General features: G+C 39.9%; 1 protein-coding gene and 1 pseudogene across 1 annotated transcript; both read right to left on the bottom strand.

Moving 5' to 3' along the window:
* Nucleotides 1-21,087: 21,087 nt before the first annotated feature.
* On the bottom strand, nt 21,088-91,658 carry SEC63 (SEC63 protein translocation regulator). Its single transcript, XM_028104140.2, has 21 exons — nt 91,398-91,658; nt 75,276-75,375; nt 70,917-71,031; nt 69,795-69,907; nt 64,587-64,648; nt 63,912-63,970; nt 62,229-62,279; nt 60,934-61,042; nt 58,727-58,821; nt 58,494-58,626; nt 56,863-56,955; nt 55,089-55,243; nt 53,119-53,266; nt 50,426-50,508; nt 47,447-47,506; nt 47,072-47,245; nt 43,293-43,451; nt 39,040-39,141; nt 35,187-35,285; nt 26,038-26,142; nt 21,088-24,791 (listed from the first exon to the last, which is right to left on the bottom strand). Exons 1-21 carry the CDS (start codon nt 91,519-91,521, stop codon nt 24,648-24,650), a joined length of 2,283 nt encoding a protein of 760 aa, XP_027959941.1. The 5' UTR covers nt 91,522-91,658; the 3' UTR covers nt 21,088-24,647.
* A 24,789-nt stretch (nt 91,659-116,447) lies between these two features.
* On the bottom strand, nt 116,448-117,195 carry LOC114210025 (ferritin light chain pseudogene; annotated as a pseudogene).
* Nucleotides 117,196-141,583: the final 24,388 nt, after the last annotated feature.

Below are 141,583 nucleotides of genomic sequence, written 5' to 3'. Positions count from 1 at the left end.
CTGGCAGTTTGGGTAGGTGCAAGCCCAGAGACCCTCATCCCAGGGACAGCGACTGTTAACAGGGGTGGCGTGGTGAGGATATGTGTTGACAGCTGGGAGAGCTGAGGGGGACGACAGCAGGGGCTTTTTCTTTGGTCACCAGGCCATAAATTCCAAGATGGCAGGGCACCAGTCTTACACTCCACTATAACTGCAGCATAAGACACGTGCTTTTTCTATAGTCAACAAATAATTATTGTTGACAAATAAAAGAAACTAGGGGTTAAAGACAGTAACCTAATCTTAATCAATGTTAGTATAAGCTTTTAGACACTACTCCTTTTCCCTGATAAAAGTGATTGACTTTGGATGTCTGTCAAAGGAAAAAAAATCCGAATTTGTTAAAAGGATGATTTCTATTTCCTATCTTCTTCCTCCTTTATACTTTTAAAACGTTATTTTCTTCAGATCCCTTCTTCTCTGAGCCATGTTTGTTTGAAACTTTTTTTTTTTTAAGATTTATTTATTTTAGAGAGAGCGCATGTGAGGGAAACCACTTGAGCAGGGGGGCAGGGAGAGGGTAAGAGCCTGAAGTGGGGCTTGATCCTATGACCCTAATATCATGACCTGATCATGACTTGAGCCAAAATCAAGAGTCGGACACCCAACTGACTAAGCCACCCAGGCACCCCTGGGCCCAATTTCTACAGAAAGACTTTGTGTGTCGGTGTGTGTGTCTGTGTGTGTGTCTGTGTGTGTGTGTGTCGGTGTGTGTGTCTGTGTGTGTGTGTCTGTGTGTGTGCGCGTGTCTGTGTGTGTGCGCGTGTCTGTGTGTGTGTGTGTGTGTGTGTGTGTGCACGCACACATGTAAAGTAGAAAGGACATAGCAGGGGGCACAGCCAAGAGAGACTACTTTTTTTTTTTTAATTTCATTTGGATATTTTCTGTTAGGGTTGCCTGCACTTTTAGTTTCTAGAATAAAGTCATGGATCACCTGAGGCTTTGTCTCCCTTTATTTTATTATTTTTTAAAGATTTTATTTATTTATTTGACAGAGGGAGACAGCAAGAGAGAGAACACAAGCAGGGGGAGTAGGAGAGGGAGAAGCAGTCTCCCTGCCGAGCAGGGAGCAAGATGCAGGGCTGGATCCCAGGACCCTGGGATCATGACCTGAGCCGAAGGCAGACGCTTAACCGACTGAGCCATCCAGACACCCTGTCTCCCTTTATTTGAGGGAAGATCTCCAAGATGGGCCTCTCAGTTACTAAAACTTGCATCTGAATGCAGATGATACACAGTCTGAAATTTTTCACTCTCCTTAATAAAAAAGCAGCTAGTTGGTGAATAAAAAACAACTGGTTGATGAATTCCTCTTAAGGATAACCAACTTTAGTGTGGACCATGTCTTTGATAAGCTCACTTGGGGTAGAAGCTGAACCCAAAAAACTGGGTCTGGGCCAAGAGGAAGGAAGAGGAAGACAGCAAGTAACAGTAAAAACAACTGAAACTGGCTTAAAAATAAAAAGAATACATTGGCAGAGTGTCCAGTGAGCCTTAGGTGAGGCTGATCCAACAACTCAGTAATGCCACCAAAGAAATGGTCTGAATCATCCTATGCCGGGCTTCCCTCATGGTCACAATATGGCTGACAGTTGCCTTCAGGCTGCAATCCTTTCCCACTGACAACCAACATAAGGGAGAGCCTCTCCTGGTACTTTTCCACAGAGGAGCTAGGAAGTTTTTTTTTCCTAGAGTCTCCTGCCAACATCTTTCTCATCTCATGGGGACAAAGTCCCATCCTGGAACCAACCGGTGCCACCAGGATATGCTGATCGGCTTAAGTTCACCTTTGGAAGGAGAAGAGTTCTGCTTTCCCCCAGGCAAATGAGTTATTTAAGAAAGGGCTAGATGCCTGAATAGTTGCAGTACTCTAAGCAAAAAGAAAGAGAAATGGATGCTAAAAGACCTAAATTGGCAAGAAGCTACTGACTAGTAGAAGGTGGGGAGGGGGAGATCTGGAAGAAGAGAAGAGCGCAGGGCGGGGGTAGGGAGGAGATGGTAGGAGGCTGGGCTTTGCGCCTGTGACCCTCACCCTATAGCACTCTCAGACACAGATCTTCAGGAAAGACCACAGGAATCATGAAGTGGTTGATGTGGTTGAATTTCTTGTAGAAACAGTTGAAGAGGCTGAGTTTTGCATCCTGGGTTAATGCAGGTGAAACCAAATAGCTCATGAGAAGCCCGGGGGCCGAGACCAAAGGGATTTAGAAACTATCAAGCCTGGGGGAGGAGGTAGCCATACCAGGAAGACTCTGGACTTTTCCAGGATGTGAAAATCAGGAATTTAAAGGGCAGAAAGACAGCCAGCTAACAAAGGGGCTAGAGCCACGTAAGTGGAATGTGCATTTAGCTATATTGTGTCCTGTAATAAAGGGGAGGGATCTTCTGGAGAGGAAGACTTGACTGGAACCGGTACTCTCCACATGAGTTATTTAAGAGAATACTGTGATTGCCTTAATCTGACTTTGCAGTCTGCCCCTCGGCTGCGAGTGCATGTGTGCGTGTGGTGTGGTGTGGGGTAGGAGTTGAGAGCCAGGCCCTGCCTGAAGGGAATTGTGGGAGGGTCGGTTCTGGACTCTTGGACCATGTCAGGGGTACAGGCAAGCCTTGGGAAAATGACCAGGGGGAACTGAAGGAGCTGGTGAGCAAGCATCACACAGCTTGGGGCTCAAGCGACACTGAGGGGACTCAGGTAGCAGCGGGACAGGGCAGCACCATCCAAAAACGGGCCCTTTACTGACCTTCCAGTGATGGAGACTAGGAATGACCTCTTTGGACTAAGAGCAAAACCCAGAGAGTTTGGGGGACTCTCTGGAGAGAGAGACCTCATTTTCCCAGACTGTAGGAAGGGTACAGCCCATATACGAACACTAAAGGAGATAGAAATAGCAAAAACTAAAATGAAAAGAAAATTTAACAAGAAATGTACAAGTTTTATGTGAAGCTCAGTGGCTCAGAGCAGGGATTCTGGCTCAACCATGTCTTGTGATGGCGGTCAAGTAACTCATATACCAGGGGTGGTAAGAGAAACATGATGTCAGGTCTGGCTTGTCCTTAATTCTTCCAGTGTCCTCTAAGGCTTGGTGCAGGAGTATTTGAAGATGGACAGAGCATCACAAGGCAGTTGGTAGGAATGCTTCATTCCAGAATAATGGTGAGGAGAAATTTCAGAATGAAAGTTATCAATGGACCTAGTGAATTGTCCGTCCTAGAGGAATGTCTCCAAGGGAAAAAATAAAAGTAGGAGGCCAGGTAATGTTTGGACAATAATGAAAGTGTTACAGTGCAGGTGGATAATCTGGGGATAAATTTATGAGAGTTACTTGGAAAACCAAGTGAACAAATAAAAAAGAGAGTGAGACTTATTAACTCAGAGAAAGAGAAAACATAACCCTAGTATACTATATAGCTCAATTCTAAATAATATACACATTTTCAAAATAATATTATCACTAAGTATTGATTTCACCAAAAATTGTGCTCTAACTTTATTGGGAGGATGGAGGGAGGAAAAAGTAAGATGAGGTTTTCAACTAAACACACACCTTCCAAAGTAAGAAATCAATCGACTATATCTAAAACAGAAAATAATCAAGAAATGATAATATGTGCATGTTAATTAGAAATTCGGAGGCAAATATCAGAAGCAACAGCTAAAACCATGGCTGTCATTAGAGAGAAGGGACGGGAAACAGGAAGCAAGTATTTTTGATATAAATCTTATAGAACTATTTCCCTTTTTAATCTTTCTCAATAGATGCATACATACATATATGCATGCATACTTTTGATTGTAAAAAGCATTAAATAAAACGTTTTAAGCACACTCATTAACATAAAAAACAATCATGGATTCTCTACCCCTGAGAATGGAAGAGTTCACAAAAAGTATGAGCATGATATTTTTTCACCTAAGGAGAGTTGCCATTTTTTTTAAAAAATTTAATAAAATGTAATCATAAATTAAAATAAAAGTTGTAAACAAAATTTTAAGAAATGTAAACTTAATTTTAGGGCTTTTTTACTTATAATAAAAATGCCATGTTATTACAGATTCTTTATGAAGATACTTAACCATTGCTCTCTGTCGAATATTGGACTTTTTTCTCGGTGACATCCAATGAACAATGTGGCGCCTAGAACAGTGCCTGCCACAGGGTAAGCACTCAATAAATGTTTGTTAAATGATCATGAATGAATGAGAAATACTAATTTGTTACACACTTGTGAACATCTAATATCCCTTGAACTCTGAACGAGTGGGAGAGAGTTCCTTAATAGCAGAGGCTGTGTCAGATTTATCAGTGGGTCCTGATCTGAGACAAATAACATGAGCCACTATGTGCCGAGCACACACCTTGTCATAAGCAGGGATTTTCTCATCAACATGGCACTTTTTGAGCTATCTAGCATATCAGATGTTCACAGAGTCTTGGCTTCTGAATGTCCTTCTCCTAACTTGTAGGTGAAACGACAGGGAATCTTTACTCATTCATTCGTTCCACAAATATGGAATGAATACTTTCTGAGTGTCAGGAAGTATTCTAGGCTCAGCTTAAGAAACAGACCAAAATGTCTACCCTCGGGGACCTTACTTTCTACTGCAGGGAGACAGACAATAAGCAAGTAAATAAGTAAAGTAGGTACATGTTGAATAGGGATTAGTGCTAAGGAGAAACATTTGAGCAGTTGGAAGAGGGCTAGAGAATGCCAGAGTGATGGTGAGGAGGAAGAGAGTTGTGATTAAAATGAGAGCAGCCGGAAGAGTCTGCTGGAGGTGAAGATGTTTTAAGACCTGAAAGGAGGGAGTGGGGCAGAGCCCAGTGAATTCAACTCCACCACAATTCATAGTGGAAAGAAGGTGAGCGGGGGTATCCGCTCTGGGGGACCCTCATCCACTGCCTGTTGGCAAAGGAGCCTTGGGCAAGTTACCTAATCTCTGTGTGGGCCCCTCAGAGCGGGCGTAACGGAAGTTACCATGAAGAAGGGATATGAAGATTTTTGAGACTGACTTATTTGCTCTCTTCTGGACTTTTGTGATGTTATCAGAGAAACTTCACTCCCCACCTATCTACTCAATCCCCAAACACACCATCTGTCTTCCATTCCCCATTATATAGCATCAAACAATAAAGTGAAGGATCATCTATACTGATCAATATCAGTATGTATAGTTTAAATTGTAGAGTTGTAGTCATCACCTTTTTTGTTTTGTGAGATATAATTGACTTATAAGATAGTGTAAGTTTAAAGTGTACAACATGTTAATCTGATACATTTCTGTATTGCAAAATGATTACCACCAGAGCTTAGCTAACACCCCTATCATTTCACATAGTTATTTCTGCTGCTGCTGCTGCTGCTGCTTTTTTTGTTGCTGTTGTTGAGGTGAGAACATTTAAGACCTAGTCTCTTTGCAACTTTGAAGTTACCTTTCTAAAAAGTCACTATTGTTTCCATTTTTATTCTACAGTGGTCTTAAGCTGTAAATCAGCCACCCAACACTTATCCAGAGCTATTGTATGTCAGAGGGTGCCAGGCCCAGGGGAAACAAATACAGCCTTGTGTATCATGGACCTCACAGTCCCAGCAAAACCATTCCTTTACATCTGAGCTCTGAGGCCAGACTGCTTGGAATCAGATCTTGACTCTGTCACTCACTAGGTGAATAACCTTTGCCAGATTACTTAACTTCTGTGGGCTTCAGTTCCCACATTTATAAAATGGGAGTAAAAATAAGTTACTTGTAAGGATGACATAAACTAATATTTAAAGTGCCAACAAGAGTACCTGGGATGTCATGAGCTCCCAATAGATGCTAGCTTTTAAAATGACATAGATAATTTATAATTTTTTTAAGAGAGGGGCACAAATGGGGTGGGGGAAGGGCAGAGGGAGAGGGAGAAGCAGACTCCCCACTGAGCAGGGAGCCTGACGCAGGGCTCGCCTTGATCCCAGGACCCAGGATCTTGACCTGAGCCCAAGGCAGATGCTTAATGGACTGAGCCACCCAGGTGCCCTGCTTGTAATATTTTTAAAAACATTTATAATATCTAGTTTTCACAGAGGTCCTAGGTGGGAGAGAGCTAACACTCACAGTCTGATCTGAGTAAATTGATATATTCTTCTTCCTCCACACGTCTCTGTTTGCATCCACTAATGTACTAGAGACATGGGATTCTTCTAGGGGGAGGGTGGGTGGGAGGAAGCCTTTCCCTTTATTTCAATTTCATTAATTTAGGCTCTTAATTATTTCCTTCCTTCTGCTTGTTTTGGTTTTAATTGCTTTTCTTTTTCTAGTTTCTTAGAGTAGAAGCTTAATTATTGATTGGAGACATTGCTTCTTTTCTAATATAAACATTTTAGTGCCACGCATTTTCCCCTCAGCATTACTTTAGCTGCAACCCACAAATTAGATATAATAAATTTTCATTTTTATATTGTTCAAAGTATTTTTCAATTTGTCTTGAGGCTTGTTTTTGTTTTGTTTTGTTTTGTTTTGTCCATGGATTCCATAAAAGTGTATTATTTAATTTCTGATTATTTGGGGATTTTCCAGATATCTTACAGTTATTGATTTCTAGTTTAATTCCATTGTGCTCCAAGAATATGCTTTGTGAGAGTTTCTTCCTGCCCTCTACCCCTGAGCCCAGCAGGAGCACCCTGCACGCTCTCTAGGAGGCCCCACCACTCCTGCCCACAGGCTGCACCTCCAGAAGCCAAGAAGAGATTTCCATTTTTAAATGTTTGTCACAGTTTCCTTTATGGGCCAGGATATGATCTATCTTGGTGACTATCCTGTGTGCAATTGAAAAGAATGTGTATTCTGCTATTGTTGAGTACAGTATTCTGTAAATGTCACTTAGGTCAAGTTGGTTAATGATATTATTCAGATCTATGTCTACTGATTTTGCCTTCTTTTTTTATGAATCATTGAGGTCTCCATCTCTAATTAGATTTGACTCTTTCTCCTTTCAGTTCTAGCGGTTTTTGCTTTGTGTTTTTTTTAAGCACTGTTGTTAGGTATGCACACATTTAGGATTGTTAGGTCTTTTTGGAGGATTAAACTCTTTATCGTTATACGAAGTCACTATTTATCCTTGAAAATATTCCTTGTTCTGAAGTCTACTTCTTCAAATATTAATGTAATATAGCTACTCCAGCTTTCTTTAGTGTTTGCAAGGTATTTATTTTTCATCCTGTTAGCCATAATGAATCTATGTTCCTGTATTTTAAGTGAGACAATATCAAATGGTCTAATATATATGCAATTGGAATACCAGAAGGAGAAGAGAGAAGGAGGCAGAAGAAATATTGGAAGAACTAATGGCTGAGAATTTCCCAAAGTTCATGACAGACACCAAACCACAAATCCAAGAAGCTCAGAAACACGAAGCAGAAAACAAACAAACAAAAACATCACATCTATGGGACGCCTCGGTGGCTCAGTTGATTAAGCATCTGCCTTCAGCTCAGGTCATGATCCCAGTGTCCTGGGATTGAGTCCCACATCGGGCTCCTTGCTGGGGGGTGGCGGGGGGAGGAACCTGCTTCTCCCTCTGCCTGCAGCTCCCCCTGCTGGTGCTCTCTCTCTCTCTCTCTCTCTCTCTCCCTCTGACAGATAAATAAATGAAATCTTCAAAAAAAAATCACACCGAAAATAAAATATTAAAAGGAAATCTTGAAGGCAGCCAAAGAAAAAAGGCATATTACATTCCCTGAGGAAGCCAGGAGACTCTCACACAGTTGCCAAAAGCATCATTCTTGTGCCCTTTTAGAAGATCGTCAATCCAAAAATTAAAAACAAAAAAGGAATCTAAAATTGACTTCACCAAACTTATAGTAACCTGTTTTGCAACAATCTTAAAACTTTCAATAGCATGCCCTTTGACCACCAGATATTCCAAAGTACAGAGAAGTGCCTTATTCAAAGTAAACCAGGAAAACAACTCCCTCTACACAGGTACACTTCTGTCACTCACTGCCTTCTTCTTCGACCTCCCTCCTCTGCCTGCAGACCCTGCTAGTGATGTCGGGACTGTTGTCCCCAGCACAGGGGACATGGCAAAGGGGGACTGTTGAAAAGCAGCGTACTCATAGGCACACTCAACTTTGGGGAAGAAGGAGACTGAACATATTGCTAGGTGGGGATGACCCACCCAAACTTCCTGCAATGGCCTGGAGGTGAGGGGGGGGAAGGGGTCTTTATCACACCCCACTTTCACCCGAGATGGGCAGGTATAACCCCGGGCTGCTGGCAATGTCCTCTTGACCAGCTCTGGCACCTGTACCCAGGTTTCCCTGGCCCTGGAGAGAGAAAAAAACCAAAGCAACAGAAAAAAAAAAATCAGAAAAAGAAAAGAAACAACAGTAGCAAACCAAGTAGGGAAAACTATCAGGACACAGTATCAGAATGAAATGAGTACGTGTTTGCTAAAGGAAAACTAGAGATATGAGGGTAGACAGAGGAAGACTGAAAAATAAAATGTCAACTGTGACACAGAATAATTAAATGATGGGAAACAGATGTGAGTGTGTCTAAGGAGGAGAAGAGGAAATGAAGAGCAGAAAGAAAACACCACTTGGCTACAGGAGGGTGAGCAGGTCTTGTGCCACGGGTTTGACTCACATATGCATGATGGATATAGGTCATAGCCAGAGGGTGCCAAGGAAGGAAGACGGAAGAAAGGGTGTTGGTGCCCATGGGCACAGGTGATCAAATTAAACAGGCTTCTACTGGCAATCTCTTTTTCCCTTAAATGCATTGAGAAAAAACTATTAATGTGCTCACAATGTAACAAGAAGCTGATGATTAAAATGATTTGCAGGTACTGATTAGCAACCAAAAGCCTCAAATGTCTTTAGAGGTGTGCAGAAGGGTGCTAAGCCCCCAGCTGCTCCTGTGGCTCCGCAGCTGGATCAAGGCTTCCTCACTTTGCTAAATAAATTTATTTTTAAGGACAGAATCTAATTCATTTTCCAAACAACTACCTCGGAAGCCCCAAATTGCGTGGGCAGTCACAGCAGGGGGACTCCCTCCCTGCAGTCAATTCTCCATCCCATATGTTCACATGCCAAATTTCACACCTCCAACACACTATATATTTTGGAGAGACTAAGAAATCATATCCCCAACATAGTGATTCAAAGGATCTCACTTTCGCAAAAAGGACCATCTGAAATTAGGCTTGGGAGGGGGTCAAAAAATCTTTCCTAACTTGGCAGGACACGATGATCCTGCCTATCAGGTCAGTGTTGTTGGAGCCTGAATATTCTTTCCCATGGGGCCAGAAACACTGGGAGATCACATGTGCTATTAGCTTATTTTCACACTAGACTTAGCAGCTGTTGGAAAGTTTGATGTTTCCCTGGAAATGACAGAAGGATTGAGTCTGTTTTCTCCATGAATCAATAGAGGGACTGGGATTTTCTCGCTTGCATGATTTCCTACTACTAAAGAGAGTATTAAAATCTTATGAGAGGGACACCTGGGTGGCTCAGTCAGTTAAGCGGCTGCCTTCGGCTCAGGTCATGATCCCAGGGTCCTGGGATCGAGCCTCGCATCAGGCTCCTTGCTCAGTGGGAAGCCTGCTTCTCCCTCTCCCTCTGCTTACTGCCCTTCCTGCTTGTGCTCTCTCTCTCTCTCTGTCAAATAAATAAATAAATAAAATCTTTAATAAAATAAAATAAACTCTTATGAGAGTGGCACCTGGGTGGCTCAATCAGTTAAGCATCCGATTCTTGATTTAGGCTCAGGTCATGATCTCAGGTTGCGAGATCGAGTCCCGCATTGGTCTGCACACTGGATGTGGAGCCTGCTTAAGATTCTCTCTCTCCCTCTCCTTCTGCTCCTCCCCCTAGCCCCCACTTGTGTGCACATGCTCTCTCTCTCTTAAAAAAAAAGTCTTAGGAGAATGATAAGTGACCAAAATCTAAGTTTGAAACTCTTCATTGACTGTGCTCCCTTAGAAAGAAATAGGCAAGGTATTATTTTGAATCCTCAGATTTCAATTGTGTGTGACACAACATTAGAGTTTTATTGTCCGAGTAAGGGGATACAGTGTGGGAAGGCTGGGTTTTATGAGACCCAAATTACTATTAACATTTACCACACATGTTATTAAATTTTTACCTCAAATCCTCCAAATGCCTGCCATTGTTTTTCTTTCCTGGACCAATTCCCCGCTCCCCATTGAACTCGGGTGCCACGTGGGTTGGACAAGTCTGTGGAGAATGCTCTGCTCACAGTCCTGTTCCCACCTGCAGTGAGAGAAGGTAAGTGGGCTTCTTGCCCAGATAAGAAGGTAAGTGGGCTTCACCACCAGATATGGTGAAGACAAGGACCCCTCCCTGCGGCTCCTGTAGAGAGGAAAGCACCTCTGCTACTGGGAGCTCAGCTGGCCTCTCAGACCAAGCTTAGGTGTCCAACAGGAACAGCGAGCTCTCCCATGAAGTCATCACTTCCTGGTTCTAGAAGCTTCCTGACCAAAACTCCAGCCTGACAGCCAAACTCTTGTCTATTGAGGTGTTGATGGGATCCCTCAAAGAGTCATCTCTCAGACACCAGTGAAGTGCACCTTCCCTCATCAGGGTTTCCTGGTGTATGGGTTGAATTGTGTCCCTCCCCCCAAAAAGATATGTTGAAATCCTAACCCCCAGTACCTCAGAACATGACCTTATTTGAGATAGGGTCTTTGACAGAGGTCACTAGGTCATTAGGGTGGACTCTAATCCAATATGACTGGTCTCCTTATTAAAAAGAAATATTTGGACAGAGAGACAGACATACATAGAGGAAAACAAAATGTGAAGAGACACATCTACACACCAAGGAAAGATCCTGGATCTCCTTCATAGCCCTCAGAAGGAAATAACCTGCTGACACCTTGATTCTGGGAATCTAGCCTCCAGAACTGTGAGACACTACACTTCTGTTGCTTAAGCCATCCAGTTTTGTGGTACTTTGTCCCAGGAAACTGATGTTCTTGGCTTCCTGTCCCCCCAGACCAAGCAGGTCAGGATCAAGGGAGAGCATATCTACATTTGAGCCAGTTTGATTTTGGATGGCATTCCACAGTGGAATGAGAAAATGAGCTCCACAAGGGCCAAGGAGTGTTATTAGGAATATTGTAAGGGCTTTTGTCCTTTACAAGGCAGAGTCTCTTGACCCAAAATATAAATGTAATGGACACATAGACTATGTGTGTGTGTGTGTGTGTGTGTGTGTGTGTGTGTGTGTGTCCCATTCCCATAGGAGAGTGGGTGCGAAATGGTTACCCAGAAGTAAGGTCCCCAGGAGACTCCCACAGGGCCTTGTTCAGGGTGGTGTACAGATGTTATCATGATTTCCAAAATCTGCCCCACTGAACAGCTCCTATTCAGCGTGGACTCCAGTCAGAAAGCAAACTACAGATTCGCCCATAAAAATAAATTAACATAAAAACATTAAGCTCCTTGAAAGGAAAGTTTCCACAGACATAAAGGGCCACAGCTTTAGCTGAATGAATGCCATGATTAAAAGGATAAATTCCTTCTTTTTCTAAAATCTGTTAAGAAAGCTGATGGCTTGGGGGGAAAAGTGTACTTGGGTTTAACTGAAACAAAACAGAGAAATCGGATTTTTTTAAACTATATAGATATGGATAGATTTAACTAGATAGATAATACGGTAAGTATTGTCCCAAATATGTATGTATGTGTCCGTCCCGTGCGTGCGGGGCATCTGGCCCCCCTGCTCCCGGTCGCCCAGCAAGTGGGAGGCAGCTCAGCCAGGTGCGTGGCGGGTCCTAAGGAGGAGGGGCGTTCCGTTAGGCGAGGGAAGCTGTATCCCCCCTGCTTTAGCGAGAGGTCCTGAAAGCTCCCTGGGCCACCTCTGAGGCGTGAACTATGTAGCTGTCCCCCTCCTCCAGGGTGGCCCGGGGGCAGGGGGGGGGGCCGCACGAGGCAGGGCGCCAGCTCTAGCATCTGAGAGGCCAAACGTGCAAGCGGCAGGGGACCCCCTTTGGCGTCCAGGGGTCCGAGGAGAGCAGCTCAGGGCTGGCAAGAGGCGCAGGGAACGTGGTCGGTGAACCAGCGGAGGCCCGAGGGCTGGCTGGGCGGCGGCGGGGCGTGGGGGGGGGGGGCCCTGGCCCGCGGCCGAGGGGGCCCGGCGGAGCAGAGAACTCCAGCCACCCCGCTGGGGCCCGCCGGCTCCAGTAAGGGGCCCCGGATATCCCCGGCCCTGCCCGCCAGCCCGGCCCTCCTCGGCCGCCTCACGCCCCCTGGCGGCCGCAGCTGGCTCGCCCGCTCGCGCCGCAGTCCGGACCCGGGCGCTGAGCACCAGCACTGGGGAGTTGGGGGTAAGGCTGGGGGGTGGGGTGGGCTCGTGCCTCCCGGGGGCAGGGAAGAAGAAAGGGAGAGTTTCCACCGAAGGCACCTCTCTCAGTGTCTTCACGGATTGGGAACAGCTGCGACTCCCCCAAAGCACCTACCTACCAGGTCACCCACATCAGCTGGCCGAACTAAGCCCGAATTTGCCTGTCCACCCGGGGAAGATCCTCATTCCTCCTGAGGACCTCTTTGCCCGGCTCGTCTACAGGGATTCGGTAGCTTAATGCTTGCCAGCCCCACCAGTTGGATCACCTTAAGTATGTGTGATAGGGGAATCCCATCTTTTCAAATATACCACTTGCCAAGCCTGCCAGCCCACCCTGGAGGCTTGGGACTCGCCTATCATGTGAGCCTTAAAATAAACTATAGACAAACTCCTTAAAATAAATCTAAAGATAGGTCGATAGATAAATACAGATATAGGTTTATTAATAGATACAGATACAAGCTTACTGTATAGAGTGTATAGGTGTAGCTACATTCTCTTGGTTGTATCTCCAGAGGACTCTGACTGACGCAGTACCCCTAGCTCAGGCCCGACTGTCGCTCACCTACTTCACAACCTGGTTCCAGCAAGACCCCTCTTCTGTCTTACCAGTTTTTCCTCTCCAGTAGATGATTTCCTTCTGCATAAAACATACTGTTGTTTCATGTTTTAAGAAGCTTTGTTCTAGGGGCGCCTGGGTGGCTTAGTTGTTAAGTGTCTGCCTTTGGCTCAGGTCATGATCCCAGCGTCCCGGGATCGAGTCCCGTGTAGGGCTCCCTGCTCCACAGGAAGCCTGCTTCCCCCTCTCCCACTCCCCCTGCTTGTGTTCCCTCTCCCGCTGTGTTTCTCTCTGTCAAATAAATAAAGAAAATCTTAAAAAAAAAAAAAAGTCTTGTTTTGGAAATCGTAGAAGGTCTCTTCTAGCTACTATTCCATTTCTTTGATCCTCTTTGCAACAACATTCCTCTGCAGAGTTGTCTGTGCTCTGTCCCTAATTTCTCTCATCCCACCCTCTTTGTTTGCCTTCGCATTGTGAAACTGACACATAGACAAAAAGGTGGAGTGGGGGGTTAAGAACAAAAGCATAAAGCTTAATGATTTATCCAAAACAAAAACCCTTGCTATCACCCTCCAGGTCAAGAAATAGCACATTAGCAAGAGCACAGAAGCCTTCCTCCTGCCCCCTCTCACTTCTGACCCCATTCTGCCCCCAAAGGTAACCATCATCCCGACTTTTATGAAAACCACTTCCCTGATTGACTTGACTGTTTCACCATCTAGACATGCATCCCTAAATATCGTGCTTTAGTTTTACCTGTTTTTCGAACTTTAAATAATGGGATAATTAAAAATGTCTTCTGTTATTGGTTTCTTTCACTCAATATTGCGTTGGTAACATTCACCCATGTTGACATATGTAACTGCATTTCATTTGTTTTCATTACTTTATATTATCCCATTGCATTAGTTATCTATTGCTGTGTAACAAATTACCCCCAACTTAGCAGCCGGAAACCAACATTTACTATACGACCTATGTTCTGAGAGTCAGGAATCATTCGTGGTTTAGCTGGGTGTTCTGGCTTATAGTCTCTCAAGTCATTGCAGTCAAGCTGTTGCCTGAGGCTATAATCTCTGAAGCCTTAACTAGGGCTGGAGGGTCCACTTCCAAATTCACTCACATGGCTGTTGACAAGAGATTAAATCCCGGCCATGTGGGCCTCTCCATAGGCGTGCTCATGACATGGATTCCCCAGAGCAAATAGTCTAAGAGAAAATATGGGAATGAGAGCTCTCACAATGGAAGCTGCAGTGTTTTTTATAACCGAATCTCAGAAGTGACACACCATCACTGTTGCTGTTTGCTATTAATCACAGAGACCAAGCTGGTCCAGTGTGGGAGGGGACCAGCCCAGGATGTGAACACCAGGAGGAAGGGGGTCACTGGGGACCATCTCAGAGGCTGCCCATCACAACCTTTATATAAACATAGAAAAATTTATTTATCCATTCTATTATCAATCCACATTTGGGTTGTTTCTAATTTGGGACTGTTATGAATAGAACTTCTATGAGCATTCTTTTTTTTTTTTAAAGATTTTATTTATTTATTTGAGAGAGAGAATGAGAGATAGAGAGCATGAGAGGGAAGAGGGTCAGAGAGAGAAGCAGACTCCCTGCTGAGCAAGGAGCCCGACATGGGACTCGATCCCGGGACTCCAGGATCATGACCTGAGCCGAAGGCAGTCGCTTAACCAACTGAGCCACCCAGGCGCCCGAGCATTCTTTTTTTATTATGTTATGTTAATCGCCATACATTACATCATTAGTTTTTGATGTAATGTTCCATGATTCATTGTTTGCATATAACACCCAGTGCTCCATGCAGTACATGCCCTCCTTAATACCCATCACCAGGCTAACCCATCCTCCCACCCCCTTCCCTCTAGAACCCTCCGTTTGTTTCTCAGAGTCCATATTCTCTCATGGTTCGTCTCCCCCTCTGATTTCCTCCCCTTCATTTTTCCCTTCCTGCTATCTTTTTTTTTTTTAACATATAATGTGTTATTTGTTTCAGAGGTACAGGTCTGTGATTCAACAGCCTTGCACAATTCACAGCGCTCACCATAGCACATACCCTCCCCAATGTCTATCACCCAGACACCCCACCCCTCCCACCCCCCACCACTCCAGCAACCCTCAGTTTGTTTCCTGAGATTAAGAAATCCTCATATCAGTGAGGTCATATGATACATGTCTTTCTCTGATTGACTTATTTCTATGAGCATTCTTAATACATGTCTACTGGTACATATGTGCATGCATTTCTGTTGGTAAATACCTGAAAGTATAATTACTATGTCCATGCCTATGCATAACTTCAACTTTAGTAACTAATGGTAAACTACTTTACAAAGTGATCTACAAATTTATATTTTTACCGGAGCAGATGAGATTTCAAGGTGCTACGTGTCCACCACTTGGTATTGCCAATTCTTCAACTTCTGCCTTCTGGTGAACAGGTAGTGATATCTCATTGTGGTTTTAGTTTGCATTTCTCTGATGGATAAAGAACTTGAACAGCTTTTCATGTATTTGTTTTGCCCTTCAGATACAGTGTTTTGTGCAGTAGACATGGAGACACGGCACTCAGATCCTCCTTCAAGGAAGGTCATGTTGCCTAGCGGCAGGGAGTGTGGTCGGCAGACAGACTCCAGCCAACAGTTCCTTCAGGGTTGGCCTTGATACAGAGAACCACCTTGTCAAGGTCATGCTCTTCCTGAGGAGCCCATGCTCACTGAGCAAGGTAGGACTATAAAGACACAGCCTTTACATCCTGGCACGAGACATACTAATGAGCAATATTCACTCCTGAGCACCCTCCTAGGCTGGTCCAGGCTTTGCTAGGTCTATGTCAAAGTTCAGCTCCTTTCTCTGCCCCTTTCTGCTTCCTCCCTCTTTTGTTCACAATAAACATCTTGGTTCTTAATAAATATCTGACACCACAAACCCCTTCTCAGTGTCTGCTTCTGAAGGACCCAATCTGTGACACAAAGTGTCTTTTTAAGCCTATTGCCAATTTTCCCATTGAGTTGTCTTTTTTTTTCTTACCAATTTGTAGGAGTCTTTTGTTTAGTATGGATTCAAGTGCTTAGTGAATTGTGTGTGTGACGAATAACTTCTCCCATGCTGGGACTTCCGGTTTTCATTTCTTTGTTGTGTCTTCGAAGAACAAAAGTCCTGCATTTGGATGTAACTCAATTTCTCAGGTTTTTTTTTTTTCCTTTTTAGACATGCTTTTTGTAGCCTACCTTAAGGTCATAAATATCTCCTATATTCTAAAAGCTTTTATTGTTTTGCCTTTCAGATTTAGACTTCCAAGCCACCTGGAATTAATTGTTGCATAAGGAATGAGAAGGGGACCATGTGTCGTTTCCCCCCGCCCCTGAATGGGTGTCCCATTGTCCCAGCACAGTGTTTTGAAAAAGCCTTCCTTTCCTTCGCTGTACCTGCCACATGCCAACCTGTCACGTACACCAGCTGTGTGAGTCTGTCCACCTGCGCCGGTCTGTTTCTGGATTTCCATTCTGTATCACTGACCTCTTTGCTTTTGTCCCAATACCACACTGCCCTAATTCCCATTCTCTTTCAAGCCCACTTGGAACAGGGTTTTGTCTCCAACTGTTCCCCTGCAACTGCTCTTAGGGAGATCAGCAACACCTCTTCCTGGCTAACGCCCATGTTCATCTCACTTGCCTTCTCAGCAGCAGGTGACACCAGAGGTACCCCTTCTCCTGACACAGTGTCTTCCAGGTCACCACACTCTTGGTTTTCCCGTGACTCCTTCTCTGCCTCCCCCGCCCCCCAGTCTGGTAATGTCAGTCTCCCTCGGGGCCCAGACCTCTGCCCTTGTTTCTTTGGGGATCTCATTGAGCATGTTAATGCCATTTAGCCCCAAATTTAGATTCCTAACTAGACTTTGTTGGCAAACTCCAGACTCATACATCCAGCTGCCTCCCTAACTCTTCCGTTTGAAGAATTTCAAACGAACTTGTAGTCTTTCCCCCAGATCTGTTCCACATCTTGCCTTTACCTTCTCAGCTGATGGCAACTCCATCCTTCCACTTGCTCAGGAACGCTCTTAGCAGCATCCTTACTCCTCTCTTTCCCTCTTAACAGCACATCCAATTCACTAGAAAATCCTGCCAGCTTTATCTTCAAATCTGCACAGCCCAAATCCAAGCTCTGCCCCCCACCTCCACAGCTGCCACCCTCTCAGAGCCTCCGTGTGGACAAACGCACAGCACCTGTTGCCTTGTAAGTGGGTCAAAATTCCCGGGAGATTTCTGCCATAACCTTCTCACTGGGTCTTCCTGCTTCGGCCCCTCTCTGGTTTTTGTCTTTTTTTTTTTTTTTAAGATTTTATTTATTTGACAAAGAGAGACACAGCGAGAGAGGGAACGCAAGCAGGGGGAGTGGGAGAGGGAGGAGCAGGTTTCCCGCCGAGCAGGGAGCTCGATGCGGGGCTCGATGCGGGGCTCGATGCGGGGCTCGATGCGGGGCTCGATGCGGGGCTCGATGTGGGGCTCGATGTGGGGCTCTCGATGCGGGGCTCGATCCCAGGGCCCCGGTACCATGACCTGAGCCGAAGGCAGATGCTTAACGACTGAGCCACCCGGGCCCCCTTTGTCTTTGTTTTAAACACAACAGCCTGAGGGATCCTTTTAAGACACGCGCAGATCCCATTACTCCCCTGCTCAAAAACCTGCAATGGTTCCCACTTCCTCAGAGTTGAAGCCGGTGTCCTTACAAGGACCTACAAGGCCCAGCCTGCCGCGACTTCATTCTCTCTCCCCTGATTGACTCTGATGTGGCCACTGGCCTTTCCGGCGCTCTGCCCACAGGCCAGGCCGCTCCTGACAGCCCGGGTCCGGAACACCCTAACCCCCAAGCACTTGCACCACTAACTTCTTCACCCCTTCAAGCTTTGGCCCAGATGCCGGCTTTGAGAGGAGACTCCCTCTGACCCTGAAAGCTGAAACCTGTCCTCCCCCTACCTTCTTTACCTTTCTCTACTCCTTTTTACCACTACACTTACCACGCTCAAATGTACTATTTACAGCGCTTATCAGTTATATTTATTGTTCATTCTTTTCCCCCTTGTAGAGTGTAGGGCGGGGATCTTTTCCCTCTCTTTCCGTTCTGTGTTCCGAGCACCCGGGCCAGGAAGCAACAGCCCCTCCCCGTAGCCCCAGGCCCCTGGGGCCCGCGCAGGCGAGGAGCTCGGCGATGGGGCTCCGGGGGGTAGCTCAGCCCTAGGAAGCGGCGTGGCGCCGGGAGACGCCCCGTGCGCAGCACCCTGTCCGGAAGCGTGCCTGCGTCCCCGCTCCAGTTCTGTCCCCCGCTGCGACAGGTCATTCTCTTCTCTGTCTCTCCCTCCATCCATGCCCGGCCCGCTGTGGGTCAGACTGGGAGCGCCATTTCCTCCAGCTGCAGAGGGCATCGCTACGGTTCCCAGCACCTCCGCGCGCACCGTCCCTAACTTCCCAGGCCGGTGGCGCCCCGCGGACGGACGGAGCTCCAACGCTAGAGCCCAGGGCTTTCGCTTCCAGTCCTGCATTCCCGCTCGCTTCCGTGGAGGGCTTAGGAGGCAGGCCCTCGGTTCGATCAGATTCTAAGTACCCTCGTACCAAATGCAAAACAAAACCTGACAAATCAGACTGAGCGAGACGGAGGAAGGCTTTTTAAAGATTTTTTTTTTCCTAGCTCTAAAGATTTTTCTTTTTAACACACATTCAAAATTCTACTCAAAACTCCGTTTTAGTATTACCGAACCCGAACTCCCATCTGAAATGTGCTGCTCCTGACGTGTCACTCCTGACATTTACTGAGATACCCTGTCATTAAGTCAGCAGACTTGAAAGATGTGGGGGCTTTCAGTGTATAAAGAAATAATGCTGTGAATCACAACACTATAGCTTCATCTCCAATTCTCAAAAGCACTTTGCTGGAAATCACATTAATCCTTATGATTTCCATGATAATAGGCCCCCATCAGTGTTTCCTGAGTAAGGGGTGGGTAGTGCGGCAAGAGCTCCTTGGGATGGTGGGAAAAAGACTAACTGCAGAGTTCTGAACCGGGAGTGGCTTGTGGAGCGAGCTGCAACTCCAAGACACTTGGAAGGGGTGCCTTGCCTCCCTTCAGCTGGGGCGCCCCTCCTGCTGCTCCCCCTTTCTCTCTGTGTATGTTGTCACATCAAGAAGAGGAACTGTAGGCTTTTGGAGAAACTTGGAAATTGATGTGTGGCACAGCCAGTGACTGACATCCTAAGAATGTGGCAGAGAATCAAGAAATTAAACAGCTGGAGAGAAACTAATGTAACACTGTATGTTAATTACACTGGAATTTTTTGAAAAAGCTGGAGAAACTTTGGATGTGATTATAAAGTAAGTAGACTAATTTTACAAAGCTATAGATGCAGACTAATGCATATACATGAGGGAGGCTAGAGTTATCCTGGTAATATCATTCGATGTCTCAAATGCAGTTTAATGATCAAGATTTTTAAAGTCTCTCATTGTATTTTAGTCACATGCCTAATTCTTGATCAAAATGTCTATCAGCAAATTTGATTACCCTCCCCATTCATCTGCATAATCTCTGGGCAACTTTTCACAGTCAAAACCAAAAATAAATCTTCCCTCAAAGGATGATCATAGGTGCCAGCACAACTGTTGAGAATATTTCAGAGGTTCCTCAATTTTAACCAAAGGTCCAAAGACTCCCTGTAAGTAGAGGTACTATGTATTTTGAATTCCAACTTTTGAGAGACAATTTTCCATGGGGATCTCATGTTTCGGCGCACCTTGTGAGCAGAGGCACAGAGCTTTTGTTCCAGACTTTTTGTTTATGTAGGAAACTAGCTTGGAATCGAGAATATCTCCCTCTTGGACAGCTTTGCTTGTATACCCTTTAAAAGACTAGGCTTCCTGAGCTAGAAATTCCTCAGCTGTGACTCAAGTATTTTTCTTGTGCAACATCTGCTCTGCGGAGCCCCCATGGAACTTGGAGGACCAGAGGAGCAGATGGGGAACATGAAGCTCACGCAGCCTGCAGTGCTTCTGACCCGGGATTCTCCTGTCTTTGCTAACATCCATGACACCGTGGCGGGTTAACCTGTTAGCCTGCAGTGTCTCAGACCCTTCATACATAGTTCTTGATACCAACAACCCCAAAATTTAAATTTTATAGAATAAAAGGATCTTTTAGTCCTACCTAATCTCCCACCTCTCTCACGCAAACGATCTAATACAATTCCAGCACAATGAATAAATACGGATTTTCTGGAATTTGTTGCAAAGGGACCTAGTATTTCCAGCTAGAAAACCGAGAAGTAAATATAATGTATTAAAGGATACATGTTAAGAAAGACAAAGGTTAGATAGGGCTAAAAAAGGAGTAAAGGGAAAGAAGGTAATCCTAAAAGGTGGAAACGGAAATAAATTACAAAGCATGTCTTTAATTTTGGTTTAGTCCCACAAGCTCAACCATTCTTTGCTAATGAAAATTATAGCCCTATCGCCCTCTACCGGAACCAGGCTGGAAACTACAGGCAAATAGTTTGAAGTTGCTCTTTATGGAAACTGCTCCCATCTCTGTTATCTATTGCTACCATTTTCCAGATTTTAAAGGGTAAACCTCAGGTGTTCAGAAAGATAAAGGAACACAGCTCCCTTTGCATATGCAGCCTGACAGGTTAATGCTGAACTACCTAGTGCTGAAAAGAGAGTGGACAATCCTTCCCATACTCACCTTTAATTTGTGGCAGCCAGATTACAGGGACCTCTAAGAGCTGTAGCCTTTGCTGGACATCCCAGCAGTTAGCCCCTCTTTGGCCTCTACCTGCCCCACTTCCACTCCACGGACGACATCTGCTTAGAACTCTACCCTCATCTATTAACCCCATCACGAAACCTACTCAGTTCTCATCTTAGAAAAGTGTCACTTTGCTCCTGGGGACTACAGTAGGGCTAGACAGAGTGAATGCCAACTCCCAGTAGAGTAACATCACACTGTGAATTCAAATATTGAGTGCCAAAGGTCCAAATCATTTTAGTTTAAATGCCACCCTATCTATACCTAAAAGCAACGTATCCAAATGTTTCGATCATGCACTGAAATCAGAAAAAAATAATGAACCAATAAATGTATTTATTTACGAATTATATAAGTGTACAATTGTACAATATATTATGTACATTATAAAACACACAAAAATAGAAATTTAAAAGGATGAGAGTAAATACAAATAACCATTTTAACATTTTCCCAACGGACTGATTTATCTGCATACCCCAGGGATATAACACACCCCCACCTGAAACCACAGTCCTAAAGCATGCCAGTGATCGCTGTATTTGGATTCTTAGCTCAGGTTACAGAAAAATGTACAAGATCACAGCTTTTCAAAGTTTTGCAAAATAGCCCTAGTATCTAGTTTAAATGTGTGAAGATGTTCGATGCTAACTTAAGACATATTTGGACTAATCACAACACAGCTAGTGATATGTTACTTTATGGTTCACTGATGGCTGTTTCATTTTAAGGCAAACTAGGGGATTTCATGGAGTTGAGTAAGAATATTTGGGGAGAAAAATGCTTTAAAGAAATACTTAAAAATAAAGGATGAGGAATCGCTTATTAAAAAAATAAAGAGCCAATACCTAGCATCTAAAAAACAAAATTCCTCTGCCTACAGTGGAAAAGACTTAAAAAAAAAAAAAAAGCATTCCAAACAATGGCCATTAGCTAATGCAAATGGATTAGAATGGATTGCCACACATCTTCCTGTCATAATACCAGTGAGTCCTTGGAACATGAATTATTTTATTTCTATAACTCCGGTATCCAATCATAGACCCAGGCACAAAGAAACTCAAGTGAATATATGATGAATGATGAGCAACCACTCAAAAAATATGTAGAGTGCTGAATCACATTTGAAATAATTGTTGCTAAAGAACACTCCTGCATCTGGTTTTGATTTGTTGAAGCAAATAACTAGATACACGTCACGGTCAATGACGCACTCAGCGAGCTTCATTACATTCCTCAACATCCTCCCCACTCCTTCCCCATCAGTCCTCTGGCATCCCCCTACCCTTATTGCTTGCACCCGAGGTCTGAGCTTCCCGCCATGCAGTGGAGCACGGTGGACAGTCTCATCCTCCACCCCTCAGTGCAAGCTGGGAGAACTAGAAGAGTATTGTTCTCTACAGAGAACCTTGTTCAAAGTGCTTAGTTTTAAAAAATATTCATGAAAACTTAAAAATTTTTAGAAAGGACACAAACACCTGACTTTTGAGACTGAGATACACACATGACAAACAACTGCTAGACTTTCAATTGTGGTCTTCTCATGGAAGAGTTACCTTTTAATAGGTACTTCACCAATTTAAAGAGATTAAAATATTACACAATTTAAGTAACTTAATTTCATAACCAGTTTCACTTTGTGTACACACACTGAATGTTTTCATCTATATGTTCATTTATTCTGTTGACAAAATGTCAAGTTTCCTCATGAAAACAAAACTGAAACTACACTAAGAGTTTCCATTAGATTAAATGCAAACCAGGGTTTGTTATCAAATCTTGATCGAGAGAAGGGATATGGAGTTTTGAGATTTGCTGGAGAGACGGGAACTATAAACTGAAGGCTCAGTTCTTTCGCTATTGCAATATGGAAAGTTTTTTTTTACCTAAAGTACTAATTTAGAGGGTAATGCACTTGTGTGTTTGGGAAGTATGTATCACACAAAGGGCAAAGGAAAACAGACTGGTGGGATTTTCTAAGGTCAAGGTGATCCTGTTTTTTTTAAGCACTGCGGTGAGTTACTGGGTTGTGAAATTATCCTCTCTGGAGTCTCAAACACAGAAAGCCAGTTGTTTGAAAGAATAAAACCTCAGACAAAATAGCCACTAGAATAGAAATACTTTTCTTGAATATTATCCTTCAAGAAAACCAGGAGATGTGCACATTACACAGTTTGGTTTGGTCACAGGTTTCCTCAAACCCCCTTTTGCTTGTTGCTACCGGCTGGCCTCACTCCCGTCTATCGCACTTAGGTGACCAGCTGCTGTCTCACCTGACACTGGAGTTCCCCAGGAAAACCTGACTCAAAAATTAAACCCACCCTCTACTTGTAAAATGAAACAAATCCGCAGGGGGGCTACTGCCTGCCAAGGAAGAGTCTCACTAACACCTTTTAAACAAACTGACAAACAGGTGATGGAAATTCCAATGAAGAAACTGTTTTGAGTATGTTGTAGAAATTATATCCTAAATTTAGAACCAGAAAACCATTCGTTTTTGGTAATTTTCAAATTTTATTTCCAACTACTGCAGTAACAAAATACCAATTCTGCATGGAATGTGGCAACCTTTTAAATCAATAAGGTCACAAATTAGTATTCCAACAGTACTTTGGCCTATGGAGATTTTGATAGGCAAGGATTATTACAATCAGTCTTATAATATTACAGACATATGCCTCTCCTCAGTATCTAGTAATAAAAATATTCATTTTACCTGAATGATTCATCATGTATACATTTCTACTCTTTATAAGCACTATCCTTCTGGGTTGCAATGTGTGAGGAGATAATTCCTCCCACACATGGATTTTTCTATACCATACAGAAATAGCGATCACTTCTGCAGTAATGTACATTATTAAATTTTTAGTTGAAAGAGTGAATTATCCTATTATATCCTTTCTCTGGAAGTAAAAAGACACACACCATTACAAACATAAAATGAGTCAAACTTCTATTTTATTGACAGGAGTCCAAAATGAATACAAAAAAAATGCCTCCTTTGCAAGTTATGTGGTTTTTTTTTCCTTAAAAGGCTTCTGAGTCAGGTGGATTAAAAGCTAAGAATGTATTTCAGCTTTTATAGTGAACCTTTTTAAAAAGGTTTAATAACATGAGTTACCAACATCAGAGAACATATGGTCCCACAATCATTTTTAGACCTATAGCTTATAAAAAGAATTAGATCCTGCACTGATCTGCTAAAATAGAGGCTTAAAAATGTTTTAAGCCATTAAAAGCCATTTTTTATAATCTGTCTGATAACTCTGGGCAATTAAGAAAAGGAAAATCCCCAAATGTAGCCCTCTATATTATGTGGAATGTGACAGAATGCCAACTTATGACCAAGACAGGTAAAAATAAAAAGTTTAAAGCTATGAATGGAGCTGTTATAAATAGTCTTGTATCACTGCAAAATGTCAATAAATGAATGACAGAGCTTATTAAAAGATTAAAACTTGAGCAGATGTTCCTAAAAACATGTGTGGTGTTTACCATACTTTCATGTTTGCTGAAAACTAAAGCTAAACAAAGAAAAACTGCTCACTTATAAATTGGTTTTCATGTACCTTTACTTTTACTGGGACCATAAATTGATAATACATAGCCCACACTTCTGGACAGTTATAACAAAGGGTTTATTATCATTTGCCGATGAAATAAATGCACCATCCCATACTTGAAAGGCTTTAACAAGCCTTAAGCACTTTTCAGACTGTACCAAGGCATCACCACTGCCTAGTTATATTATGCACCCATTTCTAGTAAAGAACTAACACCTCCCTCAACATCAGTTCTGCACTGTTTCTGGTTTATTATACACTTCCAAAACAGCAAAAAGCTGCAAATACTGTGGTCCATTCATAGTACTGCTTAGTCATCATCTTCCTCCTCTTCTTCCTCCTCCTCAAAGCTATCTTCAAAGCCCTCGCTGTCTTCCTGGTCTTCATCCCCTTCTATTGCTGTATCCCACTGCGGGTGATTTTCTGGTACAGGTTTAGCCTCATGAACTTCCAACTATAAAGAAGAATTAAATGCAGACATCAGAAATTTGGGGAGGAAAAAGGGAAGAAATATCTGATAAAGAAAAAGTTTTCTGTGACCACAGCAATTATAAAGAAATAGACTTTACAGGTGTTAACTCTAAATTTAACATATTTATTTACAATAGACATTCATCCCAGAAATAAAAAGGTAATCTACTAATATGCGAATGCAGTTAAATTTCAAATACGGTTTGACATTTTAATTCTATAGAAGCTATACTATTCTGTACAATGAAAGATTAATAATTGTGATTCTTGAGCAAGAACACTGAGTTATGTCTTAGTAAGTCTTATGTCTTAATAAGTCTGCTGAGAGAAGAAAAACTCAAGTGTGACTTTCAAAAAAGTATTTTGCAGCCTCCATACTCATGAAGTAAAATTCTATAGACAATGGAAAGAAATATGGTACCCTCGTGGGAAAAAACAGGCCTGCCTTTCCCAGCTCCCTTTACTCTGGGACTCCAGTACACCATGTAACAACACTTCAACACAACGTTTACATAACAGAAGGCCTTGTATAAAAACCTCAAGTGAAACTGGTAAACACTGATAGGAACGTGCTTCAAATGATACTTATACAAAGTGTATAAGATGATAAAAAACAAATTAATCTCAGAAATTAATAAACACTCCAAAAGAATCTGTGGGAAAATACATGTACTTTTCTAAAAAACAAAAACAAAAACACCCCAGAACCCAGTTGGTGAGGCCCTATAAAGTCATAGCATTTTACAGCACATTAAGAGTATCACTTAAGGGTGCCTGGGTGGCTCAGTTGGTTAAGCAACTGCCTTCGGCTCAGGTCGTGATCCTAGAGTCCTGGGATTGAGTCCTGCATCGGGCTCCCTGCTCAGCGGGGAGTCTGCTTCTCCCTCTCTCCCCTCTTGTGTGCTCTCTCTCTCTCTCATTCTCTCTCTCAAATAAATAAAATCTTTAAATTAATTAATTAAATTAAAAAAAAGTATCATTTAAGTAATTTATATTTAACATTCTAAATCATTCTAATAATTTATATCCGAGGTTCTAAAGCATTATGCTCCTTTAACTCAAGTTTATTATTAAAAGGGCAAGCCACTGAGTGTATCATATATAAAGTATGAGAAAACATCTTTTTCCCTCTATTACTCTACATTTCAGAACTAGAAATGCTTTCCTAGTATATTAAGCACTTATTGAAACAGGCAACCATATTTATTAAAAAGAGTCACTATTCTTACCTTCAAGGGTTTGATCTGATCCAAACCCATATAGGAGTCTGATCTCAGAAACACCGTATACTGATAATTTCCAGGCTTTCCTGGTGCAGGAAACTTCAGTTCTACCTAGAAGAAAAAAAAACAGCACTTAAAATCCGTATTTTGAGAAATGGAAGAAACAACATCATCTAGGTCTTTTATTATATTCTTTAATAATAAACTAGTAAATGTGTTTCCCTGAGTTCTATGAGCCATTCTAGCAAATTATTGGACTCAAGGAGGGTATCATGGGAACCCTACTTCATAGCCAGCTGGTCAGAAGTACAGGTGACAACTTGAGACTTGTAAATCTGAAGCACATGGGGGGCGGGGAAGTCTTACGGAACCGAGCCCTTACCCTGTGGGATCTGATGCTGACTCCAGATAAACAGTGCCAGCACTGAGTGAAGTTGCAGGACACCCCACTGATGACAGAGAACTGCTTGGTGTGGGTACAAACCCACAAACCCAGTGTCAACAGTGTTGTGAGTGTGACAGTAGTGTGAGGAAATGAGAAACACAGGAGAAGTGAGTTTTCCTTTACAAATGCCCAATGCTGAAAATACCGTATGATTTCACTCATATGTGGAATCTAAAAAACAAATGAATAAACAAACAAAAAACAGAATCTGACCTATAAATACAGAGAAGAAACTGATGGTCGACAGAGAGAATGTTGGGGGGGGAGGTGAGGGGATGAGCAAAATGGGTGAAGGGGAATGGAAAACACAGGCTTCCAGTTATGGAATTAGCCAGTCACGTAAATGAGCACAGTCAACAACACTGTAAGGGCTGTGTGTGCTGACAGGCAGTAGCTATAGCTTATACTCACTGCGGACAGAGTGTAACACAGACAAGCTGAATCTGAAATTCATGTAACAGTGTATGTCAATTATACTCAAAAAACATGTCAACCATACTCAAGTAAAAAAAAATTTTAAAAACATGCCCAGTGCCTTAAAAGGTCAAGAAGATACTTATTTCCTATTAAATCACAAACTCCATATATACAAAGAGTTACAAACTCTTAAAACTTTCAATTCCAGGGAAAGGAAGATGGCAGGGGAATAGGAGGACCCTAGGCTCACATCATCCCATGAATACCACTAGATAACTACCAAATCATCCTAAATGCCCCAGCAATTGAACTGAAGACTGCCAGAACAAACAGCACAGCTAAGGGCTGTGAGAAGAGAGAGAAGAGGCCATGTTGAAGAAGGTAGGAAGCGTGGACACACAGTTTGGAAGAGAAATGGATCATGGCCACTGTGGTAGGGAGGGAGCTGCAGTTGCAGAGAAGAGCAAGAGACAAACCAGCACATAGGGGAGTGCATGGGGAAAAGGAATTCCCATAGCAATTGGCTTGGAAAGGAAGAGGACCCAAATTTCGTGAGTTTTTGCAACCAGCAGGGCTTAAAGCCTGGAGTTTTAAAGGTCAGCATGCTTGGCTCTGGGAGAGCTCAGATGATACTGGGGCTGCTCTCACAGAAAAGGCAGGGCAAACAGTCCATGGACATAGAGCGTGGAAACAGTGACCTGAAAAGCGCATGGGGCTCACAGTGGGGAGGGTATTCACTCATCTCAGAGGGCATCACAGAGAGACCCCTGGCCGGGGCCATTACCCCCACCCCCCCCACCCCCACCTCTCAGCATAAGACAGGGCCACCTGCAGGAAGCAGCGGAAGTGCCAATTCTCACTACCTAACTTGCTTACACCAAGCCCCCCGAACACCTGCACTCCAGTGGAACCACCCCTCCCAGTTACACTTGCCTCAGTCCCAGCACAGTGGGCCCCAAGTTTGGCAGGGCCTCAGTTCCCACGGTGGTGGCAACAAGGCTTGTTTCACAAGCAGACCAGAACACACCTAGTTAAAACTTGCCACATTCAGGCCACAGACCAAACACCACCCACCAACAGGCAAAGGGGCCCTCTGCAGACAACTGGCCTGAAAGATAAAGCAGGCAGAACACAAAAGCAAAGCCCACGCATTGGAGATACTCTCTGAAGCACCAGGCCTTAGAGAACAAGGGACACTACACTGCAGAGCACCACAGGACCTCCCCTAAATAAAGCCATTACTCTCAAGAACAGGAGACATAGCCGACTTTCCTACACAGAGATATAGGCACAGAGACTTAGACAAAATGAAAAGACAGAGGACTCTCTCCCAAATGAAAGAACAGGACAAGGCCACAGCAGGAGATCTAAGCAAAACAGATATAAGTAACATGCCTGATAGAGAACCTAAAGCAATGATCATAAGGATACTCACTGGGCTTGAGTAAAGAGTGGAAGACATCAGTGAGACCATTAACACAGACCACACTCAATAGTAGAGATAAGGAGCTCAATAAACAAAACGAGACACACTTGATGGAATGAATGGCAGGGTGGAAGAAGCAGAGGAATGAATTAATGACCCAGAAGACGAAAGAAAACAATACAACAGATCACTGAAACCAAGAGTTGGTTCTTTAAAAAAAAAAAAAAATCAATAAAACTGATAAACCTCTACCCAGTTATCAAGAAAAGAACCAAATAAATAAAATCACAAATGAAGGAGGAGAAATAACCATCACCACAACAGAAATACAAATAATTATAAAAGATTATTATGAAAAACTATGTGCCAACAAACTGGACAGCCTACAAGAAATGGATAAATTCCTAGAAACATATAACCTACCAACACTAAAACAGGAAGAAATAGAAAACTTGAACAGAACGATAACCAGCAAAGAAATTGAATCAGTAATCAAAAAACTCCCAAAAAACAAAAGTCCAGGACCAGATGGCTTCATAGGAGAATTCTACCAAACATTTAAAGAAGAATTAATACCTATTCTCAAACTATTTCAAAAAATAGAAAAGGAAGGAAAACTTCCAAATTCATTCTATGAGGACAGCATTACCTTCATACCAAAACCAAATAAAAATAACACACAAAAGAGAGAACTACAGGCCAATATCTCTGATGAAAATAGATGCAAAAATCCTCAATACTAGCAAAATGAATCCAACAATACATTAAAAAAATCATTCACCATGATGAAGTGGGATTTATTCTTGGGTTGCAAGGTTGGTTCAATATTCACAAATCAATGTGATACATCACATCAATAAGAGAAAGGATAAAAACCATATGATTATTCCAATAGACACAGAAAAAGCATCTGACAAAGTACAAGATCCATTCATGATAAAAACCCTCAACAAGGGGCACCTGAGTGGCTCAGTCAGTTAAACATCCGACTCTTGATCTCAGCTCAGGGTCATGAGTTCTTGCCCTGCACTGGGCTCCATGCTGGGTGTGGAGACTACTTAAAAGGAAAAAACAACAACAACAACAACAACAACAAAAACACCTCAATAAAGTAGGTGTAGAGGGAACATACCTCAACATAATAAAGGCCACCCATATATGCAAAACCCCAGTGCTAGCATCGTCCTCAATGGGGTAAAACTGAGAACCTTTCCCCTAAGGTAAAGAACAAGACAAGGATGTCCACTCTCATCACTTTTATTCAACATAGTACTGGAAGTCCTAGCTACAGCAATCAGACAACAGAAACAAATAAAAGGCATCCAAATCGGTAAGAAAGAAAGAAATCTTTCAGTATGTGCAGATGACATAATACTATACATAGAAAACCCAAAAGACTCCACCAAAAAACTGCCAGAACTGATAAAGTTGCAGGCTACAAAATCAATGTACAGAAATCTGTTGCATTTCTATACACCAATAATGAAGCAGCAGAAAGAGAAATTAAGCAATCAATCCCATTTACAAAAAATGGGATTGTACCCAAAACAATAAGATACCTAGGAGTAAATCTAACTAAAGAGGTCTATTCCTATACTCTGAAAACTATAAAACACTGATGAAAGAAACTGAAGACACAAAAGAAATGGAAAGACATTCCAGGCTCGTGGATTGGAAGAACAAATATTGTTAAAATGTCTACACTACCCAAAGCAATCTACACATTCAATGCAATCCCTACCAAAATACCAACAGCACTTTTCCAAAACCAGAACAAATAATCCTAAAATTTGTATGGAACCACAAAAGACCCTGAATAGCCAAAGTAATACTGAAAAGGAAAAGCAAAGCTGGAGGCATCACAATTCCAGAGTTCAAGTTATATTACAAAGTGGAAGTGATCGAAACAGTATGGTACCGGCACAAAATCAGACACGTAGATCAATGGAACAGAATAGAAAATCCGGAAATTAAAACCAAAATTATATGGTCAATTAATCTTCGACGAAGCAGGAAAGAATATCTGGTGGGAAAAGACAGTCTCTTCAAAAAATGCTTTTGGGAAAACTGGACAGCAACATGTCCAAAAGAACCTAGACCACTTTCTTACACCGTATATAAAAACACATTCAAATGGATTAAAGACCTAAATGTGAGACTTGAAACCACAAGAGTCCTAGAAGAGAAGATAGGCAGTATCTTCTTTGACATGGGCCATAGCAATTCTTTTCTAGATATGTCTCCTGAGGCAAGGGAAACAAAAGCAAAAATAAACTATTGGGACGTCATCACAATAAAAAAAGTTTCTGCAAAGTAAACAATCAACAAAATCTATGGAATGGGAGAAGATATTTGCAAATGATATATCTGATAAAGGGTTAGTATCCAGTGGGGCACCTGGGTGGTTCAATTGGTTAAGTGTCCGACTCTTGATTTTCGCTCAGGTCATGATCTCAGGGTCATGGGACTGAGCTCTGTGTCAGGCTCCTCACTCAGCCAGGAGTCTGCTTCACTCCCTCTCCCTCTGCCCCTCCTGCTCTCTCAAATAAATAAATCTTCAAAAAAAAAAAAAGGGTTAGTATCCAAATATATAAAAAACTTATAAAACTCAAGACCCAAAAAACAAGTAATCCAATTAAAAATGGGCAGAAGACATGAACAGACATTTCTTCAAAAAAGATACAGATGGCCAACAGACACCTGAAAAGATGCTCAACATGACTTATCAGGGACACACAAGTCAAAACTACAATTAGATATCACCTCACACTTGTCAGAATGGCTAAAATCAAAAGCATAAGAAACAACTGGTGTTGGCAAGGATGTGAAGAAAACAGAACCCTCTTGCACTGTTGGTGGGAAATGCAAACTGGTGCAGCCACTGTGAAAAACAGAACTGAGGTTCCTCAAAAAGTTAAAAACAGAAGTACCCTATGATCCAGCAATCACATTACTGGATATTTACCCAAAAAGCAGTCATGGTCTCAGGGTCGTGGGATCAAGCCCCATGCTGGGCTCTGTGCTCAGCAGGGAGTCTGCTTGAGATTCTCTCTCCCTCTCCCATGCCCCTTCCCCTGCTCTCTCTCTCTGTAAAATAAGTAAATCTTTTTTTTTTTTAAGATTTTTTACTTATTTATTTGACAGAGAGAGACACAGTGAGAGAGGGAACACAAGCAGAGGGGGTGGGAGAGGGAGAAGCAGGCTTCCCGCAGAGCAGGGAGCCCGATGTGGGGCTCAATCCCAGGATCCTGGGATCATGACCTGAGCCAAAGACAGCCACTTAACAACTGAGCCACCCAGGCGCCCCAAAATAAATAAATCTTAAAAAAAAAATAACTCAAGGAGATACATGCACCCCTATGTTTATAGCAGCATTATTTACAATAGCCAAATTATGGAAGCAGATCAAATATCCATCAATTGATGAATGTATAAAGGTGTGAAATATACATACAATGGACTATTACTCAGCCATAAAAAAGAATGAAATCTTGCCATTTGCAATGACATGGATGGAGCTAGAGAGTATAATGCTAAGTGAAATAAGTTAGTCAGAGAGAGACAAACACCCTAAGATTTCACTCATATGTGAAATTTAAGGAACAAAACAAATGAGAAAAGGGGGTAAAAAAGAGAGAGAGAGAGAGAGAGAGAAAGACAAACCAAGAAACAGACTCTCAACCGTAGAGAACCAATGGTTACCAGAGAGGAGGTGGGCAGGGAATAGTGATAAAGGTGATGGGAACTAAGAAGTGCATGTGGATAAGCATCAGGTGATTAAAATAAAAACTTAAAAGAAAAAGTTTCATTTCCACTTACACAAAGGAAGAATAAGTTATTAAGATAGCATTTGGATGTTCTGGTGATCTGCCTCCAATCTCCAAAATCCAGATTTTGTAGGCAAGATTATACATTAAAACAAACAAACTAGGAAAAACAAACTAGAAAATTCATGGGACTATCATTTTTTAAAATTAATCTCACAGTTTGACCTAAGTATACCATAAGACACAGAAATCATAAAAGAAAAAATTACTAAATCACACTACCAAAAAAAACCCAAATAAATAATGTTTGTATTTTTACTTGGTAAAAACAACTGCAATAGTAAAACAAACTGGGGAGAAATATTTGCAACAAATATCACTAAGGGATATAATATTTAAAACAACAATAATTCCCCAAACCAATTAAAAGACCAATAACCCAACAAAAATGAATGGTCACAATCAGACATAAAAATAAGTACAATTCAAATACACTGAAAGATGTTCAGTTTCACTCTTAAGAGAGATACAAAATTTAAAACTATACTGAGTAAAACCAGCATAGTAAAAAGTGATTAAGGCAAAAATCATCAATGTGTATTAAAATGAGTGGGTAAAAGACTAGTAGAGAACCAAGATATTAACATAGTGTCCAAGTATTACCTGAAAGATTGGAGGAAAAACATACCTTTTATAGTAGAGAAAAGCCTTAATTAAATGTTCAACCATGGTATCACCAATGTGGGGCAAACTGATATAATGTGCCTCATTAGAAGGTTGTATCACTTATGTAGTATTTTTGCCAAAAATATTTAAGATGAATATAATCATGAGTAACCAATGAGACAAATTAAAACTGAGGGATATTCTACAAAATATTTTGCCTGGACTCTTCAAAAATGTTGATGGCGTGAAAAATTTAAAAGCAAAAACGCCAAGAAGAGTTCTAGAATAAAGAAGAATGACAACCAAATGCAATGCATGATCCTTGAATGGATCCTGAATTTAAAAACAAAACTACAACAGACATTAGTGAAACATTTAAGGAAATCTAAATATGGACTGCACATTACATAAATACCATATCAATGTTAAATTTCCTGAATATAGTAATTTTATTGTGCTTATGTAGGAGATGGCCCTTGTTCTTACAAGATACATGTTTAAGTATTTAGGGTTACAATGTCATGATATCTACAGGCACACATGCAGAGAAAGACAAACTATCTTAAATATAAGGCAAAATGTTCATTGATCGGTGTAGATAAAGGATCTATGGGAGTTCATGGTAGTGTGCTTGCAACATTTCTATAGGTTTGAAACTTTTTAAAATAAAAGATGAGGGCGCCTGGGTGGCTCAGTTGGTTAAGCGACTGCCTTCGGCTCAGGTCATGATCCTGGAGTCCCGGGATCAAGTCCCGCGTCGGGCTCCCTGCTCAGCAGGGAGTCTGCTTCTCCCGCTGACCCTCTTCCCTCTCGTGCTCCCTATCTCTCACTCTCTCTCTCTCAAATAAATAAATAAAATCTTAAAAAAAATAAATAAATAAAAAAATAAAAGATGAAAGGGGAAAAAATAACACAAAGATGCCATTTTTCACCTTTCTGATTAACAGTGACATTCAAAATGTCTGATATACTGAGAGATAAAGGGCATTCTTAAATATTCATTCTCCCTATAGAGAAATAAATATCTAGTGATACCTACCAAAATTACAAATATACACAGCGTCTGATTCATTAATTTTAACTCTATGAATTTATCCTATAAATGTACATGTGCAAAATGACATATGAGGTTATTCACTGCAGCAAAATAAATAATTTATAAGTCCATTAAATTGTAGAGTGCTAAATAAATAACCATATAAAAGAGTATAATGCAGCTGTAAAAACAAATGAGGAAGGTTTTTCTGCAGTAACTTGGAAATAATTCCAAGTTATATCATTGAGAGAAAAAGGTGTATGCTATTTTATATGTAGTATTGGAGAAAATACCCATGTGTATTTGCTTGTAATTTACATACAGTATCACATGAAGACTACATAAAAATTTTATAACATTGATGGCCTCCAGGAAGGAAAGTGGGTGACTGAGACAGGGATGTTTCAATGAGTGCACTTTTGTATACCTTCTGAAATATTAACTAGGTGAATTTATTATCTGTTCAAAAATAGGTAAAACTTAAATTAAAAAAAAGGAAACTGTTCTATCCAAGAAATACCCTTAAGTTAGCACTAACTTTAAGTGTCAAATAAACAACAAACTACTTCATACATTTACTATTTGGTTATAAAGGGGGGAAAATACTTTTGGATTAAAAATCAACATCACAGGGGCGCCTGTGTGGCTTAGTCGTTAAGCATCTGCCTTCGGCTCAGGTCATGATCCCAGGGTCCTGGGATCGAGCCCCGCATCGGGCTCCCTGCTCTGCAGGAAGCCTGCTTCTCCCTCTCCCGCTCCCCCTGCTTGTGTTCCCTCTCTCACTGTGTCTGTCAAATAAATAAATAAAGTCTTAAAAAAAAAAAAATCATCACAGAACTATCTTGAAATTCTAAAAAACCTTGCTCTTGTCTACCAAATCCAGGCAGAAAGAACTTTTCTAGAAAAGTAGCATGAAACAATGAAAAACAGATAAAATATACTCATCACAATGATATATTAGTGATGACATTAACAATGAATAATGCCACATAATCAAAATTCCATTCTAAAAATCTAATTATCAGTTCTTAAATTTGTTTTTAAGACCAAAGGTATTTATCTTAGCACTAATCCAATGTGTAAATTTTTGTAAAATATAATTAAATTCTGGACAGGAAAACAAAAGGCATATGTTCTTAGACACTAACAGTGAAAACTCCCAAAAATAAGTTGAAAACAAGTTTTTAAGACTGATAGAGTTGCCTACCTTTAACAACACTGTGTAAATTTCCAATCGGCTACTCCCAAAAGACACCAGAGAACAGTTATAAAATGTGCCTTAACAAATAAAATAAGCCAAATATGATAAACTGATTTCTAAGAAAGACTTTATGAAGCAACATGATGGTGAGATGCCATATATTTGTAAATACTGAAATAATGTTGTTGGATAATTACCTCTTCTGTATCTTTTAGTGTACACACATGATACGGCATAGATATTAACGTCTGTTCCTTCCTATCTGCAATATAAAGCCACCACCATTCTTGTTTTTCCTGCAAAGAGAAAAGAGTTTATGTTATCAGAAAGAACTAGAGAGATAACTGTTTTGCCTTGTCTCCTTTCAGAGGTATTATTCTGGTTTTATCACTGCAGTATTTCCAGCACAGATACAGTGCCTGGTACAAAATAGATATTTAATATTTACTGAATGAATAAATCATTATTAACCATTTGTAGATCTGCTGTCCAAAAGAATTCTGCATGTAATTTTGGGGTTTCAAATGGCCCCTTAAAAAACCCTAATGATGGGCCTCTGTATTAAAAACCCCTGTATTAACCTTAAATGACAAAAGATAGCCTAAAAAATAAAACAATATAAACTACTACAAAATATCATCTAGCAAATAATCTTAGTAATCTTACCTAGTAATAAGCAAAAGCCAGAAAGTAGGAGTGGAAGGGACTTGGGAAACCAAATCAGAAATCATTAAAACATATTACTCATAAGAGAGCATCTTAGATTTAAGAGTCTATTTATACCTTTCACTGCACATGATTTTAATAAGTGCAGCGTTTTTAGTTGTACCTCATAAAAGATTAGGAATAGAAAAAGAGCTCAGTAAAGAAACTGTCACCAGAATGCACAATGACAGCAGGAAGAACTGACAGGAGACAGAAAAGTATTAAAAAAAAAAAAAAAAAAAAGAAGAAGAAGAAGAAGAAGCAGGGGCGCCTGGGTGGCTCAGTTGTTGGGCGTCTGCCTTCGGCTCGGGTCATGATCCCAGGGTCCTGGGATCGAGCCCCGCACCGGGCTCCCTACTCAGTGGGAAGCCTGCTTCTCCCTCGCCCACTCCCCCTGCTTGTGTTCCCTCTCTCGCTGTCTCTTTCTGTCAAATAAATAAATAAATAAATAAATAAATAAATAAATAAATAAAATCTAAGGAAAAAAAAAAAGCAGCAGCAGCCCAAGCAGTCCGGAAGCATCAAGCTTCAATGTACTCAGTGAGCACTGCTGTGCAGGACACACTAGTAACTGTTCAGTTATCTCTTGGTATCCACTGCTTAAGAATTGGTCAGGGAAGACAGCTTTCCAAAATGGCTTAAAGAAAAATGTTTTGGAGCTAAAAAATACAACAAACTCTAGGATGTTCTAAATACTCAACCAAAACAACACTAGACTGTTGTAAATTTTCAATTATCCAAAAGAAAGTTAAAAAAAATAACTTTTTACTGAAAACAGTATCCTAGGGAAAATGTCCTTTTAAGTCAAAATCACTTGCACTTTCTATTTTATCCACAAGACATTAAAATTTGATCTAAGAACGCTACACTGTCAACTAAAAACTCTTGTAAACTACAAAGCACTACAACAACATTAACAAGCAGAATATAAATCACAAGTGCATGATTAATCTAACTTCTGCTTAACCCAAGGGGGACTACCACAACAGGTATATGTGTATATACGTATGTTTGTCTCTGTGCGTGTTGCACACACACAGTGTTAAAAGTGGGCCAGAGTCTGAGTCATAACTACTCAACCCTGCCACTGTAACATGAACAGAATGAGTGTGACTGTGCTGCAGTAAAACTTCATTCATGAAATAGGCAGGGAGGCAGACTTGTCTGCAGGCTGTCGTTTCCCAATGCCTGTTTTAAAGCCACACAGACCCGGACTGTTTCACATGTCTAAATCTCACTTTTCTTCTGTTAAATGATGAGTGCCTAACTCATGCTGTGTTGCTAAGATGAACGAGATAATACAAGCAAAAGATATGTCAGAATGTCTAGCACACTGATTGTAATAAATGATAATCATGGGGGCGCCTGGGTGGCTCAGTCGTTAAGCGCCTGCCTTCGGCTCAGGTCATGATCCCAGGGTCCTGCTCAGCAGGGAGCCCACTTCTCCCTCACCCTCTGCTCCCCCTGCTTGTGTGTGTTGGCGAGCGCACGCGCTCTGTCAAATAAATAATCTTTAAAAAAATGATAATCATGATTATTAATGAAATGAGGTAGGCACCTTAATCATTTAAGAGTTCTGACATTTCACTGTCAGAAATCTCATTACCAGAACATATATGTAATGTAAGTAGCACAGGGAGATGTTCAAGAACATGCGATTCTTCACCTCTCCACTAAGAGAATGCCTTTCCGTCTGCTCTCCCAGGTTACTTAATTAAAATGAGATTCATTCAAAAATATTTATTAAGAAGCTAGTGAATCAATCCATGGCATTGTACTTGTGCCTAGACTCTTTGATGCACATAGTGAAAGTGGAAAACACACTGTAGCACGAGTTATTTGCACTTTCAATAGTTTTTCTGTGGTGTGAGATTCCTCACTGTTCTTAACATACTAAGTATAATGAATGAGTTTCAGTAACATGTAAGTCAATTATAATCATAAAACTTTAAGCAATTTAAGTGGGTAGTGTGGTTGTTAGGGTAGTTCGGTAGGTACACGGGAAGGTAGACAGATGTTAGGAAAATCCTAAGTAAATTTTATCTGATAAATGGTACCTTGAGATGTTTACAGTACAGTTGTAGCTTAAATTAGAAAAAGGCATTTTCAAGGCTAAAATGTTCTAAGGCAGTGAATGGATGTTTTGCTTATTAACTAAGCATGGTCTAAAATGAACTGTTATAAGGGTACAAATTATGCAGCTTATAACATCCCATGGCACTTTTAAAACCAATGAGTGGAATTTACTCGCTTGATTTCGGGAGCCTTGGGGTTGGCAGGCTACCACTGCAATGGGCAAAACGCCTTTAACAGATGGGCTAAAGCTCAGGACATGCCAGAAGATCAGCAAGTGCATTAACATGGAATCCTGGGCTCACTTCTTTCCAAGTCAAAACAATAGTCTGTGCAGAGCCATTCATTTATTATTAGGAAAGCCAAATTACTTGGGAATTTGCCTTCAGCAGCCCCCAGCAACTCTGGATTGACATTCTAAAGCAAAAAGCAGATTTATACATGAAATCACCTGCCAAACATGAGTGCTGAGCAGAAGGTTCTATGGCAAAGCTGTGAGGCAGTCTGTGGAATAGCTTCCCTGAACTAAGAGGCAACCAGTTCTTGACCTTTGGCCATAGACAGAATCATGGCAAAAGCAAATCGCCATGCAAATCCCAAATTCATCTGAAAGACAAAAAACTCAAGGAGATAACAGCTGAGCAGGCCACAACCACAAACTAAACAAGGACAAGAGACCAAACAGCACTGATCCGTCTGTCCTGAGCTTGGGGCTCAGCCACTCTCAACTCTTACTGAACTTAGCTGGTCCCATAGCCATGGGCTTGCCTATTCCCACAGACTAGGGCAATTACAAGGGAAAGAGAGAGCAAGTGTAGTGGCTCCAGGTGGCCAGTATAGGCCCATCAGAGAAAACCCATGGGAAAATTTAAGAACTTTTTTCTTCCTATCTAAAACTTGATAGAAGTGAGGGATTCACAAAACCCATGTAGTCCTATGATGAGGACAAAATATGCATTTGTCTGCAAGACTGCCTGAACTGCTAAAGAGAAATCATCATTCAGCACAACCTTCAGTCATCCAGGCACAGAAAGGACAGAAGCCCAGGAAACCACAGAAATACTTAAAAAGTTAACAATCCTCCCATTAAACGACACATTCACTAAATCTAATTCATACTGAAATGTATCCTTCAAAATGTTGCCTATCAAGAATAGATCATCTTTAGCACATCTGAGCCAGTATACAACATAGAGGGATAAAAGGCAACTGAAAAATACCTGAAGAGAAAGTAAACGGAACAAGGAAAACACTGAGTCATGAATAACTCACCTCAGGAAAGTAAAGACTATAAACAGGATGTGTTATCTTTGATTTGGTTTCCAGGAGAGCTCTCTCCTTTCGCTGTATACTTTGTTGTAATTCTTGCCACTCCTAGTAAAGTAAAAATCAAACACTTGAAATCAAGTATGTTTTCAAATGTTCTCATTGAAGAGTTTCCATCTTCTTCTAGATATTATTCCTGACAATACCACGGAGTTCAGTCCCACAAACCTGATCATTTCCCTGCTCAAAACTGTTATAATGCATCATTTCATAAATCAAATCTAAGCCCTTTAGCACGAACTATACAGTCATAATCTGACCTGACCTGAGCCAATCTCTCCACTCCAGTCTCCTGTCACTGCCTCTCTCTGCACTTTCTATTCTCGTCACTTCAAACTACCTTGACTTCTCTGAATTCACCAAGCTATTTCACTCCTCCGAAACCATGTTTGGATTTTTGTTTTCTCTCTCTTTCTCTAACCTGGAAAATTCCTACTATTATTCCTTCGGGAGCTGCTAAAGCCTAAACCATGAGCTCCTGAATACCAGAAATTTCCCTCAACTGAGTTGATCACTCCCTCCTTTGTGCTTTCACTGTACCTTGCACAAAATGTGCATAATCTCTTTTGTACTTCAATGTTTATTTACAAGTCTGCCTTCCCCTCTAGCCTACTATCATTCAAGGGCAGAAACTGTTTTACATTTGGCTTGCATTCCTCTCATCTAACACAGTGCTTGCAATGTGACAGATAACGAATAACTGTTTGTATAATTATTTGACACTTGAATGAATGTATTTTTGGTATCTAAAGAAACTAGTCTGTCACCTCTACTAATCCTAATACTATACTCAGAAAGGAATATGTCAACTCTTTCTCAAAGCACACCTGGGGGAATAATATTCTTAATAGGCTTTAATTTCTTGGCAATCAATTTAATTCCCAAAGTACAAAAACAGTCAGGGCCAGCAACTGCTAAAAAGTCTTCCTTGTTTTTCCCCACCACTCCCAAGGGCAAACTCCCCACCACATTACAGGCATACCTCATTTAACTGCACTTTGCACATCCGTGCTTCTCAGATATTGCGGTTTTCACAAACTGAAGCTTTGTGGCAACCCTGTGTTCAGCAAGTCTATTGCTGGCATTTCTCCAACAGCATTTATTTGCTCACTTTGAGTCTCTGTGTTACATTTTTGTTAATTCTTGCAATATTTTAAACTTTTTTATTATATTTGTTATGGTAATCTGTGATCACTGATCTTTGATGTACCATAATAATTGTTTTGGGACACCACAAACCATGTTCACATAAGATGGCAAACTTAATCACAATAAACGTGCGTGTTCTGACTGTACCACCAATGGGTTGTTCCCCCCATCTCTCCCCCTCTCCTTGGGCCTCCTGAGACACAATACTGAAATCAGGCCAGTTAATAATCCTACAATGGCCTCTAAATGTTCAAGTGAAAGGAAGAGCCGCACACCTCTCACTTTAATTCAAAAGCTAGAAATGATTAAGCTTAGTGAAGAAGGCAAGTTTAAAGCTGAAACAGGCAGAAAGCTAGGCCTCTTGGGCCAAATAGCCAAGTTGTGAATGCACAGGAAAAATTCTTGAAGGAAATTAAAAGTGCTACTCCAGTGAACACATGAGAGGTAAGAAAGCGAAACAGCCTTATTGCATGTATGGAGAAAGTTTTAGTGGTCTGGACAGAATATCCAACTAGCCACAATATTTCTTTAAGCCAAATCTTAATCCAAAACAAGGACCTGCCTCAATTCTGTCAAGACTAAGAGAAGTGAGGAAGCTGCAGAAGAAAAATTTGAAGCTGGCAGAGGTTGGTTCATGAGGTTTAAGGAAAGAAGCCATCTCCATAACATGAAAATGCAAGGTGGAGCAGCAAGTGCTGGTGTAGAAGCTGCAGCAAGCTACCCACAAGATCCAGCTAGGGGAATTAATAAAGATGGCTATACTAAATAACAGATTTTCAATACTGACAAAACAGCCTTACACTGGAAGAAGATGCCATCTAGGACTTTCATAGCTAGAGAGAAGTCAATGCCTGGCTTCAAAAGACAGCCTGACTCTCCTGTTAGGAGCTACTGCAGCTGGTGACATTCAGTTGAAGCCATTACTCACCGACCATTCTAAAAATCCTAGGGCCCTTAAGAATTATGCTAAATCTACTCTGCACGTGCTCTCTAAATGGAAGAGCAAAGCCTGAATGACAGCACATCTGCTTACAACATGGTTTACTGAATATTTTAAGCCCACTGTTGAGACCAACTACTCAAAAAAATTTCCTTTCAAAATATTACTGCTCATTGAAAATGCACCTGGTCACTCAAGAGCTCTGATGGAGATGCACAGTAAGATTAATATTGTTTTCATTAATCATTAATGCCTGCTAACACAATATCCATTCTGCAGCAAATGGATCAAGGAGTAATTATCACTTTCAAGTGTTACTAGTTTAGAAATAAAATATATTTTTTAAGGTGATAGCTGCCACAAATAGTGAGTGACTCCTCTGGTGGATCTGGGCTAAGTATATTGAAAATCTGATTCATCCTTTTATGTGCCATTAAGAACATTTATGATTCATGGGAAGAGGTCAAAATATCAGTATTCACAGGAGTTTGGAAGAAGCTGATTCCAATCCTTACAGATTACCTGGAGGGGTTCAAGACTCCGGGAGGGAAGCAACTACAGATGTGGTAGGAATAGCAAGAGACCTAGAATTAGAGTTGGTGCCTGCAGATGGGACTGCATTGCTGCAATCTCATGAGAAAACTTGAGCAGATGAGGAGCTGCTTCTGATGGATGAGCAAAGAAAGTGGTTTCCTGAGATGGAATCTACTCCTGGTGAAGATGCTGTCAAAACTGTTGAAATGCCAACAACAAAGGATTTAAAATATTACAAAGACTTAGTTGACAAAGCAGTGGCAGGGTTTGAGAGGTCTGACTCCAATTTTGAAAGAAGTTCTACTATGGGTGAAATGCTATCAAACAGCATCTCATGCTAGAGAGAAATGATTTGTGAAAGGAACAGTCAATGCAGCAAACTTTATTGTCATCTTACTTAAAAAAATGCCCCAGCCACCCCAACCTTCAGCAACCACCACTCTGAAGAGTTAGCAGCCATCAACACTTAGAAAAGAGCATCCACCAGCAAAAAGGTTACAACTCGCTAAAAGCTCAGATGATGGTTAGCATTTTTTAGCAGTAAAGAATGTTTTAATTAAGGCGTGTATATTGTTTGAGACAATGCTATTGCATACTCTATAGACTACACTACAATATAGTGTAAACATAACTTTTATATCCACTAGGAAACCAAAAAATTCATTTGATTCACTTTATTGTGATGTCAGTTTCATTGCGGTGGTCTGGAACTAAGCCTGTACTATCTCCTAGGTATGCCTGCAATTCCTTATACTTTTATCCTTTGCCCTTTACTTTTTTATCCTCTTTTCGGCCTCTACCTGTGCCTCACAGGCTATTCAGGGAATCCCCTTTTCTCTCCTAAACCACAAGGGTAACTTTTAGGTTGATGGCCCAGTCAGAAAAAAACAGAACACCACAAACATAAAGGAATGGCTGATCAGTTTACAGTTCATTTGTAGCAGTCTCTAAGGACCCATTATTTGTCCACCAAACCCTCTTTTCTATAGCCCATCTATAAATCAGGTGCAACTTAATGCCACACCACGAGACTTTTTCCTATTCTCTCTACCCTCACAACCTTAGTAAGTTCCTTCGAGACTCCTCCTTTCCTTAATGTCTTATATACCTCTTAAACAAGGTGGCATTCTATAAATGTTAGTCTTCTCCTTAAACAACCTCTTGACATTAGAGTCCACAGTAATATTTCTTTACTCTAAACACTACCTAGAACTTTTGAAAGACTCCTCTAAGTAACTGCTTAGACCATAACTCACCTTTCCTAATTCATTTGCAGACTCAACTCCAATGTTGAAAATTACTGTAAGATACCAAACTGACTTCTCCTCAAATCCACAACCTATACTAACAGCAATTTAAGATTTAAGAAAATTAAGAGGTCCAATCCTTGTTAGAAACTATTTTTCTTTATAATTCTGACCACCATCCCACAAACATATTCTTACAAAGTACGGTAAGATTATAAAATATACTGGTATTAAGACAAGCACACAAACAAGTAAACAAATGAAAAAACAACAAAAACCAAAACTATCAGAGGTATATAATTCTAATTATTTAAACCTATAAGTCTTACTGCTTCATCATCTTTGTTTTGTTTTTCATCTTGCTCTCTATCAGAGTCTCTGTCACTACCATCATCTTTTTCACTTTGGGATTCTCTATTGGTTTCTTCTTCTTCAGAATCACTGCCTTTGTCAGAAACTTCTTCTTCATCTTCCTTTACTGCAGCTTCCTAAAAGAAAAAAGCAACCACAGAAGTTCTGAATATCTCAGTGAATTCTGAGTCCCTGAAGCTAATTATTGCCATTATAATTAAATTAGCTCATGATTATAATTTCACTGTTCATACAGAATTTTAGACAATTATAAACACACGTATTTATACATATGTGGTAGTCAGACTAAAGACTTTAACATTTGGCTTATTTGTCTATTGTTAGTTATTTTATTTATTTTCCATGTTTGTAAAATAAAAATATTTTATCTTTATTTGCAAAGTATACTACTGCAATGGCAACATGGCTCATCTTTCAAAACATCAATCATACTATATATATATATTTTATTAAAGATTTATTTTAGACAGTGAGCACGCACACATGGCATCAGCGGGGGCGGGGGGAGAGGGAGGGCAGAGGGAGAGAGAATCTCAAGCAGACTCCCTGTTGAACACAGAGCCCAAGGATGCAGGGCTCGATCTCATGACCCTGAGATCATGACCTGAACCGAAACAAGAGTCAGGTACTCAACCAACTGAGCCACCCAGGCACCCCACTTACACAATATATTTTATTTGAGATGGGGAAATGGAAAGCTCATAGAAAAGCACTGCTTTGAAAATTTAACATTATCTTCTATAGTTGATAGAGTATAACGTAGTAAGGAAAGCCAATGTCCCAGACAAAATATTTCTAATCCATTTCAAGAAGAAAAAGAACAGCAAATTAAATATAAAAAAACTCGAAGTAAATAATACAGACCTGAAATCAATTAAAGAGAAGGCAGATATATAAAGGGAAACCTAAACAAAACCAAAAGTTGGTTCTTTGAAAAGATTAATAAAACTGAGATAAGACTCTTATTAGGCAAGACTGATCAAAGGAAAAAGAGAATATAAATTACCAATATTAGAAATAAGAGAAATTACTACAGCTCCAAAAGAAATTACAAATAGAGGATATTATGAATAACTTTGTCAATAAATTTGATACCTCAGAAGAAATGGACAAATTCCTTGAAAAATGTAATTTACTAAAATTGATATAAGGAAAAATGTAGAATATGTTAAAGAAATGGACTCTAAAACTAAAAACCCTTTTTAAAAAATCCAAGCCCAGATGGCTTCTCTAGATAGTTCTTCCAAATAAGAAACAAACCCAATCTTACACAGACTCTTTCAGGAAAAAGAAAGAAATACTTCCTAACTTGTTTAATGAGGCCAGCATAAACCTGATACAAAACCTGGCAAGGGTATTATAAGAAAGGAGAATGGCAAAACAATATTCTTTCATAAAAATAGATGTAGGAATCCTAAACAAATATTAACAAATCCAGATAAATATGAAAAAGGATAATATGTGACGACAAAATGAATTTCTTCCAGGAATGCAAGGACAGTTTAAAATTTTTAAATGCTTCAACATAATTCACTACATTATAGAAAGGAGAAAAATCACATCACCTCAACAAATGGAGAAATGGCATTTAATAAAGTTCAGTACTGTTCATGATAAAAATTCTCAGCAAACCTGATAAAGAATATCTACAAAAACCCTATAGCTAACATCACACTTAATAGTTTGTTCCCTTTCTCCTGGAGATAAACAAGAAGACAGGGGTGACCACCGTCCTCACTCCTAACCAACATTACTACACTGAAAGTTTCAGCCATTACAGTAAGACAGAAAGGAAGAAAAAGCAAAAAGATTAAAAAGAAAAAAGTAAGACTGTCTTTATTCCTAGATGGCATGATTGTGTACACAGAAAATCTTTTTAAAAGTACCTACAAATGATCAGAATTACAGGCATACCTCGGAGATATTGCAGGTTCAGTTCCAGACCACTGCAGTAAAGAGATTATCGGAAAAAAGTCAAGTGATTTTTTTTGTTTCCCACTACATATAAAAGTTATGTTTACACTATACTATAGTATGTTAAGTGTGCAAGCAATATTCTGTCTAAAAAATGTGCATGCCTTAATTAAAAAATACATTATTGCTAAAAAATGCTAACCATCACATGAGCTTTCAGCGAGCTGTAATCTCTGATCACAGAACACCATAGCGAATATAATAATACAAAGTGTAAAATATTGAGGGAATTACCAAAATGTGACAGAAACACAAAGTGAGCAAATGCTGCTGGAAAAATGGTGCTGATAGATTTGCTCAACACAGGGTTGCCACGAACCTTTAATTTGTAAAAAATGCAGTATCTGACAAGTGCAAGAAACTGAAGTGCAATGAAACAAGGTATGCCCATACTGTCAGTTCAAGACTCCTTGATACAAGGTCAATATTTAGAAGACAACTGTATCTCTACGTGCCAGCAATAAACACTGAAGAACGGATTTTTTTTTTAATGTTATATGCAACAGCACCAGAAAGTATCAAATACAAAAGGGTAAATCTAATGAAAGATGCGTCATACCTCTGTCACTGGGAATTACAAAACACTGCTGAGAAAAAATTAAGGAAGATCCAAGTTAATAAAGATAAACCATGATTATGAGTAAAAAGACTCAATACTGTGGGGCACCTAGGTGGCTCAATGAAGCATCTGCCTTCGGCCCAGGTCATGATCCCAGGGTCCTGGGATGGAGCCCCATGTAGGGCTCCCTGCTCAGCTGGGAGCTTGCTTGCTTCTCCCTCTCCCTCTGCCCCTGTGTGTGCTCTCTCTCTCAAATAAATAAATAAAATCCTAAAATCTCTGATAGGCAGAAATGTCAACAGGACTCAAAAGCAGTAACCATGAAATTAATGAAAGACTTCCTTAAAATTAGGTACCACCAAAGGCTTCCATTAAGAGAGTAAAAAAGGACTCATATCCAGAAGATACAAAGGAATCCTACAAATCCATAAGACAACCCAGTAGAGAAAGAGGATATTCAAATGGCTGCTAAGTATATGAAAAGATGCTCCATATCATTAGTTACCAGGTAAATACAAACCACACACAGAGATACCACTACAGATCCACTGTAATGGTTAAAATAAAAAAGAATGGTAAAACCAAGCATTAGTGAGGATGTGGAACAACTGAACTCATATTCTGCTAGTAGAAACATAGAATAGTACAACTTTGGAAAACAGGCTCTTTCAATGAGCTAACCATATACACTTATTTTATGACCCAGAAATTCCACTGCTAGGTACATAACCAAGAAAAATGAAATGTCCACAAAATGACACGTACATGAATAAGCACAGCATTTTTATTCAATAACAGGCAAAAACTAGAAATGACCCAAATGTCCATTAACTGCAGAACAGATAAACTGGAGTGTATTCTTAAGAATGGAGTTATCACATACACACAACACAGATGCGTGTCACGGACATAATGTTGAATGAAAGCGGACAAACATATCTCTACTTACATGAAGTTTAAGAATAAGCAAACCTAATCTGTGGTAATAACAGCCCAAACTGGAAGGTATGGAGGGAGATGGAGGGGGTCACTGACTAAGAAGGGACACAAGTGAGCTCTCTAGGGTGCTAAGGTTTTCTATCTTAATCTGGGTACCATGGGTACATACATACATAAAATTTCAGGAGCTACACATAGGATGGGAACATTTTAGTGTATGTTATAATTCAATAAAGATAGTGATAATAACAGTAATAAACTTACACTCCCAACAACTCCATTTGCCTGCTTTTGTTTCTGTTGCTTTGATTGTGGTAAGGGCACAGGTGTAGGTTTTTTTTTTAAAGGTTTCTTTTTTTTTGATTTAGCAGTTTTCTTGGGTCCTTTGCTCTTCTGCTGCCATCCTCCTTTTGTCCTGTTCTTATTAGTATCACCCTGCTATAAATAACAACACACACACACACTCAGAAGTTATAGCAACAGTCTCATTTGGGAGTCAGAATAATTTTTAGATGAAAATGGCTAAACTAAATGCTTTCACAAACTGAATTACTCTCCCACAACAATATAAATCAATCAGAGAACAGAAGAAAACACTTCCTTCACCAGGAAAGATAAGTAAGAAAAATCAAGTTTTACCCCATCTTCTGCTGGCTGTTCCTCTGCAGCACAGATCGACTGTTCCTTTTCAAATACTTCCTAGAGGCAGAGAGAAGAAAAATATAAAGTCTATCAACCTATGTTTATTTTTCAGATAAAGCAACCTTTCAAAATCGATGACCAATAAGTTTTTTAACTGATGACAATTGGTGGAGGGAGGAAGAACAGCAGACTTTCAGCAATTACTAAATGATGTGTGCAAATTCAGCGATTACTAAATGATACTTCAAAAGTTACCTTCTGAAATATCTCACATCTGTCTTGAATACATTTTGAAAAGTACAAATGCAATGACTTAAGATATATAAACTCATTATAAAGTCAAGAATATTTCATAGTTTAGGGCGCCTGGGTGGCTCAGTTGGTTAAGCGACTGCCTTCGGCTCAGGTCATGATCCTGGAATCCCAGGATCGAGTCCCACATCGGGCTCCCTGCTCAGCAGGGAGTCTGCTTCTCCCTCTGACCCTCTTCCCTCTCGTGCTCTCTCTAATTCTCTCTCTCTCAAATAAATAAATAAAATCTTTAAAAAAAAGTATTTCATAGTTTAAAATAACTATGGAAGGGCACATGGCTGGCTCAGTCAGTAGAGTGTGAGACTCTTGATCTCAGGGTTGTGAGTTCAAGCCCCATATTGGGGGTACAGTTTAAGTAAGAAAAACAAATTTTTTTTAATTTTTTTAAAATTAATTACATATATAAGTAAATAAAATGCCTAAGGGGTGGAGCACCGAGAAAATCCATAAAATTTAAAGACATATCCACCATATAATCCACTTAGGATCAGAATAGAAGGCATAAAGTTAGGATTTAAATTCCAGTAAGGTTTCAGTGAGAATCTATACTAGAAGATAGTAAGTGATGTTGGTTGTGTTTAATAAACTCCCCGGAATTACTAAAGCTAACAAGTAAAAACAATGATAACTCAGGCTTTAAACTGCTAGCCTAATTCAGGGGTCCACAAACTATGGCCCATTGCCTGGTTTTCAAATAAAGTTTTATTGGAACTCAACCATGCCCATTTGTGAATTCAGTACTTGCTACAGAAACCATGTGGCCCATAAAACCTAAAAATTTACTAATTAGACCTTTAGAGAAAAAGTTTGCCAATCCCTAGTCTAATTCTACCATCTCTGCTTCATTTCTTCATTTATTAGCTGGGTTTTAATACTTAATTACTCTGAGGTTCGGTTCATACAAGAACTTGAAGATAAATATTTGATTCTTTCCCTTCCTCCAGGGCAATTTTGCTTTTTTTCCCCTACCAATTATCCCAGAAGTGTCAAGACCTCAAGGCCAATTTTTACTCATTTTTCAGGCTGGGAATTCCGAAGCATGTAGGTAATATAAATTTGGATTCTATGCCCAATCCTAGCCACTGGCTTTGAAGTTTCCTCTTCTCCTGGGGGGCACTTCTCATCCAGAGTCCATGACACAAATGCTTCCTTATCACTTGCTACCATAAAATCAACATCTTTGATTTGATATATCCTACTACAAAGTATGCTTTTCTGACCAGAGGTTTTAGAGATGGGGTTTAAACGCAGAGTATGTTTCCTGCAGATATTCAGAGGCCCCAGAGTAGAACAGGCTAAAATCTTCCACTAGTTGAATATGCAGAGTTAAAAATAGTACAATTAAAAACAAGTTACAACTATAATTCTAACTTGAGAGATAATAGCTGACTTGGGAAGTAACACAAATATGTAATAGAAACTAAGAAAAACAAGATATACAGGAAACATATACAATGTGATTGAATTTAATCAAAGAGAATGAGGAAAGTACCAGGGTGTATATATATATATATATACAGTGTAAAGGCCCAGGCAGTAAATACGAGCATGGAGAAAGATATGAAAGGATACACACAAGACTAAATTCTGGTCGCCTGGGACTGACAAGGGGTTTCCTGAGGGAGGTGGGTGAGAGAAGGAATCCATGATCATGAAAACACCGTTTAACCCCACAGGTATTCATGCATTAGGGTATCTAAAGCGATGAGCTTCAAAATCAATAATCTCAGAGTGGCGGGACTTTAGGTGATTTTAATCCCTTCCTATACTTTTCTGCAATGCCTGAAGTTTTTTCCCAGACAGCATTAATTTTTCACATAATTAGAAAAAAAATATTTTCACTATAATTTAAAAAATTAAGAGTAAAATCAGAATTGACCAAGAAGGAACAGGTAATGAAATTCACAACAATCAATAATTAATCTTTGTATAGTAGAGTTTAAATACTAAACTCACATTACCTTATTATTATAATGTTTTTACAGGGAATTAACAAATCATCACAGGAAGAATTAATCTATTTTCCAAGGGTTTTCTGTATGTAAAAACTAAGGGGAAAACTATGAATATTAATTTAAAATATCAAAACAGCTAAATAGACTGCCTGGGCGGCTCAGCTGGTTAAGCGACTGACTTCAGCTCAGATCATGATCCCAGGGTCCTGGGACTGAACCCCACATCGGGCTCCCTGCTTGGCGGGAAGCCTGCTTCTCCCTCTCCCACTCCCCCTGCTTGTGTTCCCTCTCTCGCTGTCTCTCTCTCTCTAATAAATAAAATCTTAAAAAAAAAACAGCTAAATAGGACTCGCAAAATTAGATTTTACTACTATAATAGTTTTGACTTTGAGAATATGTGACTTAAAATGAGAAAATAAATGTAAGAACTCTGACACATAACTTTTTCCTTTTCTTTCAATGAAGTATAGTTCACACTATATTAATTTCAGGTGTACAACATGGTGATTCAACAACTCTCTCTGTTATGCTATGTAACCATACAACACTGTCACAATATCCTTAATTATATTCCGTGCTATACTTTGAATCCCATGACTTATTCCATCATCAGAAGTCTGGACCTCCTTTTCCCCTTCACCCCTTAATACATAACTCTTTTTTTTAACACATAACTCTTAAAGCATAAAAATAAAAAGAGATTACTTACTGCCATTGTTTGCCTTGTCAATTTAACCAACACTGTAACTAGGGATCCTACTGTGATGTTGTTGCTATCTTCATCATCCAATACTACAAAGATGAGAGTAAAAAATCAGAGTAAATGGTAAAATTCAATTTGGTACTTCAGTATTTCAAATATATTTTAAACTTAATAAAAAATATTTTGACTGTCTACTCTATATAAAACACTCCACCAGATGCCTTCAACAATGCACTCATTTAATCTTTAAAATAGCTCTCTGAAGACTATTTCCACTTAGAAGAAAGTGAGGTTCAAAACTAAAGTAAAATGCCTGAGGTCACATAATGGCTATATTGGCACTGCCAAGTTTCAAACCCTGGTCTTTTAAAACAAAGTATAATGTGAGGCCTACTCTACCACAGCTTTCTTTCATAGTGATATAAAAATCTGTCACTCTATTAAATTGTACAAACCTTGTATTCACGAGATTTTACCTATATGATCAATGCCAGTCTGCCTGTCAGAAATAAAATAATTAGAACTAGTATTCTAAGTCACATTACATTTATTTCTTAAGGCAAGAACTTCGAAGTTTTGTTTATAGTAAAAAGCACCTTCTTTTTTAAAACCACATTTGCTACATATTGCCAAAAGCTAATAAAATAAACTTAACATTAAAATTAATAAACATTAATGTTAAAATTAATAAATGAAATAACTTATCAAACATATCTTATTCAAATTCATTTTTCCTCCAAATTTTATCTGTAAGAGTTTTCTTCACTATGTATTTCTGCCTAAGATTTTTCTAAGTTTGTTATGTTTATTTCACACAGATTTAGATTAGCATACTCTGTTCTGGCCTACATTAACACAACACCAGTGGGAAAAGAACGGCCTCCACCAAACTCTTAACTACTTTCTCCTCCATTACAGGCTTTGAGGTGCAACAGCTGGGCAACGAGAAGGATACAATATCCTGGGGCACCTGGGTGGCTCAGTCGGTTAAGCATCCGACTCTTGATCTCGGCTCAGGTCACAATCTCAGGGTATGGAGATCAAGCCCTGCATCGGGCTCCACGCTGGGTATGGGGCCCCTTAAGATTCTCTCTCCCTTTCCCCCTCCCCACCTCCCCCCCTCCCCACATCACCCCCGCCCCCTGCCTCGCGCTCTAAAAAAGAAAAATTATTATTATTAAAAAAGAAGGATACAATATCCTTTCTTCAATCTGAAGTCTACAGGAGATTCTGTACAGCCTCTAAGCAATATGGGAAAGAGATCCACCATCTCCAGCACTGGATCAGGCAGATGCTCCTTTCCTGCTTCTAAAATTCTTCTACGCTCCCTCCTTTAACTATATTACTCATATTACACATTTGGATAGCACTGTGAAAATATAATAAATTGTCTATACAAGATACTATGGAATGAAATACATCATGAAGTTTCCCAGTGAGATCACAAGGAAATCCAAACTCCCCACCAAAGCAGTCCCAGTGTTCATTACATGTATCCTATACTCCAGCCAAATTGAAACCAGACTGCAGTTTACCTTACCTCTCAAACACCAAGTCTTTGAGAGCCATTTATCTCTTTTCAATTCCATTAGAATGCAAACTCAATAAGGCAGAAGCTTTGTCTTACCACTGCTTACCACTGCTTACCACACCCAATAAAATGGGTGGCACTCAATAGTTGTTGAATGAAGCAATGGCACAATGTCTGTGTCATTCACTTAACACTTGCCTATGTTTCCTTGTTTTTAATCCTATGTTTATGTCCTACTTCCTCAACTAGACTATAAACTCTTTAAAGACAGATACCATTCCTAACACATCCTTGTATTCTTGGTCCCACAAGAATGTTCTCACAACAGGAACTTAGTAAATGTCAAAACTCAGAATACTGTCACAATGAAGGAATGGGCAGATAATCTCTAATTCTGTAACCACTGTATGATACTATTATTCAGTTGTTAAAATGGACACTCACAGGACAATTGTGTAGGTAGAAAAATTTATTTTTTCACCCCAGTGGACATAAAGATAGAGACAGGTTGAGAAAAACAACATGAAATGTGGCATGTTCTAACATGGTAATTTCCAAGGCTTACTAAAGTAAATTGGACTTTTTAAACTCAATTTTAGAACTAAACAGCTATTTCTTTTACACTAACAATATATACTTCAAGTATCTTTCAGTACATCTGAAAATCTTTCAATCTTTGAAAAGTTAAGATATTCCTAAAACTTGAACTACAGAACAGAGAGTCCTCAAGCTTAATCCCATTCTGAGGATAATAAAAGTAAGATTCTATGGGATTCTATCAGTATTCTCAAAATTATTAAGCATGGGGGCACCTGGGTGGCTCAGTCGTTAAGCGTCTGCCTTCGGCTCAGGTCGTGATCCCGGGATCCTGGGATCGAGCCCCGCACTGGACTCCCTGCTCTGCGGGAGGCCTGCTTCTCCCTCTCCCACTCCCCCTGCTTATGTTCCCTCTCTCCCTATCTCTCTGTCAAGTAAATAAATAAAATCTTAAAAAAATATATTATTAAGCATGTATCATATTCCATCACAGCCAATCTGACAAACTACAGTTCTGGAAAGTCTAACTACACATTATGATATCAAATGTTTTGAGAACCTTAAGCCACATAAACAAAAGCCAATTTATCAAAAAGAGAAAAAATGTTCAACAGGGAAACCTCCCACTTACCCTGTGATTTTATATCCATAGTCACATATGGGAAACTCCCAAGGACAGCCATAACCTCTTCATATTTTTCATCTTCAAGGAAGTGCAGTAGATTGTGACGATCTGATTCTTTTAAACTCACCAAATCCTGAATAGTCTTAATTTTGTACTGAATTTTAAGAGAGAGAGAGAGAGAGAAAGAAAATAAATCCCAAAGTCATAGAATTTTTCACAAAAAGAAAATTAGCATGTTTCACTAAAACAAAATCCAGTAACTTTTAGAAAAATGCTAAGATTATACTGGGTCCCAAACTTACAATGGTTCTACTTACAATTTTTCAACTTTACAGTGCTGCAAAAGCAATGCATTCAGCAGAAACCATACTCTGAATTTTTATCTTTTCCAGGACTAATGATATTTGATACAATACTATCATTATGCTGGGGAGCAGCAGCAAACTGTAGCTCCCTAGCTCCCATCAGCCACGCAATCACAAGAGTAAACAATCCATACACTTACAACCATTCTGTACCCATACATTCTGTTTTTCACTTTCAGTACAGTATTCAATAAATTACAAGAGACAGGTATTCAACGCTTTATTACAAAACAGGCTTGTGTTAGATGATTTTGCCCAACTGTAGGTTAATATAAGTGTTCTGCGCATGTTTAAGGTAGGCTAGGCTAAGCTATGATGTTTGGTAGGCTAGGTGTATTAAATGCATTTTTGACTTAGGATATTTTCAACTTACGATCGATGGCTTTATGAGGATGTAACCCCACTGTAAGCTGAGGAAGATCTGCATACACATTTCAAAGCAAAAAATACAACTTTATAGCATTTCATGGCCTTTTATCCAAAGAAATTCAAATTTAGGATTTTTTTTTTAATTACAAAGTTAATACAGGGTAATTTTTTAAATTTAGAAAAAATAAAGTTAGGAGGAAAAAAAAACAGTAATATTCATAGACTCTTGACCCAATCAAGAACAACTACCATTTGATATGCTCAGTTTGCTGACCCATATTTTCAATTTTAATGATAAAAACCTTTAAGAGTATGAATTTATCTCCAAGTACAACTGCATCCTTAAGGTTTTACTACACAATACTCTCATTTTTGTTATTTTCTAAATATAGCTGTTATTGCAGTAATATCCATCTAGGCTAAAGGGATACTTAGGAGAGTGTTCATTTCCAGGCATTTGGTACTAGTTATTAATATTTACTTTCACAGACAGGGCTTAGATCATGAGGAATGTGGAATGTCCACTTTTTGATTACACAGTTTTCAATTCAAAATGTGAACAAATTTATAAGGGCAATACGATTACGTGAAAGGACAGAGAACTCATATGGGAATCTCTAATACACATTAGTTCTACCTTAATATACTATCAAATCCAATGTCTATCTTCTGCCCGCTTTGTCTAATGTATGCAAAATAATGTTTAAAATCTCCTATCAGAATTATAATTTTTCTTATATTTCCTCAAGTTTTTTCATTTATACACATTTTTGCCATATCTTAAGATTCATTAGCAGATCTTTACAATAGATTGCATTATCTAAATTAGAAGCATCTTTATTTGATCTACTTATGTTTTGAAAACTTAATTTTTTTTGTTCCTATTCAACCAATAAACCATGCCCAACCTTAAAAGCCAGGCATGAAATGACTGGAAAGCATTCAGTGCATTTTTACTCTGTACATTTATTTCTGGTAACATAATATAAAGAACAAAGTCTTAATTACTAAAATGCACTGACCTCCAAAGTAGTAAAATCACTTACAGTAGGTAAATTTATAAGACACCTCCCTAAGCAAGAAAATGCTAACAGAACCACTCTAGGAATAGTTGTAGAGTATTTAAGACATTCTAAATCTAAGAAAGTCATAGCAAACACTTCTAGAACACTTTTCATTCGTGCTACCTTTAAGTAACATGACATACTGTTTAAAGCTGATTTTAAAGTGGCAAAGAATTACCTTTTTATGATTAGAAACCCTCCTAAGATTGTCCTCTTCAATGTGAGGGAGCTGCAGAAGGGGAGACTTAAACTGCTGAAGGCCCTGCACAGCCATCTGGGACAGCTTCATGCAGTTTTCTAGGGATGCCAAAGTTGGAGCACGAAACTCCCTTTCTTAGAAAGAACAGGAATAAAAGAAAAAACAAGGCTGGACTTTTTATGTGTTCTGGAGTACACAACTCATCACGAAAACATGACTCATATGAATATCGTTAACACCTCAAATTTTAAGATCATAGTGTTGATTTTCCTTTAAAAGTTGTAAAATCCGGGTGCCTGGGTGGCTCAGTTGGTTAAGCGACTGCCTTCGGCTCAGGTCATGATCCTGGAGTCCCAGGATCGAGTCCCGCATCGAGCTCCCTGCTCGGTGGAGAGCCTGCTTCTCCCTCTCCCTCTGCCTGCCTCTCTGCCTGCTTGTGCTCTCTCTCTCTATCTCTGTCAAATAAATAAATAAAATCTTAAAAAAAATAAAATAAAATAAAAGTTGTAAAATCCCGTAGGGAGGTTCCTCAAAAAGTTAAAACTAGAACTACCCTATGACCCAGCAATTGCACTACTATGTATCTACCCAAAGGATACAAAAACAGAGATTCGAAGGGATACATGAACCCTGATGTTTACAACAGTATTATCAACAATACCCAAACTATAGAGAGAGCCCAAATGTCCATCAACCAATGAATGGGTAAAGAAGATGTGGTGTACATATACAAAATGGAATATTACTCAGCTATCAAAAAGCATGAACTCTTGCCATTTGCAACGATGTGAACAGAGCCAGAGTATATTATGCTAAGTGAAATAAGTCAGAGAAAGATAAATACATGATCTCATTCATATGCAGAATTTTAAGAAATAAAACAGATGAACATATGGGAAGGGGAGAAAAGAAAAAAAAGGAGAGAGAAGCCATAAGAAACTCTTAATGATAGAGAACAAACAGGGTTGATGGAGCAAGGTGGGTGGGGGACAGGCTAAATGGTGATGGTTATTAAAGAGAGCACTTGTTGTGATGAGCACTGGGTGTTGTATGTAAGTGATAAATCACTGAATTCTACTCCAGAAACCAATGTTGCACTGTATGTTAACTACCTAAAATTTAAAGAAGTTATAAGATACCAAAAATATACAAACATGTTCAAATGCAACAGCCTTTATCCAGCAACAAACATTGGTTTAACAGAAAAATTCTTTGCATCACCTCCCAAAACAGTAAATTATCAGTATCAATAACATACTGATACCATGCCAAGAACTGGTATCAGCCATAACAACAAACCATGACCATTATCTCCTTTAAGGGTCTCCCTTTCCATTACTGACCACAAACTCTCTCATTCTTTTTTCTTTCCCTTCATGCAAAAAACACTACATGTCAAATGAGTCATTATTACATCACTTAATTATTTCAAACTCATTGTTAAAATACAGAATAACCTAACTCTAAAAATATTCAAAGGAAGGAAAAGGTATCTTAAATCTTAACAATAAGTGACAACAAACAATAAAACAATAAATAAATTCAAAAACATGAATTGTGATAAAGACTTTACATAATGGAACATACGGGAAAGAAGTAAGAAAAACCATGAATAAAAGTGGGAAAGCTGATTCAACTTATATAATACATAGGCAGAATTACTGTAGGTACTCAAAAATCCTAAAACCGTAAGTATAATCTCCAGGAGCTTGCAAGAAAAAGTACAACATAATTAATTACATTTCCACCTCACCTTCACGGCTCCGGGCCATTATTATTAGCTGGCAGATTACATTAACCATTTCTTGAAGTAGGGCAGGGCATTTTTTCAACATAAATTGCTGATCTGCAAAACAACAGAAAACCTGAAACAAATCATTCCACTTTTATAGTTGAAACATCTCTATCATCTATAGTCCAAGACTAATACTAAATTCAAGTTGTCCCATAAATATTTCAGATGACCTCAGAATTTTAAAGGTTGAACACAACAGTTTCTCCTAAGCATCACTGTCAAAAATCAGTCAGAAAACCCTAGATCAGATTAGATGTTTCAAAGGCAAATTTTTAATATTATGGTGTTGTGCTTCATAAGTTAACTCCCTTTTTTGGAAGAATAGTCTTAAACTTAATTCTAATCTTACTATATTTAAGAACCTTAAGAATCTTCTTCTTGTGCACCTAAGTTTCTATAACTATGAATAAGTCCAAAGACTAAGATTGAGAATAAATCTTAACTCAATGCAGAAAGAGAAGGGGGGGAGGAAGAGGAAGGAGACAGACTCATTTTTACTGCATGTAATGGTTAACTATTAAGATCATCCAATGGGGTTAGTACTCAACCTAAAAAAATATTTGTTCCCTGTTACTTAATTGGTAAAAAATGGAGATGGTTTCATATCTGTACAGAATATTAGAAAAATCAGAATTACTGGTTAATTTGCAACTCCAACAAAATGCCTAAATAGTGATCTTTCATTCCATCATAAGTATCCTATCTTATCACCAATTACTGAGCATCAGCTAGCCTTGTTTTTGGAGGCATTTGATTTTATTATTGGCTTTAAAAAGGGACAGAAGAAGAGGAGCTTCATTCAGAAAGAACATTTATTCCCTAAGTATAATAATTTTCTTTTAAAACTTCAAATGAAGTAACGCAAGTAAAGAAGAAATGACACTCAAATTCATGACATCCCTGGAAACAGCACTGTCCCAATCCACTGCTTTTCTTTTACATAGAGAGGTGGCTTCAAGCAATTTAGGAAGCTTTCAATAAAAATTAAATCCTTTATCAGCAATTACTGCTGGAGGTGATGGTAGTAGTGGTGGTTGACTGAGATATTTGTTGTGAAATCCATTTTTTCTTCCCCCAAAAAGCTTAAAAAGCTTACAAAATCTTTTTTAAAAACTCACTAGAAATTACTATATAATCTGCAACTGAATAAACATTTCTCAGAGTCTTCTCTCACCTTGAAATACTAAATTTTAACATTTGTCCAAGTATCTGACTTTAGACTTTCAAAATATTTGTGAATTATGTAGCATAAAGTTTTCTTTTTAAAAGGTCCTTGAGCAATTATTTGATTGAGCAAAAAAGAACAGGGCCAAAACACTGCACCATGAGGTCTAATTAAATCCACTGCTTTTGTACTATTAAAACCCTGCTGAGGTGTGCCTGGGTGGCTCAGTCAGTTAAGCATCTGACTCTTGGTTTCAGCTCAGGTCATGATCTCAGGTTTGTGAGATCAAGCCCCACCCCAGGCTCCATCCTCAGCTCCAAGTCTGCTTGAGATTCTTTCTCCCATCCTCCCCCTCCCCCAGCTCACGTGTGCTCTCTCTAATATTAAAAAAACACAAAAAACCCTGCAGATATTAGAATCCTACCTTCTTCAAGGGTCTCAGGAATTTTCATTCTAGCAAGATGAGATAGTAAAAGAACTCTGGCTTTCAGGCTATAGGGGCAGGTAAGTGGAGGCTCATTCTTCTTTAGATTAATGCTGCCAATTTCTCTGATTAGCTAGAGTAAATAAAATAATTATTAAAAAATATATACCTAAAAAAGCATTAACTTTAATACCTAAATGCTTATATCAAGGAATCTGGGAGCTAGGCCTAACCTGAGGTATTAGAATATTATCTGTTGGTCTGCTTGTGGCATCTTTATTATACTGAGGATCAAATTCAGAGGCTCCAGCCAAAACCATGATAAGACCTAAGAAAACAAAAGTGATATGAAGGTAAATAAATACATTTGCTCACCTATTAACTTCCTCTCCTGTGATACTTCATTAATCCTACACTGAGGCAATTTTCCACTTGCATGGAAAGCTAAAAATCATCCAAACTCCATTAACAAGTATTCATTTTTCCCATAAAAAAAGAAACGTTTCACTTTTTAAAATATGTACAATATTACCTATCACAAGTAAATAGAAATATACATCAAATCAAGGGCCCCAAAGCACTGGATGCATTAAAATCAGTTTAAATAGCATCTGTTTCTAGACTTAAGCATGTGTTCCACAAAAGCTTTCTACAGAGCAATTATTAAGTATCCCACGTGATCTTAATAACTTTTAAGTGGAAAAAAGAGGGGTTCCATAGTTAAACAAGGCTGAGAAACAATGAGTTAAAAAGAGTTTTAGGTTTGATGACTGGCACTGCAGTCATCAATCTCACCTTCCAGCAAAAAATGCATGCAATGTATTCACAAAAAGCAGGACAGTACAAAGGTTAAGAACATAGACCCTAGAGTTTCACTCCCTAACTAAATGACCCAGGACAATATTCTTCACCTCTCTATGGGCTTCAGTTTCTTCAAATGTGCCTGACACACAGTAAGAACAGTAGTATGTGTAAGCTACTAACTACCATCACTACCCTCAAATGCTTCATGAAACTACTCCTAAAATAGCTATATAATAAATGATGCCAACACTAAAGTAATCAAGGATGTATAACCAAGCCCACCAGCAGCTTAACAATGTTTTTCTCATAGAACTGTGTAAGGCTAAGTGTCACTGTCAGAAATAAAATAGAAATCAAGACCACTGATGCAAAAAAACACACTAAAACACACCATAAACATGAAACACTTTCATAAGGTGGTTTCTGTATTAATATCTCAATTCAACATAAGGAAAAGTGATATATGTGTGTAAAAGGGAGAGTAACAACCACTTATTCCTCAGAAATAAATGATCTGCTCATTCCAAAAATACTCCAAAAATAAAAGATCTGTTCACACAGTTACATGATTCTGAGAAGTCTCTTTCTCATTACCAAAAAAATTAATAAAACTGGCCAAATCCAAACTACAGAAAACTCCATTTAGGTTTTGGAACAAAAACGTATTCTACAGTGAGGCACAATCTAAAACTTTTTAAAACTTGTATCTTCCTTTTTTTTTCCCGAGGGGGGAAGCAGGGTTTTTCTATGATATGTCTGTAAGTTCTGCAGAGCAGTGATTCTGAAATGCAACATTATGTATTCCAAGGATAAAATTTATACTGTTAGCTTTATGGAATCAAAGAAAGTATTTTAAATGGAACTTTTTTTTTCCATAAAGAAATTCTGAAATAAGAATCTGTGAATTAAATATTCTGACAATTTTCTTTCAACACATCCAAGACCTCTACCTATTTTATTGAGACTAATACAGTATAACGTACTGATTTAGGGCTTGGGAAACAGACTGCCTGAGTTTGATACTAACTCTACCACTTACTGTAAGTATCCTTAAGCTCAGTTTCTCCATCTATAAAATGTGCTTAAAAACAGTAACTTACTTATGGGAGCAAAATAAAGATTGAGTTAACACATACATAATCCCTAGTATACAACAAACACTCAAGAAATATTAGCTAGTATTATTACAAAATTAACCCACATGAAGCTTTACCATACAATTTCTAGGGGAAAAAAAAAAAAATATATATATATAGCTGAGTAAATGGGAATAATAGAAATACAATACATGTGGGTGCCTGGGTGGCTCAGTTGGTTAAGCGACTGCCTTCGGCTCAGGTCATGATCCCGGGTCCTGGGATCGAGTCCCACATCAGGCTCCCCATGCTCTGTGGGGAGCCTGCTTTCCCCCCGCCTCTGCCTGCCACTCCCCCTGCTTGTGCTCTCTCTCTGTCAAATAAATAAATAAAATCCTTAAAAAAAAAAAAATACATGTGATAAAGGGTGTTAGCATTCTTCTCCAGCTTTAGTTATATGAACAGAATATAAAACTGAAATGAAATGTCTCCAGTTGAATATATATCACATAAATGACTCGGAAAATAATCTATTATCACAGCTACTTAAATTTACTTACGTTTCATATCCATATTTCGGGTTTTATAAACAAAATATGTATAAATCTGTGTTGTGCGTATTAGAATCTGGTCTCCACTATAGCGTATCGAGCGATACCACCAAGAGCCCTAAAATGCAAGTAAAATTAAAAAATAAATAAAGTATCAAAACCACAGTAAATATTAGGTTTGATGCAGAATATGTTTCTGGTCAAATTTTCTAAATGTTCATAAAACAAGTAACAATACCTGAATTTTAGAAAAATGCTTTGTTACATATTTCAAATTATTTAGCAAGTATTTATACTGCCCAACACCTAAACACCAACCTACCCCACTACATATATATGATTAAAACATTTATGGTTCAGTTAGAAGCTGAAGATAAAACAGAAACAAAACAACCATTGCTATAAAAGCAACAAGCTGGTTCCTGACAGTTTGTATTTAATAAATATTTGATAAATAAGTGCGGGAGCAATTTTACAGTTGATATACTACTTTCATTCACATGATTCCATATAGCTGGATCCTCACACAACAAACCTATGAAGAAGGCAAGACAGGTTAATTATCAGTCTCACTACGGGACTCAGAGAAACTATAAGACCAGAAAGAAAACCACCAGTCACAAAAGAAACAGTAAAATCATAAACTTTATGTTATCTCCATATTGAGGTGTTATGCAATAGTTTTTAAAAATGAGGTTGCTCTGTATGTTGTGCCCCCAATATAGGAAGCAAAAAAAGTCACAGAACAATACATACAGTAAGACGACATTTTTTTTTTAAAGTGCGTATGTATATACAATCCATAGAAAAATATCTGAAAGGGGCACCTGGGTGCCTCAGTTGGTTAAGCGTCCGACTCTTGATTTCGGCTCAGGTCATGATCTCAGGGCTCCATGCTCAGCAGGGAGTCTGCTTGAAATTCTTACTCTCCCTCTCCCCCCATCCCTCCCCCTCAAAAATAAATAAATAAACATTTTTTTAAAAATCTGAAAGGGAGAACACCAAACTTATCAGTGATTATCTCTAACGAAGAAACGAAGTTGAGGGAGGTGATGCAGGAAGATATTCTAAACTCTAAATACACCTGTATTATTTCAGTTGTGTAACTTTTGTATTGGGAGGAGATATACTTTAACATACTCAAATGATATCACCTACTTTTAAAGTATAGTTGAATTAAGATTCTTAAAATTCAAGGATCAATGGATTATATTCTAATACAAATTGCAATCTTATAGGGAGATTCCAAAGCATGCCACCAATTCCCTTTCCAAAAATTGTTAAAAAAAAGAGTTAGAACTTACTACAACAACTGGAAGGATAACCATGAATGCTAATCCATATACAAGTAAAACCTAGAATTGAAAAGAAAATAATTATGCCTTTCACAGGTCAATTATAATACCAGGAACACTTATTTTTAGGTTTACATGGGAGAGGCACTATCAAAAGCACTCCTCATGTATTATTTCATTTAAACCTTATTTTCAAACTCTATGAGAAAGGTACCATTATTATTTTCCTTTTGCAAATACAGAACCTGCAGCACACACAGGTTACATGACTTGTCCCAACTCACACAACTAGCAAGTGGTGGAGCCAGGATTGGAATCCAGGCATTTCAACTCTAAAAATTTACGCTTTTATCCACTATAATAAATTACCTTTTAATCTGCTCTGTAGATAACACCGGCAAAACAGCTTTATAAATGATATTTTCCATCCAGTCAGGTACTTATAGATGCACACCTTCGCAAGTAGTTAGTGTCTTAGAAATAAATAATAGAAGCCTAGTTCCTTATCAAGGAACAACTTCATAATGTTCTGTTTACAAGTAATTTCTATCTATTGGTCTTAGATTTTTCTCCTACTACTTGATCCCAAATCAGGTAGCTAACTATCTCTCTTCTCCAGTATTCCCACAGTAATCCTAAGCATGACAGACACTCTTATATACGAAACCATATATCCCTGAAGATAATGTTCATCAGCCATAAAAGAACATTAAACAGCCATTTTCAAAACAAATGACAGACTATATGAATTTTCTTTTTTATTGCTTCAAAGACAGCTCCTAATCATTTTTAAGAAATGTGAAATAGGGATTCCTGGGTGGCTCAGTCGTTAAGGGTCTGCCTTCGGCCCAGGTCATGATCCCAGGGTCCTGGGATAGAGCCCCACATCGGGCTCCCTGCTCAGCGGGAAGCCTGCTTCTCCCTCTCCCACTCCGCCTGCTTGTGTTCCCTCTCTCATTGTGTCTCTTTCTATCAAATAAATAAATAAAATCTTTAAAAAAAAAAAAAGAAATGTGAAATAGGGAAACATCTATTCCTGAACAATAGGTTAAGATAATTCCTGACATTTTAGAGTTGCAGCATCTATCACTGATTAAAAGTCTGATATCCTGAGGTGCCTGGGTGGCTCAGTTGGTTGAGTGTCCAACTCTTGGTTTTGGCTCAGGTCATGCTCTCACAGTCATGGGACTGAGCCCCCACGTTGGGTCCCACACTCAGTGCGGAGTCTGCTTCAGATTCTTTCTCCCTCCCGTATGCCCCTCATCTCTCTCTCTCTCTCTCTCAGATAAATAAAATCTTAAAAAAAAAAAGTCTGATATCCTACTGCCTCCCTAAGTACCATATGGAATATATATAGCATTAATTTAGCACATGTTATAACATTAATTTAGCTTGGATAAATGTAAAATGAAGGATAATTTAAATTTTGAGTACTACTTAGGATACCATATAAAACCATAGTTCTCCAAACCAATGGTAAGACCTGACCTGAAACCGCCTCCAAAAGAAATCACAACTTTAAGGTTTTAAACTACATTTAGAACACACTGCCCAAATAGCAACCTAATAATAAGAACCAATTCTTTTCTCCGTTATGTAAAAAGTTTTCACAATACACAGTTACGTTAAAAACGGCATTGCAGTATTTTGGTATCTAACACATTATAATGTGTCTTACATACATGCACTCACCAAAATTGAGTTTTTCTGGTCGACTATCCAAGCTGGCAAGGCAATTCCAAAGCTTGTGGCTAAAACAGAAAGAGTTATTTCTGAAGAATCTCAACTTCCAGTTTTATTATTTAGTTATATCCCAAAATTCTGCCTCCCAACTCCCCCTAGCCCAATAAAAGCTTTAAGAAAGAGTATATTATGTGTGTTCCCATTACATAAAAGTTAATGGATTTTTCCAGAAGGGGGGGGAAACTTGACCAAAGTACATGAATTCCTTCTTATTAAATCTAAATTCTTTTTTTATATGTCCTGGGTAATGTAAACACTATGAATATACAAGAAAATGTTTAAAGTCAGTAAAGAAAAACAGATTGTTTTCATCCAACTTTTATCAAGTGCTAGCTGGAAATGATGAATAATTACAGTGATTACACTTCTCATCAACCTAATCTAAGTTCTATCTTTCAAACTGGTTGCTAGAAAGAAAAATAAAGTAAAAATTAGCTAATGAGAGCTCATTTACATATCTATTTAGCTCCTTGAGGTTATAATTTTCCTATTAACAAACTAAGAAAATCAAAATATTCTTCTCAATCTATTAATATTTTCATTATATATATATATACACACACACACACATATATATAGATCCACACCATATCACCAGTAATTTGTAATTATTATTTACCACACCTTGAGGGCCATCTGGATTTCCAAACTCTTCCCAATTTTTCCGCGACTCTTCATCAGTTAAACTAGCATTAAAAGAACAAAACTGCAAAATTAGAAAGGCACATCTGAAAAGTACTCATATATACAAACTCTATTAACTAACCAACTCATTTCTTACAGATATTAATTTTAGAAAATCAAGAAAAGCCTCTCTGAAATCAGAAAAAAAGAGAGGAAAGCAAGGAGTTCTACATTAAAGCAAATGAGAACTACTGAGCCTTTATAGAAATTCCTGGTTGGCCCATGGGTTCTCAAGTTTTGCCAGTTCAAGCAGGAAGATAAAACTTTAAACGTTACTACATTTTCTGAGAAGGCAGGGAGGATTATAGGTGACTTTCTTCTTATATCCTCATATATTTTCCAAAATTTCTTCAGTGAGCACTGTTTATACTTCAATAATAATATATACCTATTTATAAACTTAATACAAATTAATAATAATCCCAAAACTGGTACCACATTCTCAAAGAAAAAAATGAACACCTGTAAAATTCCATTGCTATAGAAAAGGTCATTTGCACTGTTGCTGAGGTCACAATTTTCTCCTAAACCAACTGCCAGAAGGACTAGGAAAATACCTGCTAAAACAACAGCTTCCTAACCCAGCAATATAAAAATGACAGAGTGATTTTTTTAAACACGTAAAAAGAAATATTACCCTTGATCTGGGACATGGCTCAAGGCACAAAATGAGAGTGGTTTTATTCCAGGTCCCAAAATAGATGTTAAAAAAATACTAAAAGAAAATTTCAATTCCTTCAAAAACTTTACAGTGTTGTTAAGCAGACAAGGCAGACACACACAAAATGACCAGTAATATCATAAGAAAGGCATTTTTTGAAGACTAAGTGGCAAAAGATTACGTTTATATCCAAATCTAATTTTAACCTTCCCAGAATATACACATATAGGATACAATGTAATTTTCTATTCAACAAAGCTCCACATTAAGAGTGAAAATGCAGAAGTACCTTTAAAAACTAGCAAAAATTTGCAATGAGTTCAAATTTTTTTCCTCTAAACCATAATTTCTATTTTTTATTATTTTTTTAAGTAAGCTCTACATCCAACGTGGGGCTTACACACTACACCAACTCAGCCAGCCAGGTGCCCCCTAATTTTTTTTAATTGAAGTACAGTTAACACAATATTACATTAGTTTCAGGTGTACAAAATAGAGATTGACAAGTTTATAAGTTATGCTATGCTCACAAGTGTAGCTACCATCTTTCACTGTACAATGCTATTATAATAACATTGACCGTATTTCCTATGACTTATTTTTAAAATAAAAATAGGTATTAATTTTGTACCCTGCAACTTTACTGAATTCATTTATTACTTTTAAAAAGTTTTTTGGTGGTCTTTAGGGTTTTCATGCCATCTGCAAAAGGTTACAGTTTAACTTCTTCCTTACCAATATGAATGTCTTTTATTTATTTTTCTCGTCTGACTGTTGTGGCTAGCACTTCCAGTACTATGTTGAATAAAAGTGGTGAGAGTGGACATCCTTGTCTTAGCTCAGTTTTTCACCACTGAGTATGATGTTAGCTGTGGGTTTTTCATATATGACCTTTATTATGTTGAGCTATGTTCCCTCTAAGACTCTAACAGTTGAGGGAGAGTTTTATCATAAAACAGATGTTGAATTTTGCAAAATACTTTTTCTGAATCTATTGAGATGATCATCTGATTTTTATTCTTCGTTCTATTAACGTGGTGTATCACCCTGACTGATTTCGCAAATACTGAGACATCCTTGCATCCTCAAAATAAATCCTACTTGATTGTGGTGAATGATCCTTCTAATATATTGTTGAATGTGACTTGGTAATATTTTGCTGAGGATTTCTGCACCTATGTTCATCAGGAACTGAAAATATTTTAAAACTTATCAATTTGGTCATTTATGAAAACAAGTACATTGACATCTTCAGTCCCTTTTTAACTTTAACTCCACTTATACTATTTGACCTAAGTCCACAGTAAAATACAGAAGCCAACAAAAAGCACTGTAGAGAGGTTCATAAGGATGGTGCTTATGGTGGCTCTTTTTTGCTAAGGGAGGGATATTTCTCAAAAATTTTTGGCCTGGTTTCCCTGTACAACTGTCCACTTACCCAGGGGTTTTGCTATTATTTTTCTCAATATTCTGTCCTCTTATCAGATTCTTTTCCCAAAAATAATTATCTGTCCGCTCTACCTTTCTAATGATGGCAGCATAATAAACTGCTTTGTTCTCTACACAATGCCCTTGATTTTGCAAAATAAAGCATAGCTCACATCATAGAAACACTTCATTTTTTCAAACTGCATACACAGTCGATTACCATTCCATTAATTCATTCATTAAGCTGATTTGTACAACTGGTATGTGACAGGCAGCACCATGCTCCATACTCAATCAAATTAAAGGAACTTTATCATAAACTTTTTAAAAGTGTAAGAAAGGAACATTTTTGGCTACTTATTAGTGCTTCAGTATACCATTCCTAAGACTTAAAAAATACTTAAAAGTTATGTAATTTTAGGGGCACCTGGGTGGCTCAGATGGTTAAGTGTCTGCCTTCAGCTCAGGTCATGATCTCTAGGTCCTGGGATCGAGCCCCGCATCAGGCTCCCTGCTTAGCGGGGAGTCTGCTTCTCCCTCTCCCTCTCTCCCTGCTTGTGCTGGCTTTCTCGCTCTCTCTCTCAAATGAATAAATAAAAAATCTTAAAAAAAAAAGTTATGTACATTTTAGTATAATTCATATATAATAAGGTTAAACAAGACCAGTAATATTAACATAATTTTTAAAAATTCAAGGCGTATAAAGTTTCCTAAACATGATTATATCCCTTAACTTTGCGGGTGGGAGGTTGTGCCATAGATCCTATTACAAATCTGATAAAATCTCTAACCCTTCTGGCCCTGGAAAAATGCATAGTTAACAAATACACATAAATTCTGTATACAGGGTGCCTGGGTGGCTCAGTTGGTTGGGCGACTGCCTTCGGCTCAGGTCATGATCCTGGAGTCCCGGGATCGAGTCCTGCATCGGGCTCCCTGCTCAGCGGGGAGTCTGCTTCTCCCTCTGACCCTCTTCCCTCTCGTGCTCTCTCTCTCTCTCATTCTCCCTCAAATCAATAAATAAAATCTTTAAAAAAAAATTCTGTATACAGTTTCAGGGGTCCCAGATTTTACATCCTGATCTAGAGAATGTTTTCATTAAATTATAGGTGAATGACCCTGAGTTGACTATGTTACTAAGTTACATACTCATGCATAGGAACACACAAAAACACATTTAAAAAAAAATAGCTTTAAAGTAACATCTATGTTGTCCACTTGTTATAAAGTAGCTTAAACATATGTTTTACACCCAAAAGCCAAATCCCAACTATATCCAAAAGAAACCAGAAACTATGAACCAGAAAATTCAATAGTTGGTCTAACTCCTCAAAACTAACCACCTCCTTTCCTTTAAGTTAGAAACTGGTATGAAGAAATAAGAATGACCCAGCTTGTTATTATAATGGGCAAATAAGGGAAGAGAAAATATCCTGAAGAGCCAAAGCAAATTCTAAAAAACTTTGCAGTTCAAAGCCTATAAACACATTCCAAAAGCTGCTTGAGTTATACTTAGGCTGCTAGAACTATGCATAAAATGGGAACTTCAATCACCCAGAACTTATATTTATCTAATCCATTTATACTTATACAAGTTACAAGATCTCAAAGTTCTGGGTCCCATAATTATTTTACTCCTTCATTTGTCTTACGGACCATCAACTATTTAAGACATTTTACTTAAAAAGCATTCTATAGCTTGATCATATAATTGAGTTAAAACCAAAGGCCATATATTCTTCTTCTGTACTTTTTAGATAATGACCATACAACATAAAGAGTCAGATTTCCAGTAACGTGAGAAAAAAATCATGAACTTAAGAATATTACAATACCTGAAAACTGAGGGGGGAGGGGGGACAAAGGGACTAAAATTAAAACTACCAATTAATCAATCTTAGCTATCTGACTTCCTCTGGGTATCTTCGGTTCTTCTCAAATTACCTGAAGACAGCAACTAAAGCACTAAAACACTTGAGCAATGAGAGTAAATGCTTAGAAGAGACACAGTGAAAAAAGGGGAAGACACCAACTGAAAAACAGCAATCTGGAGGACATCTGCCATGCAGAAAACGAAATGTAGTACACACTTCAGGAAGTTCGTGAAGGCACTGCTTTATCGCAGAATCATATTCACATATTTAACAAGCAACTCACAAAAAAGACGGGAGAGGAGACATAGTCAGTATACTTTTATTAAGCACAAAATGAGTATTTCCCAAACTTCTGTAAGTCATATACCACTTCTACTTGATATTACATCTGAGTATCCTATTTACTTTTCTTTTAAGATTTTATTTATTTATTTGACATAGAGAGAGCGCACAAGCAGGGGAAGTGGCAGGCGAAGGGAGAGGGAGAAGCAGGCTTCCCGCTGAGCAGGGAGCCCGATGCAGGGCTCGATCCCAAGACCCTGGGATCATGATCTAAGCCAAAGGCAGATGCTTAACCAACTGAGCCACCCAGGCGCCTGTCCTATTATTTACTTCTGTTTTTAAAATCAGCACAAAATTATACATCACTGAGTCCTCTAAAAAGAGACAACATCTTGTCTGTATTTTACTCTTTAACATAAGAGCTGTATTGGGATATGCCTATGAGCCCTGAAGAATCCAGCTAACTTTTATCTCTTGTAATATTAACACTCAAGGAAAAACTCTAATTCTATATACCCTTATCTTGTTCCCCAAAAATTAAACTAGTCTTTAGATAGCTAAGATAAGCTACGTTTCCAAAATAAGAGAAAGAGATCTAGTCTAAAAAAAGCCTAGATATGAAAACAAGGTATAAGTATATCCTCTTCTAATCAGAATGCTTAGAAAATAACTCAATTAACATATTACCTACCACTGAATTTAACTAACTTCACAGGGCAAAAGCACTATTCTAGGTTACTTAAAATTCAAGTTTAGTTAAATTAGTTTAGGGTTGTCAGGCAGTTCCATAAATAGACTCAACATATAAGGTCATCATTTAAAAGCTTATGACAAATATTTTATTCAAATAAAAAACTATCTTTACCACTCCTAAAAATGTGTAATGGGTCCTATGATACTTACGCTGCATAAGCTTTTGCTATCCTCATGAACATAACTTCATCACCTCCTTTATCTGGATGATATTTAAGTGAGAGCAAACGATACTGTTTCTTAATTTCTGCTACTGTTGCCCCCTAAAACGAAAGCTTTGTTTTAGTTAAAATAAGCACAATGCTGTAAAAATATAATTCATCCTATTTTGAACTTTAAAATATAAACTATTCGGTATTTTCAGAAAGAGAAAATGTTTTCATCCTATATAATTGTCCCATAAGTTTCATCCCATGTATTTTTTAAATAAAAATATACTTATTTTGTCCAATATGTTTATTTTATTGAGCACCTACTGGGCGTTGTGTAACACCAGGCACCAAGGATTTAAGAATGAAACCACACAATGCCATATTAAAATAAAATAAAAAGATAGCAACATTTAAATATCAAAGTGATCACAGTAAATTAAGTCTGTCTGAAGAAACTCTCAAATCAAAGGTTAACTCCCTTTCTAAGAAATAATCAGAAGAATATTTGGTTTCATTTGTTTATCAATACTTTAATGTTAAACACTTAAGAAGTTTACCTGTTTCCTAATTAGACTCAATTTCTATTAATAAATTTTTCATATTGATTTTTATGGCATTAAATTGCCCCCCCAAAATCTTTTAATCTTAAAAAAATTCTCTCTTGATCATGATCATCACAGTAAGAAAAATCAGATATGACGCAAATTTTGCTTCTATAAAACCATTAACAATGAAACCGGTTCTTTGTAAGACAGAAAGAGACTTAACACACTGCTTTAGTGTCAACTAACACAGGATCATGAGATTTTTACCATCCAAATAACATAAATGAACCCCCTGGTTTTAACTTTGCATTAAACCAATTTATAAAAGTCTTTTAAAAATATACTAACTTCTCATCTCATCTTCAAACATTCTTATATTTAGCAATTTCAAACCAAGCCTTACTAGGATGGAACTTAACATCTGCAGCTTAAAAAACATATATACATTAGAATAATAATGGATTACATATCCAAAGTCTGATTTCTTTAGGCACAACCCAATTCCTTTTAGGATATGGGCTTACAGTATTTTCATAGAGTCAATAAACTAATGTGCATTGTAGAAAAATACTTACAGGATCCAAATTTAATACTTCATAAGGATTGTATTCTTGATATTCTCGGTCTGTTTTGGAAACTTTGTATGCAAGGAATAAGAACAATGCCCATCCTGCAAGCAGAACTATCTTCCTGTTTAGGAAAAAGATACATGAAGTATAAATAAATATACCTATACGGTTTTCCTTTAAGAATCGATAAAGACATACAGCAGAACAAAGCAATAAAACAATCAAAGCGTCCTACATCGCTATGATATTGACTCAATTCTATAATCTCTGGGTTGTAAACTCCTGTCACAACCAGAGCAGTGCCTTTTTTACCTTTGAATTCTTTAGAATCTAGTAGTCTGCATCTAGAATCTTACCTGTAATATTCTCTCGATTGCTATTTGCAGAATTTTATGTATAGAACTTAATTCAACTTATTGGTCTCATTATATTAGATCAAAATATATTAAAACTAAGTATTCAGTAAACCATTTATGTAAAAAAGAAAAAAAGAGCTGCTCTTAACCTAATAATTAGACTCTGAGTAAGATAAACTGCAAAAAATGGGTGAATGAATAGCCTTGTTTATAACAGTAAAACTTTAGAAACACATTAAATATCCATTTATATGGGACTAATTAAATAAATCATTTATAGGAGACTAATAAACCAAGACACAGCCAAACAATTAGCGAATACAAATATAGAAAGATGTACATAATTGGATAAAAAGGGATATAAAGGAATAGATAGTTTAAAAAAAAAAAAGCAAACCTAACCTCTTCTCTCCAATATGCTCTGTTTAGTAAAAATATTTAAAAGACTGATATTACCAGTGTTGGAGAGGCTAAAAAAAAAAAAGAACACTCATACCCTTTACACTCTGAAGGAATGTCTGGCAATAAGGTGTCAAAACCCTGAAGAAGTACATACCCTTTTAACTATCTATTTCAAGAAATTTAGAAGGAAATAAACTAGAATTAGGTATATAAAAAGCTGGTTACAGATATATAACAGAAATAATACACAGAATAACAGAAAACACACACAGAGATGTCCATCAATAGAGTAGTAGACAAATTAATGGTATATTAATAAAGTGAAATACCATCTAGCCAATAAAAACAATATTTACTGTGGAAGATCATTAAATTAAATTAAAACAAGAAAAACAGCTTTCCAAGATATATGTATAATATGTATGTTATTTTTAATAAATAAAACTTTATTAAAAATATAGAAGGTAAATCATCTTAATAGTGGCTATCTTTAAGTGATGAAATTGAGTAATTTTATATTTTTATACTCTTTATATCACAATTTGTTATGTAAGTAGGAACTGTTAAACACATAAAATGAATCGAGGCCTAATCAAACAAAATTGGAGTGACCTTTTTTCAAAGACAGAAAATATTCCAGGTGTTTAAGCTCATTTGGTAGAAACCTAGCTTAAATATATTTATTTGGAATGAGCCTCTAGGATCAAGTTTAAATCCACCTACTGACCTTTATCACCCAATAAAAAAAAAAAATCCCCATCTCCCAAAGTTCCCTAAGCTTTTCCTACCATCATGCTTTTGCTCTTGAATCTTTCCACCTAGAATTCCCATTCCCCATTTCTGCCTATCCAAAATCTATTCATCCTTCAAGACTCACCTCAAAGCAATCGTTACCCTTGTCAAAGTGATCATGGGAAAACCAGGGTTATAGTCACTAAGAAGCAAAACCCATGACTTTTCTCCTCTAACTCACTGCAAGCTCCTTGAGCACGTGAACAGGATCTTACTGAGTTTTTGACTAACCCCAGAGTAGCTTAAACAGGGTTGGCATTCAGATACAAATTTCTTTCCATCTAGCCAAAATAATGTTCTAATCCTTATTAAGTACCTAATACTGCAAACTTCTTTCCATACTACCTATATCCCCAAAGAGGAAAAGGATGTCCTACCTGGAACACTCCCACTTCTACCTAGCTATCTAGGGAGAGGTAATTAAGAACACAGCCTCTGGAAAACTACCTGAGGTCAAATTCCAGCTTCACCACTTACTAACTTAGAGATCTTGGAAAGTTGCTTTGTCCTTTACAACTCAGTTTCCAATTTTTAGGGTGGGTTTGAGAATTAAAAGAGATTAGGTATGTAAAGCACCTAGAAGGTATCTCACAGATAGTAAACAATTCCTGTTAGCTGTTCTCAGTATGTCTTACCCAATCTCAGCCCTGACCTCACTCAGAGAAGCCTTCTCTGTCTCAAGCCAGAAAGCCCTTCCTCTGCTCTGTCATGGCACCCCCTCATAGCCCTTACTAAACTCTATTATCATTACTTGTTTACTTGCCAGTTTCTCCCACAACCGTTAAGTTGCTGAACCACATCTATTTGTTAATCACAATATATCAGTTCCTGGTATATTACTTGACACATAAATAATCGGCACACAATGACTACTTATTGAATGAATAAGGAGAATAATTTACATAGTAATTTTTAACTCAAACCCAAAGTTTGCCATTCCTTCGATATGCTACAGAACACTTGAAAATCTACAAGTTAATAATTCCACATTTTGTTTTGCCAATGCTCCAAAAGGCTAAGAAAGCTCAGAAAACAAAGATAAAAGTGAAATTGAAAACCACTAAAACAAGACTTAAAAGCAAACAAGGGTAGAAGAAGGGAGAGGAATCAAAACACCCAGGATATACTATACCCCAGGACAAATGCTCTACATGGTGCACCTGGCTCTCTAAGCTCAAGAATGAAGAGAGGATTAGAGAAGCTCATAATAGAACCGCCCAGGCTGATGAAAACTGTAACAACCAATAACACCATGCTTTAATTTCCTGAAAGCCAAAGCAAAGGGGGAAACATAATGGATTTCATCATGATCTACACCCAATTTTTTAAAAACATATTTAGGTCCTGTGGAAAGATAAGCGTCTTTCCCTACATATAATAGCATCAGTGATCAACTTGTGAAGTCTTGTGTTTTTACTCTAAGTATATTTTAGAGGTCATTTTGGAAGCAACTTCCAGAAATGAGAGCATTACGCAATGACTGCTTAATTGTGAAACAATGCTTTAAGGTTAAGTAGCACAAAGGTTTTGATGTTTCTGATCTTATCTAAATTGTTATCTAAATTTAATTCTTCCTCACTTATAAACATCCCTTAATTTGTGCTTCCATTTAAGTAAATCAGTTTACTAATCACTAAAGAGAACTTCACAGGGTTGGGTTTTTTTCTTGAAAACTGAGGTTCAGATACCCACAAAGTATTGACCAAAACCAAAAAAGGAAGAGATTAGGAGGCCACAACTATTTGCCTTGCTACCTCATAAAACTTTAAAATGAGAAGCAAAAGCAAAGAATAAACAGTGAACATAAAACTACTCTTCTAATCACTAATTTTGCCTTTTACTTTCACATCAATGTAGAACTCTTAACACCAAAGCTAAAATTTCCCTCCCTCTGCAAAGGAACTAAACTAGGCAAAGTAAAACCTTACCAAGAAAAACCATTTAAGCCCCCTGAAGTTACACAGATATGTTGAAAACTATCATCATCATTTAAGCCAAAATTAAAAAATAAATGGCTCTACTTTTACTAATTATCACTGCTAGTTCTTCCCTTCCTATCTACTGGACAGATAGATATAAGTAATTCACAAGATACAATCCTCCAATAATAGCAACTCTTTCATTACAGATTCACCTACTACCTCAAAACTGATGATTCAGGGTGAAGATCCAAAGCCTAGGCTCTAAACCAGCATACCCCATAGCCTCACAAAATCAAATAAGCTCCTCTAATTAAACATGCTAATGTCCTGTTTAATCAAATTGGCCTGCCAAAATAAAAGGTCCCCGCTCTACCACTTCTAGCTCCAGGACCCTGGTCAAGTTACCTCATCTTCCTCTTACTTTCTTCATCTGACAAAATAGCAAGAACATCTACTTTGAAGTTAATAATAAAATTATGAGATAACACATAAAGCCCTAGCACAGCATCTGGCATACAGTATGTGCTCAATAAACTTTAATTATCACTATGAAATGCAAACTTGATTATGTCACCTCCCTGCTTTTGATAATCTTTTAAAGATTCTCCCATAGTCTTTAAGGCAAAATGCCAATCCTGACAAGATGCACAAGGTCTTCCTTCAAGATTTGACTTCCCTTTCTCCCTCCCCCAAGACAGAAGTACATTCTCTCTCCTTTGAACCTCTAAATCACTGTTTAAAAGCTCCCAAATTCACATCTTACCCCCACCTAAGGCTACAATTTCTTTAAACATATGTTTTATTCATCATTATACCCATATTTTATATGTTACCTAGCAAAGCGTAAGCACTAAGTTTTGTTGTTTTTTTTTTTACTGAAACCAATTACTTACTTTACTGTAGGAATAATATTTGGCTGGGGTTTTAATAACCGTAAACGATACCACATACATCTTCCATATACTTTTCTGATATTCTTTAATCGAATTTGCTCTGTCAAAAAAAAAATAAATAAATAAGGTGGTAAGTTAAAGCATTTTTCACATGAAGGCAAAACCAGTTAATACCATACTAACCTTCATTACCATGCTAAAATTTTACTGGAATATAAAAGACTACCTACTCAAATAACCTTTAAGAAAAATTGACAACATCGGTTAATTTTTCTGCCATTCAGAACAAATGATCTATGTGGAAAATCTTGTTCGACTACCAGGCAACCATTTTTTTAATAAAGATTTGTATTTATTTATTGAGAGCGAGAATGGTAGAGAGAGAGCATGAGAGGGAACAAGGTCAGAGGGAGAAGCAGACTCCCTGCTGAGCAGGGAGCCGGATGCTGGACTCGATCCTGGGACTCCAGGATCATGACCTGAGCTAAAGGCAGTCGCCTAACCAACTGAGCCACCCAGGCACCCCAGGCAACCATTTTCATGTGAGACTTAAATAACTTCTAATTGAAAACACAAAAACTGAATTGAACCCAAAATATTTAGTCACGTAATCAGCAATTTCTGAGAAATGCTCTCTTCCTTTCCCTTTTGCTATAGAAGGTACAAAAAGTGTAAAATAGCTGAAACATGCAGCTTATTAAAAGGAAGCTAAGCAGAAATGGTATTATTCAATTATGAGAATGATTATGTTAAATTAGAAAAGTCACCCAAACCCATAAGAAGTTAAAATAGGTTCATATAGGAGTTATAAGAAAAGGCATTATTTTAGTCGCCAGGAAAAATCTGCAATTCAATTAAAGAGGAATTAAACTAAAGCCAAAATATCATGTATTGTTTTACTAAACTCATTACCATCACTTGAATAACTTTCCTAAGTTAAAAAAAATTAAGTTTTAAAATAAAAATGTATCTTTTCACGAAGATGTCATGCAGAAAGCAAAGGGAAAAAACCCTCCCCTTCCCAAAGCTGAAGCCAAAACAAAGGCTTGGAAGGCCAACAAGGCAATGCTAAAAGGCAACCCCAGCCACACAACACACACACACACACACACACACACACACACACACACACACACACACACACACACACACACACACACACACGATCTGCATGAAGGCCAACAAGGCAATGCTAAAAGGCAACCCCAGCCACACAAAACACACACACACACACACACACACACACACACACACACACACACACACACACAAGATCTGCATGTCACCCACCTTCTGGTGGCCCAAGATACTCCAAAGGCAGCCCAAATATTTTCCCTGGAAGAGCAACAAGCTTGACCACCATGCCATCATCAAGTTCCCCCTGAGCAATGAGTCAGCCATGAAGAAGACAGAAGACAACAATAATTGTTGTGTTCATTATGGATGTCAAGGCCAACAAGCACCAGATCAAACAGATTAAGAAGAAGCTCTATGACACTGAAAAGGGCCAAGGTCAACACCTGATCAGGAAGGCCTGATGGGAGAAGAAGGCATATGGTCCCCTGGCTCCTGACTATAATGCTTTGGTTGTTACCAACAAAACTGAGATCACCTACACTGAGTCCAGCTGGTTAATACTAAATAGAAATTTTTTCACAATACTAGAAACAACAAAACTGCAGTGCTTAAATGAGATGTTAGATAAGTAAAAGAACTCTGCATATAACAGAATGCTCCAAAGCCACCATGTAAGTAAGAACTCCAACTACCCTGTTACCACCAGGCTTTGAGGAAAGCACCCACATAGGAGAGGTATGTGGTAGGAGGTATCAGAACGAGGTGTGATGACAATGGATCCATATACGGGAAAGGGTAGTGACAGCAAAGGAGACTGGTAATATGCAGGGGGACTGATCAAATAAGTTAACATATAAAAGATAACTGGGGTCAGTTTTTCACTGTCAGAGAAGGGAGTTACACATATGAAAAATTCGAAAATAACGAATCCTGTGGTACTGAATTGGAATTAAAGATTTCGGTATGAACTAATATCTTTCCGTGTAGAAATACAGATGTATTCTATACATATATATTCCCTAACACTACTAAGGGAGCCTAGGAGCAGTGTGCAAGATCAATAGCAGTGAGCACATCAACACCCAGATCTAGTTTCTAAATACCACTACTCTCCACTAACAAGAACAAGGGATCCAGGTGTCTTTCCACAAAATATTACAAAAGGGAAAAGAATAATTTTACAGTGGGAAAATATGGTAGGCTGAACAACTGCCACCCAAAATGTCCACATCCTAATATCCTGAACCGGTGAATACATTATCTTACAAAGCAAAAAAGACTTTACAGATCCAACTAAATTAAGATGAGATGGGGAGATGTATCCTACGTTATCTGGATGGGCACAATATAATCACAGGGATCCTTAAAAGGAGGAGGCAGGAGGGTTGAAGACAAAGAAGGTGATATGATAATGGGAGCAGATGTTGGAGTGATGTCCTCTGAAGATGGAGGGAAGAGTCATAAGTCAAGGAACACAGGCTGTCTCTAGAAGCTAAATAAGGCAAGAAAACAGACTCAACTCTAGAGCTTCCAAGAAGAACCAGTTCTACCAACCCCATGATTAGCCCGGTGAAATTGATTTTGGACTTCCAGCCTGCTGAACTGTAAGAAAATACATTTGTGTTGTAATAAGCCATTAAGGTTGTAGTAATCTGTTACAGCAGCAATAGGAAACTATTATAGAAAGCCTGGCAGACATTATCTTAATCAAGTGATCAGTGAACATCAACAGCAATGGGACAAAATGCAACCATATACGATCTGACAGAATACAATAAGAGACACACAGAATCAGTTTTGTAAAATTCCTGCCTAAGATATATAATCTGAATCTAATCATGAGAAAACACCAGACAACCCGCAGTTTCATTCTACAAAATAATTGGCCTATAATCTTCAAAGTCAACAAGCTGAAGAACTGTTCCAGACTGAAGGAGATTAAAGAAACATGTCAACTAAATGTCATGTGTGATTCTGAACTGGATCTTTTGCTATAAAGAACTTCACTGAGACGAAACTTAAACAGGGTCTGAGAATGAAGTGGAGTAATGTTAATTTTTTTATTTTCATGGTTAAATTATGGACATTTTTGAAAGTATCACCAGTGATTTTTTAATCTGTATTTCATTAAATTAAGCCTCCACAGTTTTCCATTTTCAACTATAAAACCAAGGAAATGTTTGACAAAGTTATAAGAACAATGCTGAAGTTTCTATTAACCAGATGGCTTGATCTATTCAAAGGAATGATATTCTCCCAATGTCTCTGGCCAAAAAAAAGTACACATGGTTTTCAGCCCCGTAGTTTTTCACAATGTGTACATGTACATTTTATGCCTCACTCTTCCAATCCAAAACTTATATCTTAACTTTTTAGGATAATACTGAAGTCAACCAATAAGTACTACAAGCTATAGTTTACACAGTAACACACTGGCATTTAGATTTCCAGCACAACTAAATACAAATTCCAAATCTCTACATGAATGACCTCAAGTCAAAGTAAGTATCACAAGTGAAGTCTTTCCAGGCAGTTTTTTAGAAGACACTTAGAATTAAAAAAAAAAAAGTTCATTTATAAACTTCTAGTTTGTAGAATTACTAGTGTCATGGCCAGTACAAATTATATTAATAATACCATTAACTTATAGTTTTTAAAGAAATCATCCACATTTATAGAAAAAGGAAATTAACAAAGTCGTAAAACAATTCTGTGGTTTAAAAACAATATAACATTATGATTGCTCTCAGCAGCTGAACAAAGTTTTTATGTCTGTGGAAATAGTACAGGTTTGGGGGAAGGTTATTATGGTTGTGCTTCATAAGCTATACAATGTCTTTGCTAAAATAGTCACAGCCATCTGTCCATGCCAGAACAATCTGCCAGGGTGTAGTATATCTGAGTGAACCCTTAGCACCATATTCCTTGAAGCCAAAGAACTGAAGAATGCTAGCCAGAAACAAAATCTTCAAACCTGTCTGCCTGATTACAGCAAAAAGAATTTTTATTTATTTATTTTTAAAGATTTTATTTATTTGTTTAGCAGAGAGAGATAGTGAGAGCAGGAACACAAGCCGGGGGAGTGGGAGAGGGAGAAGCAGGCTTCCCGCCGAGCAGGGAGCCTGATGTGGGACTCAATCCCAGGACCCTGGGATCATGACCTGAGCCGAAGGCAGACGCTTAACGACTGAGCCACCCAGGCGCCCAGCAAAAAGAATTTTTAAAAATCATATTATCTACTTGTAGATTTCTAATTTGGCATCTCAAATTTTTTATCAGAAGTCTGAAGAGTGGCAAAAGATGTCATTTTTGACATGGAGTTGACATTTTAAAATAAAATAGTTCCATCACTTTTAAACACACCAATGAAATCTAAATACCACAGCAATTTCATAGCCACCATCATCCATTTACAAAACTTCATGTACAAGCCAACCCCTCATTTTACTTCCCCCACATTTTATCCTAATGTAACATATTTTTATCCTGGTAAGTCATTTCTTATGATACTGACAAATGCCTCTTAAAATTAATTTTTTATTCCCCATGACTATTAAGTTTTTCCTAACTTTTTATTTTGAAAATCTTCAAACCTTCAGAAAAGTTGAAAGAATATTACAATGAACAGTACCTTTCACCAAATGTTAACATTTTGCAACTCTCAGCCTTACCTCTAGTTTCCTTTTTCCCCCTCTCTTTTTTATCCGAACTATCTTCCTGTAAACTGCAGACATCAAGATGCCTCACCTCTAAATGCTTTAGCACATACTGCCAAAGAACATCAGTAAGTTTATCATACTCAGGTTTGACATCTATAAACTTTTAGATGTTAAAATTTGATGCTACTTTTTTTGGTGTTATCAAGACAACATAAATATTTTAAGTTGATAAATTACTAAAATGAGAGTAAAGTATCTGCTATGCTGTCACTTCTAAGCTTATAAATATCCCATAAATACCAAAACTTATTTTTAAAAATGAAAAGTTCATTTTTGCCAATCCGACACATTAGACAAAATAGCTTTATCTTCTAATTTAAGTATATTTTGTTAAAACTTGGAAGCTGCAGATTACCTTGAATCATTCAATTTATAGAAAATATACCCTATATAATCAATTTGGCAAAGGCAGCCCTCATTTTAATTAAATCAATTAGACAAATCAAACTTGGTCAAAAAAATAGTATGACTTCATTTTTCAGTTCAAATAAATATACCAACATATATTTTTGATATTGTGAAAATTATAAAAATCACTGAGAAATTTTGGAATGCTTTATAATATAGATTACTTAAATTAACAAGGCTAAATGATATAGACAGAACATGACTTATTTAAAAGAAAAAAGTACCACACTTCTTTTTCCAAAATTCAGTGACTACTAAAACTATTCCTAAATCCCTAGGGGGGTCCAAGAAAATAGTACCAAGAGTTAAAAGGTTATATTCAATAATCCAAAAAGTCTAAAAGACATTATACATCAGTTTTCTAGCTACCCAAAGTCTTTCTGCTGCTAGTTGAGACTATATTACCTCACCATGATGATACTGGCTCACCCACTGTTGGGACAATTTTGTTTTATTAATTTTAAAAAATAGGAAAACACATTTTACTATAATAGGGCGGTTTGGTTCCCAGAATGCTGCAAAAGAGGAGAGGCATGAGAATGATAATTTGTTAGTGAAAAATTGAGAATCACTGCTCTAGACCACCAAAACTATAGCTCTCCTAAAATCATCCTAATCTCAAAATACACTAAGAGAAACTAAAGCTTCTGTTACGATCTTAACTTGAATCTGAATAGGTAGCCAAAATGTGTCATTCTCAAGGTGAGGTCAGAACCATTTGGATTTGGGATGGATAGAAGACTGACTAAACACTACTCACCACCACCAGTGCACACAATCACAGATTATCTAAATTGGAAGGTTTCAGAAACTTGGGTTCATCTGCCACCTACACACAAGAAGGAAACCTAGGTAAGTTACTAAATGCTGTACCAAAAGTAAAAAACAGAATGGGCATATAGTATGGAATGGTTGTAAGTGTGTCAGTCGTTACCCCCATGATCACATAGCTGACTGGGAGCTGTGGTTCACTGCTGCCCAGCATCATGAGAGTACTGTACCACGTATCACCAGCCCAGAAAAAGACCAAAATTCAAAATTCGAAGCACAGTTTCCACTGAATGTGTACCAATTTCATACTTTACAGTCCAAAAATCATAAATTGAACCATTATGACCCGGGACCATCTGTATGATATTTTATAGTATGTGATTTTTTAAATATGCAACTAAAATTTTTTAATTAAATATTTGAAGTAGAAAAGACATCATCTGTAAAAGGATAAATAAGCAAGATGGCCAAAAACTATTTTCATCTCATTAAGAAGTAGGAGAATATTAAGTCAAGATCTTGTCTCTTCTCTGCTTAAAAACCTTCAATAGCTTCCCATTGAACTTAAAATAAAATCCAAGCTTCTTACCCTGGCTTACAAACATGCTCTGCACCCCAGCTCCCTCTCTGACTTTATCCCAGATTATTCTCCTCACCTGGCAAACTCCTGCCACTCTGGTCTTCTCTATTCATGGAATATGACCAACTTGTTTTTGGCTTAAAGGCTCTTGTACACAAACAACTGTTCAGCCAGCCAGTTATAGGCTTTTCCCACCCAATTCAGATTTCTGAATGACTGGCTTCCTTACCTCACTCGGCTTGAAGGAACATTCCCAAGAAGACTTTCTCTATACAGTATATATCACCATCTAATATTTTACTGTTTACATGTAGTATGTCAATCATCTCCCCCACACTAGGATATAAACTTCAAGAGAACAGAGATCCCATCTACATTGCTGACCCCACATTCCACTGCCTAACACAATGCCTGGCAAATAGTACGTGCCTAATAAATATTTGTTAAATGCATGAATTTTCTCATTAAGATGTCCTAATAACCCTGGGGATATATATGTACGTATTATACTTAAAAAACTGAGGCTCTGAGAAGTTAAGTAACTTGCCTACAGTTACAAATGGTACAAAGGAATAGCAAATAATCACTAAAGAATAGATATAGGACAAGGAAAACAAAAGTGAAAATAAACTATTGGGACTACACCAAAATAAAAAGCTTTTGCACAGCAAAGAAAACCAACAAAAAGGAAATGCAACCTACTAAATGGGAGAAGACATCTGCAAATGATATATCCAACAAGGGGTTAATATCCAAAATATAAAGAACTTACACAACTCAACACCTAAACCGTAATTCTCTTACAAAAAAATATAGGGATAAATTTTCAGAACCTTGGATTTGCAACGGATTCTTAGATATGACAACAAGAACACAAGCAATAAAAGATAAAATAAATTGGACTTCATCAAAATTAAAAACTTTGGTGCATCAAAGGACATAATCAAGAAAGTGAAAAGACAATCTACAGAATGGAAGAAAATATTTTCAAGCCATGTATTTAATAAGGGATTCATATCCAGAATATATGAAGAACAACTTCAAGTCAACAAAAAAAGATTAACAACTCAATTTAAAAATGGGCAAAGGATTTGAATGGACATTTCTCCAAAGAACGTACACAAATGGCCAACAGACAAATGAAATGATGCTCAACATCATTAGCCACTAGGGAAATGCAAATCAAAACCATAGTGAAATACCACTTCATCCCATCTATTACAATGGCTATAATTTTTTAAAAATGAAAAATAAGTGTTGAAGAGGATATGCAGAAATTGGAACCCATGTATGCTGCTGGTAGAAATGTAAATGGTGCAGCTACTGTGGTAAACAGTTTGGCAGTTCCTCAAAAAGCTAAACATAGAATTACCATATGACCTGGCAATTCCACTCCTAGGAATATACCCAAAAGAACTGAAAATAAGCACTTAAACAGGTACCTGTATGGCAATGTTCACTACAGCATTATTCACAATAGACAAAGAGGGGAAACAACCCAAGTGTTCATCAAAAGGTGAATAAAAATGTGGCATATCCATACAATGGAATATTATTCAGCCATAAAAAGAATAAAGTTCTGATACATACTACAACATGGATGAATCCTGAAAACATTATGCTAAATGAAATAAGCTGGACACAAAAGGTCAAATATTGTATGATTCCACTTACATGAGATATCTAGAATAGGCAAATGTACAGAGACAAAGAATAAATTAGAGTTTTTCAGGCACTGGAGGAAAGAAAGAATAGGGAGTTACTGCTCAATAGGTAGAGTTTGGGGTGATGAAAAATGTAAACAGCAGTGATGGTTGCACAACATTGTAAATGTAATTAATGTTATTGAATTGTTCATTTAAAATGGCTAAAACTATAAATTTTACATTATATGTACTTTACCAACATAATTAAAGAAAAAAAAAGAAAGAAAGAAAGATTCCACCTCAGTAACATCTCAAGTATGTCACTTATCTTCCTATTGCCACAACCACCGTTCAGGCCCTCATTATCTCCTGTCTGCTTCTTAATCTCTGTTCTTTCTCATTCTATGAGATGTTATTACATTAATTCATATACACCACAACTGTAAAAATACATTCCAAAATGTCCAAAAATGACATACTGTCAACCAAATCACACATAAACTCTTCAGCTAGGCGTAAGATTCTCCACCATATGACTTAAATCAACTTTTCCGGCCTTTTCTCACTTATTCACTGAATGAATTCTGCTTCAACTGATCTGTACTTTGAATACATTCCATGCTTTCCAGCCTCTGTACTTTTCCTCATGTGATTTTTTTTATTTAAGATTTTATTTTTAAGTAATCTCTACACCCAACATGGGGCTTCAAACTCATGACTCTGAGATCAAGAGTCACATGCTGAACCAACTGAGCCAGCCAGGTGCCTCCCTCATGTGATTTCTTTGCACTACCAACCCCACCATTCTACCCATTAAATCTGTCTTATCCTTTAATAGTTTAGTCAAAATACCTCTAAATCCCCACTATCATCCCCAACCAGATGTAAATACTTAATCTAGCTAACTTCCACAGCACTTGTTTTCACTTTTCTTACATTTCCTTTGTTGTGCTCTGGATATAATAATTCATGTATTTGTCTAATCCTAATCCTCCCACCCTACCTAGATTACAAACTCTATCAAAATAAAATCTTTAAACAAGATTTACACTGCATTCATATTCTTATCGTCTGCCCTCCCTGTATAGGCAAACAGTGAAGGCTCAATCAATAACTACTAGATTTAACTAAACAAGCAAAAAACCTAAAGCCAAAAAAATCTGTTATCTACATGAGAAAATCCCTTCCATCCATACTGACACAAACACAATTCTCAAAATGTAAGAAACACCTTCTTAAGAGAATGAAAAACCAGTAACACTTTTCAAAGAAACAATGTGATGGTGAGATGGTGTAGATAGTCTGACAATAGGAAACATTCTTTAAAATGAAGTCCAATTACAATATAGATATATTTGTTGTGACCTCTTCTATGTCTAAATAAAAAGTATGACTAAGGGAACAAATAGCTGAGGAAATGAAAATAAGCCTATCTCTGTTTTTCAGGTTCTTCCAAGATCAAGCAAGTATGCAAAATGACCTTTAAATAAAAACAATTGTTCGCAATGCATTTACTAATCCAATGTTTGTCACAACTACAAAGCCTAAATGTTGTACCATAATTCATACTGCCAACGTGCCTGCTGGTCCCCTCTACTGTGTAGGACTTAAGTACATATATAGTATGTGTCTGATACCCCTTTCTGTCAGATAGACCACAGAGGGGAATGACTTTATTTTAAAATGACTCAAACTGGGGCACCTGGGTGGCTCAGTTGGTGAAGCATCTGCCTTCCCCTCAAGTCATGATCCCAGGGTCCTGGGATGGAGCCCCTCGCGTCTCCCTCTCAAACACCCCGACCCCCGCCCCTGCTCATACTCTCTCTTGCTCTCTCAAATAAAAAAATAATCCTAAAAAAAATAAATAAAATGACTCAAGCTTCTCAGATCTCTAGTATCCCTTCAAGATCTAAAGTCTTAGGAAAAATATATGCTCTAAATAAAATATGAACATTCATAAAATATACTCCTGTGAACACAAAGCTGATAGCAGCCAGTTTTTTTCTGTTAAAATCCACTCAACAAGAGCTTCAGATAATCAACTCCACTGTAATTAGAAACCTAGGTAAATCAATAAATACGGCCAATATTTCATTTTAAATAAAAATGATCATCCCCATCTTTCTCCCTGCACTCAATCCCAAAACTGATAAAAGTAGGTTATTATTGGGCCAATCACCAAACAGCTTTTTTTTTTTTTTAAGATTTTATTTATTTATTTGAGAGAAGCAGACTTCCCACCCAGCAGGGAGCCCGATGTGGGATTCGATCCCAGGACCCTGGGATCATGACCTGAGCCGAAGGCAAACGCTTAATGACTGAGCCACCCAGGCGCCCACCAAACAGCTTTTAAGAGAGGGAGAAATAAGTAAAGACAGAAATAAGTGAAAACTCAAAATCTGTACTCCACTCTCTCATTCCCTCCAAGGTACTTCTATATTCCATATAAATAGTCCAAGCTGTCTTAGAATTCTCTTTCTAATCTGCCCATTCCCCTACATTTCAACGGACTAATAAGCCTCTGAAATGGACTCCTCCTCCATCTAGTTCTTCCCTACCCAGCAACCACCACCTTCTACCCTCTTCTGCCAAATCATTCTCCACACAATGCTCCACAAAAGCAAAACTGATGAAGTCATTACCCTACTTTAAAAACGCCACTGTTTACCCAATATCTTACAAGATAAAATATAAGCTTCCTAAAACGGCAAAACTGACCAGGTCATTAACTATTTAGAAACTTCCACTGTTTACCCAATAACTTACAAAACAAAGTATAAGCTTCCTAAAATGGCTGATTTACTCTTAAGGGCACATTAAATTTTTACCATTTATTGAACATCTCCATGCTTTTGCATATACTTTCTCCTACATAAGGAATACACTTCCCCACTTACCTTTTATGACCTATCTCAAATCACCTTCTCTGCATGAAACACCCAAATCCCCAAACAGAATTATTCATTCCTTCTTCTGTGCTCCCACAGCACGTTCCACTTACCATTTTAATACTTACTATAATGCATTATATTAATTATAGGAGGCAGTATAAGAGTAACGGCTAACAAGAGAAACTCTAGCATTAAAATAGGTTTGGATTCAACACCCAGTCTTCCAACTAGAGGCTATATGGCTTTAGGTACGTTGGCTTCCTTCTCTAGGACTTAGTCTTCTCATTAGTAAAATTGGGATAATACCTGAGTCTTGCTCAAAGTGATATTGTGAGTGCTTTCAGCATACCCACCTTGGGGCTAGCAAATATTCAAATGGACAGCAGCAGAGCTGGGATGAGGACAATCACAATTATCTGTCTCAAGCTGGAGGGGGGTGTAGGGCCTTCCCCACCAAGAGAAAGGACCATGTTATAAAGTCATCCCCACAGGATGAAAAAAAAGAGAAGTACATACACCAAAATGTTCCATTACCTTTGGGTGATGGGATTACAAGCAATGTCTGTTCTGTTTTTGCGTGTGTGTGCTTTTCTGCACTGTGTATATACAGTGCAGAAATACACAACTTATTAAGAAAAATGTTATATGCGCTGAAAAGATCTGATCCATCACCTAGAAGCAGCATCTAGCACAAAGTTAATGTCCTATAAATATCTACTAAATGAAGGAATTTCTACACTGTGTTCGGTTTTGCAAGCATGTTTATATGCATTTATTGCTTTGCTTCTCATAATCACTTCCTATAGGGCATATTATTATTATTATACCTAGAAAATGAGACTGAGTTCAGAAATAACAAAACAGGGACTGGGCTGGAACTTAAAACCAAAACTTCTAACTTTCCAAATTCAGAGTTTTCTTACTACACTAGTAAGCACTAAAAGTGGACTCCTACTCACATTGCCATCAGAAAGCTGAATCACTTGTACACTGTTTGAGAGGGGGCAAGCAAAGAATAAAGAAATGCAACTTTTTTTAAAGTTTCATGAATCCTTTCAAACCATGGGGAAAAAACCTGAGTACAATATATCTATTTGTTTAATCATTATTTTACTTCTGTAAAACAAATAACTCACTGTCTCTATTTTATAGATGAGTAAACTAAAAACACAGAAGTTAAATAACTTGCCTAAGATCACACAATGAGTAAAGCAGCAGATCCAGACAGGTTTCAAAACCAGGCAGTTTTGAAAAAGTAAGATAAGGGGTAAGGTCAAATAAGTTTTAAAAAAATAAGGTCAAGGAGTTAAAAAAAACAAAAACTTGGAAAAGGTAATGATATAATTTATCTCAATTCAAAGGATCAATAAGCCTTCACCTATGGGACAAATAAAAGCATGTTCTTGATTATTTGAAATTCTAATAATTACAAGGAGTTTTCTCTTATCAAATACCATTGTAAACCTATATTATTAACGTTGTTTTAACAAATATATTCGGCTTTCAACTACAGGAACTTTACAGCACTATTCTACAATAAGTGCTTCTTAACTATGTAAAACAAAAAGGCTAAGGCATTAGTGATTTTTGTTTTTTAGCAAATAGCACATATAAAAATACACCATCTCCCAAAATGACAACTCCAGCAAAAGACCACTACCAAGGGAGTTCTCCTCTTTGCTAGCTACAATTTACAATCACATAGGGACCTTTTAAAAAACCAATACACAGCACCCACTCCAGACCAATTAAATGAGAGTATCTGGGGGTGGGTAAAAGTGTTTTTAAAAGCTCCCCAAGTGATTCTAATGTGGACCCAGGGTTGAGAACCACTGTTTTAAGGAAATCTAAACCGTCTGTTATTACTTCATCCAGAGCTTTTGTCCATAATGGTCTGAAAAAGATTTCAGTCAACTTATTCAGCCAATTTACAAACAACCAGGAGAGTAAGATAAATAGGACCCCTCAACTACTAAAAGGGGTATAAATTGTAAGTGCACTTAGCCCAGATTAGACAAAAATCGAGGCAAAAGGATTCCATTAGTGTTCTGGATAATAGAATAACTTCAATTAACATATCAAATATGCCAATGACCAAGCTACTTTCATTTCGCAAACCCTAGATCTTACCATCTGTGAAATGGTGCCATGCTAATGGACTCAAGAGCCCAATAATAATTCCAGAAGAGCAACAATGAAACAACTAAACCTTGAAACTAAAAGACCCACATGTATCATCTTTTTAAAAAAACTAAACAAAGATTACTTACACTGGACTTTAAAAATGTATACTTACTGGCAAAGAAAACTTTTTCATGGTTTCCTACAGAGAATATCTCTGAAAAGTCAAGACTGCCATAAGAACTCTGAAATTCAAACTCCTACGCTGACATTTTTGTATTTGGTTACTTATAGTTTCACAGGAAAATGAAATAAAATAAGCTTCAAAATCAAGTATTAAAATACCTGTTGTGTTAATCAAAAATACTACTACAGGTCCACATCCTTTATTCAAAACCCTTGAGGAAATATGTATTTCAGAATTGTTAAGATTTCAGAAAGACAGTACAGTGTCTCTACCTTTACAAGCCCTCAAGGGTCTAAAACAGCACCAATAATCAAATTAATATTCCAAATTAATATGCCATATTAATGACTATTTTCTAAGTGAGAAGAATCAAGATTTTAAGTAGCATCCTGTTGACACAAGTCACTAAATTATTTTGCTGCAAACATTCTGGAAAAAAGAAACCTTTTTCAGAGTTTTGGGTGAACCTCTTAATTCTAAGATTTCTCTTTGATATTCAAGACATTGCAAACTGAACTTCAGAAAAAAGTCATTATGATAAAAACATCCTTTTAATAGCACTGTAATCCTAAAGAAACAACTCAATTATGGTAGATACACAAAAATAGTCCAAGTCCACCAATTTTCATGATGATTAGAATAGCATTTAAGTGTCCACCTTAATTTTCACAGTGCAATTGTGAGCAAACCAAATACATCAACACATGCACACTTACTAAGGCAAGCCTGAAGCAGAGAGCCAGATGTAAAGTAGGGGCAAATCAACACCTTTCTATCTAGCAATATGGAGACAACAGAGGACTTTGAAACTAAGCAGACTGGGCTCCACCACGAAGAAGAAAGTTACTTAAGCTCTCTAAACTCCAGTTTCTTCACATAAGGATAGAGATAATAATAATAGTACCTACTCCAATGTGTTTTAAGAGGATTAAATAAAGTGACATTTGAAGGCCATAACTTACAGTCACTATTAATTCCCTACCACTTTTCCAAAGACCAACTATATGCTGAAGGAGCTCAAGTATAACTTGCCTGTAAGTTATCAGGCAAATTTCATAATTTCATAAATAAAACCCACCACAAAAATAGGACTTTCAAATTTCAGAAATCCAGTGTAGATTAAAATGACTAATCTCCCAAACCAGCAGCTTCTCCTAACACATCCTAACGAAACCTACCTACTCTCCCAATACCCTTTTGTCTTCCACACAACCAGATGCACACACAAAGGTTAAGTGAAAATAAGCTACTATACTGAAAAATGCATTTTTAATTCAAAATAAAATTATTAGAATGGCCTAGGTTTTGCAGATAAGGGAAACCATTACTATATTAAGACTTAATCATTTATGTACAACCACTGTCCAAAGAACCCATTTAAATTTAAATACACTTAGGAAAAGAAGGCACAAGAGTCCAAAATCCAATTTTCATAAACCATCCCCTGAATAAGAAAACTGGTAACTTTGGGCAGATTTCTGCACCTAATGGATATTTAAACTATCGAATGTACTAAAAAATGGAATCCTTTGTTATTTATCCTAAACTCAATTTAATTCCATTATGTAACTCAAGAATTTTACAGGGCATTTGAGTCAGTCTTAAAGCATAACAAGTTCTGAGCTGATTCGGTGCTTCACTGTTAACAATCTACCCCAAACAGAATATATAACCTGGACAACCTAGACTTCCACCACACCCAACTTCAAAGAAGATGTTTAACCAAGTTAGCATACCTCCTGTGAAACAGAAAGCTTTCCCTAAATGTTAATACTCAAAACCTACTAGTTACTGTTAAATAACCTATTAGGGCCTGGCAGTTCCATCAGCTTTAAGATTATCACTTGTCATATAACCTAGTACAGTGCAACATAAAATGCCTCGAAAAGAATCTATATTACTTTGTGTTCTAATCCCACGTGTTTAATGTGAAAAGATGTAGAACTAAAAGCGAATGGACCAGCTACCTAACAACTACCTACTAGACTTAATCCTTCATACTTGCACTTTTTCCGCCATAAACAGGAAACTCCAAAGAAAAGGAAATAGAGAACAGCCTATTGTTGCTAAGGGGAATAACTGCATTGCTTCCAACCCCACCGTGTTAGTGAACAAATGAAAAAGCAACAGGGGAAAAGGGACGGGGGGAGGGGCGATTGGCGAGCTCAGTTGGGAGTCCAAAGCATGCCACCCAGCTCAGACGGTGCCCAAAACATCTGGAGCGCCAGCTGCAAGAGGGAAACAGGGGTGTGAGGGAAGAGGACCCTGGCCAAGGGGCTCAGGAGTTGTGCCTGCACATTCGGCTTCCTCCTTTGCCAACTCTTCTCTCACCTCCCAATTCCCATCCTCCCCATCCCATCCTAGTCCCTCCATATAGAAAAATAACCAATAAAATCAGAGGCAGAGAAGACAAAGAGGCAGGAGGAGGCTGCAAGGAGCGCCCAGAACAATGGGTGAGAAGGAGCAAAGCGAAACTCCTGAAAAAGACAATGAAACGGGGGATGGAGAGGAGCTCTGAGAGGAACCGAGGGAAACACCGCCGAGCCGGGCCCCGCCAGCAGCGGACGCCTGGACGCTAAGCTCGGCCGGGCTAGATGATCACCTCGACGCTGGGGGCTGGGCTGGGCTGGGCTGGGCTGGGCTGGGCTGGGCGGGGGCGGCGCGGCCCAGAGGGGCCGGCGGGGCCTGCGCGGGTCCGCGGGCAGCTGCCGGCAAGACTCACCGGCATTCTGGTCTCGGGGCCAGAGGTAGTATGTGGCCGGGATCACTATAAGCCCCACGAATGAGGTGAGGAAGTAGAAGAAGGTGTTCCCGCTGTCATCGTACTGGAACTGCTGTCCCGCCATGGCACCCCCCCCTCCGCCTCGCTCTTCTCACCACCGCCGCCACGACCCCGCTCTTGGCTCCAGCACCCAGCACCCCGGCCCTGTGTGGCGTAGCTCGGACGCTGCCGCCGCCTCTCCTCCCCGCCCCCACGCTACTCTCAGGGACACGCCGCTGCCGCCGCCGCTGCCGTCGCCAACTCTCGCGAGAAGAGGTAGTTCCCGCCCCGTTCGGTTTTTCCCTCCCTCTGACTCTCCCCTACACACTGGCTAAGGGAGACGTGGCGCGCGCAGCCGTGGAACTCTGAGAGGTCCCGCCCTTGATCCCGCCCCTAAGCCACAGCCCCTCCCCTCGCGCTTCTGTAGATCTTCCCCTAGAGCTCCGCCCCTAGCCTTAGAGTTCACCCGCTCTCCCCGCCCTTTTTCCTCCTGCTCCTTTCCCAGCGTCCCACCAGGGTCTCGGTGGGTCATTTTAGGGGCTCCCAGCGAAGACCCGCGGAACAGTGGGTGCGCGCGGTTCACCTGGCTGCTCCTGGAGCCGCAGCTTTTCCGAGGAGAACTGAGGCTTCCTCGCTTCTCCCTTCTCCCATCCTTACCTCACCTTGTCTGCCCTCTCGCTTATTTAATTTCCCTGGTTGATAATAACATTTCTTTAGGTTCCAGATCCGTTCCTCCAGATCGCACATTTTGAAAACAAGGGTCATTCAGAATTGGGCGGCGCAGGTGGGGGAGGGGGTTGTTGTGGTTTGTTTGCAAAGTAATGTTTGCTACCGAGAGACTGCGATCTACACTGCGCCCATTTTGCAGATGCAGATTCCCCAAGCCATTAGAGACAGTGATCTCTCCATCCCAGAGGCAATACTTTTAGACACCAGGTCACCAGTGTTTTCTTCGACCCAGGCAGTAGGCTAAGTAAGACCTTTATTTCTTTATATCATTTAATCGTCAGTAAGCCCCTGGGAATAAATCAAAGCATGCTGGCTCTCAAGGTGAGCAAATTGAGGGTCAGAGAGATTGCCTAAAGTCATGCACAGTAAAGAAAGTCTGGGGATTCAAACTCAGATCACTCTGATGCCACAAAGCCGGTGCCTTTGGCCACCACCTCGTCGTGGACCTTAACATTTCCCTCAGGGCGGCTGGCTCTCCTTGCAAGGTGTGGGCATGATAATGTGCTACTAAAGGGACGGCTAGGGAAGCAGTTGCTCTCAGGAGCCTCTCTCTTGGCTGCCTCTGAGGTCTCAGAGGCCAGAGGCAGCTGAGCTGGGAGCCGGAGGACTGGTGCCCTGATCTGGGAATGACCCCACGGTCGCACTGCAGCCCCGCCTGTGGCCTATCCCAGTGTCTCCATCTCGCCTCTATGGATCAAGAGGAAAGACCCACCCGAACTACCTCTCGGAGTGGTTGTGAAGACTAAAGTGAATTATAGTGAAAATGCTTTGAAAAAATGTAATAAGAAAATACCACACATCACACTATTTTTTTAAAACACGTTTTAAGACTACAGTCTATTTACTAACTTTCTTTCAATATGCCTTCCATTGTTGGAAGAGAAATCTGGTCACATGTCTTTTATTTTATGTCCTCAAAACTAGCATTTATCATAATTGGTAAAGCTTTTCTTCATAATGGATTATTTTCACATGTATTTTCTCTTCCCTTTCAAGTGTCCTACCTACCCATTTTGAAAGGAAATTTTTAAAAGTCGTCTTCTCTGCATTTCCCTCCTCACTTTTTTCTATATAAAGTTTTCAAAGGCTGTATTAGAGGTGAAAAAATAAAAGAGAAGTGAGGGCAAGAGGATTGAACTATGAAGTCAGCACCACATTCTGATTACCCCAACGCGGATATGCACAGAACAATTTGCCTTGCTTCAGAAACAAATTAGCCATAAAATTGCCTCAACTGAAGTGGGTGGGTTCCTGAAGTTTCTTTTGTTTATGTTGAATTTGTTATTAAGTCTTCTCAGGTTTTAATAATGCTGTACAGGTTATTTTTTATTACTCCGATTATGTATTTTCCTCAGCATTTGTGCAAATACATCAGTTTTATAACCTTGTGACAATAGAAATTATTGATGAAAAATACTCTTCTGACTTTTTTCCTGCAGGAATAATCTTTTCACTGCAGCTTTGGGTTCATGCATAAGAGTGGCTTGAAGAGAACCGAACCATAAAATAATATTTTGAACAAATCGTATTTATTTGCTAACCTCCAGACCAATCTAAAACATGACTTTGTTTAAGCAGATTAAAGAATGTGAAGGCGGTTGTTGGAAAGATATTAGGGCTTGATTATGCTCAACTCTGAAATCATGAAAACAACTTTAAAAAGGGATTGAGGGCTGTGGTTTGTCCTTTAGTATTGGGAGCAGGTCTATATTTTGGCTCCTCTCTTTTCATAGGTATCTTCTGTTTTTAAAGATATAAAGACGTTTTATCCTAGAACTTAAGGTTACTGAACATAAATAAACTCGGATCACCCAAATATTCTCCAAGGCAAATCTGAACTATACCTTTAATTAATCACAATTTCTAATTCAGTGGTATTTTTAAATTAACACAATGGTTTCTCTCAAGAGATCATTTTAATGAAATATTTAGTAATAGTAAGTGAATATGGTAGAACCAGATCTACAAACACATTTTGTTCTTAATCTAACAGCATGTTTTAAAGGGCATTTTTGTATTGTCTATGTGTCTTTAAATCAATATTTTAATCAACTTCATTACAATTGCTAGATAGATAATTCCTCTCAAGTATAGAAAGCCTCACTATTTTTAGGTTCTTCTCAATAATTTACCCTTTCCTTAGAGCAAATCTGTCCTTCATTCCAAATCATCCTCATACTGCTGGTGTTGACTTATATTTTTACATACCAAAATACATTTGTGTGGCCATAATCAATATTATTTAATATTCTGTTTAATGGAATTAGCCTCAAAGAGACAGGAAAGACCCAAATTATTAGGTAGGTACATGCAATTATTTCTAGTTCTTTTCTCCCTCCCCCCACCTTACAATAACCTTCACTGCCAAAGCCTAGCAAATCATCTTTAATGTTAAACCCCTTATTACTTTGTTTCAGAGTTAGGATTTTCTTCCATTAAGAGCTAAATCTCAGGTGCCTAGGTGGCTCAGTTGGTTAAGTGTCTGACTCTTGATTTCAACTCATGATCTCAGACTCATAATCTCAGGTCATGAGATTGAGCCCCACATGGGGCTCGGTGCTCAGTGGGGAGTCTGCTTGAGATTCTCTCCCTCTGCCACTCCCTCCACGCCTGCACTCTCTCTCTCTCTCAAATAAATAAATAAAAATTTTTTAAAAGAGCTAAATCTCTTCTAATACAAAGTAACCAATTCTTTTTTATTTGTCCCTAACAGAGATGAAGAGTTACCCCCCACAGTAGTAATGACAAATCGTTAAACATTACATTAAACTTTGTAATCAACAAAGTAATATTTGTACAAGACTTATGATTTACAAAAAGCTTCCATGACATTATTACAGTTAAAATTTTAGATCATGACCTATATGTTGGAACTTTGACTAGATAAAATGTTATCAAACCATTTTAATCCTTTCATTCCCTACCCCTGTAAGGCCCTTAGGAAACCACAGTCTTATACTTGGAGAGAATGTAAAGGGGGGTATGGGTTGGAAAGGTGTTAGGACTTGATTATACTCAACTCCAGAACCATGAAAACAATTTTTTAAAAAAAGATTTTATGTATTTATTCAAGGGAGAAAGAGCATGAGTGAGAGAGAGCATGAGCAGTGGGGAGGGGCAGAGGGAGAAGCAGACTCCCCGCCGAGCAGGGAGCCCGATGTGGGGCTCTATCCCAGGACCCTGGGATCATGACCTGAGCCAAAGGCAGACAGTTAACCCACTGAGCCACCCAGGCGCCCCATGAAAACAATTTTAAAAGAGGAATTGAGGGGCGCCTGGGTGGCTCAGTGGGTTAAGCAACTGCCTTCGGCTCAGGTCATGATCCTGGAGTCCTGGGATCGAGTCCCACATCGGGCTCCCTGCTCAGCAGGGAGCCTGCTTCTCCCTCTGACCCTCCCCCCCTCATGCTCTCTCTCCCTCTCATTCTCTTTCTCAAATAAATAAATAAAATCTTTAAAAAAAAAAGAGGAATTGAGGGCAGTGGCTTTTCTTAAGTATTGGGAGTAGGTCTGTATTTCAGCTCCTCTCTTTTCATGAGTATGTTAGACTTGTCAACGTTGTTCTTACTCTATCCCTACTTTTGTGATTACAAAGCTGAGAATTTATTTTACTAAAACCAGTTGTCAATGATGTATCAAGAAACTCAGGACAGGGCGCCTGGGTGGCTCAGTCGTTAAGCATCTGCCTTCGGCTCAGGTCATGATCCCAGGGTCCTGGGATCAAGTCCCACATCGGGCTCCCTGCTCAGCGGGAAGCCTCCTTCTCCCTCCCCCACTCCCCCTGCTTGTGTTCCTGCTCTCGCTGTCTCTCTCTCTGTGTCAAATAAATAAATAAAATCCAAAAAAAAAAAAAAATGAAACTCAGGTCATTCTTTTATGAATTAATTGCCAACATATCCAAATTGTTTGATTAAAAAAAATAATGATTGACATTTTTCAGTAAGCCATAAAATAGCTCTTGATGAGAGTTCCCACCCAGATCGAAATACAACTTGGAAGAATGGCCATAAATAAACAGAAGAGTTCACTATGGGCAAACTTCAAAGGTATGTATTTGAGTAAGAAGAAAAAAATTCTCAGTAGAGATTAGAACTTCAGGAAGAAACAAATCATCTTGTTGAAAAGCAAATATTTGTGGGTCTTGAAGCATATAAGATGGGGGGACCCTAATTAGGAAAAAGAATATAAAATTACGATTATAAAATTAGGTACAAAAGTTAATATTTGCTATGGACTTTGGATAATAATGATGTGTCAATGTGGGTTCATCAGTTGTAACAAAGGTACCCCTCTATGGGGGGACAGTGATAATGGGAGAGGCTGTGCATGAGTGGGGGCAGAAATTACATGAGAAATCTCTGTACCTTCCATTCCATTATGCTGTGAACCTAAATCTGCTCTAAAAGAAAATAATAAAGTCTACTAAAAATAGTTAATATTCATAATAATTATAATCACTATAGGTTTGTGTACTGCAAATGGAAGAATTCTAATAAATTTTATTTCCACGATTTCCAACAGGATTTTGAAAACTATGGTACATTTATAATTGTATACATTGCATATTGAATATATTCCTACTAAGAGAGATTTTCCTTTTTGATAAGCCTCAATGAGAACCAAATCCTCTGCCTACAATTTTAACACCTACTGAGTGGAAGAATTTTCCATAGAGTAGTTTCTGGCTCTGTATATTTCAAAATATGTTTCTCCTCTACTACCTTTATACTTCAGGTGCCAGGCCTCCTGGGATACATTCATATCTTGAATCAAGATGTATCACTCTTTCATGTTACAATAGGGCTTGACTTTGCCCAGATGGTGAGGTAGAAGGAGTATTCCTGAAGGTGGTAACAACCATACACAGAAGTAACTGTACACTACATAAAAATACCTCCCTAACTCCAAAATGAATGTACCCCCTAATCTCCAAATATGCAGATTATTATAAAGAAGAAATTCAGGGAGGCGCCTGTGTGGCTCAGTTGGTTAAGTGTCTGCCTTCGGCTCAGGTCATGATCTCAGGGTCCTGGGATCGAGTCCTGTGTCGGGCTCCCTGCTCAGAGGGGACTCTGCTTCTGCCCCTCCCCACTGCTCCTGCTTTCTCTCTCTCTCTCTCTCTCTCTCTCAAATAAATAAATAAATACAACCCTTTTTAAAAAAGAAGAAGAAATTCATTCATTCAACATTTAACATCCATAGAGCTCACACACTATTAGCCAGTGTGGAGAATATAAGTGTGGTGAGTTTAAGACAGAGTCTCTGACCTCTGGAAATTCACCTACAATTTAATGAAGAGGACATACTGTCTCAATAAGTAGCAAAAACCCAAGGAGGGACGTGATAAATGCTGTAAGAGGTATACTGATAAAAATATTTGCAAAGTTCACAGGAAAGAAGCATTTCTTTTGTCAGAGAACATCAGAGGGCTTCAAGGAAGAGATGGCAATTGAGCTAGGCCTCAAAACTTAAATAGAAATAGAATTTAAAAATCCAGGTGGAGTCAGCTCAAAGAACATTTGGAGAATAGCATAAAGTCCAGTCTGTCTGTGAATGGGACTAACAGAGTTGAAAAAATACTTTTAAGTCCAGCTTCCAGGTTACAAGCTACATATTAGCAATATTGCTTTTAAAATGAACTTTGTTAAAGGAGTGCATGAGCGTGAGACATTGCAATGCCCTTGGGATGCCTTAAAGAAAGAGAAAAAAAGGAATGGTTTGAACTAGCATGGTTTAAGGACAGTCCTGCAGGAAACAAGAGGGTGAATTAGGTCACCATTTCTATTATGTACTTCTTTCTTCTCTACCCAGAATATAGTTTCCACTCTTTGATATCAAACAAATCTTCTTAAGATCGAATACAAAAGTGATGTCCCCAAAAAGTCTTCTTTGACATACCTTACCTCACTTGGCTGGCTCTTCCGTTTCACAGCCTGTTACCGTCTCTCCTTCCAATCTTGTTGCCCACCTCTGTCACGCCTCACATCTGTCCTCCACACAGCAGCCAGGGATCCTTTTTTTTCCCCCTCCTTTCAACTTTCGATTTTGAAACATAGATTCACAAGAAGTTGCAAAAATAGTAGAGAGAGAGAAGCCTATGTACCCTTCAGTCAGCCTCCTCCAATGGTAACATCTTATATAACTAAAATACAGTATCAGAATCAGAAAATTGACATTGGTACCATCTATAGATCTTACCCGGATTTCACCAGTTTTATATAACACCCATCTGGGTGTATATGTATGTAAGATCCTTCAAAAACCCTGTAAGATCATTTAAAATCCTCCTTTCCTCAAAATCCTCCACAGTCTTCCTATCTCACCAGAATGAAAGCTGAGCGTTTGGGTCTGCAAGGTCCTAAGTCATCTGCCCTATGCCCCACCTCTCCCAGTCCATGGCCACCACTGCCCCCTCATTAACTTACTCCAGCCACACTGGCCTCCTTGTTGTCCTCAGGGCCTTTGCACATGGTGAGTTTTTCTGCCTGGAACATTCTTCCCCCAGCTATCCCAGTGGCCCCTTTGAAGCCCTCAGCATTCAGGTCTCTGATCAAATACTACTTTTTCAGAGAAGTCTTACCTGATCTCCTTATAAAATAGCATCTGGGGCGCCTGGGTAGCTCAGTTGGTTGGGTGACTGACTCTTGATTTCAGCTCAGGTCTTGATCTCAGGGTCATGAGGTCGAACCCTGAGTTGGACTCCACGCTGGGTGTGGAGCCTACTTAATAAAAAAATAAAGTAGCATCCTCCTTCATTTTCTATCTCCTTATTTGCTTTTATTTTTCTTCAAGGCATTTCTCACCAAGTAATATATTCTATATGGATTTGTTTATTTATTGAATTTCTTCCACTACTCAACAAAATTATTTTGATTTTAGATTTTATTTTTAAGTAATCTCTACACCCCGAGTAGGGTGCAAACCCACAACTGTGAGATCAAGAGTCACACGCTCTACTGACTAAGCCAGCCAGGTGCCCCTATAATTGATTTTTTTTTTAAGATTTTATTTATTTATTTGACAGAGAGAGAGAGACAGCGAGAGTGGGAACACAAGCGGGGGGGGGGTGGGAGAGGGAGAAGCAGACTTCCCGCGGAGCAGGGAGCCTGATGCGGGGCTCAGTCCCAGGACCCCGGGATCATGACCTGAGCCGAAGGCAGATGCTTAACGACTGAGCCACCCAGGCGCCCCATAATTGTTTTTATTTGTTATATTCTATATGTTCTATCCTCTTACCTGCTATGTAAATTCATGTTAATTGTTAACAATCTCAGAAACTACATTTTTTGCTTAAACTTGAGCAAAAGCCTGATCAAAATCTTCCATTTAAAACAAGTTTCAGGGGCGCCTGGGTGGCTTCGTTGGTTAAATGTCTGCCGTCAGCTCAGGTCATGATCCCAGGGTCCTGGAATAGAGCCCTGTGTTGGGCTCCCTGCTCAGCTGGGAACCTACTTCTCCCTCTGCCACTTTCCCTGCTTGTGCTCTCTCTTGCTCTCTGTCAAAAAAATAAATAAAATCTAAAAAAATAATAATAAAACAAGCTTCACTGGGATACCTGGGTGGCTCAGTTGGTTAAGTGTCTGCCTTTAGCTCAGGTCATGGTCCCAGGGTCCTGGGATGGAGCCCCACATCAGGTTCCCTGCTCAGTAGAGGGGCAGGGGGGCCTGCTTCTCCCTCTCCCTCTGCTGCTGCCCCTGCTTGTGCTCTCTCTCTCTCTGACAAATAAATAAATAAAATCTTTAAAATAAATAAAACAAGCTTCACTGACTCTTTTTTCCCTTTTCTTCCTTTCCTGTTTCTCCCCACTTTACCTCGTTCACGCTATGGAACAGCAGAACATGTAGGTAACAAGAAGTAGTGTGTGTTGTGGGATTTTTGCATTTGTATAGAGTTGGAGACTTAAGTTCATACAGTTGTGCCCACTTGGTGGGTCTGGGTCACAGCCATGCCGTAGTTGCAGGGGAGACTGGGAAAGTGAGTATTTGGTGAGATGAGGAAGTGAGTATCTTCTATGCCGAGATGAAGTTTCTGCCTCACAAGATGGGAGATTACCAAATTTTGGAAGGGGTACGGAAACTGGGCAGTTAAATGGTGAGATCCTCTAGCCATTACTTCCTGGGCTGCAGTTGGCATCTGGCTGAGACCCTTAACTGAAAGAAGAAGATATTGGAAGTTTGACCTCTCTGGGTTGCTAAGGTTGGCAACCTTTGCCTGGCAGCCTGAGACCAGGGCAAGCAGCTGGGTTGGGAGCCTGCTTTGTTGCTGGGCTATGGAGGGGTGAGTGATTATGGTCAGCTCTCATGGCTCACTCAGATTAGCACAGATGCAGAGTAGCCACCCTTGAGCTGAATGATTATGAGCCAAGATGTTTCAGCATCATTGGGCATTTCCAGTCCACCAAAAGCACATTTCTGTGGGTCATCCCTGCCAACACTAACTATTCAGACAGAGGGAGGGAAACTTTGACCTATAGGCTGCCTAGATTCAACCCTCATTTTAACTTCTTATTCACTGGACAAGTTGGCAAGAGACCCTAAGTGTTGAATAAATGAATAAACTTGCCCTACAGGTTAAGTTGGTGCCTTGCTTTGATGGGTAATGAGACAGACTAGACCTCTAAAACAATAGAACCCTAACACATAACCTTTACAGCAACCAATCCAGGAAATCAAAACACAGTCTCTTCAGCAATCAGCCCAGAACATCAGGACTAGGTCAAAAACTGCCAGCTTCCAGTTTTTTGCCCCCATTTTCAAATCGGGATCAACCAGCCAAATACGCTGCCTAAGCCAATCGCCCAGGATGACCCGCTCTGAGTTAGCCTGGCTCCAGCTTCTCCATGCCAACCACCCCTAATCAGAGCATCCGTGAAGCCTTCCCTTCTTTGCACTATAAAGCTTCCCCATTCCCCTGCCTGGCTTTAAGTCTCTGCCAAACCCAAGTGATGGTGGCAGAATCCCTTGCTGTGGCAAGCTCTGAATAAATAGCCTCTGCTTGTTCTCATTTGGATGCTCTTCATTCGTTTCCACATTAGGAAATGCTAAATGAATTACTTTTAGCAGTTGTTAGGTTCAGTATTACGCACATACTAGTAGCCTAGCGTACGCGTCTTAATTATCTGCCAATGTCTGCATTTCCTCTCACCAAAACCCAGACACTCTGGGAAAAGCAACTGACCAACCTGGGAAGGCAGCTTGCTGCTTGAAATCTGAGGCAGGACCACAGAAATAGAAAGCCTTTTTAGAACATAAGGAATGTTCTTTCTTAGCAGGGATTACTGATTTGATCCTTATAATGAGCCCTTCTGCATACTTATTTACATGACACTCTCTGTTCACATGCATGAGAACTGCCAAACCTTGTACCATATGCAGCTGTGCTTTTCAAACTGCTTTTGACCATTATTCATAGCAAGAAATATATTTTATATTACGGCTCAGCATATTACCGGAAGAAAGATCAAAAAAGAGAACTTAACTCTCACCCTGTGCAGTATGCTGTGATATTTTTCCATCTGACACTATAAAACTATTCAGGTTAAATATAAGCAAATTATACTTATATATATAAAGTGCTTTTTTAAGGAAATACTCAACTACGGTGTGGAATCTTTCTGAAGATGCATAGGGATACTTGATCAGAGAATACAGCTAAGGTCCCCTTTGGCAACAAGTGTATTCTTGGACATCCTTTGTCTCGTTTGTTGTGGGGAATGTCTCATGTAAAGAATTACTCTGGTGCAGTAGGTCTCAAACTTTAGTTGTAAGAGAATCACCTGGAAGGCTTTTTAAAACACAGATTGCTAGACCCCATAACCCAGAGTTTCTGATTCAGGTTCTACAGCGTAGCCTGGAAATTTGCATTTCTCGTGAGTTACCAGGTAATGCTGATTCTGCTAGTCTGGGAAATACACTGCTTTAATGAATCCTCTGTAAATCAAATCAGCCTTTTGTGAAATGAATAACCACTTCCTAATTTATCTATTTGTCATATGTCAAGTTTACTGAAGTAAACTTCCTGACTCAAAAGTCAGAAATTAAGGGAGTTAGTCTGCTTGCTGGTTCCTTCTTCCAGCCACCCTGGTGCTCCTTTTCAGAGTTATTTTACCACTCACTAATTTATTTAACAAATATTTGAGACCCTGTGCCAAGAGCTGTGCTAAGCTCTAGATTACAGTCAGCCTGAGCATTTTATAAGAGAACATTTCCCTTTAAAAAGCTGTAGAACGATACCAAGACCGTTTTTTACACTTTTAAACCCAAGGAGTTCCTGATGTGGAAAGATCAGGTGCCCTTCCAGAAACAAGAAAATGATAAAAGCAGGCAACTGCTACAGGGTTTAGAGCTTCTAATCCACTGGTCTTTGGAAGCAATATCTTCCAAATCTCCTCTATGAAGAGGAGCAGAGCACCTAGGTGCTGGTTAAAATTACATCTCCCAGACCCTTGGTGATTCTGACTCAGTGAGTTGGGAATAAGGCCTGATTATTTTATTTTTAGCAATTACTCCAGGTGAGTCTTAAAATCAAGTATAGGAAACCCTGTGTTACCTTTGAATATAACATAGACCCTAGAATTATATTAACTGAAAGAAGGTAGTCACAGTGGTTCAGTGGTCCTCAAACTTTGCTGCATATAAGAACCACTTGGGGAACTTAAGAACTTTCCAATGCCTAGGCCATTCTCTATACCAGTTATATCAGAATTGTTCTCTATACCAGTTATATCAGAATTGTTCTCCCCACCTCCCACTCTGATTCCAGTTGGTGGCCATATTTTAGAATGACTATGATCGTTTATAAGATTAAGCTCCTCTTCACGTTGAAGCACCTTTCACAGTCTTTTCCCATGGTGGTTGCCTCCAATCACCATGAAAACCTACAGCCTGCTTGAGTGTTGGGGGCTTAAGTGTTGGGGTAGGTGATACCCCATCAAGTGATTTTGAGGGGCTTTTGAGGTGCTGAGCAGCAACGTATTAGCTTTAGAAAGCTCTGTACTGAATCAGGAAATACCCCAAAGCTTGGTGGCTTCAGGGATTCTGCTCAAAGCTATAGACTAGTGCCTCTCAAAATCTGGTGTGCATATGAATCCCCTGGGGACCTTATTAAAATTAAGGTTCTAATTCAGTAAGTCTGGGGTGGGATCTGTGATTCCTCATTTCCTTTTTTTTTTTAACTTTTTTTAAAGATGTTATTTATTTATTTATTTATTTATGTATTTATTTATTGAGAGAGAGAGAGAGAGCACAAGTGAGGGGAAGCGTAGAGGGAGAGGAAGAAATAGATTTCCCACTGAGTGAGGAACCCAGGGAGACTTGATCCCAAGACCCTGAAATCATGAACTGAGCCAAAATCAGACACTTAACTGACTAAGCCACCCAGGCGCCCCTGCGATTCCTCATTTCTAACAAACTCCAGGCGATGCTTACTTGGCTGGACCATGAACTACACTTTGAGTAGGAAAGCTGTAGATTTTCCCCCAAATCCACTGTCAGTAGATAAAAGCTGCAAAAGTATATAGTGATGGCTAATATAGAAGGGGCTGGTGACTATGACTCCCATGTAGACAAGGCACTGTATGCCTACTGAACCTCAAAAAAGGCAGTACTTTAGGAAACAAAAGTAGGAAGAACTGTAGACCAAACTGATAAGATAGATTGGAGACAAAGTTAAAGAGTGTGTGCAATACTGGAACACACAGCTGGAAGTATAGATAGAGAAAAGCAGACTAGCATAGAAGGGAAGGGTTTGGACTTCCAGATCAGCTTACAATTCAAAACCCAGCTCTACTACTTCCTATCCATGTGATCTTAGGCAAATGGCTTAACTTCCTCTGTAAAATGGGAATAACTTTTTCATGTATGCTTAGTAAATGAAAGGTGCCCAACCCAGGGCCTGACAACAGCAGGTCCTCAATAAATGATTGCTACTAGTGTATAAATGTAGCCTAAGGGCCTAGAGCTTCCCCAGATTTAGGTTCATTCACCCAGTTTTGATGGCTCTCCATCCCTGCTTGGCAGGCTGTGGGAAATCCAGCCTCATGCAGAAGTTGCACAAATGACCAGGGGAGCTCTCTCATGTACCCATTTTGGACTTGCAAATTGCTCTCCACCATGGCTAAGTAAGTTACAACCCTGCAGGCTCAGACTACAATGGAATCCAGAGGGGCCATTGCCCAACCTTCACCATTACTGTTGCCATTGCTTAAGTGCTAGAGCCTTTGCATCTGATTGTTGAAGTCCATGTCATTGCTCTTGCAAAAAGAATATACCCCAGTATTACTATGTTGCTTAGTGATGGAGGTAGAGTGTTCTCTGAAGTTGGGGATGGGGGATAGAAGAGCCAAGGGAGAGGTCCACAGAAAAGATTCTTGAGTGCCAAGGAATCACAGAACCTTCTGTTCATAGACAAAGGCATTTTCTCCCCAGAGCACACAAATAAAGTGTAGTTCCAAGGTCAGTTTCCACTCTCTGCAGAACTGCTCCTATAAACTCCTTGATGCTAAAGCCTTATTGCTGATAACAGGAATTTTACTGATAACAGGAACTGCTGAATACTTTACATACATTAGTTCATTTCATTCCCAAACAACTCTATGAAGTAGGTACTAGAACTGCACCCATTTTCGACATGAGGAACAGGAGGCTTAGAGAGATGAAGAAATGTGCCCGGAGACACACAGGTGGTAAGCAGTGGAGGTGAGTTTGTAATCCAGGCAGAGTCCAGGACAGAGGTGTTCCTCTGTGCATCTGCTCCCTACCCTGCTCCCTGCACCAAGAGTCCCCTTACTTACCAATGTGCTCTCTCAGCTTCCACCTGGGACCTCCAGTCAATCAGACTTGTCTGTACATGTCTTCACCCCAATCGTGGACAGGGTTCAAGTGTTTTATCCAGAGGGCTCCTCATTTCTGACGCATGCAAATGTAAATAGTTACAAAGTAAAGAAGGCCATTAGGCTCCATTCTCCTAGGGCATCTGAATCTTAGGTCTGTTCCAGCAAAGTCACCTGGTTATGGGATTAAGATGATATTGGTGGAGCCAGTTTGTAAAGGGTTTTGAAGATCAAAATAAGGAATCTGGACTTTATAGTCAAATTCTAAGACTATATCATTAATGTAATGTCAGGGGGTAAGGAGGATTTTTTAAAAGGGCAAAAGGAAAAAAAAGATTAATCTCAGTTTCATTTGTTCAGGTTGTCTTATTCCCATCCCTGCTAGAGCTGTTGCGACCCACCCCTCACCTGCAGGTGTCAGATGAAGGTGTCCTGAACTGGAATCACGCAGGAAGAGAGAACAAAGAGAAGAGAGGAGATTGAAACCCTTGATATGTTAACAAGAATGTAAATCTCTAAGATGAAGGATAAGACATGAGGTTTCCCAAAGTATTTGACCATTACCCCCTTTTTAAAAATGCACATAGGGGCACCTGGGTGGCTCAGTCATTAAGCGTCTGACTTTGGCTCAAGTCATGATCCCAGAGTCCTGGGATCGAGCCCCTCATCGGGCTCCCTGTTCTGTGGGAAGCCAGCTTCTCCCTCTTCCACTCCCCCTGCTTGTGTTCCCTCTCTCACTGTCTCTCTCTCTGTCAAATAAATGAATAATATTAAAATAAATAAATAAATAAATGTATGTAACAAGAGTCTGCGGAAATGCATTTTGGGAAATGTTGGTCTAGTAGGGACAGCAAGGTGGCTGCCATGGATGGATGACTTTAAATAAATAAATAAAGATGACTTTGCCGTGTTCATATAACATGCTCTCAGCCCCTCTGTTTTCTTTCCCTCATAGGATGCGTCTAGCAGCTTTTCCGGGTGGAACATAATAGAAATTACTCCTGCTGCCCTCCTCTGGGGCGGGGCCCCTCCTGGTCAGCCATGAGGTTCCTAGGCCCACGATGAAGGGTCCCGAGTCCTCAGTTTTAGATACAGCCTTATCTTCGATCCCTACAGAAGGTTTAAGCAATAATTTATCCAAAGGTTCAGGAAAGAGGTCCAAAACCAAACTTTACAGAGGATGGGAGACGGGGAGGAGGTTGGTTAAGGTAAGTATCCTAAGACCTCCAACCAGATACTTTGCTCCAAGGCACCATTCACAAAGCAAATCCCCAGTGTGGGGTTTCTGAAATCCTACAGTCTCAAAGCCTCTGGCTTTGGCCCTCAATGTCCAGGGAAGGGCAGATCTCTGGTCCCTTGGATGAAGGGGAGAATAAATGCTACTATCTGCTCTTAACAGATCTGACATTCGAGGATGTTGCCAATTCCCTCTGACCTAGAGCATCTAAAATCAAGCACATTTAATCATTTTGGGGTTTTTGTTCTTTTAAAGATTTTATTTATTTATTTGACAGAGAGACACACAGCGAGAGAGGGAGCACAAGCAGGGGGAGTGGGAGAGGGGGAAGCAGGCTTCCTGCTGAGCAGGGAGCCCAATGCGGGGCTCGATCCCAGGACCTTGGGATCATGACCTGAGCCGAAGGCAGATGCTTAACCAACTGAATCACCCAGGAGCCCCACATTTAATCACTTTGGAGAGTGATTTTCAGACCCCATGTAGTCACCTTAAGAAATCCATATCTCTCTTACTAACTGCACTCTGACTCTCTATCTTGAGAGCTAATGACTTACTTGGTCTCATTCAGTTAAGACGGTAAGTGCCTCTTCCCTGTGCTAATTAAGAGGCATGTGATGGCTTCTCTCTAATTCCTGGAGTCTGTATGTGAGGGTGTCAGTGTCTGGAAAAGTTAGGGTATAGGAAAAGACAGGGAGAAGGAAGGAGCCTGTGGAGTGAGTGGAATCAAAGATACAGAAGAAAAGATCATCTGAAGATTTATTTAGGACTGCTAAACTGTTTTTCACTCTAATAATTAATATAGTTTTATAAATAGGCTTGGCAAGAAAAATACACAGAATTTATTACCCCAGAGACAAAAATGCAAAACTTTTAAAAAAGGTGTTAGTTCTGAATAATAACGGTAATTAACTTTGTGACCTTGTGCAAGTCACTTTACCTTGCACTTCACAGCTGTGTGTGTTTGTTTTTGTCTAAGAATGACATAATATTACACACCTTATCTCCCTCACAAGGATGCATGCCATGGAGGTCGAACCAGATTACATTAAAATAGTTATAATTACTTACATTTGCATAGTACCTTATCATCCACAAAGCACTTCTGCATATATTATTCCATTTGCATGAAAGAGCTTTAAAAGTTATAAAGTGCTATAAAAGGACAAACCTGGGTATGAACACCAGCTCCATCTTGCTCTACTTCAATTTTCTCATCAGTAAAATGGGGATAATAGTAGTATCTACCCTATCTGTTGTTAAGAGGATCAAGTAACATGCACATCTAAACTCAGTGCCGCATTGGAGAAATACTGACAAAATTCACTTTGTTCAGGTCTCTGTGCATGTGTCACCCCCTAAAGGCCTTCCCGGGCCTCTCATCTACAATAGTCCCTCCTTTTTCTGAGTAACACTTAGCACTATCTGAGATCACACTGACTTATTTGCTTACTGCCTGTCTCCTCATTAGAATAGAATCTCCATGTAGACAGAGATGTTTTCTGTTTCTCTGTATCCCCAGCATCTAAACTGTAGTAGGTCGTCAACAACTACTTGTTCAGTGAATGAAGTGAGGGGTTATAATTGTTATTGTTGTCATTCTCTAAGGCCCCTCTCACTTTGCCCTTTCTGATACAGCTCCATGCATAGGACAACTCTGCTTCAGGAAAGATTCCCTCCCTGCCCCCTGCACCCCCCATCCCTGCTGCCCACACCCTTCTGGAACAACAGCTTTCTTGAGATATAATTCACACACCATAACATTTATCCTATTAAAGTGTACAATTCAGTGGTTTTCACATAGTCACGGAGTTGTGCAACCAGCATCACTATCTAATTTCAGAACTTGCCATCACCCCAAAAAGAAATCCTGTATCCAGTAGCAGCCACTGGTATTCTCCCTCATCTCCCCGCAGCCTGTGGCAACCACTATAACCTCCTTTCTGTGTCTGTGAATTTGCCCATCCTGCATACTTCATATAAACACAATTATATAACGTGGTCTTTTATGACTGGCTTCTTTCAATTTGTACAGTGTTTTCAAGGTTCATCCACATTGTAGCATGCATCCGTATTTCATTCCTTTTTATGGCTAAATAATATTCCAGAATATGGCCATTCCACGTTTTGTTTATCCAATCATTGGTTGACAGACATTTGGGTTGTTACGAATAATGCTGCTATGAGCGCTCATGGACAAGTTTTTTGTATGGAGGTATGCTTTCCGTTCTCTCGGGTATGTACCTAGGAGCTGAACTGCTAGGTCATCTAGTAACTATGTTTAACATTTTGAGGAACTGCCAGACTGTTTTCCAAAGTGGCTGCACCATTTACACTCCCACCAGCATTGGATGGTAGTGACCCAGTATGAGGGTCACAATTTCTTCACATCCTCATCAACAATTTGTTATCATCTATCTTTTTTATTTTAGCCATTCTAGTGGGCTTGAGTGGTATCGAATTGTAGTTTTGACTTGCAGGTGCCTAATGACTAATGATGTTGATCATCTCATCATAGGCTTATTGGCCATTTCTATGTCCTCTTTAGAGATGTGTCTATCCAAAACCTTTGCCCTTTAAAAAAATCAGGTTTTGGGGCACCTGGGTGGCTCAGTCGGTTAAGTGTCTGCCTTCAGCTCAGGTCATGATCCCAGGGGCCTGGGAGCGAGTCCTGTGTCAGGCTTCCTGCTCAGCGGGGAGCCTGCTTCTCCCTCACCCTCTGCCATTTCCCCCACTTGTGCTCTCGGGCTCTCTCTATCTCTCTGTCAAATAAACAAATAAAATCTTTTTTAAAAAAATTGAGTTATTTGTCTTTTTATTCTTATGTTGTAAAAGTTCTTTATATACTCTGATGAAAGTCCCATATTAGATATGGGAGTTAAAAGTATTTTCTCCCATTCTGTGGGTTGTTTTTTCATTTTTTTTGATGGTGCCTTTTGAAGTACAAACATTTATAACTCTGATGAAGTCCAATTTATCTATTTTAAATTCACTTTGGGAATTTCTTCTTTTTAAGACCAGAGATGATTAGTCTTTGTCCTAATTGCTCCAAGAGCTGGCAAGGATTCATTCTTTCTGAGCATCATAGCACCAGCTCTGGAACTTTCAATCAGCCTCTTTCTCATGTTCTATGCCGTGAAATGTGCTGTTTCCTTCTTAGAATTCCATCTCTGCCCCATCTCCTCTGCCTAGCTGAGTCTTTGTTGCCCTTCAAAACTTAGCTCAGATATTTCCTCCTCCTCTTTGGGAGTCTCTATTCCTCACCACAGATGGTGTGCAGCTCTGTCTTCTCTCATGGAAGCCATTGGAGGCAGAAGTTTTGTTTTATTGTCTTTGTTATTGGAGAATGGAGTCTAAATTGGTCTGCATTTGAGTTTCAGCCTCATGTTTAGCTGTACAAACGAGCAATGCAGTATTTCTGATCCCTGGTCATTTTTACAAAATGCAAATATTTTGTAAGCATGCGGTTGTTGTAAGTTTAGAGATACAGTTATAAAGATAAACTATTTAACTTGGTGGATTCTCAATAAATCCCAGCTGTTGTTTTTAGCATTATGTTGTTGTTGTTGGTGTTGTTTTAATGTGGGGGCTGTCTACGAGTATCAGGCACATGTTAAGGTCCCCAGGAATGTCAGTTTTCTTATTTTCTAATTCCAGCTCAAGTATACTCCTTTCAGAGTTTCCAGGGAGCTGTGTTTCTTGAACCAGAGCCAACTTTGAGCATCTGATGAAAATAGTAAAACATCTCCCCAAAAAACACACATTACCCAACAGCTTGTGTATGAGTTTGGCAGGATTCCTGAACACCTGAAGCCCACCATGGGCCCAGGGACTGAAGGTTAGAAAAGCATTCTTGTTATAGATGTTCATGTCTGGCTCTGCCCACTTAGTCCTTTTAAAAATGAGCACGTCTTACCATACCCGCCAGCAATTGCACTCCTTGGTATTTACCCAAAGAAGTTGAAAACTTATGTCCACACAAAAATCTGTACATGAATGCCTAAAGCAGCTGTACTCATAAGTGTCAAAACTTGGAAGCAACCAAGATGCCTTTCAGTAGGTGGATAGATAAACTGTGCTACATCCAGATGACAGAATATTATTTAATGCTGAAAGGAAATGAGCTATCAAGCCGTGAAAAGACAAGGAAGAAACTTAGATGCATATTACTAAGTGCAAGAAGTAAATCTGAAAAGGCTATGTTCCATATTATTCCAACTATATGGCATTCTGGAAAAGGCAAAACTATGGAGACCGTAAAAAGATCCATGGTTGCCAGGGGCTAGGGAGGGATTAGTAGGCAGAGCACAGAGGATTTTTAGGGTGGTGAAACTATGCTGTATGATACTATAACAGTGGATACATGTCATTATACATTTGTCAAAATTCATAGGCTAAACAACACAAAGAGTGAACCCTAATGTAAACTATGGACTCTGGGTGATAATGAGATGTCAACGCAGGTTCATCAACTCTAACAAAGGGACTACTCTGGTGCTAGATGTTTATAGTAGGAGCTGTGCATGTGTGGGTGCCGGGGATATATGGGAAATCTCCGTACTCTCTATTCAATTTGCTGTGAACCTAAAACTGCTCTAAAAAATAAAGTGTATTTTTTAAAAAAGAATGACCAGTTGGCCCTACAGAGATGCCTAGTAGCTGTGCAACCATCTTCCCAGGATACAGCTACACCAGGAATGTCTCTGAGAGACATTTTTCTAGAACTTTGGCATGGCTCTCTGGTGTCATCATGGTCTTCATGGGACATTAAAAACGTCGTTCTCTCTGCCATGGCAAGAACTGCTAAAATCAAGCAGCAACCAGGTTGTTGCAATCTTCCTGAGCACTTTTACTTTCTAGTATGGAGAACCACCAGCAGATGGCAATCAAAGAATACAAAACCTAAGCTGATCCTTAAGAACTGTTTTGATAATTTAAGATTGATCAACTGGTGAGTTTAATGCTGTTGGATACCAGTTCTCCACAGAGTCACAATTTCTTATGCTCCAAACAAACAAGTCTTCTTCCACCAGTGACTGAAGTAAATGTCTAGCTTCAAAAAAACGGCACCAGGGACAAATTCTGAGATTCTTTATTGATCAAATGAGAACTTTGGTTACTCTTTGTGAAAATGAATTAGAAGGGATTGTTGTTTTTATTTAGACATTATCCCTGCTTACATTGTGAGTGGGGTGGGGGGATGTTCACTGGTATGTAAAAACGGTTATTTGTGTAAATTATTTTCCAGTGATAAAAGACATACAACTGTAGTAGGACAGAGCTACAAAATCAGAAGGAATTTGCTTGAAACAATCCAACGTTCCTGGCGGGGGTTGGGGGGGAAAGGAGGTGGAATGGGCCTGGGGGCAGGAGGTGTTCTTACCAAACAGAGGATTTTAGAACTTGTACAACAAGAGGAATTTCTTCTCTCCTCCTTTTTGCTGTTTGCTTCTGGAGATGCACTAGTGAGTGGATTCTCAATAAAACCAAACCTTCTCAATAATGTGACTATTAAGCATGGAAGACTTTGTCCTTGTTGGTAAATTCCGACATGTATGCTTTCCATTTTCTAAAATCACCATGAGTCCACAGAGAGAGTTGCAGTGTGTTAGAGCCTGCAAAATAAGAATATTGCTAATTTGTCTGTTAAGTTGAGGCAAAGAAAATTTCAATTTATAGTTTACAGTTCAGGCATATTTGATGGCATAACAAAACCCCTTTATACATGGCTATATGTTGTAGAAAGTAATTAACCTGTTTTGTTTTGTTTATTGACAATACTTTTATGAAAAAAGCCTCATAGAGCATGTAAAAAAATAAACATTAGACCTAGAGAGCTTGAGAAGAATACTCAATATTTAAGAAGAAGCTATGAGCAGTAAATAATACTTTTTGGACTCTTACTATGTATTAAGCAATATTATCTTAAGACAATAAATTAGCCTCATATTTACAGGTGGGGGAACTAAGGTTCAGAGACATTCATCATTTGCCAAGCTGACACATCTAGTGAGTAGCTGAGCTGGGATTTGAACCCAGGCCTCTTTGGGTAAATATAAGTATTTCCCTACACTGTAATTGTTGGCCTTATTCTAAAGGGTGATATCAAACATTAAAACCTCCTAGCATATTCAGAAATTTAACCAAATCACCTGGGGAAGTTGTAAAGATTCAGAGTCCAGGTCATACCCCTAGAGATTCTAATTCAGAAAATTGGGGATGCGGGCCCTGGAATCTGACTTTTTAACAAGCACTCCACAGTGGTTCTGCTGCAGGTCATCTTCTGACTTCAAACACAGAAAATACAGGCCCAACCCAGTGTACTTGAACTTTCATGAGCAAAGAACCCTTTGAGAATCTGACGAAAGCCCTGAACCATTGTTTTTTCAGAAAAAATACACATTTTACACCCCAAATTTCTCATATGACTTTAAGGGGTTCATGGACACTGGGAGGCCATGAACACTCATTTTCCAAAACGTCCCTGGGAACAGTGGCCTAATTAAAAGTCCCTTCCATCTCTCCACCAAGAGATGTCACTCTTCAGCCTCAAAAAGCTTCCCCAAAACCACCAGTTTTTTCCTTTCCCCTCAACTACAAAGGGAAGAGTTTCCCAGGAAAATGAATTTACTGTTTGGGAAGGAGCTTCCCCTTGTAGATAGAGCAGAGTCTGGTGCGAGCTTCAAACAATTAAGCTGAGATGGAAGGATAGTGTTGTCTACAATCACAGTGAAAGCCCACCTGGAAATAAAGATGTGATTAAAACCTACCAGTAGGGACCATAGATTAATATATGCACAACCTGTCTTGTGAAGGGTCATGAAACTTATTTTCCCAAAAGCCCCTTCTCTAAATTCTTTTCAGTCCCTAGGTTTTCTCATAGGTCTCCATGCTGAAGCTAGCTTTTGCATCTTTGAATAAGTCAAGACTTACGGAGCAATCATTTGAAACATGTACATAAATAATATTGGCACAGAATCCTCACACATTTACCTTGAGTAGGTCTGGAGCAGTAAAATAGGAAAGGCATAAGGAGAGTATGCAGTTCTCTCTGCAGGCCTGAGGTCTAGATAAACCTATGGCTGGAAGTAAGATGTGTCTGTGAACACTCTGATATTGTACAAAAGTTACATGTTCATATATTTTTTCTGGGGAGAGAGTCCATGTCTTTCATCAAATTCTTAAAGGAATCTTTGACTAAAATTTAAAAAGCCATCATTTATGGGAAGAATCTTATTTCACAAGGGCTACACAAGTAAACAAGCGTGAGCAGAGCCATGTGGTTCAGCCTTGATGAGCATCTTCTTCAGACGTAAAGTGGTAGACAACATTGTATATGTTGTCTATATGTTGGTGGACACAACAGTGTCAGAGTGAATACTCCAATTATGGTTTAGATTTGGGGCACTCTGCTAGAAGGTCTACTTATCCAGAAACATGTCTTCCTTGGTATAAAGACAGGAGCATGTGTTTTGGATCAGGAAGACCTGAATCAGTGACCAGGCAGATTATACTCACCTCTCCGACTTCCTAGGGTATGTGTACGTCAGGAATAATCATTTGTAATTTGTCAGGTTATTGGGAGGCAGTCATGAAATACTATACATAAAGCCCCCACCACAGTGTTTGGCATAGGGCGGACAATCAGAAAGGTTTGTCTTTGTCCCTGTTCCTCACCACCACACTAAGATCCACCAACACATCCCCCCACCCCCATGACAGGGATGCTGAGCACAAACTATCTGCTGCTTAGCTGGGGCTGCACCTGTCAGACTGACTAGGGCCTGGTTTGGCAAATCTGAAGGAAAACAAGTTTCTTTTAGGGAATTCCCACTTTCCAGTCTCCCCTCCATCTCTGTTGCAAAGGTAAACAAGGACCTCAGGCACAGAACATGCCTGAGGATCACAGGGAGTTACAAGGGATGAAAAGACATCATCCCTGTCCTTGGAGTTGCTGGACCCTAACAGGGAAGACGCTACCAAAAATAAGTTAGCAGAAGCTGTAGGGCATGGGACACTAACAACATACCTATAAGCACAGATATTCTACACACCTGAAAACAGGCTATGCTAGAAAGGACAAAGCCACATGGAGATGATTTAGGAAACAACCATGAGGAAAATGATTATTGAGCCATATTTTTTCAGTGCAGGAAGGGATATGATATGGCTGAAAGAAAAAGAGAAGCTAAGAAAGGAGGAGAGAGTGCCACAGGGGCTAGCTTAGGGGGGGAGGTGGGCATGGCGCAGATTCGCAGGGCAGCAGGGGAAGCCATGCTGGAGGGCCTGTGGAAAGATGACAGCAGCTAGGTGTGGGGGAAGGGAGGCAGCTAATTGGTAGAGACCCTTGAGACCCATGATTAGGAGTTTTAATTTAATTCAAGAGGCAATTGGAGCTATTGTAGGCTTCTAAGAAGGAGAGTGATATGATCAAAATGATGCTTGAGGACAATGGTTCTTGCTGCTGCGAGCAGCAGCAAGTGGATTAGATGAAGGAGACCCTCGGGCAGGGAGGCTGATCTGAGGCTTTTTCAGGAATCCAGGGTTGCAGGGGCGTGGCCTAGGATGGTGCTCTGGGATTGGGACGGAAGGAGCAGAACTGCAATATGTTATGGAGGATGAACATTTGTTCTTTTTAGAACCAAACATTGGGGTAGGTGCTGGGATACCATGGGAAATAGGCACAGCAGTTGGGATGGGGAAAGACAATTCATAATATGGTGAGATAAGTCCTATGATCACTGAAGCGAAGAAATATGAGAGTGCATGGCAGGAACAGCACCTGAGTCGTGGGGAGGGACATAGGTGGTCAGGAAAGCCTTCTCTGAGGAAGTGGTATTGAAACTGGGAACTTAATGAAGAATCAGGCATTAACTGAGTGAAAAATCATTAGAAGTGTTCCAGCAGGAAGCCCCGGGATGAAAGAGTAGGAATGGAGCCAGGAGGCAAAGGCAGGAATGGTTTCCCAAAAGATTCAAGAGAGCAAGCAGGGTGGGGACCACACCAAGAAGGGCCTTGAGTCTTCAATATGGACTGTGAGCTTTATCCTAAGAGCAGTGAGAGGCCAGAAGAGAGGCATGGTTTGTTTTTCATTTTAGAAAAACCTCTCTGGCTGTGTTGTGAGAGAAAAGGATTAGGTGTGGGGATAGTTAGGGTGAGACGCTTGCCGTAGTCTATAGGGAGAGGTGATTGGGAAGTAGTGACGGAGACAGGTAAATATTTAGGATGTAGAATTTATGGGAGGTAGGGAGCCTGGGGCGCTCAGTCCGTTAAGCCTCTCACTCTTGATTTCAGCCCAGGTCATGATCTCAGGATCATGAGATAGAGCCCTGTGTCAGGCTCCGCACTAGGCATGGAGACTGCTGGAGATTCTCTTTCTCCCTCTCTCTCTGTCCCTCCTGCTTACAGCATTTGTAGAATCCTCAGAAGGGTATTGCCTCGACAATGGAGAATGATTATTACCCCTGAACTAAACACTATTCTGGTTTATTCTATAACCTCTTAAATGTAAGGCCCAAAAGGATCAAATGATTTCCAAGTAACTTAAGTGTATTTCAGAACAATGTTGAAGAATATTTACAAAAATCCCAAAATATCTATCACCCAACAAGGTAAAGTTCACAATGTCGGTCATCCAATCAAACACGACCATGTATACAAAGAAGCAAGAAAATATGCACTACTATGCAGAAACAACAATCAGTTGAAGTTAATCCAGACCTGGTATAGATGTGGAATTAGCAGACGGTATTAAAAGGTATTTTCTTTTCTTTTTTTTTTAAAGATTTTTATTTATGTATGTATCTGAGAGAGCAACAATGAGAGACGGAGAGAGAGCACATGAGAGGGGGGAGGGTCAGAGGAAGAAGCAGGCTCCCCGTGGAGCAGGGAGCCCGATGCGGGACTCGATCCAGGGACTCCAGGATCATGACCTGAGCCGAAGGCAGTCACTTAACCAACTGAGCCACCCAGGCGCCCCTAGATGGTATTTTCCATATGTTCCAAACGTTATGTAGAAACATGGAAGATTTTTTTTACCAGCAGCTGCAAGAGGCTTTATTGTTTCCATTTGGTCCGTGGTTGGGAGAAGGCTCCAGGGTGGTTAAAAAGATGTGTAGTGGCTTTAGGGAGTGGCTCAGGCAGAAGTCCTGGCACGGGGGCGGGGGGGGGGAGGGGAATGCCCGAGGGGCCCATGAAAGGCTGCTGTGCTCCAGAGGCTGTTAGTCATACTTGAGGGTGAGCCTTTCAAAGAGATACTCACCCAGCCCTGCCTGGGTGTCAGCCACGCTGCGAAGGTTAGACAGGTGATTGTCCATCTTCTTGATGAGTTTCACCTCCTCACCCAGGAAGCGGTTCTCTAGGAAGTCACAGAGATGGGGGTCTGCATGGGCAGAACCCAGAACATGTAGAGCCAAAAGGGCCTGGTTCAGGTTCTTCTCCAGAACCAGGGCAGCTTCCATGGCATCCAGGGTTTTACCTCACTCATCTTAGGATGGCTTCTACACATCCTGGAAGAGGGCACTGCCGCCACCATGGTTTTGCATCTTCAAGAGATGCTCAGCGCCCTCTCATTTCTCCTCAGCCAACTTGTAGAGGAAGGGGCCCACGCCCTCCAGAGCCACATCTTTGCAGTCAAAATAAAAGCCCAGAGAGAGGTAGATGTAGGAGGCCCGCACATGCACGTTGACCAGGCTGTTGGTTGTCAGCAGCCTCCACCTCAGTGGAATAATTCTGACAAATCTGGGAGCTCATGGTTGATCTGTCATAAGGAACTAAGCTCAAAATAGGGTATTGGCTGGATCCAGAGGCAGAGGGTGGCCGAGAAGATGGCTCCAAAAGTTGCAACTAGAAAAAAGTTTGGAGGGGTGGTTGGAGGCTGGTAGAAGGGGCATCCCCGGATCTGTTCCATCCAAATACTGCTGAAGCAAGAGACAGATCCGTGGGACTGCCAGGTGCACTACCAGAAGATATTTTTAAAAACCCAAATCTAGAGATTAAACCTACAATGTCTGAGATAAAATATACACTGGGTGAGATTAATAGCAAATTAAACTTAGCAAATTAGTGAGATTGAAGAAAATATTCAAAATGAAATTTGGAGAGAAAAAAGAAACGTAAAATTGAACAGTGCATCAGTGATCTGTGGGACAACTGAAAGCAGCTTTGTATACATATTATATTAATAGATAATAATTAATATAGACATACTTGCATAATATGAATATATTATATATTCATATTTGTATTAAATATTGATATATAATGATTAACATCTAACAGTTCGAGCCTCCAAAGAAAGGGAAGGAGAACAGAAAAACATCTGGAGAAATAACGGCTGAAAATTTTTCAAAATTTGTTGAAAACTATAAACTCAGGTCCAAGGAATTTAAAAACCCCAAGCACAAGAAACATGAAGAAAACTACTCCAAGACACATCATAATCAAATTGCTTTCAATACCTTAGAAATAGGAAAGAAAAAATACATACTATGTATAGAGAGGAACAATTAAAATGCAAACAGATTTTTCATTGGCAGTAAAATAGTGGAACAACACTTTAAAAAAACAAAAACCTGTCAGTCCACAATTCTATACCCAGCAAAGATATCTTTCAGAAAACAAAACAAAATAAAATTATTTTAGACAGAGAAAAGCTGAAAGAATTCATCACTAGAAGAGCTGCATGTCAGAGGACCCATTATTCTAGAACTAAGTTAGGCCCACTACAAGAGCAAGTACTTTATCTAATATGAGGCCTCTGTTCCGGCTGGCAGAAATGCAAACTACTCCCAGCCCTGCGTGAGCTTTGAGCATTTGATTATCCTACTGTTTTTAGAGTGGTTTACTTCCAGGCCTTGGGGAGTTTCCTCTTATATATGCTCAGATCAGTACTCAGCCAAAGACTCAAAGGAACTCACGTGTAGCTCTCTGGAGTTCATCTCCCTTTACTCTTATATTCTACACCTCAGATTCCCCAAACTTGGATCTCTGCCTTTCAACTCAGCTAGATCATCAGGCTCTGTTTAGTTTCTTTCTTCTTGACCTACAGCCTAGAAATTGCCTCCAGACAATGAGCTATAGTACTGGTAAGTCTTCCCTTGTTTCTTTATGTTCCCTCAGGGATTACTGTCTTGCATGATCTGTTGTCCAATGTCTGGATACTTTTGTTTCAAATATGTTATCTGGTGTTCTCATCGTTTATGGTAGAACGGACATTCCTGTAGCATTTAATCCTTCATAGACTGAAACAAACATCTTTCAGGTATTTTAACTCTCCCAATTGTCGCTGTGCTCATTGCCTTTGGGATCCAGTCCTTGCCAAGGAAAATGCAACTCCAGTGTACATTATATGGGAAATTTGAGAGAGAAGATATTTACTCTACCAGGAGTGGGACCTGAATGAATGAAGGGCAGGTGGAAAGCAGAGAGAGAAGTCAAGGTGTTACCCAGGTTTCTGACTTGGGTGTTGAAGAGATGGTGGGCATGTTGACTTTGAAGATTTGAGAGATACTACTTAAATCTTGGACAAGAAATCTGGGCTGGGCTGGAAAACCACATTCCATTGTTATCATTGTGCATGTAACAGTTCAAGCTTGGAAATAAATGCAATTGGGAAAAGAGATTATATAAAGGAAAAGATAAATAGGCCAGGGGGAGAATTGTGAGTAATGGCAATATTTTGGAAGATAAGATAAAAAGAAAGAGGCATACAAGGAAGAGACTGACAAGCCTTGGGAGAATTGGAAGAAAATTTGGAAGAGAGAGAAAAAGAATGATCGGCTCCGTGAATGAAACAAAGATAGTACTGAAAATTGACCATTTGCCCTGGGAGCGGTCTTTGCAAGAGAAATGTCTGTAGATGATGCCAGGCTGGAGCAAGCTTAGGAGTGAAAAGATAGAAAAAGTGAACATAATGAATCTAGGTGACTCTGAAAATTGGATGAGAAGGGAAGGAGAGAGATAGAGTCACAGCTGTGGGAGATGGAGGATCTCTGAGAGATAAACATAGTTTTTCTTTTTTCTTTTTAATTAAAGAGAACTGGAGTTGTTCACGGCATGAGGGAGAAGTTTGAAGGAATTGGAGAGAGAGAAGATGCATGATGAAGGGAAGTCCCACAGGAGACCGAAGGAGGAAGAAATCAAGCACTCAAGGAGCCCAGTGATGATTGCTTCCCATACAGTGAAACAATATTTTGTAAGGAAAGTAATCATGGATATTCTCTCTTCCCTCCCCTTCCTGCAACCCTTTTCCTACTTTCCAAAAAATATGCATGATTTATATGCTCTGTAGGTTTGGATGGTTACACATTAGGTTTCCTTAAGGCAGAATGGCTTCTACATCAGAGTACAGGACCCAGCACTCCCACAGTGTCCCTTTGAGGTCATTGGTTAGGTAGGACATGGGATAAAAATCCAGTCACCTGTTTTGAGTCAAGAAGGGTTTTGAGACCTGTTCGCATATAATGTATTCTGCCAAGGAGAGTCTCATGAGGTCAGTCATTCAGTGACTATTCACTGGGCATTGGACACTGCCATTGAGAAGGAAGTCCCTGCCCTTGAGGAATCTACCACCCAGGTGTAGAGGAGACAGACATGCTCGAGACACTAAAATGATGACACTAGCCATGGGTGCTGACCAGTGCACAATATGGATGCTCTGGACAAAAGGGGATCTCCAAAAGTATAGGTGGGTTGGGCAAGGCTTCTCAGAGAGGCAGGGCTTGAGCTGGTCCCTGGAAAGGGCTTTACAGACTGGGACTTCATATGAACAAATGCATAGAGTTTGCATTCCATTTTGTGTTAAATGTGGGGCATTTAAAAGGCAGTCACACATCCTATCCGACCATGGCTGAGGGTCCAGAAGTGGGAAGCAGTAATGCTGGAACCATGGTTGGGCCATTTCTCAAGATGATGACAGAAGGCAAGGCTGACACCAATGACTAAAAACACCTATACTCCTGGGTGCCTGGGTGGCTCAGTTGGTTAGGCTACTGCCTTCGGCTCAGGTCATGATCCTGGAGTCCCGGGATCAAGTCCCACATAGGGCTCCCTGCTCGGTGGGGAGTCTGCTTCTCCCTCTGACCCACCCCTCTCTCATGTGTTCTCTCTCTCTCTCTCTCTCTCTCTCATTCTCTCTCTCAAATAAATAAATAAAATCTTTAAAAAATATAAAAATAAATAAATAAATAAAATAAAAGCACTATACTCCTAGCTGACATCAGTAGCTAAAAACAATGAATTGGATAAGTATTGTCCAGCACCTATTGGAAAGAAACCACTGGGTGATATTTTTTTTAAGTTACCTCAATTTGCTCACGGAGGCAAGAATCGGGGTTGAAGGAAAATGAAATCCATTAGAAATGGACATTTTAGAGCCTTTTACTTTTTGTGTCAAATTGTCGCTGGGAAGAAAAAATTGGGGGGAATGACAAAAGTGCTCTATGTCTTGATTGTGGTGTTTATATGCGGGCAAACATTTGTCCAAACCCATTGAATTGCACACTTAAATGGGTGTGTTTTATTGTGTGTGAAGTATACCTCAAAAACGTTTATTTTTAAAAAGCAATTTGCACAATAAAAAGTATTAGAATGCATCTATAAATACAGACATACATATAATCCATATATGCATACATACATCACTGCCCCTGGACTTCCTTCCTTTCAGCTAAGCAATACCATTTTGGAAACAGTTTAGGACTTTCACGGAGTAAGCAGGAAAAGAAAAAGATTTTGAGTTACGAAGTGAGTGGAAACAAAATTTTCCAATTAACTATTATGATTATTAACCAGCCAGCATGGGTTTCTATAATTAATGATCCCAGAGGCTTTTATGACTTTCATTTTTCTTTTGCCCTTGAACATGTTCTTCTGGAATCCAATCATGGGAATGCGTTGTAGGGGGTGAGAGGCATAACTTACTGGGTGTAATTACCTCCCTAGACATTGTATTAGGGACACAAATACACTTAAACTGGCATTTTAGAATCTCTCTTTTCCAGCCTATAAGTGCATGTGTTTGCTGTATTATTTAGAATACCCAATTCTGGGACGCCTGGGTGGCTCAATTGGTTAAGAAATCTGCCTTCGGCTCGGGTCATGATCCCAAGATTCTGGGATCGAGTCCTGCATCAGGTTCCCTGCTCATTAGGGAGTCTGCTTCTCCCTCTCTCTCTGCTACTTCCCACCCCTCATGCTTGCTCTCTCTCTCTCTTTTTTCTCTCTCTCTCACATTCTCACTCCTTCTCAAATAAATAAGATCATTTTTTTAAAAAAAGAATATCTAATTTTGCTATAAAAGAAGTGAAACACCTAAGATAGATAAAACTCATAAGAATGGTTCAGCATACATAGAAAGTAAATGACTAGTTTACGAGAGCTAGAACTCCTAGGATCTGTTAAGTGTAGATGAGTGAGCAAATAGACTATGAAACATAGCAAGAATTCATAAGATGTGCTCAGTATTAGGTAGCAAATGAATTGGTAACCTGTAAAATATGCTATATGTTTAAAAGGACAGAACACCAAGATTGTTACTTATAGACCAAAAAGGATGGAAAGACATGTCATCAAGTATGGATTATGCTACATGAAGGCTGATAGTTACAAAACCAGCCACCTTCCAGTGATCTCAGTTTTATTCTTTATAGCCTCATGGATGCTCTGCCCCAATAATGCCAATAAAACCCATAGCTGTTCAGCACGCTAATTGGCAAGCTACAGGTCTGTGCAGACATACTTGGCCTGTGTCTTTCTAATAAAGCAAGCATGTGGTAGTTCCAGGCACCTTCTTTCTGCGGACCCACCCCACACTGTCCAACCCCAACCCTGGTCCTCCTAATGACAACATAGGGAGAGAGAGAAAGATAAGCTTCCTTCCATACTGTTTGCCCCCCATCTCTGTCCCCGTTTCCCATCTTGTGTTTTAAATACATTCAATACATCTTTTTATTTAATTTGGTCCATGAGCCTTTCTGTTCCAAGACCTGTGAGAAAGCTTTCCTGGGAGTGAACTTGAAGGCTGTCATTCTTTGCAACACAGCCTAATTTGGAGGACCTTTAGTTAAAACAGTCCTAAGTCCATTTGATATTTTAAAACATATTTAAGGTGCAAATGAAATTTTATTCCTGTGTTTCCAAACCAAATCAGTGCTTATCCATCAAGTCACTTCATCCCATGCCCTGCCATGTAGCATGAGTGCTCATGAGGTTATGAGTAGCGGGGGTGGGGGGGTGGGGAGACCCAAACCTTTTGTGCCAGGTAGGGGAGGAGATGGAGGGATTTAGAGGGTGAGGCACATCCCTCCATGATTCCCGTTCATTTACTGAGTTAATAAACACTTAATGAAGCCCCACCACGTTTCACTTACTGTGGTAGTGTTGAAGTGATAAACATGGGAGGGCCCCACCCTCCGGGAGCATGCTTTCTCTAGGAGGCCCCAGATGCAGGAAATCGGAATAAGCAAGCTAAGTGCAAAAGGGGTATTAATAAAGAGCTGTGGGAAAGAGAGCTGGGTGTGAATGTACCTGCTCGGGGACGTGTGAGTGCGTGTGTGTGTGTGTGTGTGTGTGTGTGTGTGTGTGTAAAAGAAAGCAGACCTCACAGAAGATATGTCATTTTAGAGGTCTTGCAGAAGGAGTAGGAGTTTGCCTGGTGGACAGATGACCACGCTTTGGCAGCCCAGTAGGAGGGATTAGCATGAAAAAAGACCCAGGCATCTGAAAGAATGTGAGTCTGGAACCTGGAGGGGCTGGGTGGGAATGGAGCACAGAACACAGAAAGAGGGAGGCAGGTGACACTACTGAGAGGTGGGCCAAATAGGGTCCTAGAATGAAAAACCCATTGTCTTCATCCTAAGTCATGCTTCCAGTGGCTCAAAATAAATAATATTTTAAAACTTGCAGTCCCCTTTGATTCCTCTCTCTCTCCTTCCATCCATATAACCAGCGAGTCCTCCTGTTGGCTGTACCTTCAAAAACATCCAGTGCAGGCCCTTCTTACCACCTGCAGGATCCACCTTGGTGCAAGTGACCGCCATTTCTCAGTCAGATTTCGGCAATAAGCCTGTGACCATGTGTCCCTACTTCTGTCTGTACCCAGCGCTCCCTAGTACTCTGCACAACACAGCAGCATCGGGGAGCTTGTACAAACTGAAGTTAAATCGGGGGCACCTGGGTGGCTCAGTCGTTAGGTGTCTGCCTTCGGCTCAGGTCATGATCCCAGGGTGCTGGGATCGAGTCCCGCATGGGGCTCCCTGCTCAGCCGGGAGTCTGCTTTTCCCCCTCCCCCCTGCTCGTGCTCTCTCTTTGGCTATCTCTCTCTCCCTCTCAAATAAATAAATAAAATCTTAAAAAAAAAAAAACTGAAGTTAAATCAAAGCCCTCTGCTGAAAATCCTTCAAAGTTCTCCCTCTCACTCAGAGTAAAACCCAATGTCCTCTGAATGTCCCCAAGGTCCAACATTATCTACTCACCTCCCTCCTACTTCAGCCTCGTTCTGTTCAACCACACTGGCATGCCCCTTCCCACCAGAGGACCTCCTTCCCCGTGTCCCCTCGGCCTGGAGAGCTCTTCCCTGAGGTTCCCACTTGGCTTGCTCCCTCCCTTCGCCAGGCGCCCCCTCAGAGTCACCTTCGTGCAGGAGCCTTTCTTGACTGACCCAGGATAGCACCTTCCCATCCCTCATTCCTGTCCCTGTCCCTTGTTCTCCTTCTTCTGTAGCACTTCTCACCATCTGACATGCGGTATTCTTGTTCAGTATTGGTTGTCTCCCCGCCCGAGCGTCAGTTCCACAAGCACAGGATTTCGGAGGGTTTTGTTCACTGCTGAACTCCCAGCTCCCAACTCAGTGCATGGCACACAGAGCACGCTCTGTATGTGTCTGGGGGATGAATGACTGAAGGAAGACCAGTGGAAGGACGGAGAGCAGAGGAGGGGCGGGCCACATGTCTTAGAAAGATCCATCTCAAGGAGGCTGAGACTGAAGCAGGGAGACGGGGCAAGAGGTATGTAAGGTCTTGCCACAGAAAAGGACTAGATTCTAGAGACGGTTATAAAAAGAACAGAGATCAAAAGAGCATTTACGGACTGACCGACTGCGATGAGAGCAAGCAATAAAGAGTAAATTCAATCGGACCCAGCAAACAGTAAGTATTTGCTGTAGGCAAGAGATCACGGCGGGGGGGGTGGTGAGGGCATAGATGGAACAGACTGTATGCCAAGGGGGTTACGGTCAGTGAGTCAAGGGCACGAGAGAAGCTTGGTGCATGTGCTGGGAAAGCAGAAGAGGAAAATATTTGGTTTCCATCAGCGAAGGAAATTCGAGCTGTCATGGAGGAGGGAATATTTAAACTGGGTCTTGAAAAATGGGTAGAATTTCAAAGGCAAAGACTGGAAAAAGGCAGTGATATGATAGGTTTGGGATTTCTCTTTCTACCCCACGTGACTTTGGACGGAGTTGCTAATGACTTGAGAAATAGTTCTTTCTATACTCCGTAAGATAACATTTTAAACAAGAAGACACAGAAGAGCAGAAAGGAAGAGTCAGAATAATTCACCACCCAGATAATTTGATCCAGAACAAGTGACCCATACCAACAAGATTTTAAGAAAACACGGACAAAATCACTTCCCTGTTCAGAAGTGTCACAAAGGGAAGAACAACAAAAAATCACCCAAGCAGGTAACTCTGCTGACTCCTGGACTTGCACCCGAGAGAACAGTTTTCTGCCAGGGTGATATTATTTTACAGGCAAATTAAGATCCTTTGTAAGCAGGATTCCTACATGAGGGCTGACGGTCATGTTGGCATGTAGAGCTTGCCTACATTTTTTAATAAAACTGTCAGATTAAGCCATGCCTGGCTGCAGTATCTTATTAATACAAATTCTTAACTGTCAATTAGTTAACTGGCTAGTAAAAAGACCCTGGTTTATAAGATTGTTGCTAATGAATATCATGCTTTGTTCTCCAGCAAAACATCTGTTGTGGATATGTAATTAGAAGAAGGGCCCCCTTCTTCCCTCCCCATAGGAAGAACATGTGCAGCGGAATAAAGGAGCTTATTATACCTGTGAGGGGTCAAAGTCTGTGGGTCTGTGGCTTATGGTATTATGACAGATTACAAAACCACTCCATTATGCTAGTCAGTCTGTTTCCAAGCACCTAGCAGGGAGCTGGTCGGGTACTAGCTGCTCTGCAACAAGATTCTCATTGGTTTGCTTCCTAAGGTCTTATGACGGGTCAGCTGTTGTTGACACAACCCGACAGCTCACGTGTCAGAGCCCTTCTGTCTGACTTCTGCCTCTGTGACTGCCAGGCTCTCCTCTGAGAGTCAGCCTGCGCCTCAGGCCGCAACCAGCTCCCAAGAAGAGCTTAAGTGCATTTGAAACCCATGGGTCGCCCCATTATTTGTGCTAATGAAAGAGAAAAGGAAGCAGAACACTTAAACCCCAACGTGTCCTTTGTTTCTGACACTCCTTCTCCTCTCCTCCCTCTCCATCTCCCCTCAGCTTCTCTTCCGCTGTTTCCCCAGCTCCTCATCCCCCCCTTTCTCCTATTGGCATATGCCCTCTTCGAAGACGTGTTTAGAGAGGAGACCCGTCTCCTCTAAAAGTCTTTGTTTTGAAGTTGATTATCACACATACCTACAAAACTAGTTCAAACTCAAGAGGTTGAAAGACAATTTAATATTTGCCAGATGCTCCAAGGGGGTTTTAAGGAAGCCCAATTTTAGAATAGTAATTACTCTTACAAGTTTTCCTCCTTTGTGCTTGTACATTTTCAGCAGTGCCCTGCCCGTGGCCGGGTGGTATGGGGAGGGGGGCGGCGGGGAGAGGGAGAGACTGTCTTCATCCCCACCAACTCCAACCTCCCTGCCTATTTCTGCACCTGGGCAAACAGCTCAGAGTTTACAAAGGGGACGCTCATTGGGGGATGTGACATGCAAATCATAATATTTATAAGACTTAATGAGCAGGAGTAAAATCACAGTTTTTCCAGGTAAATTATGAAAACCATACACACGGGGGCTGGGAGAAGTGGAACTGCATCCCTGAGGCGGAGGAAGAGTTTGGCTTCACCGGGAAACCAGCACTCAGTGCTGCCCATTCATTGGGGGAAGTCACACCCCTTGGAAAATACAGCTACTTTTATTCAATGAATACTTTTTGGCTAACTGTTAAGGACCGAAAATACCAATGTCAAGGCAAGAGATGAGAGGAATCTGGACAGACCTAGGATAAAGGCTCTGCAGTTACAAAAGGGGAAGCGGAAGCTGAGCCCATTATGGGTCTTGTGTCAGTCACATCTGCAATGGATTATTTAGTGTTATTTTTAACCCCTGTCTTCTAGGTATCCTTAGAACCCCTACAGCCTTCTTAACTGTTCTATCAGTACAATGCACCATTGGACTGCACCCTTTTTGTAAAAAGACAGCCTGGGTCTATAAGGTTTTGACCTGGTATGTATAAAGATGTCCTTTGACATGAGCAGAGAAGGGAAATTGGGAAGAGATCCATTGCAGGTGAAAAGTGGAGGAACTGCATCCTGCAATATTTGAAACAAGAGCCTCTGGCGTAGCACAGGGAACATGGGCTCTGGCATTAGAAACACCTGGATTTGATTCATGGCTTTCACTTATTGGTTGTGTGACCTTGAACAAGATACTGAATTTTCCTGAGTCTCAGTGCCATCATAGGTAAAAATGAGTATAATATCATTGGAACTACCTTGGGAGAAAAACTGTAAAAAATGCCCAGGGCAAGGTCTAGCATATAATAGGAGCTCAGTAATGGGTAGGTTTCTTTTTTTAAAAAAATCATTATTGGTTTTGAAACACTGGACACTTTAGTGGAACCTAAAGTGTCCTAGGCTGCAAAAGGTGAAGGATTCAGGAAACATTTCAACATCTTACATCACAGAACAACACTGCTAAGACTGCTTCGTGTGCTAATGAAAATCCTGTGGTCTAGGCAATTTACAAACAATGAAGCCCCTTGTGTCTTCCCCCTGTTAGACTACAAGATCTTTCAGGAAAGGGATGGAGGCTTCCTCATCTCTGTGTCCCCAGAACCTATCATTAAAAGATATATCACACCTCCCAATACTCCTTGGGCATTTTCTCATTGAGGAATTTAAACTGATACGTGATAGGAAACATTACAAAGGACCATCAGAGTACAGCCCAGGTTTAGGAAAAGTTCCAATTAGAAGCAGTTGCCTTAGGCTGATGAGTCTATGTGTCTTACTTCCCACATGGATGTTCTTGGAGGTTTAAATCCTGGCAGGCAATTCTGAATCTGGTTGACATTGTAATTGCACAGTCCATTGCTATTTGAACAATAATCCACAATCCTCCAGCTTGTTTGATTAATTCATATAGTCAACAAATATTCATCAAGCGTCTACAACATGCCCCCATAGATGCTGGGGATACTCAGAGTGAACAAGACAAGCAGATTCTTATGGAGCTTACCTTGGTGGGAGAGGAGAATGGCACAGACAACAAACAGTAAAAAATTATGTCAACAATTTCAGATCATGGTAGGTGCTATGAGGGAAACAAATAGGATGATGGCTGGAGACAGACGATAGAGCTGGTGCCTCCTTCACGTTAAGTGCTTCAGAAAGGCTCCCCCTTGGGATGAGGAGCCAGTCCTGAGAAGGGAGAGCATTCCAGGTCAAGGGAACAGGTAAGGGCAGGGGCAGGGCCTCCAAGCAGAGAAGAGCAGGTGGAATTCAAGGAGTAGAATGGAAAATAGCTGGGCTGCAGCATGGTGAATGAAAGGACAGCGGTCAGCAAGGAGCCTAGGAGAAGCAGATGAGGTCAAGTCATGAGGGCCATGCAGATGGTGCCCACTGCTCAATAGAGTGTGATTAGGAGGACATTATCAGAGCTTTGCACTTAAAAAATACTAGGCAACTAATTAGTTAACTGGAGAAACAAGTCAGAAATCTAATGATAAATTTATATTAAAAGTATTTTTATTTTCTATTTTGATTGGGATTTCTCTTTTATTCTTTTACATGGGCTTAGCTCTTTAACTCAGAAAATTTATATTTTTGAAAGCACAAATGCATATGTGATATTGTTATTGGTTTTTGTCCAAATAAAAGAAAGAGAAGTTTTTTTTTTTTCCGCAAGCACTGGCATCTTCTTTCTCCTCGTTATTCTCTGAGAGAGGCAAGGCAGCATTACACAGGAGGAAGAATTTAGGGCCATGGGTCAAATACTTGCTTTCCAACTGCTATGGGCAAACCATTTCAACTCTCTGAGCCTCAGTCTTCCCTGCAGAGGATATTAAACCAGATCCTGGGGAGTCTCCTGACCTTCCAGCTCTAAGAGTCTATGATTTTAGAAAGCAAGGAGATGTTTCTGAGAAAGGATGAAGGAAGTAAGTTAAAAGATGAGGGAAGCAAGCAGAGACAGACTGTAAGAAAAACAAAGTTAAGGTTTGAAAAACAAGAGTCCGGATATGTACTGTAGTCAACCTGTTCCTAGTTAAACATCAGCAAGGCTAAGTTAACTTTCCTGGGCTTTTTCTCTTTTCTCCCATGCATCTGCTGGGATAAAAGCAAATGGGCACTATAGTACATTCGAGAAAGGCAGAGAAGGACCAGGATGATCATTAGCATAATTAGCCCACATGCCATCCAGATGTGAAGGGAGCTTCCCCCCTCACATGACAACTTGACCCTGAAGTCTAAAAGGTTAAAAGGGATTTTTTTTTAAATTTTATTTATTTATTTGAGGGAGAGAATGAGAGAGAGAGAGAGAGAGAGAGAGAGCACATGAGAGAGGGGAGGGTCAGAGGGAGAAGCAGACTCCCCACTGAGCAGGGAGCCCGATGTGGGACTCGATCCCGGGACTCCAGGATCATGACCTGAGCTGAAGGCAGTCGCCCAACCAACTGAGCCACCCAGGCGCCCAGGTTAAAAGGGATCTTTACTCTCTGTGGGCTGCTCCCAATAATCTTAATTCAAAAGTATACCAGCTGTTTAATCTATCCAGAATCATCTCTTAAACACCTAGCGATATGCTTCATCAAGCATTTCAACATGATGACAAAGCACCGAAGATACTCTGATAGGTAAAGCTTAGAAAAATTTCTTGGTTCTAAATCAAGTCTTATATTTTTCTGTCTAAACCGATTAGGATTCATTTCAGGTCAAGTTACCCTTCAAAATATATCTCTGGGCTTTTCTTAAGTATCCAGAGAGGAGACCTAGAGAAAGAATATTCTTGTCGAGCATACTAAATAGAATTCACAACCTCATCTACAGCCTCATCTCCCATGGCTGGGAAGATCGTGTCACTTAGATTCACTCATCTCTCCAACAAACCAAGCCCTGAACTCTTGTGGGAGAGGCAGGTGAGTAAACAGCAATTATAGCACTTGGTGAAGGGGGAGTGGTACAAAGTGCTGAAGGAACGCATCGGAAGACTTTGCAAGTGACCTATGAGGGTGGCTTGGACCAGGATGGTGGCAGTGGAAAGGGAGAGAAGTAGATAGACTTGAGATATATGTTGGAGGAAAAACTGACAAGAAAGTGTAATACACTCCATAAGAAACATAGAAGAAAGGGTGTGTTTCTAGTTTGAGTAAGTGTGTGAGCATTGACACCTGTTTACTGAGATGGAAAATCAGGAATTCAGTTTTGGACATGTTGTCTGATAAGCTGTAACTCCTAAATTGAGCTATAACTCCTCCAAGGGATATGTGCATTTTAAAGAAAACTCTCAAGAATCAAAAAGGGTGAAGCTAGCTAGAGAGGTAGATTGGTGGGCAGTTGGGTTGTCATTTTTGTTTTTTGGGGTTTTTTGTTGTTGCATTTATTTTTCATTGAAATAGAATTAGCATATATATAACATTTTAGTTTCCCAGGTGTGCAACATGATTCAATATTTGTATTATTATGAAATTTACCACAATAAATCTAGTTAACATCTGTCACCACGCAGTTGCAAAATTATTTTTCTTGTAAGGACAATTTTTAAGATCTACTCTTAGCACCTTCCAAACATACAATGCCATATTATTAACTATAATCATCATGCTGTACATTACATCTCCAGGACTTATTTATGGATTGTCATTTTTTTAAAGATTTTTTATTTATTTATTTGACAGAGAGAGACACAGCAAGAGAGGGAACACAAGCAGGGGGAGTGGGAGAGGGAGAAGCAGGCTTCCCACTGAGCAGGGAGCCCGATGTGGGGCTCGATCCCAGGACCCTGGGATCATGACCTGAGCCGAAGGCAGACGCTTACCCACTGAGCCACCCAGGCGCCCTCAAAACATTTTAAACAGATGAAAGCTTTGAGTTACACCACCAGCTCTGAAGAAGCTTTTTATTGGTCTCCACTTATTTTACTGAAGTTAGAATATGCGGCCACCAAGTAAACTTGGTTATGGTTATATTATCTATAAGATCAGTTAATCTAGAGGGAAATCATCATGCTTTTATAGTCAACTGTGCTTTTCATATAAAATTAAAACAGCCAAAGAAACAATAACCGCCCTGTTAAAAAGGCTATACAATTTTAAATCTTAAATAAAATGCAATTGCCTATTTTCAATTAAGGTCCAGTCTCCATTATCTTTAAGCTGGTAATTCCTGGTTTTCTCACCTGGGACCTGCCTAGTTCCTGGCCTGGGCACTACACCACCTCACTGGCACTGTCATTAGATCAGAAACTCTGTGAGGTGAGGCCCATGTCCATCTGGGTCCCTGCTGGAGCCCCAGTACCTGGCACACTGCCTGCCTCCCTTAGGGAACCAGAAATATCTCTTCAGTGAGTGAATGAGTGGACACAATCCAGCACCAGGCCTTTAGGATAAACTGAACCTGGTTGGATTGTTTCTGAAGTGCTGGAAGGAGATAGAATTTAAGAGGTAAATGGGAATCAAAGCAGAGGGAAGGGAGCCAACACCAGAGGAGTATCAAATGTACTCTGTTTTGGTTTTCCCCGGAGGGATCTTTATGAGGACAAAAATAAGAGATAAAAGGAAAGTTCAGGCCAGGGAAATCAGGAATTTCTCAGAAACTTGGGTTGTGAACAGGGCAAAGAACAAAGCAGGGGTCCCAGACGTCCTTCTTGTTGGTGCTGGTCGGTCATGTGACATGAGGGCAGGTCCCCCAGCTTAGCCCTTTAGTGACCACCACAAACAGAAAAATGTGACAAATGTGGGAAAGAACACAAAGTTAGAAACACAATTTACAAAAATAGGGCTTTAAAAAATACTTTTAAAATAAAACATAACCACAAAAAACTGAGATATAATGTGGTTTCATCATATATCTGAAAAGTAGAATTACTCATTATTTTCATAATTCCTAAGAGTACCATTTTATAATTTGCCTGAGAATTTGATTTTATGTTCTAGTGGCCCCAGAGGTGGCAATATGTGCTTATAAAAGCCTCACTGGAGTGTGCTGGCTACTGCCTTCTTTCCACACATTTTCTCATGAAAACTAGATTGCACCCCAGGTTGGCAGTATCACTTAATCACTTGTGCCTCCAGAGGCTTTTTTTTTTTTTTAAGATTCCATTTATTTACTTGACAGAGAGAGAGACACAGTGAGAAAGGGAACACAAGCAGGGGGAGTGGGAGAGGGAGAAGCAGGCCTCCCGCAGAGCAGGGAGCCCAATGCGGGGCTCGATCCCAGCACCCTGGGATCACGACCTGAGCCGACGGCAGATGCCCAACGACTGAGCCACCCAGGCGCCCCTTCCGGGAGGCTTTTATCATCGGAATTTACCTTTTCCTTCTCTTTGCAATACCGATTTTTTCCCTTAGCCAATGCCTAGAAAATATGCTCTGAAAGAAAACTAAAAATTGTAGCATTTTTCCTTCTTAAAAAGTCAAAAGACAGTAGATTAGCAATGTACTTCTTCATTTCACCCCAGATGTTTTCTCACAAGTTTCCTGCACCTCTCTTACTTCCCTAACAGAAAATTTGTGAATAATATGAGAGAAACACAACTTAACAGTGGAACGGGCCTTGTCATGGTCTTTTAAGAAGCATTTATCTGCTGGGGCTCCCGGGTAGCACAGTGGGTTAAGCGTCTGACTCTTGATTTCTGCTCAGGGCCCTGATCTCAGGGCCGTGAGATCGAGCCCTGCATCTGGCTCTATGCTTCACACGGAGTCTGCTTAAGAGTCTTTCTCCTTCACCCTCTGCCCCTTCCTGCCCCCCACCCCCCGCCCCGCTAGCACGCACACACTCGCTCACTCTCTCAAATAAATCAATCTTAAAAAAAAAAAAAAAAGTGCCTGCTACGGCAGTTTGAAACAAACTTTTGGTTCTTATTGATAAAATACTCATGGATTTTCAAAAAATAAATGACTACACTAGTCCCAAATAAGAAATATATGTTAATCATTGAAACAGCTTCTTACTGACCATCATCTACTTCTACACTCTGACAGGTGCGTCTTCCTCCCCATGGTGTGAAGGAATTCCACAATGAAGGCTGAGACTGTCCTAAGGGTTGGTTAGAGAGGTTAGCTGGAGAAGACACTGGGCCTGCAAGATGCGCCTGCCATCCAGCAGATCGCCTTCTTGCAAAACAGCAGAAGAAAGTGAGGGCTCCTGAGTTCTGAGAGCTGCCCTTGATCCTGTGGGTCTTTTCCCTCGAATTGCGCAAAGAGACCATTTTTTATAAAAGTCTGAATGATGGCTGGATTACAGAGCTGTTGTAGCTCAGAGATGGAGTCGGCTTGCCTTCAAGGTTCATTCTCCATCCCTCCCTGCCCTGCTGCGTGCCCAAGGAGACTGACCCCCTCAGATGAGAGGGTGGGAGGATAGAGCGATCAGGCCTTATCCTCTGCCCTCCCTGCTTAGGAACCATGTCTCTGTTGGTAGCTGTGAAGTTCCACACGCATGGTTCCCCTCGGGTGACCCATCTTTCATGCTCCAGCTCTCACCAGGCTCCATTACCAATTTTCCTCCCCTTGGACCCTTCAGTCCTAGGGGAAATAATGGCTTCCTGCCAGTGTCAGACTCAAACTCCCTCATTCATTTCCTCAACCCTGCCTGCACCTCTCGAGGTAGCCCCTTTGTTCCATTCTTTTCATCCAACTTGTCTGGGGTGAATTCTGCTTCCTGTGGGGAGCCTGCCACTCATTTGCAAAATGAAGCTGTTAAAGAGATCCTGAGTTACTAATCTTGAGTTAGTAAAACATATTTTCTTAGGAATACGGGTTTTGAAGTCATGCGGATCCGTTCTTACTGTGTGACTCCATATATGCTTCACCTTTCTAAATATCAGTTTTCTTATCCAGAAAATGGAGCTAAAAACAGTATTAAACACATCAGATTGTCATTAGGATTAAATGACATAATGTTTTAAAATACCTAGCACAGTGCTTAAAACATCAAAGACTGTCAATAAGTTGGAGTTCTTTTTATTAAGTGTGTTTCCATTTTCAAACTATCTGAGAGTGCATCTTTATCCCTCTATTAATTGTTTAGTGTTTCTTATTCATGAAATGAAAAGCCAAACACATTATAGAACATTATTATTATTTTACCAAACCGGACATTGGATGCTCAAGGGATTTGTACTGGTAGATTAAGGACCAAAGCAAAGAAAGGAGTTGAAAGCCTTGCCCTTGGTCACTTTTAGGAAGTAGCATTGCTCCTACCAAGTCCCCCAAAACAGATACCTACCTTTTCACTCTTTTCACACCAGGCTACCACACATTCACCCCATCCTGGGTGAGCAATATAACACATTATCTTGTCCCTTAGTGCAAAACAGAATTCCTCTTTTCATCTGCTCACCTGAAATACACTGAATCGGCTGGTGTTGGTTTAATTGTGAATGACCCCAAACTCAAAGTAATAGTAGTCTAAGCAAGACGAAAGTTTATTCTTCCTTCACATAAAAACTGAGTGGGCAGTCCTGAGTTGGTAGGGGGCTCCATGGTGTCAAGGACTCAGGCTTATTGCTCTGCCATGCATGGCCTTTGTCCTTTCTTTCAAGATGGAGCTCCAGCCATAACAGCCATATTCCAAGCAGCAGGATGGAGGGAAAGGGGAAAGATAAAGGACTTTGTGAAATAATAGTAAATACATATATTGGTCTCTGTTTCTCAGTTCCTGGCCCGGAGCTCCTAGAACTCTTCTAGTTTCCTAAGTGATAAGAGCATTAGGAGCATCTTTTGTTCTAATACTTGGTCTTTGACCCTAGTTCCAGACACACAGCTCCTAAATTGCTTGGAACTTCCTGGGTGTGTTTTTTGTTCTAACGAAGCAACTCTTGGTGGTCTCCTGGATAGCTTTCAGGATGGGAGTTGGTCACCAGAAAGATGAAGCCATCATTAGAAGCTTGGAATTTTTAATCCCACCCCCTATTCTCTGGGAAGTTTTGGAAAGGGGCTAGAGATTGAGTTAATAATCAATCATACCTGCATGATGAAGCCTTCATAAAAATCCCCAAAGTATAGGGGATTCACAGAGTTTCTGGGTTGGTAAACACTTCCACATGTGGGGAGGATGATGCACCCCAACTACACAGGGACAGAAGCTCCTGCACTCGGGATCCTCCTGGACCTCTCCCATGTATCTTTATCTGACTGTTCAACTGTATTCTTTATCATATTCTTAATTACATAATAAACTGATAAATATGTGTTTCCCTGTGTTAAGTCATTCTAGCAAATTATCAAACCCAAAAAGAGGGTTGTGAGAACACCGATTATAGTCAGTCCGAAGTATAGGGGACAACATAGGACTTGTGACTGGCATCTGAAAGTGAGAGGTTGGGGGCAGTTTTGTGGAATGAAGCCCTTAACCTGTGGGATCTGACACTAACTCCAGCTAGAGTGAAATCAAAAGGAAGCCAGAAAGCTGTACTGTATCTTATTTTGCCCCCGCCTCAAACTCTATTCAGATCACAATTTCCAAACCTGAGCAATCAGTAGACTTTGACTGTTGTGATTTCCTGTCAAGATTTTTGAGTAAATGTGCAAATAAGATCAGAACTGCAGTACAAGAGTATTAACATGGTAATGTGTTAAGTGGACAGGAAAGAGAGAGGAGTTGACGGCAGGGAGCAGATACTACAATGCTAATGACAAGTGAGGTATATAGTGGGAGCGGAAGGCAGGTGCCAGGTAGAGATCTACTCCAAAGCACTCAGCAGACTGTTTCCAGGGAACACAGTGGGAAGGGGTTTAAAGTAGGAGTCTACCAATTTGTCTTTTCAAATAATTGTCTTTCAATTTTGTCTTTGTAGATACTTGTTTCTCTGCCACTCTATAGGATTTTGGCAAGGCTGCCAAGTTGCAGGACTCTGCCTTTTAAACCAATGAACAGAGACATGAGTGTGTGTGTTAGTGGTGGGAACAGCCAAGCATAGAACCCTAGGCCCAGACAATCATAGTACTTCATTCTCTTAGGCACAGTGACTGGTCCGGGGATGGGCAACGTGTGCCCCAGTCTGGGCCAATCAGAGCCCTTTTCTGAGACTTTTCAATCTGGAGCTGGAGGAGAAGGGGTGTTACGTTTTGGAAGTATGTGAATGAGGACTGACAGCAGCCTTTTTTTTTTTTTTTTTTTTTTTTACTACATGGAGAGCACCTGTCTGTAGTGGGAAAGAATGAAGGCAACATAGATAAGTGGACAAAGGGTGCATAGGGCAACTAGTTGAGTTCCTGAGTCCAGGCAAACCAGAAGTGAGATCACTTCCTGGACTTTCCAGCTATGGAATCCAATAAATCTCCTCTTATGTGTAAGCTAGTTTGAGTTGGGTTTCTGCCATTTGTAATGAAAACAAGTCTGAACTAAAAAAGAAAAAAATATGCTCTTCCTATTAGAAATAGACTTAATAAACACTTAGGAGTCCACAGCAAATTCAACTAAATGAATGCTTAAGCACACTGGCATCTAAGAAATATTTATTAGCAAACTATGGACAAATCAAAGGTGTTAGAAGAGTGTCCACGAAAACAGTTTTGCTCATTTTTGTTGTTTTCCTTCTGACACTGGTAGTTTTTGCTTTTGAAATTTAACAGGAAGGAAAACAGATGCGTCAGTCAAGAGAGAGGCAATAAAAGGAGGCGTGGGAACAGAGTGATGGAAAAAGGGAATGCGGAGAGATGGCATGCTGTAGTCCTGGCTGCAGTCTGGGAGTCAGGGGACATGGGTCACAGCCCGGGCTTGGCCGCTACGGCTCCATCTACCTGGGTAAACCACTTTGACTAGTTGTCATCGCTACACCTGAAAAATAAGGAAGCCTGGAATAAAGGGTGATGAAGGCTCCCCTTGGTTCTAACAGTCTACCATTCTAGGATAGCCCCTATTTCTGCCAGAAAAATGAAGGAAGCAGGAGACTAGGGTGCTTCATTATTGGATTCACAGCTGTCAAGAGAGTGACCTCAGGTTTCCTAAGAGGTCCAGCTTGGATGTCAGCTGTTCTGACATGCCCACAACAGCCTCAGATCACCCCATGGGTGATTGAGGGTCCAGCTTTACCCTGGAGGAGTCAAAATTATTGGGCTCGGCATGGAAGTAGATCCAAGGCAGGGCTCCCTGTTTATAATTCATTAAACAATTCATCTAATTCCTTAGGCAGAGAGGGCAGAACCAACCTAATCTCCCTTTTCTCTCCCCACCCTCTTCCTACCCACTAAGGAATCCTGACCCACACTAAATCCTACCTAGAGGATCATGCCTGGAATCCATCCAACCTAGCAAGTGCAGCCAGCTTGGCAGAGACCTGAGCAAACCAGTTTCACACAAGAAAATTCAATAGCCTGCTATTATCAAAGCCAGGGAAGAAGGGGAGGAACAGTCCCATGTAGCACAGCAGTTTGAGGGGAGAAGTGAGGATGGGAAGAATAGGTAAATAAACAAACAGGGAAAGGAAGCATTATAGGGGTTCCTGCCCAAAAACTGGGGCTGAAGGGTACTCTGTGAGAAGAAAGGAGTTTTCGTCTAGCTCTTTTAAACTGTTTTCCCCATCTCCACCAAAATGGTCAGCAAGAAGTTTCTCAGTTCTTAGAGTTCTGAAAAGACTTGGTACACAGGAGATGCTTAATAAATATTTACTGAGTGGAAAAAAAAATCAGTTGAATGGATGGACAAATCTGTTGGTCACCATGTTCACTCTCTGGAATATGCTCCACAGAGGAGAAAACATGATGAGGATAGGGGACCCTTGCAGGCTCAGCTGAGACTGATAGTCCCCACTGTGGATATCCAGGCAGAGTCATGATGGGTCACATCACACAGAGGGTGTTTCCTTCAGTCAATGAGCAACTGTTAAACAACATGCCCCTTTGGGCCCAGGACCATGTAGATGCTAGTCCTGGACTTCTAACTGAAGGGACAGTGTTAGCCCATATAGAACAATGATATGAACCATATAAATTGATAGTCAGCCTTATATAGGGAGAACTATAATTGCAATTAAACTTCGAAGAAAAGAGAGATGAGTTGGGGCTGGAACAGTCTAGAAAAGCTCCATTGAAGTGGGATTTGACCTTGATGCAGAGAACAGGTGAATGTTCATTCACTTGGGAGGAACTTGGCTTAACATTCTGAACTCTGATCCAACCTGAGTCATCACAGTGCTATTTTCCAGATGCATGGCCAAGCCCCCTTCCAATTTGCCTTCCACAGTCTGCATGGCAGGCAAGATTTCCATCACCATTAGAGCAGAGGGGGGGCCTCACAAAGAGCAGTGCAATTTGAGTGCTGATTAGGCCAACAGGTTTGATTCTGAAGGTTATTATTGCTCCCAGGCTGTAACCTAGACATATAAATTTGCTGCTTCAAATATTCCATCAGGAGAATCGGCTGGGGAGCACTAATCCTAAGTGAAACCATCTTGATTACAAAGGAAGAAACGACACCACCATATCGTTTAACTGCTGAACTTTACAATGAAACACAAAGCAGCATTAAAGTTCTCTGCCTGTAATGCCACGGTTTTAAGCAGTTAATCTTATTTTAGCTGAATGGCATGTTCATTACAGCAAATAAGTAGGTAGTATGTGGGATTACTGAAAGGAAAGATAAATTAAGCCAGTTATGGGCATCATGTTGATTTTTTTTTTAACTGTCTGGTTTAAGTTGGTATTTTTCAACAGTCAGATCTAATACATACTCAACTAGCAGAGATTAAGTAGATGGGACTCTTGCCCAGAAAAGGTATTATATACAACTTACGACGCTAGTTTTAAGGGCAGCAATCCATGATACTCAGCAGTATCTGAGTATCCAGATACTGGATACTCCAGCCTGGAATCTTCAGGGCTTAAACTGGAGGGTTCCTGCATGGTAAAATGGCACTTCACTCTTTCCATTAAACATGTTTTCACCATTTATGCTTCTCACGGGCAGCTGAAGGACTTTTCTTCAAGGTCTCAAATATCCTTCTGGGTAGAACTGCTATGAAGATACCTTCCAACATAATGTATGGTGCAGGAATGTATTTCATCTCATTTACATGTGTTTTCCTCAAGCAAGTATTACTCTTCCTCCAAACACTATTCACTGAACTAGGGGTAAGAGAGGAAAGGGAGATATATAGTCCCGGAACTAGAGAAGATTACAATGGAGTCAGGAGAGGAGGGATAATAATCACCAATATAAGGAACCTAGGAAACAATGTGAGAGGGTGAATAATCAAGTGCCAGTTGCACAGTGCAGTCCATAAGGGGAAAAACGAGTACCTACTGAGCAATATGAATATTGAGCATCACACTGGATATTGAGCATCACACTGTAGGCTCTTCATATACTTAATTTGCACAATAATCTTGTGAGGCCAGTATTACTACCTCCCATTTTCACAGCCCTCCCAAAGTGAAGGCTCAGAGAAGTAAATTGCTTGCCCAAGTAAGGGGAAAAGCAGGAGTTTAAGCCCAGGTCTGATTGATTTTAAAGCCCTTGCTTTCTCTTTGATAGCAAGTTGCTTCCTTAAGAAATACAAAGAGTCAAGGGGCGCCCGGGTGGCTCAATTGTTAAGCGTCTGCCTTTGGCTCAGCTCATGATCCCGGGGTCCTGGGATCGAGCCCCACATCAGGTTCCCTGCTCAGCGGGGAGCCTGCTTCTCCCTCTCCCACTCCCCCTGCTTGTGTTCCCTCTGTCACTGTGTCTCTCTCTGTCAAATAAATAAATAAAATCTTAAAAAAAAAAAAAAAGAAATACAAAGAGTCAAGAGCAGAAGAAAATCCTCAAAGATGTAATGAAAGGAATGGAATTGGATCTGAGTCAGAATGTATATTCAGTCCAACTTAAAAGCAACAAAGTTCTTTACCAGTATCTGCTTGATAATCCATTCTACTTCCAGAACAGCCTAAAGAAATCTTTTCAGATAATGCAATGACCTTAAAACATTTTGACTCCAAAAATAATCCCCTCTTGACTTTTATGCCAGTGTTGTTTTCATTCATTCTATTCATTCTTTCACACATATAGATTAATGAATAGAGAGAGAGAATACGGAGACACCCCACAGAATATTATTGTTGTATACAGTCATTATTATTTAAATTTATCCATATATTTTTCCCTTTACATCAATCTTTTCTTCCAATGAGTTTGAGTTGGAAGCCTCTCAGTTTCCATCTAGGCTTATTTTACTCCTGCCTGAAGAACTGTTTTAGTATTTCTTTTAAAATGTAGGCCTGCTTGTGAGAACTTTCTGTCTTTATAGACCTTCTTTCAGCTCATACAGGTTCAGCTGGAACTTGTGCTGGGCAACAGTCTGGACATTGGTGGTGAGCCCAGCCAGGCCTATGTACAGCCAATCACCCATGGGAAAGATCTTCTGGAAGTCCTTGGTCACCACCTTGGACTGGATCCCAAAGCGCCTATTGGCAGCAACGGTCACACAGTTCTTCCCATTCATGGCCATGATGACACCTCCATTATAGGACATAATAGACATGACTGCAGTGTACTGGGACCTCCAATCGCCACAATTCCAGTCAACTTGCTAAGGCCCTCACTGCCTATTTTACCTCTTTGAACGTATTCAACAAACTGCTGAGCAGTTTGCTGTCAAGTAAAAACTTAAAAGAGTTGACAACACAGAAGCAATCAGTGAGTTCTAGTCCCACTTAGGATATAGAAAGACATAAGCACCGCTCCTACAAACTGTTTTGCTTTGGGCAGAGTACAGGAGGAAGAGTAGCAGCCGAAGAAGAAAGAGGGAAAAAAACCTGAAATGTTAACAAAAGCTGAAAGACCAAGTGTGGGCTAATATGACAACTTAGAATCTCTGGGGGCCAGGGATACAAGGCATCTGCCCTATTTGCCGGCACTTTTCCATAGGCCTCCCTGGGTGTAAGAAAGACTGGGGGCAGATCAGGAGAACTGAAAGAGCCTCCCTTTGGTGAGATAAGCAGATGACAACCAGCTACTACTGGGAGAGAGGCATGAAACCCATGTCCATCTTCCACACAAAGAAAAAGCCATCTGCCACTAGAGGAGTGGTACAAAACCTCCCTGTCCCCTAATCCCAAGAAAAGGTTGACTGTATGGAGGAGGAGTTGAAGCAAAAGCCATCAGATGCTGCAGGAAGGCAGGAAACCCAACTGTCCCCAGGATCCTTCACTGATACAAAGCAGAGTCTGCTACCAGTGAGAGAGGGACAGAAAACTCACTCCCATTTAAGATCTCACCCCATCACAATGAAGAGTCTAATTGCCATGGGGAGAGGGAGGCCCACCCTAAAACTCAAGAGCCCAGAAGCTGCATGAGACTGTCTGCCCCAACCATAAGCCTTGCACAAAGAAACCAGCAAGAGAACTCTATAGCAGAGGGAGGGACAGGACCATGGAGAGAGATCTCAGTTGTTGCACAGGTATGCACAGTCGGCTGAAAGCTGAAGGCGAACTAGGAACACTGAGAAAAACTCTCTGGCATTTCAGGCCACACACCAAACACAAAGTAGCAGCAGTCCACCACTGGAGGAATTTGAAACCTATAATATACTGAAGGTAATGATATTAACAATAAAACCCAAACCCAGATGAACTACTGGTAGGAGATACTCAGTTTACTCCATACTAATAGCCTGATAGAAAGGTTTGCCCATTTGCAGGTATGAATACTATTTTATCTCAGTTTCTACTGTTCTTTTCCATGCAATGTCTGGCATTTAATCAAAAATTTAAGACAAATTAAAAATGAAGAAGAAAATGACAATATTGTCAAGAGATAAAGTGGTCAACAGAACTAGATCCAGAGATGGCCCAGATACTGATACTATCCAACAGGAACTTCAAAATAACTGTGATTAAAATACTAAAGGATCTGGGGCACCTGGGTGGCTCAGGTGGTTGAGCAGCCAGCTCTTGGTTTCGGCTCAGATTATGATCTTAGAGTCCTG

This window comes from Eumetopias jubatus, unplaced genomic scaffold (assembly GCF_037043125.1).
Source record: "Eumetopias jubatus isolate StellerSeaLion01/CBP00866 unplaced genomic scaffold, mEumJub1_p1.0 scaffold_6, whole genome shotgun sequence".
Taxonomy (NCBI): Eukaryota; Metazoa; Chordata; class Mammalia; order Carnivora; family Otariidae; genus Eumetopias; species Eumetopias jubatus.
This window is presented reverse-complemented; position numbering and strand designations above follow the sequence as displayed.

What these genes read in the sequence shown, in the direction of transcription:
- SEC63 (XM_028104140.2), bottom strand. Translation starts at nt 91,521, where the DNA reads ATGGCGGGACAGCAGTTCCAGTACGATGACAGCGGGAACACCTTCTTC. An exon ending in TTATCCTTCCAGTTGTTGTA is followed by an intron (nt 61,043 to 62,228) that starts GTAAGTTCTAAC and finishes CTTGCATTTTAG; the next exon opens with GGCTCTTGGTGGTATCGCTC. An exon ending in TATGGATATAAAATCACAGG is followed by an intron (nt 50,509 to 53,118) that starts GTAAGTGGGAGG and finishes TCATCTTTGTAG; the next exon opens with TATTGGATGATGAAGATAGC.